The following is a 144,179-nucleotide window of genomic DNA, read 5'->3' on the forward strand; positions in this document are numbered from 1 at the left end:
TTCACTAGAAATAAAAATTAAAATTTTAAAAAGAGAAGTGGGCCTGGGATGTATCCCTGGAGCATTCCAGCACTTAGAGGTCAGGTGAAAAATGAGGAACAAATGGATAGGAGCTAGCAGTGGTTGCCAGGGGAGCAGGAAATGTCCAGGAGAATATGATGTCACAAGGTCACAAAAAATAAAATTGTTCCAAGAAGAAAGAGGTGGGCAGACACATAAAAGCCTGCTAAAATTTTAAATAAGAACATAGATGTGGTCCTTGAATTTGGCATGATGTAGTGGGTTACTGACATTGACTAGCTGACTTTGGGTGAAGGGAAAGATGGATCTCAATTGGAACAATTGAAGACAGATTGAGGAGTGAGGAATCTGTTACAAGGAATATAGAAAAGGTGGGTAGTTTTATTTTAATGGGGCAGAAAAGTGAGGCAATATCTGTATTAAGTCATGGGTTCAAGGGAGCACCAGTCACCCAGCATAACAGTCAATGAACATGAGCTTACTTAATTATACCTGGGTGGTGGCTTTGAACTTGGACACCTGAAAATTCCTGCCCCCAAAATGTCTAATGTCTCTATGAAATACAAGGTAAAATAATAAGGTAAGAATAGATGGCAATTAGAGGTATGAAGGTGAAAAAGCGAAATATTATCTCCCTAAATGGGAGTTGGGGTGGGGGTGGAAATAGCTGAAGGGGATTCAGTTACAAACCTCCAGTTACATAATAAATCATAAGGATATAATACACAGCATAGGGAACATGGACAATAATACTGTAACAACTTCACATAGGGACAGATGACTTACCATGGTGACCATTTCATAATGTATGCAAATGTCAAATCCTGATGTAGTACATGGGAAACAAACATAATTTTGTATGTCAACTATATTTCAATAAAATATATGTATAGGTGAAAAAAAATAATAAGAAAAAATCGTAGGAAGAGTAATTTGGGCTTAGTATTAAAACAAGGTAATAGTCAAAGAGTCTAAAAAATATTATCTTCTTTAGTGCCTGTGTGACCTTGGACAAGTCACTGGAACTCTCACAACTCAGCTTCTTCACCTTGTACATGGTGTACCAATATGGTGGTTGTGCAGCTTATACAAGTCACTGTATCCAAGCACATAGCACAGTATGGATACACAGCAAATTATCTCAACATCTGCCCTTTCTTCCCTGGAACCAGGAGGTGCCATCTGAGCTGAGGCTGGGCTGTAAACCATCTGGTGTGCTGAAAAAAGACCTCAAAGGATAGAATAGGTATTTTAAAAGAGTGCCCATAAATTCTGACTTTCTACTGTTCTGATCCCTCAGTGAAGTTTCATCATTTCTGTGATAAAATGACCCAAGCTAGTGTTCCAAAGTACACCCTACAACTGCTTTTTTCAGGGAGAGGGAAGCCTGCTGATTATACATGTTTTAGAAATTTGTGGATAAAATAAAGGATTAGCTCGGAGATGGCAAACTAACGTTACTGAATAATTTTAAATAGACATTTAGAAGAAGTTATTTAAATAATAAGTCAAATCTTTACATGATCAGAGATTGCTTTCTCAAAAGTTGCTTGGCAGAAAATAAAAAAAATATATATATATAGAAAAGCTGTCATTATTTTAAACATGATTAGGAACCAGCTGCTAAATGTGTTTCTTACATATAGACACAACCTATGTTTTCAAGTGCAGAAAGAACTATTACAAGAATGGCATTATCCAGACTTTTCCTTCTCCACAGACAACAAATAATAAAAATGAATGACCAGAGGGAGGAGCTTCAAGATGGCAGAAGAGTAAGACGTGGAGATCACCTTCCTCCCCCAAAATACATCAGAAATACATCTACATGTGGAACAACTCCTACAGAACACCTAATGAACACTGGCAGAAGACCACAGACCTCCCAAAAGGCAAGAAAATCCCCACATACCTGGGTAGGGCAAAAGAAAAAAATAAAACAGACACAAAATAGGGATGGGACCTGCACCAGTGGGAGGGAGCTGTGAAGGAGGAAAGGTTTCCACACAGTAAGAAGGCCTTCACGGGCAGAGACTGCGGGTAATGGGGCGGGGGGGAGCTTCAGACCCTCGGAGGAAAGTGCAGCAAGAGGAGTGCGGAAGGCAAACAAGAGAAATTCCCGTATAGAGGATTGGTGCTGACCAGCACTCACCAGCCGGAGAGGCTTGTCTGCTCACCCGCCAGGATGGGCGGGGACTGGGAATTGAGGCTTGGGCTTCGGAGGTCAGACCCCAGGGAGAAGACTAGGGATGGCTGTGTGAACACAGCCTAAAGGGGTCTAGTGTGCAACAGGTAGCCAGGAGGGAGTCCAGGAAAAAGTCTGGAGCTGCGGAAGAAGCAAAAGACTTTTTCTTGCCTCTTTGTTTCCTGGTGCACGAGGAGAGGGGATTAAGAGTGCTGCTTAAAGGAGCTACAGAGATGGGCACAAGTCGTGGCTAGCAGAGCGGACCCCAGAGACAGGCATGAGATGATAAGACTGCTGCTGCAGGCACCAAGAATCCTGTGTGCAAGCACAGGTCACTATCCACACCTCCCCTCCCAGCAGCCTGGGCAGCCCACCACTGCCAGGGTCCTGTGATCTAGGGACAAATTCCCTGGGAGAACACATGGCGTGCCTCAGGCTGGTGCAAAGTCACGCCGGCCTCTGCTGGCGCACACTCGCCCCACACTCCATAACCCTCCATCCCCCCAACCTGAGTGCACCACATCCCCTGAATCAGCTGCTCCTTTAACCCCATCCTGTGTGGGCATAAACAGACATCCTCTGGTGACCTACATGCAGAGGTGGGACCAAATCCAAAGCTGAACCATAAGAGCTGTGACGAACAAATAATAGAAAGAGAAATTTCTCCCAGCAGCCTCAGCAGCAGCGGATTAAATTTCTACAATCAACTTGATGTACCTTGCCACTGTGGAATACATGAATAGACAATTAATCATCCCAAATTGAGGAGTTGGGAGCATTGAGATATATATATATATATATATATATATATATATATATATATATATATATATATATATATATATATATTTCCCTTTTTCCCTTTTTGTGAGTGTGAATGTGTATGCTTCTGTGTGTGATTTTGTCTATATAGCTTTGCTTTTACCTTTTGTCATAGGGTTCTGTCTGTTTCTTTATTATTATTTTTTGTTGTTTTTAGTATAGCTTTTAGTGCTTGTTATCATTGGTGGATTTGGTTTGCTTGCTCTCTCTTTCTTTCTTTCTTTTTAAATTTATTATTATTTTTTTTAATTTTTAAAAATTTATTATTTAATATATTATTTTACTTTACTGGGTTTATTTTATTTTATCTTCCTTTTCTTGCTTTTTCCTTTCTCCCTTCTAATCTGAACCATGTGGATGACAGGCTCTACATGCCCCAGCCAGGCTTCAGGGCTGTGCCTCTAAGGTAGAAGAGCCAAGGTCAGGATATTGGTCCACAAGAGACCTCCCAGCTCCACATAATATCAAATGGTGAAAATCTCCCAGAGATATCCATATCAATGCCAAGACCCAGCTCCACTCAACGACCACCAAGCTACATTGCTGGACACCCTATGCCAAACAACTGGCAAGAGAGGAACACAACACCACCCATTAGCAGAGAGGCTGCTTAAAATTATAAGGCTACAGACATCCCAAATACACCACCAGATGTGGACCTGCCCAGCAGAAAGACAAGATTCAGGCTCATCCACTGGAACACAGGCACTAGTCCCCTCTACCAGGAAGCCTACACAACCCACTGAGTCAACCTTAGCCACTGGGGGCAGACAGCAAAAACAATGGGAACTATGAACCAGCAAGCCTGTGAAAAGGAGACCCCAAACACAGTAAGTTAAGCAAAATGAGAAGACAGAGAAACACACAGCAGATGAAGGAGCAAGGTAAAATCCCAACAGACCTAACCAAAGAAGAGGAAATAGGCAGTCTACCTGAAAAATAATTCAGAATAATGATAGTAAATTTGATCCAAAATCTTGGAAATAGAATGGAGAAAATACAAGAAACGTTTAACAAGCACCTAGATGAAACAAGGAGAACACAAACAGTAATGAACAACACAATAAATGAAATTAAAAATTCTCTAGAAAGGAACAATAGCAGAATAACAGAAGCAGAAGAACAGATAAGTGACCTGGAAGGTAAAAGAGTGAAAATAACTACCACACAACAGAATAAGGAAAAAAGAATGAAAATAGTTGAGGACAGTCTCAGAGACCTCTGGGACAACATTAAATCCAACAAAATTCGAATTATAGGGGTCCCAGAAGAAGAAGAGAAAAAGAAAGGGACTGAAGAAATATTTAAAGAGGTTATAGTTAAAAACTTCCCTAATATGAGAAAGGAAATAGTTAATCAAGTAGAGGAAGCACAGAGAGTCCCATACAGGATAAATCCAGGAGAAACACGCCAAGACACATATTAATCAAACTATCAAAAATTAAATACAAACAAAAAGTACTAAAAACAGCAATGGAAAAACAAATAACATACAAGGGAATCCCAATAAGGTAAACACCTGATTTTTCAGCAGAAACTCTGCAAACCAGACGGGAGTGGCAGGACATATTTAAAGTGATGAAAGGGAAAAACCTAAAACCAAGATTACTCTATCCAGCAGGGATCCCATTCAGATTTGACAGAGAAATTAAAAGCTTTGCAGACAAGCAAAACTAAGCGAATTCAGCACAACCAAACCAGCTTTACAACAAATGCTAAAGGGACTTCTGTAGGCAGGAAACACAAGAGAAGGTAAAGAACTACAAAAACAAACAAAACAATTAAGAAAATAGTAATAAGAACATACATATCGATAATTACCTTAAATGTAAAAGGATTAAAGTCTGCTACCAAAAGACATAGCCTGGCTGACTGGATACAAAAGCAAGACCCGTATATATGTTTTCTACAAGAGACCCATTTCAGACCTAGGGACACATGCAGACTGAAAGTGAGGAGATGGAAAAAGATATTACTTGCAAATGGTAATCAAAAGAAAGCTGGAGTAGCAATTCCAATAACACAGAAAATAGACTTTGAAACAAAGACTTTTACAAGAGAAAAAGAAGGACACTACATAATGATCAATCCAGGAAGAACATATAACATTTTAAAATATATATGCACCCAACATAGGAGCACCACAATACATAAGGCAAAAGCTAACAGCTGTAAAATGGGAAATAGACAGTAACACAATAATAGTAGGGGACATTAACACCCCACTTTCACCAATGGACAGATTATCCAAAATGAAAATAAATAAGGAAACACAAGCTTTAAATGATATATTAAAGAAGATGGACTTAGTTGATATTTATAGGACATTCCATCCAAAAACAACAGAATACACTTTCTTCTCAAGTGCTCATGGAACATCCTCCAGGATAGATCATATCTTGAGTCACAAGTAAAGTCTTGGTAAATTTAAGATAATTAATATGGTATCATGTAATTTTTCTGACCACAACACTACAAGACTAGATATCAATTATAGGAAAAATTCTGTAAAAAATACAAACACATGGAGTCTAAACAATACACTACTTAATAACCAAGAGCTCACTGAAGAAGTCAAAGAGGAAGTCAAAAAATACCTAGAAACAAATGACAATGAAAACACAACGACCCAAAACCTATGGAATGCAGCAAAAGCAGTTCAAAGAGGGAAGCTTATATCAGCAAAATCCTACCTTAAGAAAGAAGAAACATCTCAAATAAAAAACCTAACCTTACACCTAAAGCAATTAGATAAAGAAGAACAAAAAGTCCCCAAAGTAAGCAGAAGGAAAGAAATCATAAAGATTAGTTCAGAAATAAATGAAAAAGAAATGAAGGAAATGATAGCAAAGATCAATAAAACTAAAAGATGGTTCTTTGAGAAGATAAAAATACTTGATAAACCATTAGCCAGACTCATCAAAAAAAAATAGGGAGAAGACTCAAATCAATAGAATTAGAAATGAAAAAGGAGAAGTAACAACTGACCTTGCAGAAATAAAAAGGATCATGAGAGATTACTACAAGCAACTATACGCTAATAAAATGGACAACCTGGAAGAAATGGACAAATTCTTAGAAATGCACAAACAGCCGAGACTGAACCAGGAAGAAATAGAACATATGAACAGACCAATCACAAGCACTGAAATTGAAACTGTGATTTAAAATCTTCCAACAAACAAAAGCCTAGTACCAGATAGCTTGACAGGAGAATTCTATCAAACATTTAGAGAAGAGCTAACACCTATCCTTCTCAAACTCTTCCAAAATATAGCAGAGGGTGGAACACTCCCAAACTCATTCTACGAGTCCACCATCACCCTGATACCAAAACCAGACAAAGATGTCACAAAGAAAGAAAACTACAGGACAATATCACTGATGAACATAGATACAACAATCCTCAACAAAATACTAGGAAACAGAATCCAACACCACATACACTATGATCAATTGGGGTTTATCCCAGGAATGCAAGGATTCTTCAATATACACAAATCAATCAATGAGATCCACCATATTGACAAATTGAAGGAGAAAAAACATATGATCCTCTCAATAGATACAGAGAAAGCTTTTGACAAATTTCAACATCAAATTATCATAAAAACACTCCAGAAACTCAGCATAGAGGGAAATTACCTCAATATAATAAAGGCCATATATGACAAATGCACAGCCCACATAATTCTCAATGGTGAAAAACTGAAACCATTTCCACTAAGATCAGGAAAAACACAAGGTTGCCCACTCTTACCAATATTATTCAACATATTTTGGAAGTTTTAGCCACAGCAATCAAAGAAAAATAAATAAAAGGAATCCAAACCGGAAAAGAAAAAATAAAGTTGTCACTGTTTGCAGATGACATGATACTATACATAGAGAATCCTAAAGATGCTACCAGAACACTACTAGAACTAATCGATGAATTTGTTATAGTAGCAAGATATAAAATTAATGCACAGAAATCTCCTGCATTCCTATACACTAATGATGAAAAATCTGAAAGTGAAATTAAGAAAACACTCCTATTTACCATTGCAAGAGAAATAATAAAATATCTAAGAATAAACCTGCCTAAGGAGACAAAACACCTGTATGTGGATAATTATAAGACACTGATGAAAAAAATTAAAGATGATAAAAACAGATGGAGAGATTTACCATCTTCTTGGATTGGAATAATCAACATTGTGAAAATGACTATACTACCCAAAGAAATCTACAGATTCAATGCAATCCCTATTAAACTATCACTGGCATTTTTCAAACTACCAGATCTAGAACAAAATATTTCACAATTTGTATGGAAACACAAAAGACCCCTAATAGCCAAAGCAATCTTGAGAATGACAAATGGAGCTGGAGGAATCAAGCTCCATGACTTCAGACTATACTACAAAGTTACAGTAATCAAGACAGTATTGTACTGGCACAAAAACATAAATGTAGATCAATGGAACAGGATAGAAAACCCAGAGATAAACCCACGCACATATGGTCACCTTATATTTGATAAAGGAGGAACGAATATAGAGTGGAGAAAAGGCAGCCTCTCCATAAGTCGTGCAGGGAAAACTGGACAGCTACATGTAAAATAATGAAATTCGAACACTCCCTAACACTATACACAAAAATAAACCCAAATGGATTAAAGATGTAAATGTAGGGTCAGACACTATAAAACTCTTAGAGGAAAACATAGCAGAACACTCTATGACATAAATCACAGCAAGATCCTTTTTGACCCACCTCCTAGAGAAATGGAAATAAAAAGAAAAATAAACAAATGGGACCTAAGGAAACTTAAAAGCTTTTGCTCAGCAAAGGAAAGCATAAACAAGATGAAAAGGCAACCCTCAGAATGGGAGAAAATATTTGCAAATGAAGCAACTGACAAAATATTAATCTCCAAAATTTACAAGCAGCTCATGCAGCTCAATAACCAAAAAAACAATCTACCCAATCCAAAAATGTGCAGAAGACCTAAATAGACATTTCTCCAAAGAAGTTATACAGATCGCCAACAAACACATGAAAGGATGCTCAACATCATTATTCTTTAGAAAAATGCAAATCAAAACTACAATGAGGTATCATCTCACACCAGTCAGAATGGCCATCATCAAAAATTCTAGAAACAATAAATGTTGGAGAGGGTGTGGAGAAAAGGGAACTTTCTTGCACTGTTGGTGGGAATGTAAATTGATACAGCCACTATGGAGAAAAGTGTGGAGGTTCCTTAAAAAACTAAAAATAGAACTACCATATGACCTAGCAATCTCACTACTGGACATATACCCTGAGAAAACCATAATTCAAAAAGAGTCATGTACCAAAATGTTCATTGCAGCTCTATTTACAATATCCAGGACATGCAAGCAACCCAAGTGTCCATCAACAGATGAATGGATAAAGAGGATGTGACACATATATATAATGGAATATTACTCAGCCATAAATAGAAACGAAATTGAGTTATTTGTAGTGAGGTGGATGGACCTAGAGACTGTCATACAGAGTGAAGTAAGTCAGAAAGAGAAAAAAAAATACTGTATGCTAACACATGTATATGGAATCTTAAAAAAAAAAAAAGAAGAAAGAAAATCATCAGAAGAACCTACAGGCAAGACAGAAATAAAGATGCACACCTTTCCTAGAGAATGGACTTGAGGATACTGGAGGGGGAAGGGTAAGCTGGGACAAAGTGAGAGAGTGGCATGGACATATATACACTACCAAACATAAAATAGATAGCTAGTGGGCATCAGCTGCATAGCACAGGGAGATCAGCTTGGTGCTTTGTGACCACCTAGAGGGGTGGGATAGGGAGGGTGGGAGGGAGGGAGATGCAAGAAGGAAGAGATATGGGGACATATGTATATGTATGACTGATTCACTTTGTTATAAAGCAGAAACTGACCCACCATTGTAAAGCAATTATACTGTAATAAAGATGTTGGAAAAATACAAAAAATTAAAACTCAAAAAAAAAAAAAAAGAACAATAATCAGATGCACTTAAGCAATCCTCAGGAAGGCTACTGGAAGAGTAATCAGAAAGAAATTAGATAGGAAAAATAAATTGACGGACTAAGCTAAGTGAAAGTAAGAAGTGAGGAAGAGAAAAAGAAAAGAAAGATGGAGGAAAGATAAATACATATATTTTTACCATTTGTTCATTTGAAGAGCTTTCTCAGTAACTTCCCAGTCCAAAATTTCTTCCTTTAATTTTACTGATATGGTTCCTGTTTTTTTGACTTAAACTTTTCCAAATTATTTGTGGTAATAGGGCATTAAATAACATCAAATAAGCACAAAGATTCATATACATATTACATGTATGCTAGGAGCCTACAGTTTCATTTAAGAGACAATATATATTTATGAAATATTAAAAAAATAGAACATTTCCACCGAATCAATGGTATCATCCAGAACGTCAATATGAATAAGCCAATAAGATGCTAACAAACAGCATAAAATACTTGTTTTCAATAAGCTAATTGAAACTGGAAGCCAGGAACCAGGGCTGTGATTGAGGCTGTGATTCCATCACAAATTGCTCTGGGCCTCCGGGTGGGTCATTTAACCTTGCCTGTCTTCAGATTTCCTATCACCAAAAAGGAAATTAAAACTGGAATTCGTTCTCCCAAGTGGCAGCCTAAGAGACAGAGAGCATCTTATCACCCTATTTATAATTGTAGACTCACAGAATTTTAGAGTTGGATGGGTCTTTAGCTACCACCAAATTAATCCCCTCCTTTTACAGAAGTTAGTGTTGGGACTCAGCAAGGTGAAGTACCTCATTCAAGGTCAAGCCAGGTGGTACCTGCCTTTTAGTCTAACAGTCCATCATAATGTAACACAGACTTATGTCCCTGAAAGCATCCTTTTCTTTTCTCCTCTTTATGCCCATCAAAACACCTGTGTTCAGTTAAAAAATATTTGAAAGCACAGAATCACCTTGAGAAATACACAGATTATATACTAATGATGAATTCACAAATACTATAACACTTAATGTCAAGTTTGATGTTTGCCTAAAGATGGAAGATGAAAGTTATAACTGCATTTCTATTATTCTTATTTGGAAAGGAATAGGAAATTCTTTGCTTAGCAAATTATGTTTGAGGTTATTTGGGAACATCAATATATCCTGTCTTCTGATTGATTCTTCTAGGACCAGACTACCTCCTATGGAGATTGTCCCTTTTAAGAAGGCAGAAGAGGTTATAATAACCCAAGCTTAAAACCAAAACAAAACAAAACAAAGAGATCATGTGTTAATTTCACAAGTCCATGAAATCCACATAATTGTAGTATGAAAAATTAGAGGAAATTTTCATTGGATTTCTTTCGGTCACATCCTGACATCTATTCAGCTTCACACAATTTTTTTTTTCTAAGTACTTGAACAGGTGCAAAAGGACGTGTTTTTACAGTGGGTATTTTTACTTACATTTTGGCAAGCGAGCACAAATCATTTGGCCTAAAGTCCCAAAGATGCTTCCTTTCTATTTCCTGTGGAAGAAAGACATTGCCAACTCCATTTCAGTAATGTTTTAAGGGAGATGGAAATCTGTGCTGTCCTGTGAGCTCTGCCATTGTATTTCCTGGTTTACAAAGGCATTTTCTATAATGTATGAAATCAACTGTTTCAAGTTTTTTTTTTCCTTGCTGCTATAATTTTTATATCTCATTTTACCTCTGTAATTAAGACAGGTCTGGTAGGTTTTTAAATTAGCCCAGCTTTCATCTCTATCACACATTCATTTCAAAACTTTTATGAATATTTAATAGAGGTTTTATAATTCATGGTGATATGATGAACAGCCTTTTGGCCATTAAGTCAATTGACAGAAAAAAAAAAATTTCTCTCTTCAGGCAGAAATAATAACGATTCTATTTCTGTTCCTAGATTGGTGATTACACAGTCACCTGTTTTCACATTAAACTTTGATGATAAATTACTCAGCAACCATGATAATATCAGAAGTTTTACTGGCCAGAACAAATTGTCAGTAATTGCTCACAAGATAGAAAGCACTGACTCTCTTTCTCCCTGTCCTTCCCCCGGGGGTTGTGGCTGCGACTCCACAGTCCAACTGACTCCAATTTCTTTCATTTGTTCTTTTCTCTTTATTTTATTTTTTTGTTTCCTTTCAAAACTTGATCTGTCTGCCTAATAAGAATATATTAATATTCCATTAGCAAGGCTGCCGATTTGGCATGCACACACAGAACATAGGCTGTATAAAAACAGTTAACTTTGAGATGAATTGTAGTTCACACAGGTTCATTTTCTACTCGACTCCCCACAGGACATACATGCACATTTTAAAAAAAATATTTGGGGAAATGCCTCCAGATTAAAGTATGCATCAAATGATGCTGTTTCCAAAGCAACCTAGAGGTTTTATTTCATTTAAATATATCAAAGGTTTAGGAATAGAGAGTCTGATGATAATACCTAAATATGTATCAGAGAATTATAAAATCTAACCTTAGTGTCAGATCCAGGTAGCTGGGGCATCCTGCCTTCAGTATTCTATCAGCACCAAACTGGAACCATAAATGGTAAGAAATGGAGGAATAACACTTCATCCTCCAGCCCCTTGGAGTCTCCAAGGGGCTGGGAGGAGTCCCTCACTATAGCATACTGGGGAACTGGACCATCCCGCCAGGCTTTTATGTCTCCTGTAATTGGGTCACAGACTCCACTGTCTCCCTTGGGAGACAATTCTGCTGCCTAATAGCTTCTACTCCAGCAGACTTTTTTCTCTGGTATGTAGACAACTCCTTTCTGCTCATTTCCTTCTCAGTAATGCCCCTTTTACTAGCCTGAAAATTCCACTTTGGGGTTTACAGCCCTAATGCAGAGGCTGTGATACCATAGCTCCTTGGCAGCAGCTTCATGGAACTACACACACTACATCTTTTTAATCTCACTATGTATGTTAGGGCCTTCATCCTCTTGATCATTTTTGTGGCTCTTCTCTGTACTTTATCCAATTTGTATAAATATATTACTTGTATGAATGATGAATTTGACTCTTTGCAATGTATCAATAACTACATGATAGTAAATACTCAAACACTCACCATATCTACTGTGTGTACACACCACTCACATGCACTGGACCTTAATATATTCAATGCCCAAGGTTATAAACTCTAAAGGAATTCAAGCACCCTTTGTTTTACACGAGGAGAAATGCAGATAAATCTTGATTACACAGCCCCTGCCCCAATCCTTCCAAACTTTATTTCTCAGTGAGGTTTTGGAAATCTGTCATTGGATGAGAGAGAATAGCAAACTTCATAACAGATCCATATCCTAGTTATTACCAATGCAAATCTGCCTCCATAAAAAGTCATTAAACATGAGCATGCTCAGGTCAAGTGTTATTCGGAGCCCCATGCAAGAAATAAAGCAAGAGATTCTGTGAATATTCCCCTACCTCTGGACAGAGGTCTCACAGAGGGATGGGAAGAGTCAAATGTTATCTAAATTTCAGATGAAGTCATTTTGGAAATTATCCCCTTTAACTCTGCTGAGGAAGGATGGAATTCACTCTCAACATTTCTACACGTTCCATCCCTTCTCTCTTCAAATGAAACCTCAGAGCTGAACTAACAAAGTGACGTCAAGCAAACAGGATCCCATAAACATCAAATGCCTCTGATGTATAACTTTTAATGTGTGAACAGTGTGTCATTGTGATGCTGGAAGAAGCCCAGCTCCCTCCTTCTTTATTGTGGGCTGCAGCGTCTAATAGGCATAAAATAACTGCCAACTGGGCCCATGTGCATTTTAGGGCTTTTAGATGCTGAATAATTTAAATAATTTAAATAATTTTATTCCAGTTAGGTGGGTGAACTTAAAAGCAAATGTTTACAGGATGGTGGTTGTGAATAGGTGGCTACTGTGACATGTACTTGTGCACACACACACATACACACACACACACACACACACACAGCCTTGCAGATAGATATAGAACTAGGGAAGTAAAAGAGCAGGACTTTTTGTTATTATGTCTTCACCTTCAATACATGAGCAATTTGCATTTGATAATTAAACCGTTCCTTTTTACCTGTGAATATATTTCATTTGTGAATCCTGTACAAAATACACCCTTACATATATAAAATTCAAATGAAACCTCATGATGGATTTTATCTTTCCACTTAATTTTATAGTTATAATATATGGAAAAGAAGTTAGTGTTAATAATAGTTTATCCTAAGCCATTTCAAGGAATCTTCTGGACTAAGAGGAAAGTCCTTGATGTTGCTTAACATTGTGAAAACTGGTGGTTCTTGTTCCTGAATACATGCAATTTCTGTACTTCCAATTTTACTTGTAGGCCTACCTTTCCGAGATGATATTTATAGAGCTGAATTTATGTATACCTCTATGTGAAAATGTAGACAGAATCACAGATGCAATGCATCATAGTCCATCCTTCTATCATATGCAATCCAGACTGGAGATTGGTCAGACGACACTGCTTTGCTTAGAACCAGGGAGGTAGACCAGATGGCCTTAGGGATTCCCGGCAGCCATTGAAGCTTTATAAATATACAGCTGTGAATGCACTAGTAAACATTTATGCTGCATGTTTCATACATGTAAGTATCTGAATAAGTGTCTTTCCTTTGGGCAGCTCAGGAATTGGTCACTGTTGTATCTAAATTACAGGTTACTAGAGTCTGCAGCATGTTGAATTCATCATATATTTCAGTGACCAATAATAACTTTATTTTACATACCCTATTCCCCCTGACCAAGTATCGTTTCATGCTTTAGAGACTAAAACTCTGGACAGGAAGAAGAATGGCATGTGCAAAACTCACAGATTTTGATTTAGAAAGAAGTCAAGTGGAAAGAACATTTAATAAGGCTGTACAGTCTGGGCACTGTGCTAGTCTGGGAACTTCACACATAGACTTATTTGATCCTTATAGCAACCCTATGAAATAGACTGCACTCCTCATTTTATAGAAAAGGGTATCGAAGCTCAGAGTAGCTGACCAAGATCTCACAGCAATCAGTAGGCCAAAATCCAAATTGTCAGTCCAAATCTGACCACACAGTGTCAGACGCTGTATTGATGTTATCTGCTGCAAAGGATGAAGCCTCAGAGTTTGTATCGGATTCTAAATTCAGACTTTTTGGGTCATCAACATCAACAGCTGGAGGAACGAACTGAGTCATTATTCATATGTACAGTTGCTTTATATAGAGGCAGAATAGAGTGTGGCTCCATGGCAGCATTTAAAGTGCTCTGGTAAGAACCCCTGCTATTCCCCCAATGAGCTCCACGACCTGCTTGTTAGTGCCTGCATTTCTTATTGGGGAACAACACCTTCCATCTCATAAATGTGAAGAAGGCTTAAAATAAAACCTCCCAGAAAGTTGTAGTACACTGTCTGAAATACTTACTCAGTTAGATGAGATCCCTTCCTGGGAGTACGTTTGAGAAGAGAACAGAAAATATAGAAAATGTGAGCTGGCTGAAGCTCTCCCCTGAAGGAAATGACTGGGACATTTTAAATAAAAATGTGTGTGTGTGTGTGTGTGTGTGTGTGTGTGTGTGTAAACTTCCAATTATCCTAGGCTAGGCATGTTTTGATGGTTTGGTGATTTGAATATGGGCATCTGAGGGCTATATGATGTGGGTGGGTCAGGACCTTCCTTTTGCTCCAGGTCCCATCTAGAACATGGGGACAGACATTTCTGTATATTGAGAATATTTAGCAACTTCACTGGAAATGCCTCATGTTTACCTCACTGGAAATGTCTCATGTTTATGTGTTGCATGGAACAAGCATATCAATTTCTCTGAGAGAAAATTCAAAATTAGAAAGAGAAATAAAAACTTCAGAAAAAATAGTAAAGATAGTTGTTATTTTTCCCCTATATATAACAGTGTCTAGCTGAGGTATATTTAGAAAACATATGCAAGTATTAAGGAAATATGCTAGCATGTTCTTCAAATATAGCTATGGAAACAAAGGAAAATAACCATAGTCCCAGCATAGCAAGAATCCATGAGATCGTACTGATAAGCCACTCCCTACTGAGAGAATAACTATAGTTGGTATAGCAAAAAGGAATCTGAGCAGACACAGTAAAAGCAAAAGGGCTTAAATAAATTATAGGGATCATGGTCAGATAGGAGAAAGAACTGATTGATGAATAAGGATCAAATATTGATCTAGGGAGGTGAGTAATCCATTGCCTAAAGATATTCTGAAACAACCATGTCTGTTCAATTCCCTAATTGCACAAAGAAATGATTCATTTCTTCCTCAGAGACTTATAAATGAAAAATGTCTTAAATTAATTAAACATTTTGCTTCAACTGTTTAACATATAATTAGTGTTTTTCCTAACATGGTACTAGTTATTTTACAGTAGTATTCACTAGTATTTTTAGATTATCTCTTAATATGACATATTTTCCATACATTAGTGGTCATAATGTAGAAAGTAATTATTGCCAGTCATATGGCTAATAAATAACATTGCAGAATATTTGCTAATTACAAAGTTCAGCTACTTCTGTAACATTAAATTGCTTAAAAATATTAAGGTTTACATTTCCAACTTGTTTCTCAAACAAATATAAAGTCCTGGAGGGTGGAGGCTACATGTTTCTTGAACCTGAATGCCTTTTTTATCTGATCATCCAGTTGATCACTTTGATTCTTCTTGTTCCTTAACATGGTCTGATTGCAATATCTTCTTCCTACCCTCAACTTCACTACCTTCATACAGACCACATCATATCATTTTTCATGTGGAGCACTAATTTTGTTTTTCTTCCTTTTGTCTTGCTCTTCTTTAATTTTTTTTTCCTCAGGTCTATTCAACATCTAGCTTTGATGACCCCCTTGAGAAGTCCTCACTTTGTCTCCCAAGCCTCTTTTTTGGGAAATATGATTATCCTTTTTAGAGCACTTGAAACATGGTGTTGTCTGTTACTTGTTTACTTATCTTTTGCCTGAAAAGACTATGAGTTTTGTAAAGACAATGACTTTGAGTTATTCATAAATAAATTTTTACCAGTTTTTCAAGTTCTCAGTGAATATGTGTTGAATAACAAATCCATGGTAAGGATCTGGGCTCCAAATCATAGCTTAATAAATGCTGGTTATCTAAATTAATGTATTTATTAAACTTTGTAGGATCTAATTTATATTAATTAGACTTAGACAAAATAGTGTTTCCTCCTTTTGAGGCAATAAACATCATGTCAAACATCAAAGACGTGTTATTTCAACAAACAGAGAACAGAATGAAGAGACTGCTATTTTCTGAACAGGAGAAAAGAATGTTCAATGTCCACCAGTTAATTCTCCTCTGTTGTTTTTTCTCAAGGGTGTATACATAAAGCTGCTTTTCCTGTAAAAATGCAGATTTTTGCCTAGGAACCATTAACAAATGTACTAAGTCCTTGTGACAACTGATTAATTTTAGTTTAAGGTTATGAATACAAAACAACAAGAGTGTTGGTATTTAACATGCATTTTAATGATGTCATAGCAAAAGTAAAGGATGAGAAAGATAATTCAATTTGCTTTCTCTAAAAGGTCAGTTCTCCTGAGATAAAAATTGTCCCTTAGGGTACCAATGCCTTTCTCGGCATACTTGCCCTTCTGCTGCCTCTCTGCCTCCTCCTGTTCCTCAGGGATGTGAGCATTTATATTTAAGGACCAACAGACTACATTGTTTGGAATGAAAGTGAGTTGGTGAGGAGAGCAGAGGGACACCCCATGCTTTTAAAATGAAACTTTAGGTGGTTTTGCCCTTAATTTTATCATTATTCCAGCATACTTTAAGTTATTTTAAGTGCATTTAAGAAAAGGAAAGAAATAAAAATGGATATAGTCATTTAAATATTACATTTGCAGATTTTTGCACATACAAAGATTGCATGAAGAGGTGAAGGCTTTGGTAAGAAAGATTATACATCATTTGCTCAAAATTTATCCCAAGTGTTTTTAAGCAAGATCTTGTATTTCTGCAGGATTGAATCTTTCATAACAGTAGGGCTCAGCACAGGGTCTTCACAAACTTGGAGGTCAATATGGATTTGTGGAATCAATGGATTAATATCTGACTCCAGATATGCTAGCAAACATTCAGTGCATGGCCCTTAGAACCCACTCAGTGATACTCAGTAGATTTTACAAACAAGAAAATTGATATTTAGGACACAGTATTTTACAGGTTGAGCAGAAATTTCTTTAAAAATAAATATTTAGCTTTAAGTTTCACAGAATAATACAAAAGGAGAATCTAAGTGAGATATAATCAATCAGGTTATGAAAAAGTATTTGAGTATAATTGTGTATAAAGAGCAGAAAAATATATAACCCTTGATATTAATGATAGCATGCATCTGTGGATTAAATAAATAGCAAACAATGAATGACTAAAAGATAAATGGAAGGTCAAAAAGAAAGCAGGATACAATAATATGATTTCATTAGAGATAATTTCTCAGAGGAAGAGAGATTTTTGTTAATGGGGGACATGAGTGTTTGAGTAGTCTGGAAGACTTCCAGAAGAGGGTCTTAAAAGAGGAAACATTTATAGGGATAGGTAAGGGTGTTCTGGAGAGAAAGTTTGATTTGAAGAAGCTGAGCAAGAGACAAAAGAAAGTTCAGGAGAAATAGATAAAATGTGTGGTGACATTTGTATTCACATATCTTTTGGGTGGAGATGCTCATATTCATAATCAGCTGCCCCTCCTTGGACCCTATGCCATTGTTTCATATTCAGATCAAACTGTAAGTTGGGAGGAAATACTACCATGATGACTTCTAGACAGACGGGTTCACTGGTGATAGAAAAATATATACCGCTGTCCTCAAGCACCTCAGACTAAATCAAATGAAGAGAGGGCATCCGTGCAGTGACGTAATGTGGTAGAAAGAACAGTCAAATCAGCAGCCCTGAGTTTGGGTTACTTTGAGTTACTACCTCATTGTGTGCAGTGAAACAAGCTTTTTAAACTTTCCAGACTTGACTTTCCTCATCGGAAAAGTAGAGATAATTAAGTTATAACGTGAGAAATCACTCTTCTAACTAGGAGCTGCTGCCAAAATATAAATCATCTCCTCCTCTTTGAATAACTATTTGGAAAGTCTGGTCAGGGAAAGCTTATTGGTAGAGGTCATATTGAAGGTAGACCTAAAATATGATGGCCTCAAGTTCATGCTTATGAATAGTGGAAAGTAATATTATTTCTGTCACTGTATCAACAATTGCTTTCAGAAATACCTAGTAATTAGGGATAAAGTATAAATGCAGAGAAGAGCAAAGCTGGACACTCATTCCATGACAGGTGAACCCAGATCTTAGCAAATAGTAGATCCTCTAATAACATTTATTGAAAAGAAAAATGTACTTACGGATTTGAGCTATAACGTACATACAGTAAAATCCACTCCTTTTAGTGTGTGATTCTATCAAGCTTACTTGCTTTAAATGCAGACATAAGGTAAGACATTTGTGCTGATACATCTATCCTTGTTTGCTCATACCCATTGTGACCACAGGAACATAATTTGTGAGTAGTTTGGTCAGGAAAGGAGAAAAATCTGTGATATCCATATAGAGCAAAATAACTGACCCATAACTGTCTCATTGTCCCCCATGAAGGAATGACAGTAGCAAGACTGATGAAGATGGACAATGAACAAGGTAGCTCATAGGTTCCTATTTTAATATCCTCAATTAAGGCTGGCCATAGCTATATAGTCAATAGACTGAGGACCTAGGGAACTAACCTCAGATAAGGATGAGAAGAGAGGAAGAAAATGGGTAGAAGATTGAACTCTCTAGGCAGAATTATTGGTTTCCTCAAAAATTGTTTGCAAAGTAAATTTCTGTATATTCTACTATATTAGCTCTCAGTTTCATGACTAAGCTGCTGATTCTATATCCCTCATCTTATATGGAGTTGATCTTCCCTTCCACTAAGCTATTACAGTCACAGAAAAATGTACATATCTGTTCAAAATGGCATCTAATGGAAGGTAAACTTTTTATAAACTATTACTACCAACAATCAACTAAAGTCTCAAAAGATGAACCTAGTTCTTTTCCCATTTGACATCATAAACTCAGTAGTGAAGAAAAGAAATATAGCTCAAGTGCACACAGCATTTCTTGAATTCCCAGGCTTCTAGCAGTTTCAACTCTCAGTGGCTCACAGAGAAAGAGAATTGACCCTTGCTGTTTTCCTATAGCTCACTCCCAAGTCCTACATGGACATGAATGAATTTTTAAAATTAGCAGGGTGATATAAGCTAAAGAATAGAGAAGATCTAAACATAGAAGAGAAAATAAAAACTTAAAATACATGCAAAATATCAAGTAAGAGAATATAACAATAATTAAACAACGCAAGAAACACACACAAAATAAATGAAATCCTTGGGGAATGAACTTATTTACTAAAATATATGACCAAAAAGTCTTATAAAGATATTGTTAATTCTTTAAGTATCACAAATCTAACTCACTCACTATTTTTCTTTTCAAACTACATGGGGACTATCATTCATTCTCTGGAGACACATTTTTGTAGAGAGAAAAAGAGGCCACCAGTGTGTCTATATATATATATATATATATATATATATATATATATATATATATATATATATATATATATATATATATATATATATATATTCTTGTTTTTACATTCTCTTCCATTATATGTTATTACAAGATATTGAGTATAGTTCCCTGAGCTACAGTAGGTCCTTATTAGTTATCTATGTTATATATAGTAATGTGTATATTTTAATCCCAAACTCCTAATTTATCCCTCCACCCCCCATCTCCCCTTTGGAAACCATAGATTGCAAATAAATATATTTTTGTTTGTATTTTGGGAAGCACCTCATTCACTAAGAATAATGTATATAATGCCAAAATGTGCACCATAAGCCTTCGGCTTAGCATAATTCCTTTCCTTTCCATTGAAGGAAAATGAAACACTCTCATTCCCTTGAAATCATCTTTTTTAAAGCTGAAAATTAGAAATTGTTTCCTTTATACTGCAGGGCAACCCTGTGAGGAGAATTAGGTGTCTACGTTTAGTGTGCAAGACATCCCCTCAAAGTAATCCCTCACCTCTTTGCCACATGCTTGATTTTTTACATATTAGTCATTTTTTCCAACCCCATGTTACAGAGACAGGCACAGAAAGAAATTCATTCTGTAGGAGGATGAAAGTAGCTCTCTTCCAAAGCAAAACAATTTATAGTAAACTACTTTTCACATTTGTTGGATTTGGAAGAAACCAAAAATGATCTGACCTACGAGAAAGTGATATTCAATATGACTTTGTTTGAATACAGGCTTCTAGAGTTATTCCTAGAATTAGGGTCTCTTTATTATACAACTCTAGAAGATACCATTCTCATTGAATTCTATGCGAATGTGGCAGCAAAGTTGTGTAATGCACAGCCTGTGTAACTGTACGTGCAATCCCATCTATATCTCTCTGAGGATGAATAAGACCTCTTGGTAATTTTGAAAGAGAATGATTTTAACTAGTGCAGATGGCTAGTTAAGCAGACTTGTTAAATAGCCAGTGAACACTGGGCATATCAACAGGCCCTCTCCAACTTTTCATGATTTTAACCTCATTTTTAATAAGTATGGAAGATTTCAAATCATCCTTTTAAGAATAGAATTGGCACTGTATCTGTGAGGACTGTGTATTTATTATTATCACTGACTCTCTCCAATGTTCCTGATTGATTTCTTCTCTTGAACCCTATTAACCAACAAAACAATGAATGAAAATGTTTTAATCACAGATGTTTTATTTACATACAATATTTTTAAATTTTAATCAATTCAATATCCATTATTTCATTTGACCCTCCCCTTAAGGGTGAATGTTGCTCACAAGACAGATCATGGGACTGAGAATCCAGAGGATTAAGAAACTTGTCCCTAATCCATGGTGAGTAGTACCAAGGTTGTGATGAACCCCCACATTTGCTCTGTCCTAATCTGCTATGTTTTCCTTTCACCATCTCTTGGCCCTGACAAAACCATGTGCTCCTTTCATCATCCAAGTAGAAACAAGTATTTGTACATTTTTGCTTATATAAATTTTATTTGCTTATTCGTTTGCTTGTTTTTTGTTAAAACATTAAATTAAATGTCAGGCAAATTCACTTCTCCAGGAAGGAAGGGAGACAAGATCTATATTTTGCTCTTATTTTAGGTGGGGTCACTTCATGTAACTTGGACAGCATCGGCATGGCAAAATTCAGATATCTACCTCACCCTCGTCAATCCAATGCAATAACCCACATTCATGTTACAGAGCTCTCATGTATGTGTCCTCCTCCCCATGGCTCTTAATCAGCACCCTGTCCCCCTGCTGAAGTCTGGCTAGACAAAGTAGACAGTGTCACTATTAAGCTGCTGAGAATCAGATGTCATGTCACACATGCAGTTTCAGAAGAGTAGTTATAAGAGGGACAGCAACCTCCCTGCCTAGTGACACTGTGATGGCTGGTCCTGTGGACAAGTGGCATGGAATCTCATTAGCCTCCTTCCTGGCTACAGCACTTCATGTTGAGCATCTGTCTCCTCTGATTGCAGTTCTTAGCTTGAGGCCTTTTGGGAGGATGCCTCTGGTCTAAGTGCTTTGTTACCACTCTAGTTTTCAACATGGAGGGGAGGACTTTATGAACTCCTTTTCCTGTCTATCCAACTGGAATATCACCAATTAGTTTCTCCTTATCTACAACCAAGTTTTATCATTGTCCAGTATAATGTCCTTACTGTTTGTATTCACATAACAGAACATTGAGAGTTTTATAACTTATCCTGGCCAAGATCTGGTGCAGATCTTTTTGTGATTTATTTCACAATCCTTAGCCAGTCTGCTCCCTGTGTCAGGAGTCTTATTTAAACTAAGGTTCCAGAGCATATCTAGCTTTGCTTTCCACTGACTGGATTCTCATAAGGCCAGGTTATCTGAATGGTCAGTTGTTAGTTAAACAAGTCAAGTTTATACATATCAACATTCTGTACTTGGGTCAGTGGGTATAATTGTATGCCATATTAGGCCCTACTAGTATCTGGTTAATACTTTTTAGGAGAATCTGGTAACTATGTATACATTTTCTTAACCAGTAAACTCTACTACCAACAAGAACTTTAAAGAAAGAGGGAGAACTATCTCCATCGTCCTCTAACAACTCTGCATAGATATTTGTGCCTATTCTAATAGGCTCTTGATGGTTATTTATGGCCCAGGGGACAATAATTTGCTACTATGTCCCTTAGTGATGCTTCTGGGAGCCTGTGACAGCCCCTTCTCTGCACTTCCACACAGATGGCTCAGGCTGCATTACTGTCAGACTAATGTTTGTCACTCTCACCTGTGCAGGTAAAAGTCCATGATAGTAGGACCATGGTTAATTCACATTACTATGCTCAGCTCCTGACATCATGCTTGGCACTCTGTAGGGACTCGTTGATGTTTGCTGAATTTTATTTAAACATATCAGGAATGTCCTGGGGGCAAGTATGGTATGCTGGATAGCTCAGCTCATGGACTTGGAATGAAGGTTCGAACCCCAGAGTGCCAGCTGTTATTTGTGTGATTGGGGGATCTTCACTCTCTTGAGACTCAATTTCCTCTTCTGTAACTCCCTACCAAATATTGTCATTGTAAAGACTGAATGAAGTAAGATGAATGAAACAAGCCCCCACAATGTCTAGCACATACTGAACACAAAACCAAATCTGAGTTTCTTTTTTTCTCCCCTTATTCTTTGATACTGATTTTGAAGGTGATTTTGGGAGACAAGTATCCTTTAACACCTAAGACTTCCAGTAATCTAGAGCCTCCTTGTGTTTCAAGTATTCTTGGTTGTCTGTTAAGTGGCCTGAAGCCATTAATGATTCACTCATTGTTCTTAATAAGCTCAAATGCCCCTAAAGGTGCTTTCATAACACAGGCAAAGGGAAGAAAAGGGTTGAACCATTTATTCTTTGAATTTGATTGATGTCGACAGGCAATCTGGACAGCTGAGGTTCAAATACACACTTTTTTCCTTTTATTTCATGGCAGGATTGATTTTGGCCTGAATCATGTGAATAATTGCCTTAGCTCCCCTAGGACATGCCTTTCACTTTGTGGGTATAGACAGCTATAGAAAAAAAGTATTATTTTAACCTCCTCAAATCATGGAAACTCTCAAACACAGAGAGGTTAATTGGTTTGACAAATGTCACACAGCTCTCAGTCCCGAAGCTGAGAGACAGCCTCCAGGTCTCCAGGTTACCCCTCCTCTCAACACATTACAGAAAACTATTACAGTTGCTTAAACACATCTATGCTTTAAATAGAAATAATAACCTTTAAAATCACACATTTCTTCCCTTTTGGGTATAGAAAATCATAGTCTGAAGCCAGTATAATAATGAATTGATAACATGTAAATAATTTTTAACATGCTCATTATCTAAATGTCGCATATTCTCATATCTTAAACAATTTCTTTGCACTTAAGTAAACCAGATAATAGATTGTTGGGAAACAAACAAATAAAAGAGGTTAAAGTTGTGGGGTTTTTTGGTTTGTTTGTTGTTTTTGTTTTATCAAATGACTAATGATGTTATTGGGATTCATGAATTCATCCATTCAATCATGTGTTTTGAAATTCTTTCTATGAGTATGGTTCTGTGCTGTAGAAAGACAAATACATATCTTAAGCTCCCATTGGAGTGCATTTCCCTTAAGAATTAGTGAGGGCAGCCCTAGAGAAAGATCAATACCAAGGGTATGAAGTACTAGGATTACCATCCTGGTTTTGCACTAACTGACAGGGCAAATCACAACTACCCATGAAGAATGGAAACTGTAGTATCCAGTTGGACTAACACTAATGGGTTTTATTTAGAACCCAGTGAGATCATGTAAATGAAACCACTTTGAAAATGTTGAGGGACTCTATGAATGAATTACTATAATCTTTCTATTAAGGGAAGAAGATAAGACTGTGATTAGTACAAGGCTGTATTTAAGTACCATCTCCATAGAATGAATGTTATGAACGCTGTGAATCTCGAAAAGGAAAAAAAAATTCATATGTGCTTTGGTAATCAAAAATAACCCTTATTTTGGGACTGGGTCTTGGATTGGAGCTTTTGTTTATATATTGTGTTGACATTTATGTTGACAAATATGATGCCATACATTCTCAGTAAAACCTCATATTTCATGAGTCATTAGGGAGCAAGTTATTAGCCCTATTTTCCCTTTAGATAATTTAAAGTCTATATAGGTAAGTTCAAGATCATGCTCAAGATCGCATAACAAGCTACTCCTTAAAGATAGGATGTGTAACTATGGGCAGTGGGATTGGAATTGTCCTCTACAAACCTAAACATAATATCATAGAGAAGAGGAAGGAGTAGGTTATATTAAGCTACGTGTCTCAATTTTGTGGAGGAGGATGCTGAACTAAATGCAAGTCTTTGAATGACCTGTAAATTTCAATCATAGTTGTATGTCTCCCACCCCCTCACAAGTAATTGAAAACTCTTGAACACCACATTTTGTTCTACCTAAAATGTGATTGCACTTCATGGCATGTTTCATAATACTTGAGCCCTTTGGAATGTGGAAGGAACTAGGCACAAGATAAGACCCAAGATAATTTGAATCTACTCTTAGTTTAAGGACTAATTTGCTCTGTGACTTTGAGCAAGTCACTGAATTTCCCTTAACTTTCCTACATTTAAAACTGGAACAATACCCCTTTCCCTACTTCCCTTATAAGTGAAAAGATTATATAAGAATGTACAAGGATAATAAATGTTAATACAAAAGTTAAAGTGCCTTACAAAAGCAAGATTTTCCTTAAGAGGTTTTTCTGATGGTTATTTTAGGAAAGGATAGCATGTATGATCATCAATTAATCGAAGTGTCCGGAATAGGCTCTATAGAGAGGGCAAGAAATACAGCAGGATCATGAGAATTTAGTGGGGTACATCAAAATAAGTAGATGTGATAACTACATACATATAAGCTCACACTCAATGAAATTTTCACTCATTGAAGACCAAACCTGTGGTACACATTTTAGAAAATGTAAAACTTCAGAGGAAAGAAATTTAGCTTTCACAAAAGAGGTGAAACTCTACCTTGGCCTGACAAATCGGTAGGACAGAGGAGGGCAAGGAGAAGGAGTCATCATTTCTGTAAAGTAGACTGTAACCTCCATAAGGACAGGGCTTTTGGTCTGTCATGTTCATTGATGTATCCCAGGGCCAGCTACCTTGTTGAGGTACTATAAACATGTGTGGATGGATCAGTGAGGGATGGAAGTATGGGCAAGGTCTGCAGGTGAAAATGAACCAGTGTACTAGAGCAAACTAGGCTACCTTCCTGACAGGAGAAGTTTCACGATGGAGTTTAGGAGATAAGTGTGAAAGAGCATTTACAGTCAAAGCTGAGAATAATACTGAATGGAAGGATCAAAACTTCCTAGTATTTGGAGCCATGAAGAATCCTAGCAATGTTAAATATCTTAATCTGGGTTTGACAGACTCCCAGTCAGTGTATGGTTTATAGACATGGTCTAGAGAATCCATAACACCCTCACTTAATATGGATTGAGCAATTGTGTATGCAAATGTGATTCTCATGGTTGGGCTTAGCTTTCTGTGAGATGCCATGAAACAGCCAAAGAGATCCTGACTGAAGTCCTGAAAGTCCACATGTGTAGCTGCTTTGTTACATGAGGAATCATTTAATCACATGTTTTTATGGCATTTGGGGAATCTTCATAATTATGTTATGCTTATTATTTCATTGTGATTAATCTCTTCTGCTACATGATTAAATACATTTATTGTTCAAATACATCCTCAAGTGCCTCTGAGATGTTTCAGTGTGCTGAATTTAGTTTCAATAATCCCTTCTTAAGGACTTCCCAAATACTTGAGGCTACTAAGATAGCAGACCTAGAAAATATCTCCATACCTGCCTTTTTATGTAGGAAGAAAGATAAGGCTCCTATCATGAGCATCCATCCCCTACAACCAGAAGTAGAGAAAATAAAATACACAATGTGAATTTTTCAGTAAGTAGGCATGCATTTACATGAAAATTAAAAGAGGCAATGGAAATGTGGATTTGCAATGTCCTCTGAAAACTCTAAGTGGTGGTCCCCCAGTGGGGAAGGAATGAATGTCCATCAATCTTGGTGAAACCATGGTCCCATACACCTCTATCTATAAAAATTAGCCCAGAAATAAAGGCTGGAATCTGATTTTAAAATCAATCAGTTTTAATTCCAGCAATTGCAAACTTGCTTTTGCATAAATATCTCTCAGCAAGATGTAAGTAACATTATTAGTGATTGCTGATGAACCTTCAGCTCTTCTGAGAGATGACAACTGTCTTGTCACCAGCAGGTTTACTAGCAGAGTTTACTAACAGGTGTCCTAATAAATGGAATCATGCACAAGCCTTCTCTTCACACCAGAAACTTAGGTTTTCCTAACATCCTTACTGTGATCTCCTTGTTTTATTGTAGGAACAATGATATCTGTGGCATCATGAGCAAACAAATGATGCCAATTACAATGGTGGAAATATACACACAGGTAGCATGAAACTTCTTTTGGACTTATCAGTTAAGGCAGCAGTAGAACAGGGGTTGCTGCACTTCCAGTGAAGTAAGTTGAGAATCTCAAAATATTTGTGCATTGTCTGGCAATATTGAGGGACAAAAGACTGGATCTGGTAGAGAAAATAACTGGGTACTTGATGAGAATTCTGGTGAGGCCAGATGTATAGTTTTGGGACTCAGATTTGAATGGGTATACAGGTCATTTTGATCTTGAATTTTGAGAAAATCTATATTAAACCAGGTAGGTTTTAGAGTTGTGAAATTGACTTTTATTTCTTTGGACATGGTGTAAGGCCTTAAGTGGACCACAAGGCATTTTGGACTTAGCAGGGCATGCTAACTTATGGCACCTTTGACCAAGTGTGAGCAGCTGTTGCTATAGTGGCAACTGCCCTTGGGTGCTCTAGCCTTGAGCAGAGACTCCTAACTTTGGACACAGGCAGAGGATGGCCTCAGCACATAGCACTGGACCACAGACTCCTACAAAAGCACCCACAGCTAAGGTAAGAAAAGAGCGCATTTATGAGTAGAAACCCTTTAAGTATCTGATTATTTTTTGAACGTTGCTTCACCAATATGGTGGACGCTTCACAAAGAGTAGTAAGGACAAGTTGATGCCTGGTTGATTATACAAATATTAATTGCCCTGTAAATTAAATGTACCTGATTAAGGAAGAGTTGGGAGAGGACCTTCAAGATGGTGGAGGAGTAATACATAGAGATCACCATCCTCCCCACAGATACATCAAAAGTACATCTACATGTGGAACAATGTCTACAGAACACCTACCAAACTCTGGCAGAAGACTTCAGACTCCCCAAAGGCAAGAAACTCTCCACATACCTGGGTAGGGATAAAGAACAAAGAAAAAACAGAAACAAAAGCATAGGGATGGGACCTGCAGCTCGGGGAGGGAGCTATGAAAGAGAAAAAGTTTCCACACATTAGGAAGCCCCTTCACTGGCAGAGATGGGGGGTGGGGGTGAGAGCAGGGGGAAGCTTCAGACCCACGGATGAGAATGCAGCAACAGCAGTGCAGAGGGCAAAGTGGAGCGATTCCCACACAGATAATCAGTGCCAAACAGGACTCACCAGCCTGAGAGGCTTGTCTGCTCCCCCACCAGGTAAAGTGGGCTGGGAGCTGAGGCTCAGGCTTCAGAGGTCAGATCCCAGGGAGAGGACTGGGGTTGGCTGCATGAATACAGCCTGGAGGGGGCTAGTGCACCACAGTTAACTAGGAGGAAGTCTGGGAAAAAGTCTGGAACCTGCCTAAGAGTCAATAGACAATTGTTTTGGCGTGTGCGAGGAGAGGAGATTCATAGCACTGCCTAAACAAGCTCCAGAGATAGGTGCGAACTGTGACTATCAGTGGGGACACCAGAGACTGGCATGAAACACTAAGGCTGCTGCTAGGGCCAACAAGAATCCTGTGTGAAAGCACAGGTGACTATCCACAAATAGCCTCTCAGGAGCCTGTGCAGCCCACCACTGCCAGTGTCTGGCGAACCAGGGACAACTTCCCCAGAAGAACACATGGAACACCTCAGGCTGTTGCAATGTCATGCTAGCCTCTGCTGCCGCAGGCTTGCCCCAAATTCTGTACCCCTCCCTTTCCCTGGACTGAGTGAGCCAGAGCCACCTAATCAACTGCTACTTTAACCCCGTTTTGTCTGAGCATGGAACAGATACCCTCAGGCTACCTACAGGCAGAGGTGGGGCCAAATCCAAAGCTGAACCCCAGGAGATGTGTGAACAAAGAAGAGAAAAGGAAATTTCTCTCAGCAGCCTCAGGAGCAGTGGATTAAATGTCCACAATCAACTTGAGGTACCTGCATTGGGAAATACCTGAATAGACAACAAATCATCCCAAAATTGAGGTGATGGACTTTGGGAGCAATGGTAGACTCAGGGTTTAATTTCGGCCTCTAATTTGTATATGGTTTGATGTTTATCTTAGTTTAGTATTTAGAGCTTATAATCATTGATAGATTTGTTCATTGATTTGGCTGCTCTCTTCCTTTTATATATATATATATATATATATATATATATATATATATATATATATATATAAAATATATGTATTGTTTCCTTTTTCTTAGTGTGTATGTGTATGCTTCTTTGTTTGATTTTGACTGTATAGCTTTGTTTTTACCATTTGTCTTAGGATTCTGTCTGTCTGTTTATTATTATTTAGTATAGTTTTTAGCGTTTGTTAACATTGGTGGATTTGTTTAATTGTTTGGTTGCTCTCTTCTTCCTTTCTCTCTTTCTTTTATGACTTTTTAATTTTAATATTTATTAAATTTAGTAACATTATTTTATTATTTTTCTTTCTTTCTTTCTTTTTTCTCACTTTTCTTCTGAGCCATATGGCTGACAGGGTCTTGGTGCTCCAGACAGGTGTCAGGCCTGAGCTTCTTAGGTGACAGAGTGGAATTCAGGACATTGGTTCACCAGAGACCTCCTGGCCCCACGTAATAGCAAATGGCAAGATCACATTCAGAGATCTCCACCTCAAAGTTAAGATGCAGCTCCACTCAATGACCAGCAAGCTACAGTGCTGGACACTCCATACCAAATAACTAACAAGACAGGAAAACAACCTCATCCATTAGCAAGGAGGCTGCCAAAAATCATAATAAGTTCACAGAAAACACACCACTGGACATGGTCCTGCCCACCAGAGAGACAATAACCAGCCTCCTCCACCAGAACACAGGCACCAATCCCCTCTACCAGAAAGCCTACCCAACCCACTGAACAATCTTATCCACTGGGGGTGGACAACAAAAACAAAGGGAACTATGAAATTGTAGGTGTGAAAAGCAGACACCAAATGCTATAACTTAATCAAATAAGAAGACAGAGAAATACACAGCAGATGAAAGAGCAAGGTAAAAACCCATCAGAACAAACAAATGAAGAGGAAATAGGCAGTCTACCTGAAAAAGAATTCAGAGTAATGATAGTAAATATGATCCAAAACCTTAGAAATAGAATGGAGAAAATAAAAGAAATGTTAACAAGGACATAGAAGAACTAAAGAGCAAACAAACAATCATGAACAGCACAATAAAAAAAAAATTCTTTATAAGGGATCAAAGACAGTAGCTGAGGGAGAAGAATGGAAAAGTGACCTGGAAGATAAAATAGTGGAAATAACTATCACACAACAGAATAAAGAAAAAAGAATGAAAATAATTGAGGGCAGTCTCAGGAACATCTGGGACAACATTAAACACACCAACATTCGAATTATAGGTGTCCCAGGAGAAGAAAGAACAAGAAAGGGACTGAGAAAATATTTGAAGAGATTATAGTTGAAAAATTCCCTAACATGGGAAAGGAAAGAGTCAATCAAATCCAGGATGAACAGAGAGTCACGTACAGCATAAATCCAAAGGGAAACACTCCAAGACACATATTAATTAAACTATCAATAATTAAATACAAAGAAAAAATATTAAAAGCAGCAAGGGAAAAGCAACAATTAACATACAAAGGAATCCCCACTAGGTTAAAAGCTGACCTTTCAGCAGAAACACTGCAAGCCAGAAGGCTGTGGCTGGACATATTTAAAGTGATGAAGGGGGAAAATCTACAACCAAGATTACTCTACCCAGCAAGGATCTCATTCAGACTTAGAGGAGAAATTAAAACCTTTACAGACAAGCAAACACTAACAGAACTCAGCACCACCAAACCAGCTTTACAACAAATGCTAAAGGAACTTCTCTAGGCAGGAAACACAAGAGGAGGAAATAGCAAACCCAATAGCAAACCCAAAACAATTAAGAAAATGGTAGTAGGAACATACATATTGATAACTACCTTAACTGTAAATGGATTAAATGCTCCAACCAAAACACGTAGACTGGCTGAATGGATACAAAAACAAGACCCGTACATATGCTGTCTACAAGAGACCCACTTCAGATCTAGGGACACATACAGGCTGAAAGAGATGGGATGGAAAAAGATAGCCCATGCAAATGGAAATCCAAAGAAAGCTGGAGTAGCACTCCTCATATCAGACAAAACAGACTGTAAAACAAACACTATTAGAAGAGACAAAGAAGGATACACATAATGATCATGGGATCAATCCAAGAGGAAGATATTACAATAGTAAATATTTATGTACCCAATATAGAAGCACCACAATACATAAGGCAAATGCTAACAGTCATTAAGGGGGAAATCAACAGTAACACAATCAGAGTAGGGGACTTTAACACCCCACTTTCACCACTGGACATATCAAGCAAAATGAAAATAAATAAGGAAACACAAGCTTTAAATGACACATTAAAGAAGATGAACTTAATTGATATTTATAGGACATTCCATCCAAAAACAACACAATGCACTTTCTTCTCAAGGGCTTATGGAACATTCTCCAGGATAGCTCATATCTTGGGTCACAAATCAAGCCTAGCCTAAATTTAAGAAATTTGAAATCATATCAATCATCTTTTCTGGTAGCAACACTATTAGACTAGTTATAAATTAGAGGAAAAAAATCTGCAAAAAATACAAACACACTGAGGCTAAACAAACCACTACTCTATAACGAAGAAATCACTGAATAAATCAAAAAGGAAATCAAAAAATACCTAGAAACGAATGACAATGAAAACACGATGACCAATACATATGGAATGCAGCAAAAGCAGTTCTAAAAGGGAAAATTTTAGCAATACAATCCTACTTAAAGAAACAAGTAACATCTCAAATAAACACCATAATTTACACCTAAAATAACTATAAATAGAATAAAAAACCCCAAAGTTACCAAAAGGAAAGGAATCATAAATATCAGAACAGAAATAAAAGAAAAAGAAATGAAGAAAACAAAAGCAAAGATCAATAAAACTACAAGCTGGTTCTTTGAGAAGATAAACAAAATTGATAAAACATTAGCCAGACTTATCAAGAAAAAAAGGGAGAAGACTCAAATCAATAGAACTAGAATTGAAAAAGAAGTAACAACTGAAACTGCAGAAATACAAAGGATCATGAGAGATTACTACAAGCAGCTATAAGCCAATAAAGTGGACAACCTGGAAGAAATGGACAAATTCTTAGAAATGTACAACCTTCTGAGATTGAACCAGGAAGAAATGGAAAATATGAACAGACCAATCACAAGCACTGAAATTGAAACTGTGATTTAAAATCTTCCAACAAACAAAAGCCCAGGACCTGAAGGCTTCACAGGCGAATTCTATTGAACATTTAGAGAAGAGCTGACACCTATCCTTCTGAAACTCTTCCAAAATATAGCAGAGGGAGGAATGCTCCCAAACTCATTCTATGAGGCCACCATCACCCTGATACTGAAACCAGACAAAGATGTCACCAAGAAAGAAAACTACAGGCCAATATAACTGATGAACATAAGTGTAAAAATCCTCAACAAAATACTAGCAAACAGAACCCAACAGCACATTAAAAGGATCATACACCATGATCAAGTGGGGTTTATCACAGGAATGCAAGGATTCTTCAGTATATACAAAGCAAACCATGTGATGAAACATATTAATAAGTTGAAGGATAAAAATCATATGATCATCTCAATAGATGCAGAAAAAGCTTTTGACAAAATTCAACACCCATTTATGATTAAAAAAAAACCTCCAGAAAGTAGGCAGAGAAGAAACTTAACATAATAAAGGCTATATATGACCAACCCACACCCAACATGGTTTTAACCAAAGTAATCAGAGAAGAAAAAGAAATAAAAGGAATCCAAATCAGAAAAGAGGAAGTGAAACTGTCACTGTTTGTAGATGGCATGATACTATACATAGAGAATCCTCAAAATGCGATGAGAAAATTACTAGAACTAATCAATGAATTTGGTAAAGTAGAAAAATACAAAATTACAGCACAGAAATCTCTTGCATTCCTGTACAATAATGATGAAAATTCTGGAAGAGAAATTAAAGAAACACTCCCATTTACCATTGCAGCAAAAAGAATAACATACCTATGAATAAATCTACCAAGGAGACAAAAGACCTCTATGCAGAAAACTATAAGACACTGATGAAAGAAATTAATGATACAAACACATGGAGAGATATACTATGTTTTTGGATTGGGAGAATCAACATTTTGAAAATGACTATACTAACCAAAGCAATCTACAGTTTCAATGCAATTGCTATCAAACTACCAATGACATTTTTCACAGAACTAGGCCAAGAAAAGTCTCAATTTGTATGGAAATACAAAGGACTGGGAAGAGCCAAAGCAGTCTTGAGAAAGAAAAATGGAGGTGGAGGAATCAGTTTCCTGGGTACAGACTATATTACAAAGCTACAGTAATCAAGAGAGTATGGTATTGGCACAAAAGCAGACATATAGATCAATGGAACAGGATAGAAAGCCTAGAGATAAATCCACACACATATGGTCACCTTACCTTTGATAAAGGAGGCAAGAATATATAATGGAGAAAAGGTATCCTCTTTAATAAGTGGTGCTTGGAAAACTGGACAGCTATCTGTAAAAGAATGAAATTAGAACACTCCCTGACACCATACACAAAAATAAACTCAAAATGGATTAAAGACATGAATGTAAGGCCAGACACTGTAAAACTCTTAGAGGAAAACATAGGTAGAGCACTCTATGACATAAATCACAGCAAGATCCTTTTTGACCCACCTCCTAGAGAAATGGAAATAAAAACAAAAATAAACCAATGAGACCTAATGAAACTTAAAAGCTTTTGAACAGAAAAGGAGACCATAAACAAGATGAAATGACAACCCTCAGAATGGAAGAAAACATTTGCAAATGAAGCAACTGACAAAGGTTTAATCACCAAAATATACAAGCAGCTCATACAGCTCAATATCATAACAACAAAGAAGCCAATCCAAAAATGGGCAGAAGACCTCAATAGACATTTCTCCAAAGAAGATATACAGATTGCCAACAAATACATGAAAGGATGCTCAAGATCACTAATCATTAGAGAAATGAAAATCAAAACTACAATGAAGTATCACCTCACACCAGTCAGAATGGCCATCATCAAAAAGTCTAAAAACAATAAATGCTGGAGAGGGTGTGGTGATAAAGGGACCCTCTTGCACTGTTTGTGGGAATGTAAATTGATACAGCCACTAGGGAGAGCAGTATGGAGGTTCCTTAAAAAACTAAAAACAGAATTACTATATGACCCATCAATCCCACTACTGGACATATACCCTGAGAAAACCATAATTCAAAAAGAGTCATGTACCAAAATGTTCATTGCAGCTCTATTTACAATATCCAGGACATGCAAGCAACCCAAGTGTCCATCAACAGATGAATGGATAAAGAGGATGTGACACATATATATAATGGAATATTACTCAGCCATAAATAGAAACGAAATTGAGTTATTTGTAGTGAGGTGGATGGACTTAGAGACTGTCATACTGAGTGAATTAAGTCTGAAAGAGAAAAACAAATACCATATGCTAACACATAGATATGGAATCTAAAGAATAAATGGTTCTGAAGAATCTACGGGCAGGACAGGAATAAAGACACAGATGTAGAGAATGGACTTGAGGTCACAGAGAGGGGAAAGGGTAAGATGGGACAAAGTGAGAGGGCATCATGGACATATATACACTCTCAAATGTAAGATAGATAGCTAGTGGGAAGCAGCTGCATAGCACAGGGAGATCAACTCAGTGCTTTGTGTCCACCTAAAGGGGTGGTATAGGGAGGGTGGGAGGGAGAAGCAACAGGGAAGGGATATGGGGATATATGTATACATGTAGCTGATTCACTTTGTTATACAGCAAAACAACACACTACTGTAAAACAACTATACTCCAATAAAGAGGTTAATAATAAATAAGTAATTAAAAGAAGATTTGGATGAGAGCTATATTGGAATATTTATCTCTACGTTTTCCATTTGATTTTTATCTTGGACCAACCTGTTTCCTCCTAAGTACATTGCCAAATGGCTTCATCATCATCACTTAGGAGAAGCATCCACCCCATAAATGCCACTAAAAGTCATTGCTGCTTCAGCGACGATGACAAAATAGTATAGGATAGTTGGTGTTATTTTCTGCTCCTAAAGGGCAAATAACAGAAGTGTTGGGAATGGGTTAACAGAGATACACGACTGAGCATTTTGAAGAGAAATAAGGTCTTAAATGAAAGAATGGCTCTAGTTAAAATAGAGTTCAGAATCATACCATCTCTTGTCCACTTGCAGGCCTCGGATTTACTTCTATGTATGAGCAAAACTAATCTAGGCATAAAAATACCCAAAGAATATTCAGTAATTATTACAATTATATGTTAGACTTCACCCAGGTTTAGTGCTTTATAATACTCAGCACTGTAAGTCTTTGAAGTAGACAAGACTAGACCCAAACTATTCCTACCTTAGGATCGGCACTTACCTTGGTACTATAGCCCCTGCCCTGTGACTCCTTGAGCATAGACCTCGGCCCCTTGAGAACTCTTTGTACTGACCTTCTAAAATTTGACCTCTTATCGATAGGTCTTAGAGTAACTAGTCTAATCAGTCGCTAATTTTTGCATCCCACATTCTTCTAGGATGCATATGGTACATTCTAACCCCCCCCCCCATTTTTCTACATTGGACTATCATACCATTCTCCCAATTAAAGTTGCTGTCTCCATTGTTAACCTTCTATCAAAGTTCTGGTGATAACTGAGATGCTAAGCTCAAGGTTTTAATTTAAGTGAGTTTAATAAAGAGACCATTCTCAGAGGTGAGGAATTGGCTAGCAAAGCCAAAAAGACTCAGTGAAGGACCCAAACTAGCAAGAGCAGAATGTCAAGACCACCCCTGAAGGAGTCTCATGCCAAAAAGCTGGTCCCATAGAAGAGGGGCTGCCATGCCCTTAGAGGAGTACAAACACTGATAAATGTGTGGGAATGTGTAGAGAGACTGGATGGTATAAATACAACAAACTACTCCTCCCTCTGATCTCAGTCTCTTGCCAATGTCTTCCACCGATGAGCCCCTACTGGCATTGAGATGACAAGGGGCCTGGGCTGTACAGGGCATAGTGGTCAGTACAGGACACAGAAGTACAGAGAATGTGTGTGCGAAAGGGAGCAATTGGAGGATGACCACCCCCTGCAAATCTATCATCCACAGATGAGCCAGAATCATGTCTCCAACATGCTCTACTTAGCTGATCCCTCCAGTCATCAAAATGCTCCCTTTTCTCCCCACTACCTATAGAATCAAGCCCAAGCCTGACACTCAAAATCCTCCTTGTTCTTGGCCTGCTGACCTCTCTGTCATCATCCCCAGACACTCTTCCTCCTCGAATTATTTTAAACCATTGTACTGTTTGTTTGTTTGCTTGTTTGTTTGTTTTTGTAGTTCTCCTCACTGACTGGGTCACTTCTTGCCTTTAGTTTATTTAATTTCTTCTGAAATACACTTTCCTCTCTATATACCAATCAACCTCAAATTGAGGTTCTAAATCTCCTTTAGAAAGCCTTGGCCAAAATCTACATAATTCTATACATATAGCTGACCCTTGAACAACGTGAAGCTTAGAGACATCAATCCTCACACTGTTGAAAATCTGAGTATACCTTTACAGTCTGCCCTCTGTATCCATGGTTCCTCCCTATCAGAGGTTCTGCATCCTCCTAGTTAACCAATTGTGGATGGTGCAGTACTGTAGTATTTACTACTGAAAAAAATCCATGTGTAAGTGTATATGCACAGTTCAAATCTGTGTCATTCAAGGGTCAACTATATTTTGTTTTTTAGAATTTACCCTAATATTAGATTAGACCATATGAAATGTCTGCTATTCTGCTGGTTCTGACCAATAAAAAATGTGAGTTCATATGTAAAGCCTGTCTCTCTTGCCCATAGGTAAGTCTCCTGAAGGCTGGGCAATCTTCTAGAAGGGTTTATTCCTTGTCGGGTACCTCAATAGCTGTAAATGGTGGGTGCCTTATATCTGTGTATGGAACTGAACTGAACAAAGGTCCATATTTCATTTTTTCTAGGCCATGAGGAGGAGGGACTATATAAAGCTTGATTTCTCAATAAATATTTGTTGTTTGGAACATAAAACATCTCAAATCCTGTTTGTCAGTTCTCATAAGCAAGAGAAATGGGTGAAATAATATTTTCTAAGTTTGTTCTGGACTTGAAGTATATCAATTTTTGGAGGACTCAGTTTGCAAAGACCTAACCACCCATCTCCACAGTTTTAAGAATTCTGAAAGTTAACTTAATAAAAGGAGAGGGTCGATATAATTGATCAAATATCCTCAATAGCAAAATACCAGAGGTGAGGCAGTAGGTTTTATACAAAGCATATTAATACACATAAATAAATCAGGTAGAGGCTGAGGTCCCTTGTTGTTTCCTAAACATCCCTTGCAAAGTGAAAACTGCAGCTGATAATATTTGATGTTATTCTAAGTACAAGGGCCTCTGGAAGCCAAGATCTAAATGGGGCCAACAACCAGATGTGACATTTGAGCTTTCTAGATTTATAGCCTATTTCCAAGTCATTTTACCTGCTATATTCACAAAAAAGTAAAAAAAAATGTCACCTGACCAAAAATGACCAATGAGTTTTCATAAATCTTTCTCAAGTTCTATCAAAACTAAGATTTCCGTGGTAATTCTCTTATAAAAAGTTATGTAAAATTTATGCCAAAATGGGGGGTGGAAAGGAGAGGTGCCTGGCAGCGTTCAGAAAGCCTAAGCTTTTGAGCAAAATTAGCTCATGCTTCTCCCCACAAGAGTCACATTTTGGCCCCTCATTTTCTGAGAACACCATTTCTTGTGAAATATAATGACACAACCTGTGTGTATATGTGTGTGTGTCTGTGTGTGTACATTTTAAATCCCTCATCCTGAACCCCCCACTGCTTAGTGAAGTGGGTCCTCATCCCTTTACGCCTCGTTAGGGCCAGGCTGGGCCAGCTGGCCCGGCTGTCCCTGTCCTCAGGCCCAGGCGCCATTGTCCCAGAGCTCGCCAGCCTGCATCCCTTTGAAGCTGCTCCAAAGAAACTTTATCCCTCTGTTCCAGCTGGCGTTTCATTAAGCCCAGGCTTCACAGGATTTTCCACTCCCATTGACACATCAGAGCAAAGATGTAGCCATTAAAATAATGAAGAAAAAGGGAACTAGCAGAGGAAAAATTGTTCTGAGGGGAAATTGAAAAGGAGTACAAGGTTATTTAAAAAATAAAGGCTAACTGCAGAAAAATAAAATCTACCCACTTTCTCGTCTCTCCCTCTCTCTTTCTCTTTATTCCTCCCCTATTTGTGTGTCCTAAGCTGTCCAATTTTTTCACAAAACTTCATAAGGAGTGACTTCAGAGAGACCCTTGTTCTATGAAAAAGCTGACAGTCACAGGTCTAAATTAGGAGCAGCTGATAAGAATCCAAAAGACATTCTGAGTACACGTGGACACAAGGGAACTCTGTGCACTGAAGACCCAGTGAATCTAAAACCTAACCTTCTCCCTTGCTAGGAAATAAATCATTGCATCTCCTGCTGGTTAGAAAGCAAACCCATCTGACTTATTAACCACCCTGTGTGTGACCTCCTTACAGTTTTGCTCAGCAGCGAGTGTCTGTTCCAGACCATACCTGTCGCTTCTTCAAAGGAACATTTGTTCCATATTTATTTTGTCATAACATCTTTTTTGATGCTTACCTGCTTCATGGGTAATGTATCTATGATGTGTTTTTTCTCTCCAGAATTAGTTTATGGGTTTAATTATCAAAATCATTGTGTGTCCCTTTTTTGCTGTCTCTAAACAAAGACCTTGCAAGAGATTCTACACAGAATTTATATTTGCCATAATATGTATCCAAGGTATCAGATGCAGCAAACTCAATCAAAGACTTGGACAAAGAAGATGTCATAAAAGGGCTTTAAGCTCCTAAAACAGCTGTGACAAATCCCAGGAACTAAACCTATACATGTTATCCCCCTGGGCCTCATTCAGGCATTGTGATTTCATTAACAAGCCTGCTTTTCTAGTATCTCTTCCCACAGGAATTAGAAGCAGTGACCTAGAAGTGGACTCTTAGATATATGTCTGATGACAGCAGGGTATGTGACAGCTGACATGTAACTGAAGGAAGAAACAAACCAAAAAGAACCCAAAAACAATGAACAAACATATTGCTTCACAGTGCAAAAACTGATGTCTCTAAAAATTTATTTTCAAGTGTATTCTACAACTGCTGTTAAAATGCAAAATATATATACCCTTGAGAAATGTACTATAAAATGGTTAAAATTTGTTTTTATGAAGCAAAATACATCAGGCATTTACAACATTTATGTATATGGTCCCCCCTCATTTCAAGTATTTCAGATAGAATTGAGTGTCATCCATGTCAGTGTTCAGTTCATATTATCCTGAAATCAGTGACTCTTTATGCACTTAAATTAAAGACCATTGAAAGAAATGCTCACTTATTTATACAGACATTAAGAAAACTTCACAAGGTTCAAGAAAAGCTTATTAGAGTAGTGATCTAGTGGAAACAGATGCCAAGTGATACAGGACCACACAGGAGGAGACCTTTGTTCTAGAAAATGACAAACTCATGCTCAAATCTTAACCCTCCCTTCTCAGCACTGACATTGTATGACTCTGGTCAGATTCTCCAACATCTCCTAGGTCACACCTGTGAGAAATAATTGAGGTTTTATATATTCCAGGAACCACATCTGGCTCACATGCAGAAAACCTGTGTTCCAGGAATTGGTTGTCTAGGGAGGGATGCACTCAACACAGAGTTGGACAAGCATTTGGTGTGGGGCTGAGTAGAATCTTAAGGAAAAACATAATTGATCCATTGATTAACATAGAGGAGTTAATTCTGTGGAAGATTAAAAAAGGGGAGGTGGAAAAATATTGCATCCCTTAAATGGACATTTCTTTAGGAAGATAAAACACACACATGAAACAACTTTCCCAGAATAATCCAAGGAAATGATGGAGTATTGAACTGGAACTGAAATTACTGTAGTTAAGTCAGTCACCGAAGGTTGGTTGCATCATGGTGGTGTTATGGTAACAGTAGGACTGAACGGTTTGGGGATGAGCACAAGGGCATTGCAGGTGGGGGGATGAGAGAAAATGCTTGAGTGGGGAGTAAACACTGGATGAGCTGCCTGGTCAGTCAGAAGCCTCCTGCTAGTTCCTATCTGGCACCAGTACACAGTTCTGCAGTGTCCCCTGTCACAGAGTCACACAGAAGTTTGGAATCTTGGCTTTGCCACTCACAAACTCTGGGACATTGAGCAACAAATATAACATTGCAGTACCTCAGTACCTTCATCTGTAAAAAGAAGTTAATACCTGCAGTGAAGAGCTGTGAAAAGGATTAAATGTGAAAATGTATAACAACCACCTGGCATAGTGACAAGACTGAGCAGCCCATATAAAGCCATTTTCATTAGTTCTGTTATTACCCATTGTGGATCGTACTCCTCTGTCCTCTATGTTTGAACATCACCTCCTTCATACACATTCTCTGCCTCTCATATATTCCTTGCACTAATTTTCTTCTATATTTATCCTACTGCACTATTTTTTAATTTTATTTTTTAATTGAGATACAATTGAAATGACATTAATTCCAGGTGTACAAAGCAATGATTTGACATTGGTATATATGGCAAAGTGTTCACCATTTGAGTCTAATTAACATTGGTCACCATCCACAATCATAAACTTTCTTCTTATGATAAGAAATATTAAGATTTACTCTCTTAGCAACTTATGAATATGAACTACAATATTGTTAGCTGTAGCCACCATGTTGTATATTATACACCCATGACTTACTTATTTTATAACCTGAAGTCTGTACCTTTTGATTACCTTCATCATTTTACCCAACCCCCACTCCCCACCTCTGGCAACCACCAATCTGTTCTCTGTATCTATGAGCTTGTTTTTGTTTTGTTTTGTTTTCAATTACACATATAAGTGAGATCATACAGTATTTGTCTCCCTCTATCTGAATTATTTCACTTAGTGTAATGCCCTCAAGTTCCATCCATGTTGTCACAAATGGTAAGATTTCATTGTTTTGTATGGCTGAGTAATATTCCATTGTATAAGCATACCACAATTTCTTTACTCATTCATTGTCAGTGGACACTTAGTTTGTTTCCATTTCTTGGCTATTACAAATAATTCTTCAATGAACATATATCTTTCAACTTAGTATTTTTGTTTACTTTGAACAATACCCAGAAGTGGAATTGAAGAATCTTATAGTAGTTCTATTTTTAATTTTTTGAGGAACATTCATACTGTTTTCCATAGTGGCTGCACCAATTTACATTCTCATCAGCAGTGCACAGGGTTCCCTTTTCTCCATATTCTTGCCAACAATTTTATCTCTTGTCTTTTTTATAATAGCAATTTTAAGAGGTGTGAAGTGATAGCTCATGGTTTTGACTTGCATTTCCATGATGATTAGTGATATTGATCATTTTTTAATGTATGGTTGGCCTTCTTTGGAAAAATATCTATTCAGAACCTCTACCATTTTTTTAAAAAATTGGTTTATTATTATTATTATTTTGCTATGGAGTTGCATGAGTTCTTTATATATTTTGGATATTAACTCCTTATCTGACATATAAGTTGCAAATATTTTCTCCTATTCAGTAGGTTGCCTTTTCATTTTGTTGATGTTTTTCTTTACTGTGAAGAGCTTTTTAGTTTGATGTTGTTCATTTTTGTTTTTGTTTTGATGTCAACTCAAAAAAAAATTGCTAATACCTACGTCAGGGAGCTTACCACCTATGTTTTCTTCTAGGAGTTTTATGGCCTCAGGTTTTACATGCAGGTCTTTAATCCATTTTGAGGTAATTTTGTGTCTACTGTAAGATAATGGTCATTTCACTCTTTTGCATGTGATGGTCCAGTTTTCTCAATACTATTTATGGGAGAAACTGTCTTTTCCCTGTTGTATGTTTTTGGTTCCTGTGTCATAAATTAATTGACCATATATATCTGGGTTTATATATCTGGGCTCTCTATTCTGTTCCATTGATCTATGTGTCTGTTTTTTTGCCAATACAATACTGTTTTGATTACTATAGCTTTGTGATATAATTTGAAATCAGGGAGCATGAGACCTCTAGCTTTGCTATTCTTTCTCAAGGTTGCTTTGGCTATTTGGAGTCTTTTGTGATTCCATACAAATTTTAGGATTTTTTTTTCTATCTTTGTTTCTTAAAAGGCATTGAATTTTGATAAGGATTGTATTGAATCTCTAGACTGCTTTGGGTAGTAGGGATATTTTAACAATCTTAACTCTTCCAATCCATGATCATGGACTATATTTCCATTCATTTGTGTCTTCTTCAATTTCTTTCACCAATATTTTATAGTTTTCAGTGTACAGATCTTTCATCTGCTTAGTTAAATTTATTCCTAGGATTTTTTTATGATATAGTTGTAAGTGGGATTTTTTTTTTTTACATTTCTCTTTCTGATAGTTTGTTATTCATGTATATAAATGCAACAGATTTCTCTATTCTTTATCCAGCAACTTTACTGAATTTATTAGTTCTAACATTTTTTTGGTAGTCTTTAGGTTTTTCTACACATAATATCATGCCATCTGCAAATAGTGACAGTTTTACACTTTCTTTCTACTTTGGATGCCTTTTGTTTCTTTTTCTTGCCTAATTATTCTGGCCAGCACTCCCAAATTTCTGTGGCATCAAAGGTAATAACTCCTTTTTCATTTCTGATTTTATTTATTTGAATTATCTCTTTTTTTTTTTTCAGTGAGTCTAGCTAAAGTTTTGTCAATTTTGTTTATCTTGTCAAATAACCCGCTCTTGGTTTTATTGATCTTTTCTATTGTCTTTTTAGTCTCTAGTTCATTTTTTTTCCCACTCTGATCTTTGTTATTTCTTTCCTTCTACTGACTTTGGGTTTTGTTTCTCCTACTTTTTCTAGTTTCTTGAGGTGTAAAGTTAGATTGTTTATTTAAGATGTTTCTTGAAGTAGGCATTATTACTATAAACCTCCCTCTTAGAACTGCTTTTGCTACATCTCATAAGTTTTGGTATATTGTATTTCCATTTTCATTTGTATCATTTTTTTAAAAAAAATTGCCTTTGATTTCTTTGTTGTCTCAATCATTGTTCAGTGGCATGTTGTTTAACCTCCACATATTTGTGAATTTTCCAGTTTTATTCTTGACATTATTTCTAGTTTCATAGCATTGTGGTTGGAAAAGATTCTTGATATGGTTTCACTCATTTAAATTTATTAAGATGTGCTTTGTGGCCTGATGTATCATCCATCCTGGAGAATGTTCCATGTGCTCTTGAGAAGAATGTGTATTTCATTGCTTTTGGATGAAATGTTCTGTATATATCTGTTAAGTCCATTTGACTGATGTGTCATTTAAGTTGTTTCCCTATTAATTTTATGTCTGAATGATCTAGCCATTGATGTAAGTGGGGTATTGGCTGCTATTATTGTATTGCTGTCTCTTTCTCTCTTTAGATCAGTTAATGTATTTAGGTGCTCCTATGTTGGGTGCATAAACATTTACAAATGTTATATCCTCTTACTAGATTGGCCCTTTTATCATTATGTAATGCCCTTCTTTGTCTCTTATTACAATCTTTGTTTTAAAATCTATTTTGTCTACGTATAGCTACCTAGCCTTCTTTTGGTTTCCATTTGCATGGAATAACTTTCTCTACTACCTCAAGCTCAGTCTGTGTATGTTTCATGTCTGAAGTGTGTCTCTTGTAAGCAGCATATAGATGGGTCTTAATTTTTTATTCACTACCTTTACTATGTATTTACCATGAGATTTATACTTTCATATGTTTTCCTATTACTAATTAATGTCCTGCTTTTCAGCTTAAATAATTCCCTTTAACATTTCTTGTAAGGTCAGGTTAGTGGTGACAAACTCCTTTAGCTTTTTCTTGTCTAGAAAAAAATCTATCTATCAGACCCTCAGGCAAAATCTTTAAAAGAATACAAATATATACCGTCCTGTGGGACTGCAAGCATAAGTCCCACTGACACCCAGAGTCAGGAGATCTGGAGGTGTCTTTTCAGCAGGAGTCACAAAAATCAGGGCTACAAGCAAGTGTATAAGTTCATTCCTGAGAGATCCTTCTGATCTGTAGAGAGGCAGAGGGAGAGTGCAAAGATGGTCTCCTGGTCTATGTTCCCTGAGAGCACCTCTGTAGCCTCTAGATGTGTGCCAAACCTGATGTCTGCCCCTAAGGCCAAAACTCCAGGACTAGCAAGTAAGACTTTTTCACAGAAAGATTGGGTATGTGCTTGAATCTTCTGTCTGTGCAGTGCCCTGGGGCTGGTGGCCTGCCAAGGACTGTATGTATCTCCAATTATTACAGCCCTGTAGAACCCAAGACCCCTGACCACCAGAGCCTGGCAATCAAGGGGTATCCTCTAGGTGGTGACCATAAAAACCAGGGCGCCAGACATAAAATACTGGGACACCAGACACATATGAGAGCTCCCCTCCAAGATATACTGATGTTCTGGACTGCATCAGAATGAGTGCAAATATAGTACCTGCCCTCCCAGGTCTCAGAAAATGTTTACAGTCAGCCCTTAGATGTGTGTTTAATCAGAAACCAGCCCCTCAGGCTACAGGTATAGTTATAAGCTAATAGTTATAAGCTAATTTCTTTTTTCACAGAAAGATTGAGCTTCTGGGTCTGTTACCCTTTGCTGTGTCTTCAGGGTGGTAGTTGTTTAAAAACTCTTTCTCCATTGGTTACAGTCCTGTGAAACCCAGGACCATAAGCCCCTCTATCCACCAAAGTCAGGCAATGTAGGGGTGCCCCCTGGCAGCAATGGCAGCAATCTGGGCACTGAAGAAGTTCATAAGTTCCTTTCTGGAAGATGCTGGCAAACTGGAAAGAGGTAGAGAGAGAGTACAAAGATTGTATTCACTGTCCTCTATTCCTTGAGAGAAGCTCTGTAGACCCTAAGTGTGCCAACCAGAAGCTAACCCCTCAAGCTAAAGCTACTAGACACAGAAAGACTGGGGTGTGTTTTAGTCTGCTATCTGTGAAGTGCCCTGGGAGTGGCAGTCTTCCAAGTACTGAGTCTCTGAGTGTCCCAGCCCTACAGGACTCAGGAACACAAGTCCTTCTGACTTCCAGAGCCAGGTGACTTTGGGGTGTCCCTTGCATGGCAGTCATAAAAACCAGGTCATCAGATGTAAAAAAACAGGGCACCAGATGTGTGTGGAAACTTCACTCCAGCAGATACTGGCACTTTGGAGAGAGGTAGTATAAATACATACGTAGAGCCTGATGAGAACAAAAACAAAAACAGAAAAGAGAAAGAAAGAGAAAGAAAAGGAGAAAGAAATTTAAATTGATGAGAAAAAAGAAAGAAAAAGAAATAAGAAAAAAAAGAAAACGAGGGGAAAAAGACACATGATGTTAGCTGTCAGCTGGCTTTAGCAAGGCAGAGGGAGGGAAGGAAGGTGACACCCCTCAGCCTTTGTCCACAGAGAATATCTCAGTAGCCCCCTACCCCTCGGACCAATGCTTCAAAATTGGGAAATAAATCTCTTTCACTTAAAGTCTGGGCACTTTCCAAAGGGCTGCATCTTCACTGGGCCTTGGAGAAAGTGAATTTGTGTGCAGGACCTTTATGAGCCATTCCTCACTTCACCACAGCCCCTCTGGTCTCTTGGGCATGAGCCCCATTGGTTTTCAAAGCTAGATATTTTGGAGACTTGCCTCTCAGGTATCAGTTTTAAAAGATGGAGTGTCTAGTGCACAAACACTTCTTTCCCTTGGGCTCCAGGCTTTGCATTCCCTCTCAATTGTGGACCACTATGCTGGGGGTGAGGTTTATAGCCAAATTTTGTCTCAGCCTTTCCTACCCTCTTTGATTGCCCTATATGAAGGGGTCCCTCTGCCAGTTTTTAGTTTTTTTTTGTTTTTGATTATTTTTCCTAGAAGTTCAGTATGTCCATGGAAGGAGGTAAGGTCAGGATCTTGTTATATCACCATCTTGAACCAGAACTCCCCAAATTGCACTATTGAAATTATTCTACTCTCTTCTCTGTTACCAAAATTACATCAACTTGCTGTCTTCTTTCTCATCCTTCAAGGTCTATATCAAGTCAAAACTCCCCTTAAAATCATCCTAAGATGCATGGGCTTATTTTTAGTGCATGTTTTAACCTCTGCTATAGCCCTTGCTATAAACTGCATTGTATTATAAGTTCTAGTGCAGGTGACAATTTCTCATTGACTTGTGAACCCTTACAAGACAGGAATACTGCTTGTTAAATTTAATTTTCCCCAGGGTCACTCTACATAAGTTTGATGAGAAGGGCCTAAAGTATCCAATTCTCTTTGTTTTCTTCCTGAGGATAGAAGCCAAGGTTACTATTTCTGTTTTTAGGATGCACTTATATTTTTCATTACATGAGAAGTCTTAAAGGAAAATGATTTAGTAATCAAAATAAATCATCTGACACTTAAGCAATCTTGAGCCCATAGAGTATCTTGAAAAATGGAAAAAATTTTTGATGTCCTAACCCTCACTTAGAGAAGGTTCTAATTATAGTAATTTATGTTTCTTGGATTATAGATGTTGTGGTGTGTATATGTGCATCCAAATACAATGAGACTCTGTGTTGTCTGGCCTCATGCATGTTTTTCAAGGTTTCAAAATCCATTAACTAGATCTCATTTAGCTTTGCCTGATATGATAGCTTTTATTGTGTAAGTATGTGGGGAGTTTTTTGGTTTTGTTTTTTTTTTACAGAAACCAAGTGTGCCCTTTGGATGAATTGATTTCCTCAATCTCATGATGAAATATTGCATTTCAGTTGTCAGTTTTGATTTATTGTTTCTTTAAACATTAAATATTCCTTTGCTTTTTTTTTTTTCTTTTTTTTTGCGGTACACGGGCCTCTCACAATTGTGGCCTCTCCCGTTACGGAGCACAGGTTCCAGACACGCAGGCTCAGCGGCCATGGCTAACGGACCCAGCCGCTCCACAGCATGTGGGATCTTCCCGGACCAGGGAAAGAACCCGTGTCCCCTGCATCAGCTGGTGGACTCTCAACCACTGCACCACCAGGGAAGCCCTCCTTTGCATTTTTATTGGTTTCATTTAAAATGTTCTGCTCATCTTTTTCATGGCCTGCTCCATAAACGCAAGGAAGGCTTCTGTGAGGGAGCCTTTGGGTACCCACAGAGTCCCCTCCACTCTGCAAAGTCCTCCTGGCTCATGATCTTCCATTGGCTGAATATTCCCAAAATCAGCAAACTCATGAAAACCCTGTCTGTTTTTTGTTATGGAATTTATAAAAACATGTACTAAATCTAATAACTTTGGTGTGTAATGAGGCATACAGCATATGTCAGTAGTATGGTGTCCAAGCAGCAGTGGGCTTGAATGGTTTTTCTTGCTAGCAAATGTGTTACATGAGATTTGACCCTTAAATTGAGCACTGGGAGGGATAAATAGGGTAATCAAAAGGACTCCCGTACAGTCATAGGAACCTGGAGCCATCTGGTCAAAACGAAAATAAATCAGTAATGCAACTAGAAGTAGTCTCCAGAGAACTTTGAGGATTGGTTTAGCCTTGTTGTGTCTCAAATTGTGGAGCAGAGGAAGCTGACAGCAAAGATCAGGAAATCAACTCTAATTAACACACACACACACAGTGTAGGGCTCAGAAGTCCTTTCAGATTGAAATGCCTTACACCTGAGGGACGAAAACATAGACAATAATTCAAAAGTACCCCAGCTTGGTAAAGACATAAATAAAAGCATGCATTTTAGGTTAAGCTTGTGAATTTCTGCTACAGAAAAACAAGCAAAACATAACAAAAACAGAAACCCCATTTAATCAGAATTTAACAAACTAGAGCTTTTGGCCATGCAGCATCACTTTGCTGCCTTCAGTTAAGAAAACCAGTATCTGACCCATCTCTTTAAGAAATCTGTCTTTCCTCAACTTTTTACATATGTGGCAAAGTGAGAAATTAACAAAATCATGTGAAATGTTCAAGTAAAGCCATTTTTCTTCAATATATTATCTTTTGAAACTTAGCCAAAAACATCTTATTTGTTGTACCTATTTTATAAAATACATGTTTGTTTGTTTGTTTTTTAATTTTATTGAAATACAGTTGATTCACAATGCTGTGTTGGTTTCAGGTGTACAGCAAAGTGATCTAGTTATACATATACATATATGTGTATATATATACATATATATATATATTCTTTTCAAAAGTTTTTTCCATTATACATGATTACAAAATATTGCATATAGCTCCCTGTGCTATATAGTAGATCCTAATTTGTTATCTATTCCACATATAGTAGTGTGTATATTTTAATCCAAAACTCCTTAATTTATACCTCCACCCCTTCCCCTTTGGTAGCCATAAGTTTTTTTTCTATGTCTGTGAGCCTATTCCTATTTTGTAAATAAGTTTATTTGTATAATTTTTTTAGATTCCACATATAAGTGATATCATATGTTATTTGCCTTTATCTGACGTACTTCAAATAGCAGAAAGAGAAATTAAGAAAACAATCCCATTTACCACTGCATCAAAAAGAATAAAAATACATGTTAAAACTATCCTAAATTACAGATTCAAATCTCCAAAAGATAATGTATTAGAAATACATATTAACACAAAAAGATATGTATAAATACTGTTTTGATTTCATATTTGAAAAAAGTTTTAAAATCATTCCAAATATGTCTTCTTCTACATCATGTAAAACATTTTGACTAGCATTTGCATTTTGGAACAGTTATTTATGATCATTTGATAGTCAATGGTATATGGAGCTATGCCTGCCCTAATCTCCCACGGCTCTGCCAGTCTGTGCTCTGTCGGAGGCCATGCAGTAGGCCTCGTCACCCATCACAGTTTTCTGTTCAGCTCATGCGTAAGTGCTGAGTGCTCACTCCATACAAGATGTTCCACTTAGAAATGTCTGAGTTGAAGGAAAGTGTGAGAGAAGGTACTTGTCCTCAGAGTCTAGGTTCTGAAGTGGAAACAGATGTGGAGACAAACAAGAACATTATGGAGAGTGTCACCAGTGAAATTCAAGACACATGGTCTGGCTGGACAAGAAGGAGCATACATCCTGTCTCATTTGGCCCTGTCACATTCAACCTCACTGTGACTCAGTTTTCTCTCCTGTAAAATGGAAATCATTATAGTATTCAACTTGTAAATTTGTTTCTCCTTTAAATTTTTATTGGAGTAGAGTTGATTTACAATGTTTTGTTAGTTTCATGTGTCCAGCAAAGTGAATCAGTTACACATATACATATATCCACTCTTTTTTTGTTTTAGATTCTTTTCACATATTGTAAATTTGTTTTGACACTTAAATGAGTTAAAGCATATTAAGCACTTAAGAACAGTGAGCAGCACCTTTTTAGAACCCAGGAAACAACCAGTTTTCATACTCACATTATTACTGTGAATATCTTGTCTGTGATGATTATTATTTGGTCCCCTTATGTATTAACTATAGTTTTTTTTTTTTCCCCCCTTCTACCTAGATGTTAGTTTTGCAAAGATTTGCTCAGTGCTTTACTATTTTTTTTTTTTTAACTGAGGCATAAGCCCACCACTGTGGGAGATATAGGGAAACAGAAGATACTCTTTTTTTCCCAAAGAGTTCCTGGCTTAGGTGGAAAGACAAGCAGCGTGCACACACAAACATGCACACACAAACATACACACATACACACAGAGTTTGTAATGAGAGCACAGTACACATAAAGTGATTGAATAGAGTATTTTCAACTTTATGTGGCAGGATGTTGGAAACCCCATAGTCTCATTATATACAACTAGTTTGTTAAAATTACGATGGACTATGTAATCTTGAACATGATTACAACATAATTCTTGCCCAACTTTTTGTTTTCTCTGAAGTTAATAATTGTCTCTAGTTTTTTTTGTTTAGTTTTCTAATTAACCCCCAATCATTCTGATAGAACACAAATTTATCTCTAAATATAATCACTAGTGTCATATAGTTACTAGTGTCATTGGTTTCACTTTTTTTTCCTTTGGACATATCTATCCTGCATCTCTCCTTCCCCTTGCTTCAAAGTAGGCTGGGTACACTCTAGACACATCTATGGTGTTAAGATTTCCCATTATCATCATTCAGAGAATTCCATTGCCTCTTTCTCTGTTGAAGCCCCATTTCAGGAATCATGTGTCTCCATCTTTCCTGTTTAAATTGAAAATCTTTTATAGTATCTTTCTGAAAAAGAGTTAATGGTAGATACATTCTTAAGAACTCAAAATGTCTGAATACATCTTTATTTTTCCTTATGTTTGATTGTTTGGCTAGATATTCAATTCTAATCAGAAGTTTATCTTTGTGAATTTGAAAGCTTTTCTCCATTTCCTTTTATTCTTAAATATATCCTCTTTAAAAATGAGATGGGGGGCTTCCCTGGTGGTGCAGTGGTTAAGAATCTGTCTGCCAATGCAGGGGACATGGGTTCGATCCCTGGTTGGGGAAGATCCCACATGCCGTGGAGCAACCAAGCCTGTGCACCACAACTACTGAGCCTGCGCTCTAGAGCCCGTGAGACACAACTACTGAGCCCACGTGCCACAATTACTGAAGCCCACGTGCCTAGAACCCATGCTCCACAACAAGAGAAGCCACCGCAATGAGAAGTATGTGCACTACAATGAAGAGTAGCCCCCGCTCGTTGCAACTAGAGAAAGCCCATGCACAGCAACAAAGATCCAACACAGCCAAAAATAAATACATAAAATAAATAAATTTATTTTTAAAAAAATGAGATGGGATTCTGTTTCCAAACCCTTCCTTTTTGTCTATGGAAAATTAGGGTCTTCTCTTCAGCCCCCAAATTCTGGAGGCTCACAAGGACATACTTTGCTGATATTTTACATGATATTTAGTGGTCTCTTTTTTTAAAATATGGAAATATGTCTCTTAGATCTGTGGAGTTCCCTTGCTTTATTTCTATGATAATAAAAATAATTCTGTTTTGTCCATCTCAATTTCTTTAACTCCTCTTACTCTTGTCCTGTAACCTTCTACAGATGTTCTAGCTTTTTAAATCTTATCTCTTTTATGTTGTCTTTGTCTTCTTGTTCTGCTTTTTAAAAGTTATCTTTATCTTTTATTGCTTGGGTTGAACTTTTAAAATTCTGATCTACATTTTTAATTTTCAAAAACCCTTTCTTTTTCTTGGAATGTTCCTTTTGTGAAGCAACCAATTTCATTTCACAGATTCAATGTTTTCACTCTCTTCTCTGAAACATTTTAGAATGTTGGAAATTTTCTTTTGCTCCTTACATTATCTCTGTTTCTTCTGGTCTTTTTTACCCCTTTGCTTTTATCTCTCTTTCGTCCTTGTTTTTGAGGCCTTCTGCAACCGTCTGGTGATGACTTGTGATATATTCATAATTAAGAGTGAGGCACTAAAAACTGATCTGATTTCTGTGCTCATGAGCAGGGATGTCTAATTGTGGGTGCCACTCTAGGTTAATCAGGGGATGACAGCTTGTTCAGCTCAGCCAGACTTTCCTGAGTCATTCAAATATTGACTTGAGAGGCAAAAGCTCAATTTTCCAGCATTCTGGAAGATCATAAGGAAGAGTAGGGTGGGATATGATTAGTTTACTAAGTATACTTTCATGAATAATCTGTTTTTAATACAGCACTTTCACTTTGACCTTTAGCTAAGGCTACTTTGTCTAAGGGCAAAGATTTTATGGTCTCATTGTTCCAGAAAACATACTTCCAGTCTTCTGCATCCATGGGTACACTGAGTTTCCTGGCTACACAAGGTAATGACTGGTACTTAGGTTGGTAATTGCTCCTATAAATACTTCCAACCTACACTCCAGTTTTAAGTCCTACCTGGCACTTTCATCCAAGGTGCTGGTGTCTCTAAATCTTAAACATTCCCAGGTTTCTTCCATGAATCATTTTGCCAATATTTGGCTATTTGTTTTGCAAGTACTCAGGTTTCAGGTTCCTCTGAGATGCTCAGACAGTTAATTTCCTCTTGGTTTCATTCCAATTTCTCAAGTTTTGTTGGCATCTTTCATCAGCTCTTGTCTCTATATTATTATTATTTGCCTCTTCTGATGTCCCACTATAGAGGAGTTTCAAAAGGGAATAAGAGTGGCTTCCCCGGTGGTGCAGTGGTTGGAAATCTGCCTGCCAGTGCAGGGGACCCAGGCTCAAGCCCTGGTCCAGGAAGATCCCACATGCAACAGAGCAACTAAGCCTGAGCACCATAACTACTGAACCTGCACTCTAGAGCTTGCAAGTCACGTCTACTGAGCCCCTAAGCCACATCTACTAAGTCTGCATGGCCACAACTACTGAAGCCTGCATGTTGTTCTCTGCAACAAGAGAAGCCACCTCAATGAGAAGCCCACACATGCCGCAATGATGAGTAGCCCCCACTCACCACAAGTAGAGAAAGACTGCACACAGCAACAAAGACCCAACACAGCCAACAATAAATAAATAATTTTATTTTTTTAAAAAAGAGGGAATAAGAGATAAGTGTGTGTGTTTAATTCACCATGTTTAACTGGAAATCAGGGTAGGATTTAAATGGTTGTATTCCAGACCCTAATGCAGTATATTGTGGTAGATGTTTAAGAGTTAAATTATTATATGTTTAATTTCTCAAATCATAATACATGAGATTCAACTCAGATTTTTTAGGTAAATATCCATTGTTATAATTAAATATTTATTTGCCTGGGGATTGTGAAACCCAATATTTATTAACATATTTTCAAGAGTCATTGCAAAGACAATAGTAGCCATAATGTTTGCTTCCTAATCTCTGGAGTAGTATCTTCATAGCCAGAAGATTTATTTACCAGCATCCTCTGATACTCCATTTTTCTGAATAAGATTACAATGTTAGGATTAATTATATGAAATGTAACTAGAAACCTTAGTGAAAAACATGGTCACTGGAGACATGTTGAAAATATTTACTCTGACAGATGCAGTTCACCTAAATACCCATCTTGCTAACATCAACGATTTTTGAAAGCCTCAGTGTGAATGTGTGTACCTGAGAACATGCATGCCCAGAAAATATGTAAATTTCATGGGAGCAGCAGAGCTGGTAATGCCTGCAAAAGCTTTTCATCAGCCAGTATTCCTCACATGGGATAGTAGAAAGGTAAAATCATGAAGCTAGAAAAAGTTCCAAGAAGTTCATGGTCCTTGTACCCAGCTGAGGCTCTTTAAGAGGATCTCTTTTATAGAGCATTTCTGATGTCACCAGTGTTTGTAGAATGATACGACATTGGCCCATTTGAGAGGTAAAACTTCTGTTAAACAGCTGAAATGGTTAGAAACATTTTTCTTGTATTTAATGTGAAAACTGTCTTATAGATTACCTTTAGATTTCTTTTCATTTTTTTCTTATTTCTTCTCTTCCCCTCTTCCTTTTTTATGCTCATAATAAAAAGTAATTGATCTGGTCATGAACAAACAAGCATCTCAAATAGATCCATGATATCATCTTCAGTAAAATCAAGGATTATAAGATTATCAAGAAAGGCCTATGGACCTGGCATCTAAACCGTGGGATACTCATTTCATTGAAGTTTAACATTTAATAATCCCAGAGGAAACCACAAAATTTAGTGTATGTGTGAGTGGGAATATGTGTGTGAGTGCATGAATGAATGTGTGAGTGAGTGTGTAATGCATTGGTCTCACTTTTTGCAGGAGAAATTGGGGTATACTAAGGTATAAGTAGGACCTGTGGACAAAGATGTTAAAATATATGCAAAAGCAATTCTAACCTTGATTCTGGACTTATAAAAAGGAACATCATGTATGACTGACTCCACTGTCATCTTAGGGTAAGGCCTCAATCTCTTTACCTATTTCTAAAATCTCATTTTTTCTAAAATCTTACGAGCCTCTCCAAATGGTGACCTCATGAGCATCTTCATATCAAAATGTTCTACACAATGTATTATTTACCACAGAGGGGTTCTCACTTAGGAGAAAAGCCTTGTAAGGATTATTCCCAAGCTAAAGGATCATTCATGATGGGCTTTTGCACATCAGTGCTGGATGCATTACTTGAAATTATCTTTTTTTGGCATCCCTAAAATGAATTCCATAGCCTTGTGCTTCATGGTCTTCCCCTTTCTACACATGAGAAAGAACCTATGTAGAAAGTTATTTGGACCGCTTTGTTTTTTGTAAAATGAAGATGATGAAGTTTCTATTTTCCCCAAGGGCTGTCTCAGTTCAAGAGGGTGCCAGTGTGTTAGAGGCAAGGATACATCTTGTTCTTGATCATTGGTCCAAATAGGTTGCTACTGAGATGATCTGGCCTCTATTGGTCTGTCTTTCCATTTTGTTTAATGATTCTCTTTGAAAACAAGTGACACATAGGCAACACAAACACCACACTTTTGGGTCATGCAAAGTTTTCTTTGGCTTCTATGTCACAATGAGGCTGACTATGTCTACTTCTCTCCAGTGTTTTCTCACTTACACATAGTCTGAGAATCTAGCAGGGAAATGAGGCATGGGTCTTTTCTTCTCTCTCTCTTTTTAATTGGGTAAATTTGGCATGTAACATTTTGTAAATTTAAGGTGTACACTGTGTTACTTTGATACATTTATATATTATGACATTGTTGCTGCTCTAAAGATATTTATCACATTGCTTACTTATTACAATAGTATTGCCTATATTTGATATACTGTACATTAGATCTCTATGGCTTATTATGTACTCATTACAAGTTTGGATGCTTAAACATCATCAGTCTTATCCTCCCACGCCTCATGATCACTGTTTTACTCTCTGTTTGTTTCTTTTTTTACAGGTTTGACTTTTTTAGATTCCATATTAAAGTAATATCATGTAGTTCTCTGACTTATTTTGTTTAGTGTAATGTGCTGTATGGCAGGATATCCACCTTTCTCATGGCTGAATAATATCTCATTGTGTATATGTCTTTTTTATCCATTCATCTATTGGTAGGCATTTGGGTTGTTTCCTTATGTTGGCTATTGTAAATAATGCTGCAATAAACATGGGAGTGCATATATCTCACTGAACTCCTGTCTTCATTTCCTTTGGGTATATATCAAGAAGTGGAATTGCTTGGTTGTGTGGTAGATCTATTTTTAATTTTTTTGAGGAATGTCTACAACCTCTCTTACATCTCACAAACTCATCTGACATTTTTCTAACTCTCAGCTTTCTCCCTAGGGTGCAGATTTCATGTACCTCTCCCTGCAATCATGATGTCTTTGTTTTCATCATTTCCCTTTCTTGGAGGTCAATATCCTTGCTGTGTTTTGTGGTATCCCCACGCCCAGTTCTGTCTATACTCAATATCTTCTCCTTTCACCTAAAACATAAGCTTTTTAAATACAAATACTAGTAACCCCCAACATACCAATAAATACTGCTTCAAGGAAAGAGAGTAATAAAGACCAAAGGTGACACTATAATTTTTCCAAATAAAAAACATTAAATTTTAATCATAACATTAAAAAATACTCATATCATTACATGAGTTCACATCATGTAAATGTATGTGAAACTGTGGAGCTTCTTCATGTAAATCTTTTCACCTATTCATGCTCTTACAGTGTCTTATCTGTCCTTGTTCTATGTTTTTAAATATATAATTTTTACTGCCTATGATTCTGTTATTCACTCATTAATTCCACCCACAACTTGTAAGCTTCTCTAGTCTGAAAAACGTTTCAGAAAAAAAGTTTTTTGGGGTTACCTTTCTGCACTCAAGCTGCGACTCTATATGTTTGCAAGTTCACATAAAGTGTTGGAAACCACACAAAATTATATTAATTACTGACTAGAGACAAGTGAAATCATGGGAAGGTGATATGATTGTAGGTTGTATGATTTTCCCCTTTAGATACTTAGCAGGTAGGGCACTGCTGGGGCAGAAGAAGGAGAGACCGAGGATGAACCTTGGAGGTGTTGGATGGATGATACCTTCCAAGTAAGGGCACAAAGGATGGTTTCATCAATTGAATTAAATAGTTTCAGAATTTCAGAATATTTGATGCAACATCTCAAACAAATGAATAACTAAACCAAAAACCAAATAATTAGGCCGGTATCACCTGTTCAGTATTAGTAATAAACGTGTTACAGATAAAAATAATTGTTCCCATGAATTTGGTTAAGAATTGCATTCAGTTGCTGATAATCAACAACAGATGTAACAGTGGTTTAAACAAGATAGAGTTTTATTTCTCTCATGTGAAGGAACTCCAGAAGTGGAGAGATGAGAGCCAGAAGGCAGCTACATGGTATTTTCAGATCTTCTCTGTATTTATACTTTCTGAAATAATGCCAACAAACTTGAGCTAATAGGAATTCAGGTGAGGTGGGTGGAGCAAAGGGAGGTGCCCAATTTAATGAGCTCAGAAAGACCACTGCTGAGAAATGATGAGCATCCAGGATGGATAGGGTGAGGGCAGGTGACATGAAGCCATGCATTAACCCTTAGGTGTCAGGAAGCCCCTTCAGCCTCTTGACAGCAGAAAGACAAGGTAATGCTACAAGTAGTATTTAGGTCTGACATTGATGTACAGAATCGTTTAACAAAGGATGAAACAGAAGTGAAGGGACATTGAAATATCCATACAGAAGGAGTGGCATTTGGAATAGAAAAAGAGAACTGCAAGCTTAGTGACATTTTATGATTTTATTTCATCTTAACTATAATCATGAACTCTGTGAGGAATCCATTGGGAAACTAACCAGAAAAGTAAACACACTGATTTAAATTATTGTCCTTAGCATCCCAGCCACTGTGTTTGTCACATTTCTTCCTACATCTTGCACTCTGCTCCTGCGCTGCACTCGGGCAGGAAGAGTAAGCAGTCACCACGGGATACGACAAGAAAGGATCCAGGGGCAGTCTACCTACCCTATCAGAAGACAGAAGCTTTGATACCCTGATGTCTCTGAAGCCTGTAATCTCATAATGTCTTTTTTTTTTTTTTTTTTTTGTCATTTCATATTGCCTTTTTGATCAAGAGTTTGCTGTTAAATGCAACTAACCTTGTGAGGAAAAATACATTAAGCAACAGTTTTTCCACTTTATCTTGATAATTTTCAGGGCATTTGAAAGCTTAACAGGCCCCTGGGACCCAGGCCAGAGGTATGGGTGTGTTGAAGGAGGGAGAAACTGGAAAGATGCTCAAAAAGAAGGATAGGTATACCGAGACTTCTCCTAAGACATGGAAGGAACTCAAGGTCCTCAGCCGTCTCTGTGTCTCTGCTAGGGCCAGGTGAAAAGTCAGTATAAGACTGCAGTTCACTAAGTTTTGCTTTCCCTGGATCTGTCTGGTACTTCTATGTGGCTCTTGGGAATCACAGCACTCCCTGTGTCTACCTTTCTTTTATGAATAACCAGAGTCATGAGTTAAACGGGCTATGGAAGAATAAAGACAGTGAGTGATTAGAGCAGCTTGAGATTTCTGTGAGATTTAGGGTGTTAGCTGTTGACAGAATGGCGTTGGAATTGGAGATCAGCAGTAATCTTGAATCCTATGATAAGATGGGCTCCCCATTGTCCTCAGCGCTCCACAGGATATTTCTGTCAGTCTGGATTCTGTTCCTAAAGAATGAGGCTTTAGGAGTCACTGGGAGGCTGTTCTTTGCTACAGATGCTACAGAAGAACAGCAAAGATGTGAGCGAGTACGTCATTTTTCTGTAGGGTGCACGGGAAATACACAGCACTGGTACGGCTGGGCTCCCTCCAAGGGGAAAGTATTCTGTTTCTAACAATAGCTTGCCATTCATTCAGAGTAGAGCATTGTTACAACGAAAAGCTGAAGTTGGGGAAAATGTTAGCCTAATTGTTGACACACTGCCATTTCACCTTCTCACCTGCTAAAGCCTAACCCTAGAGACCACAGAGCTTGGGGAGGGAAGGTCCGCGTGGGTGGGGAGACGCAGGAAGGGAGTGTTAGGAGAGAGAAGGACGTTCTGGGGAACGATATTTCTTACAGTCTAATTGCTCGATGTTTTATAGAACCTGATCATTAGGGGATCCTGGGCATGATTCTGCAGAGATGTTCTGGAGAAATAAAGCAAGAGGCTATTAAACAGAAAGTTTAAATATAGCTACAGGGAGACATCCTTCCTGACAACTTGACAGATGTCTTGGAGTGACGACTCCTTCCTTCATCGCTAATTACAAAATCATTTGTCTTATGGAAAGGACAAAAGAGAAGTAATTATGAAAAACATGATTCTTAAGGGATAAAAAGATAACATCAGTTTAAAACACGGAAGCAATCATAACCACTTAGAATCATTATTAGTTTGGTTGAACCAATGACAGGTTGCTTTTTAGAAACCAGAGGGAATGGGGCTCCTGAAACAGAGGAAAGAAAACATTCAGTTTCTTGTTATGCTAAACTTATCCCCAGACTCCTGAGACTTCTTTGATGAACAGTTCATTAAAATTTCCAACCACAGATGAATGTGAGCTAAAATACACAAATGTTTTAATTATATATTCCTTTTTAATTACACTAATGACTTGTAATGTGTTTATGTTGGTTTAGAGTTTAATTTCTTCCCTTAGATTAGATGGTTGACTTAAGGACTGTGCTTTTCAGTAAAATAGCATGATTCATCAATGTTTGATTATGAATTAATGCCCAAACACAGAAGAGCGGCTGCCAGTGGAGGGATGGCTCTGCCCATGCACAATTGCCTTTCCTCTGGGGCTCTGGGACAGAGCCGATCTTGCCATCTTGCAGAAATAAGGGATGGGAGTTCTGAACAAAAAGCTCTGATTAGTTCTCAGATTGGCAAGATGCTAAGGAAGGCGTAGGAGAGTGGATGAACGGGAAAGGAAAGACCTAATTTATGAGATGGGTGCATTTACCAAGGGTCCGTGTACATGTTGGCACAGGAAGAGTCAGAGATGGCGCATGATCAGGCTGTGAGGAGCTAAGTACACAATCCATGTTTTTTACCTTCCCTTTATGCCCTCTTTGGAACCTCTCATTTTGAGATCTTCTAACTTTCTCCCTCAAAGTAACTTATTACGTTAGCCAATGCCAGCATAAAGAATAAGATTTTGATACACGATTTCACATAGATGTGTGACTTAACATGAATATTTATTCCCACCCAAACTTTGATATTTATATTTTAAAAAGAGAATTCTTAAATGTTAAAAGTTAAGCTAATTCTTAACTTATGGTATCCTTATTACAAGGGTTGGGAACTAGGCAAATGCGCCCATTTATCTGCCTGTGCAGTGGATGTCAGTGATTGTTTTCTTTTTCCAGCATCTGTTTGCCCTACTCTAATAAGAAATTCTCTTTTTTTCCCACAGTGAAACCATTCCATGAAGAATGATCAAAGCTAAAGCCATCATCCCTGCACCCTCACCATGGGACTTGGTCTCATATGACTCAGGCTAGCCAATCAGAGTATACCATCCTCCTAGGCACAGAGATTTGTTGGACATAAGCACATCACAGAAGTCAGATTACTCATAATACCCCCTAGACTTTTTAAAAAAAATTATTTATCGAGGCATAATTGGTTTATAACATTATTTCATGTCATAGGCACAACATTATATTTTGACTTCTGTATACACTACAGTGTGCTCACCACCAAAAGTTTTGTTTCCATCTGTCACCATAGAGTTGATCCCCTTTATCCATTTTGCTCTCTCTGCTCTCCAAGGACTTTTTTTTTTTTTTTTTTTTTTTTTTTTTGCCAAACCTGTTATCGTAGGCAGAATAATACCCTCCTAAATATGTCCACATTCCAATCTCCAGAACCTGTGGATAGTCTACCTTACATGGCAAAAGGGACTTTGCAGATAGAATTAAGTTGAAGATCTGGAGATGGGAAGTTTAACCTCGATTATGTGTGTAAGTCTAATGTAACCACAAGCATTCTTATAAATGAAAGAGGGAGGCAAGAGAGTTAGAGAAGATATGACAATAAAAGCACAGAGTGATGTGATTGCTACCTTTGAAATTTGAGTGTAGGTCCACGAGCCAACAAATGCAGGTAGTCTCTAGAAGCAGGAAAAGGAAAGAAAGTGAATTCTCAAAGTCTCCCAAAAGGAATGAAACCTGGCAGACAACTTGATTTTAGACCCAGGAGACCTATTTCAGATGTTTGACCTTCAGAACTGTAAGGTAATAAATTTGTGTTAATTTATTTGTGTTAATTTGTGTGTATTTGTGTTAATAAATTTGTGTTAAGTCATCAAGTCATGATAATTTGTTATAGCAACAATAGGAAATGAATACACCCGTCCAGGAAATGTTATCTTTCAGCTGGGATCTTGTTCTGAAAACCATCATGTCCATTGTGTGGAAAGAAGTTATCAAAGAACTGGAGAAGGATACATGGATGACGATGCTATTTGAGCAGCCTAGTCAGCAGGGCCTGACACAACACTCTACTGTATCTCCCAGTTATGTGAGGCAATGTTTTCTTTCCAAAACCTTTGGCTTGTTCTTTGAGTTGAATTTATGTTACTGCAAACAAAAAGTACTGGTTAGTCTACTCCTTTAATATTTTTTTAGCAAGTGAAATATGCAACATAAACAAGGTTTTCCACTAGTTCACAGTGTTGTGGTAATGTTTTGTCACCATATATAGGTTGGTATATTTGGATTAAATCTCTAATGGTATTTTAATTTATTGCAATTTTTGTATTCTTGCTGTCTTCTCTCCAAAACTCTTTTGAAAGTTTCAGAACATTCTGAAATGTTCTGGGTGGAGAATGTGTACCATGTGCAAGTGGAAGTAAAATTAGTACATTTAACATCAATGCAAAAGACACATTTGGCTACAGACATTTCGGATACCTCAGATAACTAAAATGGCAATATCATTACATCTCAACTTTAAATAGATATATGACCATCTTGACCAATTGTATTCATTTTGTCTAAGCTGCATGCAGTGAGCAAGTAATCAGAGAAGCCAGGTTGGAAACCATGAACACAAGGCATGTCAAATCTCCTAGATGTGGAAGGAAGGGAATTTAACATAAATACAGCTCAATACAGCAAAATGAATATTCAACTATGGAATGATTTCCATGTGAAAGAATAGGTAATTTTTTTTTTCAGACAGGGAGGCTAATTAATCAGGGCACTGACTTAGAGCTTGGTGACATTCATTGGAGGATGGTATCACAAGGTGTTCCTCACAATCTAGAAAAATTTGGGATTATCTAGAGGATCTAACTCACTCAGGTGTTCTCCTTTTCTTGCCATATGACAAAGGAAGACAGAGTAAATTCATTTAAAGACAGTTATACTTGAAAAAGCTAGACTTTCAGGTAGGAATCTAGGGGTCACAGATGGAGAAAAAGCAGGAAGTAGTCAATTGGGAACTCAGTTGCAGAGAAATTGAAGCCCTTCTAAATACTCCTCCTCTTCTATGTGTGCTGCTATTAAAACTGGACTTTGGCAATGGTCTATTCCATATTTATTTCTTATATGAGAAATTCATTTTAACATAAGGGTAATCATTTATTTGTTAACATGCATTTGCTTACAGATTTTCCTCTAGAATGGAGGCTTTGATGGAGTTTGTAGAGATCATTCATTCAAGCAACATTTACTGAGTGGTTATTATGAGCCAGGCTTTCTGTTGTGTGCTTAGAATACAAACAGGAATCAAAGCAAATACTCTTCTTTCCCCAAGGATTTCATGATCTAATGTGAGAATATCAGGGAAACTTGATCTGCCATATTAGGTTGAAAGGTTAAAGACATATATTTTCTTATTTTCCAATTTTACCAAAACAGCCCCACTGTATGTCATCTGTTCTTGGAAGTTCCACAGCCAAACTTTCTTTCCAGCTTTTAAAACTCTTTCCTAACTTTGTATATAGCATCAGCTCTTCATAGTTCATACATACATTTAAAATATAAATGGAAAGGATCATTTTCTTCATTTCCCTTTGAGTTACTGATAATCTAGAAAGATGAAATAAAAGTAACTATAACAGAAATTTGAATCTATGAGTTCCCTAATTCTCAGTGTAAAGACCTTTCACTACATTATGGCTGAGTAAACCAAACATACGTTCACCTAATAATAGGGCATAAGGCATATGGATTTCAAAAAACATTAACTTTCCTCCAAAGTCTACTGAATACAGTTTAAACAACATGGCCACGAATTCTGCCCTTCCACAAACTTGGCTTAACTCATTCTCGAAGTTCATTCCATCACTCAACTACTAAAGTTATATGGCTATAATTTCCTGAATCATCTGTGTGATTTCCTACCTCACTTCCTCTGCTTTTGCCTTTCTCTCTATCACAATATCCCGCCAGTTTCCTCTTCATGTAATGACTTTCTAGTAAATCTTCAATGCTTTCTCAAGTCTTTCCCAATCTCACCAGCCAGAAATTTTCTGTAGCTACTTTATTGAACTTTGCTCGTGCTACTCAAATGACTCTTGTCGCATTCCACCTTCTATCACAGGTATTTTGTCACTGTCTTATCTCTTCTAAGAGAAGGCAGAGATTCTAACATATATCTGTGGATCCTGCAGTCTACAGCATATTGAATACTGGGCATTATAAATATCTGATCAATGACTGAATAAATTGAATTGGATTCGGGTCACTGAGAAAATGAAGAGACAAAATCAAAGCAATGTAATTACAAAACTTAGCCTCTCTGAGGTGGGCTGGCTAAGGACAGAGAGTGAAGAGTGTAAAAGGAGCCAGTGAGGGAATGAGTTAAGAAACTTGCACGGTTATTCTGGTAGAAAGAGATAAAAGTACACTCTCTCTGTTAGAACTGGGACAGGAAGGAAACGAGTACATTGTAAAGGAATTTCTGTCCAAGACATGGTGCAGGTAAAAGATAAAGAGTTGGGTTTTCACTTAGGTGACTGAACATAGAAGTACCATAGGAAAAATGTGCAGATGGTCACTGCCAGCCTGTTAAGTGCTTTCTTTCTTGTTGATGTAAGGTCTGAGCTTTTTTGATAATTGCATACTTTTTGTTACTTTGCCGAAAGTCCTTGGAATTCTCTGCAGCACAGATATCCATCTATTTAAGCTGTATTCCAAAGAGCTCGTATACTCTGTATAGTTGCCCCAGGGATATCTGGAATCTAGAAGAAAAAGCAGAGTAGTCAGCGTCCTGGGACCATGAACAAACTGCCAGCCATTTCACTTGGGTTGATTTTGATTACTGCGGTTGACATAAGATCTCTCTTGAATAGAAGTTTTCTACTGTTTAAATGTGCTTGAAAGCTTTGGTCTACAGCTGGAGTTATCAAACTATGGTCCATGAGATAAGAACGGCTTTTAGATTTTTAAAGTGTTTTTTTATTTTTGTTTTTATTTTTAGTACAAGAAAAATAAAAGAACTATTTGCAACAAAAGCTAGATCTGGCTTGCAAAGCCTAAAATATTTACAATCTGGTCCTTAAAGAAAAGAATTTGGGGAATTCCCTGACTGTGCAGTGGTTAGGACTCAGCATTCTCACTGCTGGGGCCTGGATTCAATCCCTGGTGGGAGAAATAAGATCCTGAGAGCTGAGTGGCAAGGCCAATTTTTTTTGTTTTTAAAAGAATAAATTTTTCCATTATACTTAAAAAATAAAAGTAGGGTTTTTTTTTGTTTGTTTTGCTTTGGGTTGTTTTCCCAATAGTCTGGGCAGACTTGGTTACTGTGGTTGATGTTGGCTGGCATTGTTGCTCCATACCATCCAGGACTCTCCTTATTAGCCTCCTTGACCTACAGTGGCCAACACAAGTCCGTTTTTCTTTTTTTTTTTAAACACCTTTATTGGAGTATAATTGCTTTCCAAAGGTGTGTTAGTTTCTGCTGTATAACAAAGTTAATCAGCTATATATATACATACAACCCCCATATCTCCTCCATCTTGCATCTCCCTCCCACACTCCCTATCTCAGCACTCTAGGTGGTCACGAAGCACCGAGCTGATCTCCCTGTGCTATGCAACTGCCTCCCGCTAGCTATCTATTTTACATTGGTAGTGTATGTATGTCAATTCTACTGTCTCACTTTTTCCCAGCCAGACCTTCCCCCTCACCGTGTCCTCAAGTCCATTCTCTATGTCTGTGTCTTTATTCCTGTTCTACCCCTAGGTTCTTCAAAACTGTTTTTTTTTTTTTTTTTGAATCCATATATATGTGTTAGCATATGGTATTTGTTTTTCTCTTTTTGACTTACTTCACTCTGTATGACAGACTCTAGGTCATCCACCTCACTACAAATAACGCAATTTTGTTTCTTTTTATGGCTGAGTAATATTCCATTGTATAGATATGTCACATCTTCTTTATCCATTCATCTGTTGATGAAAACTTAGGTTGCTTCCATGTCTTGGCCAGAGCTGCAATGAACATTGTGGTACACGACCCTTTGAATTATGGTTTTCTCAGGGTATATGCTGTGTAGTGGGATTTCTGGGTTGTATGGCAGTTCTCTTTTTAAACTTTGAGGAGCCTCCATACTGTTCTCCATAGTGGCTGTATCAATTTATATTCCCACCAACAGTGCAAGAGGGTTCCCTTTTCTCCACACCCTATCCAGCATTTTTTATTTGTAGATTCTTTGATGATGGGCATTCTGGACGGTGTGAGGTGGTACCTCATTGTAGTTTTGATTTTCATTTCTGTAATGATTATTCATGTTGAGCATCCTTTGATGTCTTTGTTGGCAATCTGTATATCTTCTTTGGAGAAATGTCTATTTAGGTCTTCTGCCCATTTTTTAATTAGATTGTTTGTTTTTCTGATATTTAGCTGAATGAGCTGGTTGTATATTCTGGAGATTAATCCATTGTCAGTTGCTTCACTTGCAAATATTTTCTCCCATTCTGAGGGTTGGCTTTCGTCTTGTTTAGGGTTCCCTTTGCTGTGCAAAAGCTTTTAGTTTCATTAGGGCCCATTTGTTTATTTTTGTTTTTATTTCCATTACTCTAGGAGGTGGGTCAAAAAGGATCTTGCTGTGATTTATGTCACAGAGTATTCTGCCTATGTTTTCCTCTAAGAGTCTTATAGTGTCTGGCCTTATATTTAGGTCTTTAATCCATTTCGAGTTTATTTTTGTGTATGGTTAAGGAGTGTTCTAATTTCATTCTTTTACATGTAGCAGCCCAGATTTCCCAGCACTACTTATTGAAGAGGCTGTCTTTTCTCCATTGTATATTGCCTCTTTTTTCAAAGATAAGGTGACCAGGGCTTCCCTGGTGGCACAGTGATTGAGAGTCCGCCTGCCAATGCAGGGGACACGGGTTCGTGCCCTGGTCTGAGAAGATCCCACATGACATGGAGTGGCTGGGCCCGTGAGCTATGGCCGCTGAGCCTGTGCATCCGGAGTCTGTGCTCCACAACAGGAGAGGCCACAACAATGAGAGGCCTGCATATCACTAAAAAAAAAAAAAAAAAAAAAAAAAGATAAGGTGACTATATGTGCATGGGTTTATCTCTGGGCTTTCTCTCCTGTTCCACTGATCTATATTTATGTCTCAGTGCCAGTACCATACTCTCTTGATTACTATAGCTTTGTAGTATAATCTGAAGTGTGGGAACCTGATTCCTCTAGCTCTGCTTTTCTTTCTCAATATTGCTTCGGGTATTTGGGGTCTTTTGTGTTTCCATATAAATTGTGAATTTTTTTATTCTACTTCTGTGAAAAATGCCATTAGGTGTTTGATAGGGATTGCACTGAATCTGTAGATTGCTGTAGGTAGTATAGTCATTTTTATAATGTCGATTCTTGCAATCCAAAACATGGTATATCTCTCCATCTATTTGTATTATCTTTAATTTCTTTCATCAGTGTCTTACAGTTTTCTGCATACAGGACTTTTTTCTCCTTAGGTAAGTTTATTCCTAGGTATTTTATTCTTTTTGTTGCAATGGTAAATGGGAGTGTTTCCTTAATTTCTCTTTCAGATTTTTCATCATTAGTGTATAAGAATGCAAGAGATTTCTGTGCACTAATTTTGTACACTGCTATTTACCAAATTTATTGATTAGCTCAGGTTTTCTGGTAGTATGTTTAGGATTCTCTATGTAGAGTATCACATCATCTACAAACATTAAAAGTTTTACTTCTTCTTTTCTGATTTGGATTCCTTTTATTTCTTTTTCTTCTCTGATTGCTGCAGCTAAAACTTCCATAACTATGTTGAAAAATTGTGGTGAGAGGGAGCAACCTTGTCTTGTTCCTGATCTTAGTGGAAATGGTTTCAATTTGTTCCCATTGAGAATCATGTGGGATGTGGGTTATTCATATATGGCCTTTATTATGTTGAGGTAAGTTCCATCTATGCCTACATTCTGCAGGGTTGTTATCATAAATGGGTGTTGAATTTGTCCAAAGCTTTTTCTTCATATATTGAGATGATAATATGGTTTTCTCCTTTAATTTAATATGGCTTATCACATTGGTTGATTTTCATATATTAAAGAATCCTTGCATTCCAGAGATAAACCCCACTTGAACATGGTGTATGATCCTTTTAATGTGCTGTTGGGTTCTGTTTGCTAGTATTTTGTTGAGGATTTTTACATTTATATTCATCAGTGATATTGACCTGTAGTTTCTTTCTTGGTGAAATCTTTGTCTGGTTTTGGTATCAGGGTGATGGTGGCCTTGTAAAATGTGTTTGGAAGTGTTCCTCTCTCTACTATATTTTGGAAGAGTTTGAGAAGGATCAGTGTTAGCTCTTCTCTAAATGTTTGATAGAATTTGACTGTGAAGCCATCTGGTCCTGGGCTTTTGTTTGTTGGAATATTTTTAATCACAGTTTCAATTTCAGTGCTTGTGATCAGTCTGTTTACATTTTCTATTTCTTCCTGGTTCAGTGATGGAAGGCAGTGTTTTTCTAAGAATTCTTCCATATCTTCCAGTTTGTCCATTTTACTGCCTTATTGTTGTTTGTAGTAATCTCTCACAATCCTTTATATTTCTTCAGTGGCAGTTGTTATTTCTTCTTTTTCATTTCTAATTCTATTGTTTTCAGTCTTCTCCATTCTTTTCTTGATGAGTCTGGCTAATTGTTTATCAATTTTTTTTTTATCTTCTCAAAGAACTAGTTTTTAGTTTTATTGATCTTTGCTATTGTTTCCTTCATTTCTTTTTCATTTATTTCTGATCTGATCTTTATGATTTATTTCCTTCTGCTAACTTTGGGTTTTTTTTTGTTGTTGTTCTTATTTTGCTAATGACTTTAAGCATAATATTAGGTAGTGCATTTGAGATGTTTATTTTTTTCTAGAGGTAGGGTTGTATTGCTATAAACTTGCCTCTTAGAACTGCTTTTGCTGCATCACATAGGTTTTGGGTCATTGTGTTTTCCTTGTCATTTGTTTCTAGGTATTTTTTGATTTCCTCTTTGATTTCTTCACTGATCTCTTGGTTATTAAGTAGTATGTGGTTTAGCCTGCATGTGTTTCTATTTCTTACAGACTTTTTTCTGTAATTGTTATCTTGTCTCATAGCATTGTGGTTGGAAAAGATATTTGATATGATTTCAATTTTCTTAAATTTATCTAGGTTTGATTTGTGAGCCAAGATATGATCTATCCAGGAGAATGTTCCATGAGCACTTGAGAGGAATGTGTATTCTCTTGTTTTTGGATGGCATGTGCTATAAATATCAATCAAGTCCATCTTGTTTAATGTATCATTTAAAGCCTGTGTTACCCTATTTATTTTCATTTTGCATGATCTGTCCATTGGTGCAAGTGGAGTGTTAAAGTCTCCTACTATGATTGTGTTACTGTAGATTTCCCCTTTTATGGCTCTTAGTATTTGCCTTATGTACTGAGGTGCTCCAATGTTGGGTGCATAAATATTTAAAATTGTTATATCTTCTTTTTGGATTGATCCCTTGATCTTTATGTAGTGTCCTTCCTTTTCTCTTGTAACACTCTTTATTTTAAAATCTATCATTTCTGATATGAGAATTGCTACTCCAGCTTTCTTTTGATTTCCATGCATGGATTATCTTTTTCCAAACCCTCACTTTCAGTCTGTAACTGACTCTAGGTCTGAAGTAGGTCTCTTGTAGACTTCATATGTATGGCTCTTGTTTTTGTATCCACTCAGCAATTCTATGTCTTTTGGTTAGAGTATTTAATCCATTAACATTCAAGGTAGTTATCAATATGTATGTTCCTATTACCATTTTCTTAATTGCTTTGGGTTTGTTATTGTAAGTCTTTTCCTTCTCTTGTGTTTCCTGCCCAGAAAAGTTCCTTTAGCATTTGTTGTGCAGCTGGTTTGGTGGTGCTGAAACTCTCTTAACTTTTGTTTGTCTTTAAAGATTTTAATTTCTCTGTCAAATCTGAATGAGATCCTTGCTGGGTAGAGAAATCTTTGTTGTAGGATTTTCCCTGTCATCACTTTAAATACGTCTGCCACTCCCTACTTCCTTGCAGAGTTTCTGCTGAAAAATCAGCTATTAACCTTATGGGTCTTCCCTTGTATGTTTATTTTTTCTTTTTTTAATGTTTATTTATTTATTTATTTATTTTTATTATTAGTCATCCATTTTACACACATCAGTGTATAATTGTCAATCCCAATCTCCCAAATCATCACACCACAACCCCCACCCCTTGACACATTCCACCCTTGTTGTCCATATGTTTTTTCTCTACTTTTGTGTCTCAGTTTCTCCTTGGCAAACAGGGTCAACTGTACAATTTTCTAGGTTCCACATATATGTGTTAATATACAATATTTGTTTTTCTCTTTTGGACTTACTTCACTCTCTGTGATAGTCTCTAGATCCATCCACGTCTCAACAAAGGATCTAATTTCATTCATTTTTATGGCTGAGTAATATTCCATTGTATATATGAGCCATATTCTTTATTCATTTGTCTTTCGATGGGCAATTAGGTTGTTTCCATGACCTGGCTATTGCAAATAATGTTGCAATGAACATTGGACTACATGTGTCTTTTTGAATTACGGTTTTCTCTGGGTATATGCCCAGTAGTGGGATTGCTGGGTCATATGGTAATTTTATTTGTAGTTCTTTAAGGGACCTCCATACTGTTATGCATAGGGGCTGTATAAATTTATATTCTCACCAACAGTGCAAGAGCGTTCCATTTTCTCCACACCCACTCCTGCATTTGTTGTTTGTACATTTTCTGATGATACCCATTCTAACTGGTGTGAGGTGATACCTCAGTGTACATTTGCATTGCATTTCTCTATTAATTATTGATGTTGAGCAGCTCTTCATGTGCTTATTGGCCATCTTTATTTCTTCTTTGGAGAAATGTGTTATTAGTTATTGTGCTCTTTTTTTTATTGAGTTTTCATTGTTTTTAATATTGAGTTGCATGAGCTATTTATATATTTTGGAGATTAATCCTTTGACCCTTGATTTGTTTGCAAATATTTTCTCCCATTTGATGGGTTGTCTTTTCATCTTTTTTGTAGTTTCCTTTGCTTTGCAAAAGCTTTTAACTTTCCTTAGGTCCCATTTGTTTATTTTTGTTTTTATTTCCATTACTCTAGGAGGTGGATCAAAAATGATCTTGCTGTGATTTATGTGAAAAACTCTTCTTCCTATGTTTTCCTCTAAGAGTTTTATAGTGTCTGGTCTTAAATTTTGGTCTGTAATCCATTTTGAGTTTATTTTTGTGTATGGTGTTAGGGAGTGTTCTAATTTCATTCTTTTACATGTAGCTGTCCAGTTTTCCTAGCACCAATTATTGAAGAGACAGTCTTCTTTCCATTATATATCCTTGCCCCCTTTTTCATAGATTAGTTGACCATAGGTGCATAGGTTTACATCTGGGCTTCTTATCCTGTTCCATTAATCTATATTTCTGTTTTTGTGCCAGTACCATATTGCTTTGATTAAAGTAACTTTGTAGTATAGTCTGAAGTCAGGGAGTTTGATTTCTCCAGTGCTATATTTTTCCCTCAAGAGCGCTTTGGCTATTCAGGTTTTTTTGTGTCTCCATACAAATTTTAAGATTTTTTGTTCTAGTTCCATAAAAAATGCTACTGGTAATTTGATAAGGATTGCACTGAATCTGTAGATTGCTTTGGGTAGTATAATCATTTTCAGAATATTGATTCTTCCAAATCCAAGAACATGGTATATCTCTCCGTCTGTTGATATCATCTTTAATTTCTTTCATCAGTGTCTTATTGTTTTCTGCATACAGGTCTTTTGTCTCCCTAGGTAGGTTTGTTCCTAGGTATTTTATTCTTCTGGTTGCAATGGTAAATGGGAGTGTTTCCTTAATTTCTCTTTCAGATTTTTCATCATTAGTGTATAAGAATTCAAGAGATTTCTGTGCATTGATTTTGTAACCTGCAACTTTACCAAATTCATTGATTAGCTCTACTAGTTTTCTGCTGGCATCTTTAGGATTCTCAGTGTATAGTATCATGTCATCTGCAAACAGTGACAGTTTTACTTCTTCTTTTCCAATTTGTATTCCTTTTATTTTTTTTTTTCTCTGACTGTGATGGCTAAGACTTCCAAAAGTATGTTGAATAATAGTGGTGGGAGTGGACATCCTTTTCTTGTTCCAAATATTAGAGGAAATGCTTTCAGTTATTCACCATTGAGCATGCTCTTTTCTGTGTGTTTGTCATTTATGGCCTTTATTATGCTGAAGTAGGTTGCCTCTATGCCCACTTTCTGGAGAAGTTTTATCATAAATGGGTGTTGAATTTTGTCAAAAGCGTTTTCTGCATCTATTGAGATGGTCATATGGTTTTTAGTTTTTGATTTTTTAATAGGGTGTATCATATTATTTGATTTGCATATATTGAAGAATCCTTGCATCTCTGTGATAAATCCCACTTGATCAGGGTGTATGATCCTTTTAATATGTTGTTGGATTCTGTTTGTTGTGGACTTTTTAATCTATATTCATCAGTTCTACTGTTCTGTAGTTTTCTTTTCTTGTAGTATCTTTGTCTGGTTTTGCTATCAGGGTTATGCTGGACTCATAGAATGAGTTTGGGAGTGTTCCTTCCTCTGCAATTTTTTGGAAGAGTTTGAGAAGATGGGTGTTAGATATTCTCTAAATGTTTGATAGAACTCCTCTGTGATTCCATCTCTTCCTGGACTTCAGTTTGTTGTAAGATTTTTAATCACAGTTTCAGTTTCATTACTTATGATTTGTCTGTTCATATTTTATATTTCTTCCTGGTTCAGTCTTGGAAGGTTATACCTTTCTAAGAATTTGTCCATTTCTTCCACGTTGTCAATTTTATTGGTATAGAGCTGCTTGCAGTAGTCTCTTAGGATGATTTGCATTTCTGTGGTGTCTGTTGTAATTTCTCATTTCTAATTTTATTGATTTGAGTCCACTCCCTCTTTTTCTTGATGAGTCTGGCTAATGGTTTATAACTTTTGTATCTTCTCAAAGGACCAGCTTCTAGCTTTATTGAGCTTTGCTATTATTTTCTTTGTTTCTTTCATTTACTTCTGCTCTGATCTGTATGATTTCTTTCATTATGCTAACTTTGGATTTTGTTTGTACTTCTTACTATAGGTCCTTTAGGTGTAAGAATAGATTGCTAATTATTTTATTCTTAACAGCTTTATTAGACTATAATTACTTTACAATGGTGTGTCAGTTTCTGCATTATAACAAAGTGAATCAGTCATACATATACATATGTCCCCATATCTCTTCCTTCTTTCATCTTCCTCCCTCCCACCCTCCCAATCACACCCCTGTAAGTGGTCACAAAGCACCGAGCTTATCTCCCTATGGTATGCAGCTTCTTCCCACTAGCTATCTGTTTTACGTTTGGTAGTGTACATACACAATGCCACTCTCTCAGTTTATCCCAGCTTACCCTTCCGGCTCCCTGTATGCTCAAGTCCATTTTCTAGTAGTTCTGAATCTTTATTCCCATCTTGCCCCTAGGTTCTTCAGATCATTTCTTTTTTCTTTTTTTTTCTTAGATTCCTTATATTTGTGTTAGCATATGTTATTTATTTTTCTCTTTCTTACTTAGTTCATTCTGCATGACAGTCTCTATGTCCATCCCCCTGACTACAAATAACTAAATTTCATTTTTTTTTATGGCTGAGTAATATTCCATTGTATATGTGTCACATCTTCTTTATCCAATCTTCAGTTGATGGACACTTAGGATGCTTCCATGTCCTGGCTATTGTAAATAGAGCTGCAATAAATATTTTGGTACATGACTCTTTTTGAATTATGGTTTTCTCAGGGTATATGCCCAGTAGTGGGATTGCTGGTCATATGGTGGTTCTATTTTTAGTTTTGTAAGGAACCTCCATACTGTTCTCCATAGTGGCTGTATCAATTTACATTCCCACCAACAGCGCAAGAGTGTTCCCTTTTCTCCACACCCTCTCCAGCATTTATTGTTGGTAGAATTTTTGATGATGGCCATTCTCACTGGTGTGAGATTACATCTCATTGTAGTTTTGATTTGCATTTCTCTAATGATTAATGATGTTGAGCATTCCTTCATGTGTTTTTTGGCAATCTGTATATCTTCTTTGGAGAAATGTCTATTGAGGTCTTCTGACCTTTTTTGGATTGGCTTGTTTGTTTATTTGATATTGAGCTGCATGAGCTGCTTGTAAATTTTGGCAATTAATCCTTTGTTAGTTGCTTCATGCAAATATTTTCTTCCATTCTAAGCATTGCCTTTTCATCTTGTTTATGGTTTCCTTTGCTGAGCGAAAGCTTTTAAGTTTTATTAGGTTCCATTTGTTTCTTTTTGTTTTTATATCCATTTCTCTAGGAGTTGGCTCAAAAAGGATCTTGCTGTGATTTATGTTATAGACTGTTCTGCCTATGTTTTCCTCTAAGAGTTTGATAGTGTCTGGCCTAACATTTAGGTCCTTAATCCATTTTGAGTTTATTTTTGTGTATGGTGTTAGGGAGTGTTCTAATTTGATATTTTCCATGTAGCTGTCCAGTTATCCCAGCACCACATATCGAAGAGGCTGTCTTTTCTCCACTGTATATTCTTGCCTCCTCTATCAAAGATGAGGTGACCATATGTGCATGGTTTTACCTCTGGCCGTACTATCCTGTTCCATTGATGTATATTTCTGTTTTTGTGCCAGTACCATATTTTCTTGATTACATTAGCTTTGTAATATAGTCTGAAGTCAGGGATCCTGATTCCTCAAGCTCTGTTTTCTTCTCTGAGGATTGCTTTGACTATTCGTGGTCTTTTTTGTTTTGATACAAATTGTGAAATTATTTGTTCTAGTTCTGTGAAAAATACCAATGGTAGTTTGATAGGGATTGCATTGAATCTGTAGATTGCTTTGGGTAGTAGGGTCATTTTCAAAATGTTGATTCTGTCAATCTAAGAACATGTTATATCTCTCCAACATTTTGTTTCATATTTAATTTCTTTCATCAATATCTTATGGTTTTCTGCATACAGGTCTGTTGTCTCCTTAGGTATGTTTATTCCTAGATATTTTATTCATTTTGTTGCAATGGTAAATGAGAGTGTTTTCTTAATTTCACTTGCAGATTTTTCGTCATTAGTGTATAAGAATGCAATAGATTTCTTTGTATTAATTTTGTATCCTACTACTTTACCAGACACATTGATTAGCTCTACTAGTTTCCTGGTGGCATTTTATGATTCTCTATGTATAGTATCATGTCATCTGCAAGCAGTGACAGCTTTACTTCTTCTTTTCCAATTTGGATTCTTTTTACTTATTTTTCTTCTCAGATTGCTGTGGCTAAAACTTCCAAAACTATGTTGAATAATAATGGTGAGAGTGGACAACATTGTCTTGTTCCAGATCTTAGTGGAAATGGTTTCAGTTTTTCACGTTTGAGAACGATGTTGTCTGTGGGTTTGTCATATATGGCCTTTATTATGTTAAGGTAAGTACCCTCTATGCCTATTTTCTGGAAAGTTTTTATCATCAATTGCTGTTGAATTTCTTCCAAAGCTTTTTCTGCATCTATTGAGATGATCATATCGTTTTTCTCTTTCAATTTGTTACTATGGTGTATCACATTGACTGATTACGTTTATTGAAGAATCCTTGCATTCCTGGGATAAACCCCACTTGATCGTGGTGTACGACACTTTTAATGAGCTGTTGGATTCTGTTTGTTAGTATTTTGTTGAGGATTTTTGCATCTATATTCATCAATGATATTGGCCTGTAGTTTTCTTTCATTGTGACATCTTTATCTGGTTTAGGTATCACGGTGATAGTGGCCTCGTAGAATTAGTTTGGGAGTGTTCTTCCCTCTGCTATATTTTGGAAAAGTTTGAGGAGGATAGGTGTTAGCTCTTTTCTAAATGTTTGATAGAATTCACCTGTGAAGCCATCTGCTCCTGGGCTTTTTTCTTGGAAGATTTTTAATCACAGTTTAAATTTCAGATCTTGTTATTGGTCTGTTCATATTTTCTGTTTCTTCCTGGCTCAATCTTGGAAGGTTGTCCTTTTCTAAGAATTTGTCAATTTATTCCAGGTTGTCCATTTTTTTTGGCTTATAGTTGCTTGTAGTAATCTCTCATGATCCTTTGTATTTCTGCAGTATAAGTTGTTACTTCTCCTTTTTCATTTCTAGTTTTATTCATTTGAGTCTTCTCCCTTTTTTTCTTGATAAGTCTGGCTAATGGTTTATCAATTTTGTTTTTCTTCTCAGAGAACAGCTTTTCATTTTATTGATATTTGCTATCATTTCTTACATTTCTTTTTCATTTATTTCTGAGCTGATCTTTATGATTTTTTTCCTCCTGCTAACTTTGGGGTTTTTTCTTCTTCTTTCTCTAATTGCTTTATGTGTAAGTTTAGGTTGTTTATTTGAGATGTTTCTTGAGGTAGGTTTGTATGGCTATAAACTTTCCTTTTAAACTGCTTTGGCTGCACACCATAGGTTTTGGGTCATTGTGTTTTCCTTGTCATTTGTTTCTATGTATTTTTTTATTTCCTCTTTGATTTCTTCACTGATCTCCTGGTTATTAAGTAGTTTGTTTCTTAGCCTCCATGTGTTTCTATTTCTTACGGATATTTTCCTGTAATTGTTATCTTGTCTCATAGCTTTGTGGTCAGAAAACATACTTGATATGATTTCAATTTTCGTAAATTTACCTAAGCTTGATTTGTGACCCAAGATATGATCTATCCTGTAGAATGTTCCATGAGCACTTAAGCAGAATGTGTATTCTCTTGTTTTTGGATGTAATGTGCTATAAATATCAATTAAGTCCATCATGTTTAATGTATCATTTAAAGCTTGTGTTACCTTATTTATTTTCATTGTGGATGATCTGTCCATTAGTGAAAGTGGGGTGTTAAAGTCCCCTACTATGATTGTGTAACTACCAATTTCCCCTTTTATGGCTTGTAGTATTTGCCTTATGTACTGAGGTGCTCCAATGTTGGGTGCATAAAATTTTAAATTGTTATATCTTTTTCTTGGATTGATCCCTTGATCATTATGTAGTGTTCTTCTTTGTGTCTTGTAATAGTCTTTGTTTTAAAGTCGTTTTTTTTTTTTTTTTTTCTTTTCCTGATATGAGAATTGGTACTCTAGTTTTCTTTTGATTTCCATTTGTATGGAATATATTTTTCCTTCCCCTCACTTTCACTCTATGTGTCCCTAGGTACGAGGTGGGTCTCTTGTAGACAACATATATATGGGTCTTTTTTTGTTTCCATGCAGCCAGTCTATGTCTTTTCATTAGAGCACTTAATCCATTTACACTTAAGGTAGCGATCAATATGCTTGTTCCTATTAGCATTTTCTTAATTGTTTTGAGTTTATTATTGTAGGGCTTTTCCTTCTCTTGTGTTTCCTGCCTAGGGAAGTTCCCTCAGCGTTTGTTTTAAAGCTAGTTTGGTGGTGCTGAATTCCCTTATCTTTTGTTTTTCTGTAAAGCTTTTAATTTCTCCATTAAATCTGAATGATATCCTTGTTGGGTAGAGTAATCTTTGTTCTAGGTTTTTCCCTTTCATCACTTTAAATATGTCCTGGCCCTCCCTTCTGGCTTGTAGAGTTTCTGCTGAAAGATGAGCTGTTAACCTTATGGGGATTCCTTTATGTGTTACTTGTTGATTTTCCCTTGCTGCTTTTAAATTTGTTCTTTGTATTTAATTTTTGAGAGTTTTATTAATATGTGTCTTGGAATGTTCCTCCTTGGATTTATACTTTATGGGACTCTGTGTGCTTCCTGGAATTGATTAACTATTTCCTCTCCCATATTAGGGAAGTTTTCAACTATAATCTCTTCAAATATTTTCTCAGTCCCTTTCTTTTACTCTTCTCCTTCTGGGACCCCTACAATATGAATGTTGGTGCATTTATCGTTGTCCCAGAGGTCTCTGAGACTGTCCTCAGTTCTTTTCATTCTTTTTTCTTTATTCTGTTCTGCAGTAGCTATTTCCACTATTTTATCTTCCAGGTCACTTATCCGTTCTTCTGTCTCATTCTAATTTTGATCCATTCTAGAGTATTTTTAATTTCATTTATTGTGTTGTTCATCTCTGTTTGTTTGCTCTTTAGTTCTTCTAGGTCCTTGTAAATGTTTCTTTTACTTTCTCCATTCTATTTCCGGGATTTTGTATCATGTTTACTATCATTATTCTGAATTCTTTTTTAGGTAGACTGCCTATTTCCTCTTCATTTGTTAGGTCTGGGTTTTTTTTGCATTGCTCCATAATCTTCTGTGTGTTTCTCTGTCTTCTCATTTTGCTTAACTTAGTATTTTGGGGGGTCTCCTTTTCTCAGGCTGCAGGTTCGTAGTTTCCATTGTTTGTGGTGTCTGTCCCCAGTGGATAAGTTTGGTTCAATGGGTTGTATAGACTTCCTGGTGGAGGGGACTAGTGCCTGTGTTCTGGTGGATGAGGCTGGATCTTGTCTTTCTCGTGGTCAGGTCCTCGTCTGATGGTGTGTTTTGTGGTGTCTGAGGCGTTATTATGATTTTAGGCAACCTCTGTGCTAATGGATGGGGTTGTGTTCCTGTCTTGCTACTTGTTTGGCATACGGTGTCCTGTACTGTATCTTGCTGTTCATTGAGTGGAGCTGGGTCTTCACGTTGAGATGGAGATCTGTGGGAGATTTTCACCGTTTGATATTACATGGAGCTGGGAGGTGTCTTGTGGACCAGTGTCCTAAACTTTGCTCTCACACCTCAGTGGCACAGGCCTGACACCTGGCTGGAGCACCAAGAGCCTGTCCTCCACACAGTTTGGAATAAAAGTGAAAAAAGAAAGAAAGAAAGAAGAAGATAAAATAAAGTAAAATAAAATTATTAACATAATTATTAAGAAAAAAATTAAGTAATTAAAAACAAACAAGCAAACAACAACCAAAAAAAACGGACCAATAGAACCCTAGGACAAATGGTAAAAGCAAAGTTATACAGACAAATTCACACACAGAAGCATACACATACACTTTCACAAGAAGAGAAAAAGGGGAAAAATATATATATATCTTGTTGCTCCCAAAGTCCACCTCCTCAATTTAGGTTGATTTGTTGTCTATTCAGGTATTCCACAGATGCAGGGTACATCAAGTTGATTGTGGAGATTTAATCTGCTCCTGAGGCTGCTGGGAGAAATTTTCCTGTTTCTTCTTTGCTTGCACAGATACCAGGGATCAGCTTTGGATTTTGACCCGTCTGTGCATGTAGGTGGCCTGAGGACGTCTGTTCTTTGCTCAGACACGATAGGGTTAAAGGAGCAGCTGATTCAGGGTCACTGGCTCACTCAGGCAGTCGGGAGAGAGGGGTACGGATGTGGGGTGAACCTGCGGCCACAGAGGCCACCATGACATGGCACTAGCCTGAGGCATACCATGCATTCTCTTGGAGAAGTTGGCCCTGGATCACGCGACTCTGGCAATGGCAGGCTGCATAGGCTTCCCGGAGGGAACATGTGTAAAGTGACATGTGCTTGCACACAGGCTTCTTGGTGGCTGCAGTAGCAGCCTTAGCATCCCATGCCCATCACTGGGGTCCATGCTGACAGCCACGCCCCTTTGCCCATCTCTGGAGCTTCTTTAAGTGGCACTCTTAATCCCCTCTTCTAGTGCACCAGGGAACAAAGAGTCAAGAAAAAGTCTCTTGTCTCTTTGGCAGCTCCAGACATTTTCCTGGACTCCCTCCCATCTAGCTGTGGAGTACTAACTCCCTTCAGGCTGTGTTCAAGCTGCCAAACCCAGTCCTCTCCCTAGGATCCGACCTAAGCCTGAGCCTCAGCTCCCAGACCCTACCCATCCTGAAGGGTGAGCAGAGAAGCTGCTCAGGCTGGTGAGTGCTGGCCAGCACTGACCATCTGTGCAAGAATCTCTCCACTTTGCCCTCTACACCCCTGTTGTTGTGCTCTCCCCCGTGGCCCTGAAACTCCCCCCCTCTGCCAGCAGCAGTCTCCGTCCACTAAGGGGCTTCCTAGTGTGTGGAAACATTTCTTCCTTCACAGCTCCCTCCCACTGGTGCAGGTCCCGCCCCTATTCTTTTGTCTCTGTTTTTTTTCTTTTTTCTTTTACCCTTCCCTGGTACGTGGGGAGTTTCTTGCCTTTTAGGATGTCTGAGGTCTTCTGCCAGAGTTCATTAGGTGTTCTCTAGGAGTTGTTCCATATGTAGATGTATTTCTGATGTATTTGTGGGGAGGAAGGTGATCTCTGCATCTTACTCTTTCACCATCGTGAAGCTCCTCCTAGATTGTTAATTTGAGATTTTTCTTGTTTCTTGATGTAGACTTTTATTGCTATAAACTTCCCTCTTAGAGCTGCTTTTGCTGCATCCCATCCATTTTACATTGTCGTGTTTGCATTGTCATTTTTCTCTAGGTATTTTTTGATTTCTTTTTGATTTCTTCACTGATCTCTCAGTTATTCAGTAATGTATTGTTTAGCCTCCATGTGTTTGTGTACTTTTACGATTTTGTCCCTGTAATTGATTTCTTATCTCATAACATTGTGTTCAGAAAAGATGCTTGAAATCATTTAATTTTCTTAAATTTAACTGAGGCTTGATTTGTGACCCAAGATGTGATCTATCGTGGAGAATGTTCTGTACACACTGTGACCCAAGATGTGATCTATCGTGGAGAATGTTCTGTACACACTGTGACCCAAGATGTGATCTATCGTGGAGAATGTTCTGTACACACTGTGACCCAAGATGTGATCTATCGTGGAGAATGTTCTGTACACACTTGAGAAGAAATTGTAATCTGCTGTTTTGGGATGGAATGTCCTATAAATATCAATTAAATCTATCTGATCTATTGTGTCATTTAAAGTTTCTGTTTTCTTTTTAATTTTCTGTTTGGATTATCTGTCCATTGCTGTAAGTGAGGTGTTAAAGTCCCCAACTAGTATTGTGTTACTGTTGATTTCCTCTTTTAGAGTTGTTAGCAGTTGCCTTATATATTGAGGTACTCCTATATTGGGTGCATATATATTTATAATTGCTATATCTTCTTCTTGGATTGATCCTTTGATCATTACATAATGTCCTTCCTTGTCTCTTGTAACATTCTTTATTTTAAAGTCTATTTTATCTGATGTGAGAATTGCTACTCCAGCTTTCCTTTGATTTCCATTTGCATGGAATATCTTTTTCCATTCCCTCACTTTCAGTCTGTATGTGTCCCTAGGTCTGAAGTGGGCCTCTTGTAGACAGCACATATATGGGTCTTGCTTTTGTATCCATTCAGCAAGCCTGTGTCTTTTGGTTAGAGTATTTAATTTATTCACGTTTAAGGGAATTATTGATACATATATTCCTATTACCATTTTCTTAATTGTTTTGGGTTTGTTGTTGTAGGTCCTTTTCTTCTCTTGTATTTCCCACTTAGAGAAGTTTCTTTAGCATTTGTGGTAGAGCTGGTTTTTTGGACATGAATTCTCTTAGCTTTTGCTTGTCTGAAAACCTTTGATTTCTCCATTGAGTCTGAATGAGATCCTTGCTGTGTAGAGTATCTTGATTGTAGGTTCTTCCCTTTCATCACTTTAAATATATCCTGCCACTCCCTTCCGGCTTGTAGAGTTTCTGCTGAGAAATCAGCTGTTAACCTTATGGGAGTTCCCTCGTATGTTATTTGTCATTATTCCCTTGCTGCTTTCAAATTTTTTCTTTGTCTTTAATTTTTGCCTATTTGATTACTATGTGTCTCAGCATGTTTCTCCTTGGATTTATCCTGTACGTGACTTTCTGTGCTTCCTGGACTTCTGTGGCTATTTCCTTTCCCATATTAAGGAAGTTTTCTAGTATCATCTCTTCAAATATTTTCTCGGGTCCTTTCTCTCTCTCTTCTCCTTCTGGGACCCCTATAATGCAAATGTTGTTGTGTTTATTGTTTTCCCAGAGGTCTTGTACACTGTCTTCATTTCTTTTCATTCTTTTTTCTTTATTCTGTTCTGCAGCAGTGAATTCTACCATTCTGTCTTCCAGGTCACTTATCCGTTCTTCTACCTCCATTTTTCTGCTATTGACTCCTTCTAGTGTATTTTTCATTTCAGTTATTGTATTGTTCATCTCTGTTTATTTGTTCTTTTATTCTTCTAGATCTTTGTTAAACATTTCTTGCATCTTCTCGATCTTTGGCTCCATTCTTTTTCTGAGGTACTGGATCATCTTCCCCATCATTGTTCTGAATTGTTTTTCTGGAAGATTGCCTATCTCCATTTCATTTAGTTGTTTTTCTGTTTTTGTTTTGTTTTGTTTTGCAGTACACAGGCCTCTCACTGTTGTGGCCTCTCCCATTGTGGAGCACAGGCTCTGGACACGCAGGCTCAGTAGCCATGGCTCAAGGTCCTAGTCACTCTGTGGCATGTGGGATCTTCCCAGACTGGGGCATGAACCCATGTCCCCTGCAACTGCAGGTGGACTCTCAACCACTGCACCACCAGGGAAGCCTTTTTCTGGGGTTTTATCTTGTTCCTTCATCTGGTACATAGTCCTCTGCCTTTTCATCCTGTCTATCTTTCTGTAAATGTGGTTTTTGATCCACAGGCTGCAGGATTGTAGTTCTTGCTTCTGCTGTCTGCCCTCTGGTCCCTTGTATGTTAATAGTTGCTTTTCCCTTGTTGTTTTAATATTTTTTCTTTGTGTTTAAGTTTTGATAGTTTGATTAATATGTGTCTTTGTGTGTTTCTCCTTGTATTTATCCTGTAAGAGACTCTCTGCACTTCCTGGACTTGACTGACTCTTTCCTTCACCATATTAGGGAAGTTTTCAATTATAATCTCTTCAAATATTTTCTCATTCCTTTTTTTTTTTTTTTTTTTTTCTCTCTTCTTCTTCTTCTGGGACGCCTATAATTTGAATGGTGGTGTATTTAATGTTGCCCCAGAGGTGTCTGAGATTGTCCTCTATTCTTTTCATTCTTTTTTCTTTTTTCTAATCTACAGTAGTTATTTCCAATATTTAATCTTCCAGATTACTTATCCGTTCTTAAACCTCAGTTATTCTGCTATTAACACCTTCTAGAGAATTTTAATTTCATTATTGTGTTGTACATCATTTTTTGTTTGCTCTTTAATTCTTCTAAGTCCTTGTTAAAAGTTTCAAGGATTTTTAATTTCATTTATTGTGTTGTTCATCATTGTTTGTTTGCTCTTTAGTTCTTCTGGATCCTTGTTAAATATTTCTTGTATTTTCTCCATTCTATTTCCAAGATTTTGGGTCATCTTTACTCTAATTTCTCTGAATTGTTTTTCCAGTAGACTGGCTATTTCCTCATCATTTGTTTCATCTAGTGGATTTTTAACTGGCTCCTTCATCTGCTGTGTATTTCTCTGTCTTCTCATTTTGCTTAACTTTCTGTGTTTCGGGTCTCCATTTTTCAGCCTGCACATTCATAGTTCCCGTTGTTTTTGACATCTGCTTTCAGTGGGTAAGGTTGGTTCAGTGGGTTATGTAGGCTTCCTGGTGGAGGGGACTGGTGCTTGTGTTCCAATGGATGAAGCTGGACCTTGTCCATCTGGTGGGCAGGACCTCATCTGGTGGTGTTTTGAGGATGGCTGTGAACTTATTATGAGTTTCAGTGGCCTCTCTCTTAATGGGTGGTTTTGTGTTCCTTTCTTGCTAGTTGTTTGGCATAGGGTGTCCAGCACTGTAGCTTGCTGGTCTTTGAGTGGAGCTGGGTCTTTGCATTAAGATAGAGATTTCTGAGAGAGCTTTCACCTCTTGATATTAAATGGGGCTTGAGTTACCTGGTGAACGAATGTTCTGAACTCTGCTCTCCCACCTAACAGGCTCAGGCCTGACCCACAGCTGGAGCACCAAGAACTTGTCAGTCACACAGCTTACAAGGAAAGGAAGAAAAGAAAGAAGGAAGGAAAGAAAGAAAGAAAGAAAGAAAGAAAGAAAGAAAGAAGAAAGAAAAGAAATAAATAAAATAAAATAAAGTTAGAATAGAAAAAAATATTGTTAAATATAAAAAATTTAAAAGTAATAAAAAAAAAGAGAAAGAAAGAAGAGAGCAAACCAGCCAAAGACTAATCTACCAATGATGAAAAGCACTAAAATCTATACTAAAAACAAAACAAAACAAAACAAAAAAGAAGTGGGCAGTCAGAACCCAAGGACAAATGGCAAAAGCAAAGCTATACAGACAAAGTCACACAAAGAAGTATTCACATACACACTCAAAAAAGAGAAAAAGTAAACTATATATATAACTATATATAACTATATATATAACTATATATAAAACTATATATATATAACTATATACATATGTATATATATATATATATATAAAAGGAAGACAGCTACTAAATCAAGAAACATATCTACCAATGATAATAAGCTCTAAATATTAAACTACAAGAACATAAAGCTAGAAACAAATTAGATGCAGAAAGCAACCCCCAAGTCTACTTTTGCTCCCAAAAGCCACTGCCTCAATTTTGGGATGATCCATTGTTTATTCAGGTATTCTACAGATGCAGGGTACATCAAGTTGACTGTGGATATTTAATCCTCTGCTCCTGGTGCTGCTGGGAGAAATTTCTTTCTCTTCTGTGTTCACACAGCTCCTGGGGTTAGATTTGGATTTAGCCCAGCCTCTGCATGTAGGTTTTCTAAGGGCAACTCTTCCCTACCCAGACAGTTTAAAGGAGCAGCTGATTAGTGGGGTCTTTCTCACTCAGGCTGGGGGGAGCAAGGGGAACTGGTTGCAGGGCAAGCCTGCAGTGGCAGAGGCTGGCGTGACTTTACAACAGCCTCCGGTGCACCGTGTGTTCTCCAAGGGAAATTGTCCCTGTATCATAGCAGCTTGCAAGTTTATTTATGAAAATATATTTATTCAATATGTGCATTGTAAAGTTCAGGCATCATTTTTAAGGTATGGGAAAATATTTACAGCCTAGATCCAAATAGGGGTGAGTGCCTCTCAGAAACTTTTGTTACAGGCGGTTGTAGTTCATGGAGAAAAGTACTACACTGGGGCCACCACTTCACAACATTGAGAGGGTGGCAACTTACATCTTCAGGAGCAAAGCTTTATTACTTCCTCAGAGACAGGTTTTTCTACCCCAAACTGAAGTCTGGAGGTTAGGATCCACATTATTTTACCCTACGTCTCCCTTCTACCACCTTTTAAAAAATGTGAACATTTCATTTGTATGGAGATGAACATGTTTGATAAAGTGTAAAATTTAGTTTCTCCAAGGGTGTGTATATTTCAAAAGCAATCAGAACCTTCAGGCACAGTCATCGGTATATAAAAGAAAAATTTTAAGGATATGGTGAGTAGAGAGTTTGAGATTTTGAGATGGAGTTATGTGGTTACCTTAAAATTATTCAAGTACTCCTGCTTGAGAGCTGGTTCAGGCTAAGGTTGTAGGAGGGCTTTTGGAGGTAGGGAAGACCAGTGAACCTGGTTTATGGACATGGAGTGCAGTGTCAAGAGCAATCCATGTGACAGCAAGGAGGGACAATAATGATATCTGAAGCTAATCAGGAAATCCAGAAGAAAGTTCCATTCAAGTGGTGAGGCAAAAAGGCAGAATCCAGATGTGAAGAATGTAGATGGAAATGGGGAGATGTCATATTAGAGCAGGGAGTTTGGAACCCTGAAAAATGAAAGAGGCCTCAAGCACAAAGTATGATTATACTTTTTGTCCACTTATGGCTACAAGTGCTCATCTCAGACCCTTCTGGGCTTGGCAGGGAAAGTGTTATTAGAGTTGAGAACATCTCAGATACTGCCTTCTGGTATTTTGTCCCTGGGATGAGGGGAACCAGGGTTCCTCACATTCATCTAAGTATCTGAGGCACATTCTGAAGAGGGAAGTAGGTTCTAGACACATTGCCACTAGATACGCTCACTCCTGCTAGTGCACTTGTAAGACTCAAAAATTGGGGAATTTTTTTTCCATCTCTAAGTGGAATAGTAGACTTTCACTGAGACCAATTTTGTAAAGTCTTTGGAGTTGGTCTTTTCCCATGATATCTCTCAGAACAGTGAAAGAAACTTCAATTCTGACACATGGAGACTGTATTCTAGGTAAAAATCTGGTTTTGGGGATATTACACAGGTCTCTAAGGTCCAAAAGTATGCACTTCAACTTTTATTTTGTTTTTGTTGCTTTTGTGTTGCTTTGTTCAGAATACATGTATTAGGACAGAGTGAAATATTGAAACATGATAAAGCCCATGGTAATCAAGCATTAACCTCCCAGATTATGGAATAGTTTGATAGACAAAGGGGGTTCCAACTGTCGAATTTCTGACACCATATTCAGCATTGTGTGGATGCCACTGATGGAAAGTACATGAGACAGAAATTCTACCCCAGGTGTTCACCCCAATGTGATTGTTGTAGCAAACAGCTTAAAGTATCCCAGAAAATTAGCTCAAGGGGTTATGTAGAGATACCATGCATGTAGATCAAGACTATCCAATTCAGAGGGCAAATAAGGGCTAAATATGGTATTTCCAGCTATTTATAGTGTTCAAGAATACCTAGAAGGCTGCCTCTCACACTTTATCACCACGGGGATGAACATATAGAAGGAGAGAATAGAATTGTGGTTACCAGAGGTAGGGAGGTGGGACAAAGGGGAGATGTTAGCCAAAAGTTACAAAGTTGCAGTTTTATAGGATAAAAAATCTAGCAATCTAATGTACAGCACAGTGAGTAGAGTTATTAATATTGTATTGAATCCTGTAAATTTGCTAAGAGAATAGGTTTCAGGTGTTCTCACCACACATACACATGCACACAAAATGGTAACTATGAGATGAGATAGATATATTAAGTAGCTTGACTATAGAAATTATTTCACTATGTATATATATATATTAAATCATGACTTATACCTTAAATACAAACAATTTTGTTAAAATCATAAAAGATCAAAAACAACACAACAAAAAAATGGCATTGAGACAGTGTAAGTAACATTTCTGAAAGGCCCCTCTCCCTGGTGGGATTTATGACTTTGGAGGTCTCACCAAGGACTCCAGGTGGGGCTGCCTAAGATCTGGTCACAGTTATGTCAATCAGACTTACAGAGATGGGTCTCAGATTGACAACTACTCACCCAAGGTGTGGAAGAATGCAGTCTATGGGGCATGTTGTCTTGGATCTGCCGGCCTGGAGACGAACCACTCTGAGCAATTCTGTTAATGGGAGTGGTGGGGAGGTGGGGGTGGCAAGATGTACAAATTTTTTTTAACTCCAAGATATCAGTCTCTTCAATCTATAGAGGTCTCAGACACCTTCTCCCAATTATTTACAAAAAGTGTTTTTTGAATCTTGACCATTAAAGATCCAGAACCTTACAAGTTAGCTGTCTCTGACAGAACCTGTAGTTTCGGAAATATCTCCATCCAGGACAAACTGTTGGGCACAGTGATCTTGCAATGAGCCCCTGGGATAAATAGGACCAGAAGGCACAGGGAGCTCAGGGACAGCTGGGCTTATGTTATTTCTGGTACTTGGGTGTAAAAGCAGTTGCATCCATTGAGGATGCCTTTATTTTTAATGTATACCTTACATGTGAGATCAATGTATACTTCACCACACCCACTTATTTTCATTTCACCTAATCTTTACAATCACCAATGAGGTAGAGATTATGAATGTCATTTTTAAATAGGGAAATTGAGGCTCAGAGTTATTAAATATTTTGTCCTTGATTACACATCAAACAAAGCACTAATCAGTAAGGAAACACACATCCAATGATACCTCTACATTAATAGTGACCCCAAATGCAAATGTGATACTTTGCCCACATTCACTTGATAATAAAATGATGATAGTTACAGTCACTGAGTGCTTATCATTTGTCAAGCATGTGCTATGGCTATTCTTCTGATTGAAAAAAGTATCTAATTATCTCATTTACCATGAATTATTAGACATTGAAAATAGCTTAATGAAGTCTGCTCTCAGACCATTTTCCACTTTTAAAGAGATATATGAGTAGAGAAATGCATAACCTAAAGGAATAAATGGCTGTGGAATTTTAAGTTGTATAATAGGTAGTGCAAGAAAAATTTGGAGGTCAAAGATGCTTCCAGAAGTCACTCTTTCTCCTTCTACCAGATCATTCCACAATCAGTTTTCCAACCTCAATTTTAGTTAAAATAACCTTAAAGCAAATGCAGACCTGAAGAAAAGTTTGGTAGATGTAAGTTCTTGAAAAAGCTTTGTGTGCATAGAGTCAAGCAATAAACAATCCCAATCTAGTTATCATGTCTAAAATTTCAGTATTAGAAATTAATTTCTTGGACTCTTCAATTAATTTTATCTCAAAATCCAAATATTCTGAAAGGTCATATACTTTCAGATATTATCAGTTACACTGTGCTGTGAATGGGATTATTGTTTATTGGTTCTGAAAGTTAATTGAAAAGCCTTCTACACTGAGAAATAGAGACCAAGAGAAAGTAGTCGGTTGATATATTTAAACAGAGCTCTAAGGGGGAATCTTATAAGACTGGGGGTGGGTGGCAGTGGAGAATGGCTGCATAATGCATCTGGAAGCAATATCACAGGGAGGAGTAACAGAAATGAAAGGAGTTCTGGACGTCGGGTTTAAGTCAGGGGCCCCAGTCAGGGGTAAGGGAGGATGGAAGACAGAGCCCACTGCCATGAAGTCTTTGTTTAACTTTAGCTCTGCTGTATCTTTCTGTCTGGACCACTTCCTGAATATTTAAATCTGTTTCTTCAACTCTAAAGTGAGAAAAATAGTAATGGAGGAGAGGGATTATTATGTGGATGGAATTAGGTAAAGTCATTTGAAGAGGGTAAAGTACTGTACAGATGTTGGCAGGAATTGTTGAATGATGAAACCAGCAAGAATGTGGTGAGGTTGAGACTTTGGCAAGGTCTCAGTCTTGATGAGACAAGAAGCATTTTCCTAAAATGGCAACCTGAAAACTCCCATGCTGGACAGTTTGTGGATTAACTTTTCCATGCTGGTGTGAACTCACACAAATCACATATCAATAGCCTGCAGGAAAACAGTACAGGCCAATGAGAGCATGATGTGCAACCCCTGGAGGCTCTGTAGCATCTGTGACCTGTGTGCCACGTGTTCATAAAAAGAACCTTAATCTTTAACGTGATTGCACTAAACCTTGGTTTCAAGTGACTGTGTTTGGAAAAAATGACTTGGGAACAATGATCTTTACTGAGAAGATTCCTCTTATCCAACGAGACAGATGGTTAATTTGGCTGAATTGGGTGAGGAGTCAGGAAACCTAATATAGATATGCCAGATGCAGCTTTTGAGTAAAGGCCTATAACCACTGGTAAACTCTATTTCCACAGACAAAATGGATGCAGTCTTTATGGCTGAACTTTCAGCATCTTGTCCACAAAACTGATTCACGACCAACTTTTTTATGAATAAATTATGACCAACTTTATTTCATGCTTTTTGAACTGTTTTTCGTAATTAAAGCCAGTATTACTTTATATGTTATAGATTTCCCTGCATTTCCTGGGTCTGCTGCAGTGGGTTGCAGGTAAGCTTCTGTGGTCAGTGGATGAGCTGACCTATTGATTTTTTTTTCCTAGTTCACAGACATCATTGTGCAGAGGACATGCCATTCATGCTGAATTGATCTGTGGCCCCTGTTGTCTTCCAATAAACACTCGGGACTCACAAATCTCAGATCTGCATCCTCCATCCAAATTTTAATGCTATTTACTGCAAGTATAGCCTCAGGATGTGGGGAATTTTAGGTTTAAGTATGCCTGGATGAATATGCCAAGTGGCATATTCTAGTACATACAGAATGATATCCAAGTGTCTTGTTCGCTCAAAAATACAATTTAAATTAAATTACATTTCTCCCTAAACCCACCCCACCATCTTTGCATTCATATCTCCAGACCAGAAAGTAGTCACACTTGAGCTATCAGCAGATAAAATCAGAGACACAATCAAAACTTTGGGTGTTGAGAACAGTCAGGCATATGGGCCCATGGACTAGAAATTGTTTGAGTCTGTTTAATAGGTATAAGATGGGCACCCTTTCTGACTCCCCATCTGTATCAAAACCTGAGGTCCCCAGCATACTGCTGCCTGAAATATACCTTTGAAAAGGAATAAAGTTTAATTATTTATTTAGATATTTCTTTTCATAACAAAAGATTAGGCATGATATAAGAAAACAGAAAGGCAGCAGTGGTGAAATGCATCATTTCTGGAATCAAACAGAAATGCGATCAAATCTTGGCTTGGTCCCCACAAGCTTTCTAACTATGACTAAGTTACAGAGTGTCTGACTACCCAGTTTTTCACCCATAGATTGGGATTAAGAACATTAACTTCACCTATCAAAATACTAATGACATTTTTCACAGAACTAGAACAAACAAACCTAAAATTTGTTTGGGAACACAAAAGACCCCGAATACCCAAAGCAAACGAGAAAAAAACAGAGCTTGAGGTATTATGCTCTCTGACTTCAGATTATACTACAAAGGTACAGTAATCAATACACTATGGTACTGGTACAAAAACAAACACATAGATTAATGGAGCAGAATAGGAAGCCCAGAAATAACCCACATACTTACGGGCAATTAATCTACAACAAAGGAAGAAAGAATGTACAATGGAGAAAAAGCAGTCTCTTCAATCAGTGGTGCTAGGAAAACTGAATAGTTACATGTAAGAGAATGAAATTAGAAAAATTTCTCACATGTTATACACAAATAAATTCAAAATTTATTAAAGACCTAAATGTAAGACTGGAAACTATAAAACTCCTAGAAGAGAACATAGGCAGAATACTCTTTGATGTCTATCATAGCAATATTTTTCCATCTGTCTCCTAAAGCAAAGGAAACAAAAGCAAAAATAAACAAATGGGACCTAATTAACCTTAAAAGCTTTTGCACAGCAAAGGAAACCATCTACAAAATGAAAAGACAACCTACTGAATGGTAGAAGACATTTGAAAATGGTATGACCGATAAGGAGTTAATATCAAAAATATATAAACAGGGGTTTCCCTGGTGGCACAGTGGTTGAGAGTCCGCCTGACGATGCAGGGGACACGGGTTCGTGCCCCAGTGTGGGAGGATCCTGCATGCCGTGGAGCAGCTGGGCCCATAAGCCATGACCGCTAAGCCTGTTTGTCCAGAGCATTTGCTCCGCAATGGAGGAGGCCACAGAAGTGAGAGGCCCACGTACCACAAAAAAAAAAAAAAAAAATATATATATATATATATATATATATATATATATATATATATATATGTAAACAGCTCATACAACTCCATATCAAAAAAACAAACAACCCAGTTAAAAATGGGCAGAAGACCTGAAGAGATATTTTTCCAAAGAAGACATACAGATGGCCAAGAGGCACATGAAAGGATGCTCAGCGTCACTAATCATCAGGAGAAGGAAAATCAAAATAATAATGAGATATCACCTCACACCTCTGAGACTGACTATTATCAAAAAGGCCACAAATAACAAATGTTGGTGAGAATGTGGAGAAAAGGGAACCCTGTATGCTGTTGGTGGAAATGTAAATTGGTGCAGTCACTATGGAGAACAGTATGGACTTTCCTCAAAAAGCTAAAAATAGGGGACTTCCCTCATGGTACAGTGGTAATGAATCTGCCTTCCAATGCAGGAGACACAGTTTCGATCCTTGGTTAGTGAATTAAGATCCCACATGCCTCAGGGCAACTAAGCCCCCGCACCACAACTATTGAGCTCGCACACCTCAACTAGAGCCCGTGTGCTGCAAACTACAGAGCCCACACACTCTGGAGCCTGTGCGCCACAACTAGAGAGAGAAAACTTGCATGCCACAACTAGAGAGAAGCCTGCTTGCTGCAACAAAGGTCTCACGTGCCTCAGTGAAGATCCTGCATGTTGCAACTAAGACCCGATGGAGCCATTAAAAGAAAAAAAAAAAAACTAAAAATAAAACTAAAAATAGAACTACAATATGATTATGCAATTCCACTTCTGGGCATATAATTGAAGAAAATGAAAACCCTAATTTGAAAAGATATATGCACCCCAATGTTCATAGCAGCATTATTTACAATAACCAGGATATGGAAACAACCTAAGTGCCCATTGATAGGTAAATGGATAAAGAAGATGTGGTACATATATACACAATGGAATACTACTCAATCATAGAAAAGAATGAAATCTTGCAATTTGCAACAACATGGATGGACTCGGAGGGTATGATGTTTAGTGAAATAAGTCAGACACAAAAAGACAAATACTGTTCATTATCATTTATATGTGGGATCTAAAAAATAAAACAAACAACTGAATATAACAAAGCAGGAACAGTCTCACAAATACAGAAAACAAACTTGTGGTTACCAATGGGGATAGGGAAAGGGGAAGGACAAGTTAGGGCTAGGAGATGAAGAGGTCAAACTCCTGTGTATAAAATAAATAAGCTCTAATTATTTATGATACAGCATAGGTAATATAGTCAATATTTTATAATAATCTTAAATGGAGTATAATCTATAAAAATTCTAAATCACTATGTTGTATATCTGCAATTAATATAAATCAACTATACCTCATTAAAAATACATATTGAAAAAAGAATATTCACCTCATGGTGTTGCTTAGGGTGCTATCTGAGTCAGAGTAGAAAGCACACTGTGTATATATGGTACCCATAATTTATGTTTGACTAGTAAAAGCTATGACAATAGCACACAAGTAAAGATACGATGGCCCAGGAGGTAAAGTATGTTCCTCTAAACCCTCAGCTCATTATTGACAAAATGTAGCCTCATAGTCATATCCCCTGACTAAGCAGTACATGTGGAGGAGAGGCGGTTGCAAAAGATAAACCCACACAGAGAGAAAGGAGACATTTGCCCTCATGCTAAAGATTGGCCATTGATACTGACCAATATCATTCACTTTTTTGAACCTCATGTTTTACACAACACTGGTCTCTCTCTAAGTCTGTACCTGTTACAAATATGGGGATGTGGCTGCATTAAGGCTGGTATTTCTCCATTGTCCTATGGGACTTGGCCATGGTTCCTCAGACAAAGTTCAGGTCACAGGAAATGATGCAGAGACCATTGAGGAGTTGTATACTTTCCCATCTATTTTCCCACCAGAGATTCTCTTTTCTTTCCGCAGATTTCCTTTCCTTCCATAGAGTTTAGTGCCCTGCTGTGTTGCCTGATGAGTACCGAGGCAGCCCATTGCAAATTTTACCTTTAGTGCCCCTCATTCTCCTCAACACATCCTGACTGCTCAGTCCTCTGGTCCATTCTTTCAAAGGAAAGTCATTCAATCTAACCATAACTCTGAGTTTTACCTCTGATAAAGGTCTCTCTTCTTACCACCAACACATTGTAAATTTAAAAACTTGACTGAGATCTGTAGAGAAGTTTCTTGAGCCAATGGGACCTTCCACATCTCTCTGATAATTCTCTGTATACTTTCCCAAGTCAAGGTAGCTTGTTCTGGTTGTACGTAAAACGTAAAATAACTAGTCAGATGAATGGTGAAAGACTAATCAGGGTTTAAATGTCAACACCATCTCCACACCTTAAAACCACAGTGTGGGGTAGAATGGGCAGTAGATACATGTAGAATATTTTGCCTAATGTGAAACTTGAGAGGCACTAGGGTGTAGGGCTTATGAACTTGACTCTCAAATCAACTACCAGGGTTGTATCCCAGCTCTGTAACTTTCTAGCTGTGTGACCTTGGACGAATATTTTGATCTCTCTTTTCTTGTTTCTTTATATGTAAAATGAGAAATAATTGCATTTTCCCTAAAATGTTGTAAGTGTTAAGTGAATTGCACTAACACGGTGCTTAGAATGGCCACTGGCTCATGACAAATGTGCAGTGAGATTCAGCTTTTATTAATGCAGGATTGAGTCCAATGACTTTGGCATCAGATAGACTATGGTTGGAGCCTTGGATCCTTAACCTCTGGGACTATGAACAAGTTATTAACCTCCCTATGCCTCAGTTTCCTAATCTGTAAAAAAGCAGCATTAATAATGCCCATTACATCTATAGGGAAGTTGTGATGATTAGATGAAATACCTTGCTTTGCACAGCATATATACACAATGAGAGTAACTAATGATTACTAATGAATTAAACTAATGTTCCATGGTGAACCAGTGTTTAGAAAAATCAGCGTGATTCTATTTATGTGGTTATTCTCATAAAGTCCTGGGAAAATGACACATTTCAAAGCCTTGCTCAGATGCATCTTTGTCTGTAGCCTACTTAACCAAACACCCCGGTTTCCCATAATCCTGGTTGTGAATGGTCCACATTGATTTATGGTGCATTTGTTTGCATATAGTTTATCTCTGCTGAAAGGAAGAGACCGTCATATATACTTCTTTTTCTTTGCTCCACAGTTTGGCAGAATGTCCTGCAACAAAGTAAACAAATACTGGTTCTTTAAATTCTCCCTTAGATGCCATCAATTTTCCTCCTCTATAGCTGTTTATTTTGCTACTGTTTCAGTGGCATGCTCTAAACATGATTAACAGTCCTTTTCATTCAGTTACAAGCACAGTAACTTCTAGGTGATACATGGAAAGGGCACATGGGAAAGGTAGGCTTCAGATACCACAAGTTTCTTTCTTTTTTTTTTTTTTTTAATCAAATAGCTTGAACGAGAAGTTCCAATGCTGGTTTTAGTCTCAGGACAGAGCCAAGACCCTCATGGCCTGTGCTCATGCCAGTTAAGCTCTTCATGGATCTGATTCAACTTGACACAGTTCTCTTCTCCTTGCCCCCAAATGACTGATTTCTTCAGAAAATAGATGTCTGTAGAAACTAGAACAAAATACTTAATATCCTGTTCAAATATTGCTAAGGGAATTTTTCAACACCTTTATCTGATTAAGAGTATGCAAGGTTGATTCTTACTTAAAACATTTATCTCTGTCCATATTTTCCCCAAAATTTGAAATTCAGTCATTATTGTAGTCTGAAATCTTTGTAATTTTCCTTAGTTTTTGCAGTCCAACAACAATGATGGCTTTGGTTGGGTCAACTCAAACTTCTTGACAATACAAGTACAATAGGCCTAGGCACTCATGAAAATGCACTCTTGGTACTAGTCTAGGAAGATGATTCTGCCTGAGTTACAGCTGGACAGTGTACCTTAACATTTGTTTGATGATCTCATGCAGAGATCATCAAACAAAACCCAAGTGTAGCCTGTAGTCCCACGCAATACAGCCTTAACATGTGTTGGACTCAGTGAAACACAACTCAGCAACCAAGGGTAATTTTAAAAGAGTTAAAATGTACTTTCTGTCTTTCATTAGATTTTTCAAAGACCATAAAAGAGTTCCCCACTAGTAACTCATAGCAACTTTTCATAATATTTTTTTCCCTCCACTTTTGTTACAAGTTAGGCTGGTGTAAATTGATGTAAGTGTTAAAGGGGTAGGAAAATAGAAAACTATGAAGGTAAGGATAAAGTTTTCCCTAATAAGTGGGGACACAAAGAAGGGATATAGGTAAGTCTGATAATATTGGTAGTATTCCCCAATTAGTATAGATTTGTTATTATCTTACATTATTTATAATAGCATAGAATAATCTCCTAACATGTGTACATACTACACACACACACACACACACACACACACACACACACACACACACACACATACCAGATGGAAATGTTATAAAAATTAATACACCCTTACTGATTGATTGGTTTAGTAAGCTGAAGGTGTGTATGTTCTCTCTATGATCCATACACCTTGGAGAGGAAATGGGGTAGTTATTCATCCATCCATCCATTCATTCATTCATTTATTCACAGATTTCCTTTGGACGCTTACCAGATGTCAGGTACTTTTCTGGGGACTGGGGTTAGAGTGTTGAACATAAGAACCAAGCTCCTGATCCTAGGGAGCTTACATTTGTTGGGCAGAGGGGTGATGATAAATATGTACTGTAAGAAATGTTATGAAGAGCAGGATAAAGGGACAGGAAGGGGTGCTATTTTACATGGGTCATCAAAAACATGTTCTCTAAAGAGGACACATCTGTGCAAAGACAGAACCAAGAGAGAAATGAGATTGGACGCAAGATAGATGGGCTGATGGGAGGCAGCAACAAGCCAGCATTGTTTTTTAATACCTTCATTACATTTATGAAAGGAATACTTTTTTATCCTTTTTCTTTCCTTCTTTTATTATGTTTTTCTTAAGAAATCCTGTGCTTCTTGAAATGTGAAATAGGTGAAGGAAAATACAGTTTGGGACCATTAATTGTGCTTTCTTATTGAGTATATATATTTGATGTCAAATGGGCCTGGCTGAAATGGTATATATTTATTTCAAAAATATCATTTCTGTGAGGCATTGCTGCATCATCCTATTGATTTAGGGATTGGAGTGACTGTGCCTGATGCTTTTATGAAAGGCAGGCTATTAACAAACTAAATTGAAAAACTGGTGAGTCTGCCTTTCCAGGCCCAATCCAGCAAGCTGCCTATATGAGGCTTAAATGGGAAAATACTGTAAAAAAGACTAATTTTAATGCAACAGACTCCTCCTTGCAATCCATAGACCTTATTTGCTGTGAAGAAAAAAAAAATCCTACAAGATAGAATTTTCATGCTTCTGTAGCAATCTCCCTCTGGTTTCTCTCCTATCCATAGCAACATTAATCTTTTCATTTTAGAAATTGACTCTCTTTGACTTTGTTGGACATTAAGATTAAAATCTTGTGTAAGACAAGATAGCTTTAAGAGAGTCAGCGAAATCATGGGTGCTAATGCAGAAATCTGCTGGGAGTGCCCATGCAGTGAAGTTCCTACAGAATTCCTAGTGTGAGGCTAGAGGCTTAAACCTAGGCTGTTAAGGCTGGGAGTTATTAGATTTTACCTCTTTCAAGTTCAACTTCTTTTTTTTTTTGCAGGCAGAAACTGAGGCATAGATAAGGGATGACACTTGTCTACTATCACACAGCCAGACTAGTGGCAGAACTTACATCCCAGAGCTGTTTCCAATCAACCTCTTTTATATCTCACCTTCCTGTGGCCCATATATCAAGGTGGATTATCCAGGTGAGTGCTTGAAAAGTATTTGGAATTTTAAATACAGCAAAATGATTTTGTGAATTCACAGGAAATATACTTGGGTTTTTGATGAACAGAAAAGGGGCTTGTTGGTGGCTCCCTGTCCCTACACACTGTGAGCTCATGCCCCAGTTCTGTTCCTCTGATACTAAATGGTTTTGATCCTAATTGACACAAGATGGGTTTGTCACCGTGAAAAGCCACTGAACACTTTTCACCAATCATTCCAAAGATTATTCAATGGGACACTTCTTTTTATGATAGAGCTAAAACTTAGATATTGCATGGAGTCGTTTTTTTTTTTTCTTTTTTAATCCACATTAGAGAAAATGATGACTCCACAGATGTATATTGAAAACCTTATGTGTTCTCAACACTTCATCATGTTACTCATGAGGTTACAAAAGAAAGAGGTAATGTAGCTTCTGCTTCCTGCTTGAAGGGCCCCATGCTCAGCTGGAGGAGGGGATGAAAGACCCAGTGGTGGGGGTGTAGAAGAGTCCAGCTGTATGCCTCAGGGTCTGGGAGCTGGAGAAGACCAGCGAGAAAGAAAAGATGATTGGAGCAAATATGGAGCCTCCTCTCCCATGGATGAGATTATGTAAATTTCTCTGTAGCCTCTGCTTAAGGATGATCTGGGGATGAGGTATGTCTATATAAAACTGCCAGGAGTAGAACTAGCACCACATCTACCATATGACATGTGATGTGTTAGGGGGACATTTCTCCTTCTTCTCCTCTCTACCTCCCTCCCTCCCTCTCTCCCTTCCGTCCTCTCCCTCTCCCTCCATCCCTTGCATTCTTCCGTCCATCCCTCTCTTCCTACTTCTTTTCCTTATCCTCTCTTCCCTTCCTCCTTTTTTCCGTTCTTTCCACTAACTTGATAACAATGTCTGCAAAGTCACTCCTGGAAATAGACACAACTATGAAAGAAAGGTATTCTGAAGGGAGCACAGAAATCTTTCTCATTATGTTAGGAGGATTTTGTCCCTTCTGGAAAGTAAGAAAGGAGCACAGTAAGTGACACCTCTTCCCTAAGGAAAAACATGCTCTGGAGATGTACCTGGGCTCAACTTCTCATTCTTCAGAAGTTAGGTGACCTTGGGCTTCCCTGTTGTGTGCAACCCTCGTCTCAGGGATATGTTTTGGTGACATGCAATGAAAAGTATCTGCTTGTCCCTTACTCTGCATTTTGTTTAAGTTATACTTCATTAAAGCAGACAGCGCTCTGAATTTTTCTCATTTTTCCCTCACTAATCCCTCCCCCCTGCACCACTCATACTCATCTCTACTCTCTAGAATTTCAAACAACTTCCAACTAGACACAAATAAATCCCTTTTCTATGCACAGACAGACTTTAGACTGGTGGCCCCATTGCATTAGCATGCAATAAAAGCCAGCAGGGGGTGCAACTCCCGCTGTTATCCCAGCCTCAGGGACGCTGGGAAGGTTCCCAGGGTACAACTCCTCTCTACTGTAGTGAGGCAATTGCACGCTTTGGTGACAGCTCCGCAGCCTCAATGCCAGCTGCACTCTTTGTGAAAGGAGAGGGGAGAGGTTGGCACCATGCATCCTATGATCTTGCAGGAGTTTCCTGGTTTCACTTGCCTCTTCCATTGGCCTGAGAACTGCTTGAAATTCCTAACTTTTTGTCTATCTGGAGTTAGACAGTTTATATTGAGGGGAGCATTATTTCTAGAAATTCCTCATGAAAAATATAAAGGGTGGCTCATCAGACATTTACATTGCCCCACCTGCTTGCCAATCCTATTTGAGAAAACTGCAGAACAGTGATTATAGAAGAAGAAAATGAGGGTTCCACCTTTCGGCAGCTAGACAGGTTTTCAATATAATATATTGCCAGTGGAGCTCCTGGGTTATTCCAATGTCTGGTGTTGCAGGACTTCAATACCCAGAGTTCAAGTTCTTCCTGGACCCATGCTGCACCAACATAAACTCTACTGTCACCATGGACTCAGATGCACTCCCTCCACTGGCAGCCTACGGCTCTATCACTGTCACCATCTCTAAAGCTGTCACAGATCTTTCACCCCAGTCTTCTCTGGCATAGAGTCACCATGGCCCCCATGCTTGGCAAATGATGGTTAACTAGTTCTTTGTTTAAACCTGTGACAAAGGGGTCTATGGAGGGGAGTGAATTGAACCCAGCACATACACACCCCCTGAGCCTGTCAGCTCTTTTTGCTTCTACTTTGCAAGAACCCAGAGAAAACAGAGCAGAAATGTGGGCAAGTTCCAGTTCCCTTCTGTATGATATTGCCCTCTATCTAGAGAGGGAGTGGACAGAAATAAGCAGGATAATAGTCCATGAAAAAAAAAAAAAAGAAAAAAGAATGGGCTGTCAATTCCAGATAGAATTAGGACAATTGATGTATACAGGTCTCTTGGTGAGAAGATGTCATATAGCTGTATTCTACCCCAAGTTATTTGCTTAAAATCTACCTTCTCTCCCGCAGTCAATTCAGATCTTAATCTGTCCTTCCAGACACATGCAGATTCCTCAAGGTCATGCAGTCTTACAGCCTCCTCTTTATGAGAAGTCACTGATGTCTGGATCACAAATCACTACTTAATATGATATTAAAGCTCCCTAATCGACCAACTTCTAAGTAGAGGAAATTAATGTTTAAATAAAAGCAGGGAAGTTTATGGGTGCATAAAGGTAGCTATTCCTGACCACAGAGGGTGGTCTGGTCCTGAGGAGGATGAGAAAGGGAGGGCTTGCAGTCCTTGCTCTCAGACGTCCTCTAGAGGAAAACTGAGCATCATGTGTTCAGGCTGCTTTGTTCTCTTAAAGGACCTAGTCAGCCAACTTGAGGTTCTCATGATTCTGGTCCTCCGTTGGTCCAAGAGGATGACTTCTGACAGCTACAATATCCTCTTGAGTATTCTTTTAAAATTATTCTTACATCCATCTCTTCTCACCAAGGGTACTTGAAGGTCTGAGCAGTGCCACCCCAGGCCTGAACAATTACAATAACCTCTTACAGGGCACTCTCCTTACCTGGCCACAGTCCATGATACTCCTATACAATGTTTCTATGAGAACACTCTGGACACTTCCTTCCTTGTAACATTTCCATGATCCCCGGGTCTGCTGGATGGAGTCCAAACTCCTGGGCTTGGCATTCAAGGCCATGAACTCTATAGCCTAAAATCCCACCTCCAGATTTATTGCCTCCATTCTCCTGTATGTCCCTGATAAATCACCGCTATAGGGGTCCCACCTCATGCCATGGACCTGGCCTTCTTCCTAAGTTTATGCAGCATTGCCTAGTAAGAGAGACAAGGTATGATATAGGGACATGATCACCAGATTGGCATTGGACAGAGGAATTTGAATACTACTTCTGCTGCTTCCTTACTCTGTCACCTTTACTTAATTATTTAATATTTTTCTGAGGCTGCTTGCTCAACTTTAAGCTGGGTATAATCATTCATTCGTTATTAGGTTGTTGTGTGGATTCAGAAGTTAATGAATGTATAATATAGTATCTAGCACATAGTAGGGGCTTAATGCATAGCAATTATTATGATGATTTTACTCTTGTGTACTCCCTTTAACCCAGCCAACCCATCTTGAGGACGTTGTTTAAATTTTACTCACACCATGGAACTTTTCTGATAGTAGTAACTTTGGTTGACTTTTATTTCTTCTAAAATATTTTAGCCTATTTTTAAAACACTTAATTGGCATTTACTTCTCTGTATTAATTACCTAGTCATGGACATACCATTTGTATATCCAACAGGACGAAGAGAGACTGTCTCCCACCTCTGTCTTTTCTTCCACCCCACCTAAAGGTATTTTCCTGCATTGGTTCTTGAGCCAGTCCCCAGTCATTCAGAAAATGCTAAAGATGCTCTGACCTTCCATGCAGTAACCACCTTCTCTGTTAACATGATCCAGAAGATGTCCTTAGTATTTTCAGGTAAGCTTTCTGCAACCATGATCCTAAACTGTCAAAACACAGGTCAAACCATATACTCCCAATTCTTTTCCTTTGCTTTCACAATTTGTTTGAATTTCAAATTCAATATCCCCCAATTCTTGCAAATATGAGCTTCAATCAAGGCTCTTATATATGACTCTTTGTTCCAGGCACCTATGTGGTAATCCAGACATTGTGTAGGAATGAGGTTCAGCCTGTGAACCCCAGCTTGATGACCTGGGAAGCACCTCCTAGAAAGAGACTCTTTCCAGCGTTGTCTCAATGTTCAAAGATCAACAGCTGTTCAAAGCCCCTATTTCTGTATTTCTGTGTTCTTATTGCCCCGGGCATTCCTTCTGTGCCAGCTTAAGCTCCTGGCACTGGCTGTTATTTACTTCCATGGGAAAGAGAGGATGTAATCACTTTGAATGTTGAACCTCACTATTAGCCAGCCTGCTCATAAAGCTGTTTGCTAGGCAGATCTAGTCAAAGGTGCCTTCCCTACCTGCTTTGCTCTGCTGGGCTGAGTGAGCTTTATGCAGCTAACCACCAAATCCAAGATACAAGGTAATACATTCTACAAGGTGGTATATTCCGGCCTTCTATGCCCCTTCCCAAGAATGTTTACATTTCCAGCTGTGGATGGGGTGTTTTCTAAACAGAGGTGATCTGATTATTAGACTGATTGAACAAAAAAAATTCCATGGAAGACCCATGCATGCAATTACAAAGGCATGATGGTTTTGTGAGCTTGGGCTATGTCAGAGGCAACTCTGTGGCAGGCAGGCAGGTGGACAGCCTTTGGAGTTTTGATGTGAGCAGGGAACTTAAGGCTTCCGCCCACCCCTGATATTCACTTTTCTGTGACCTTGGGAATGTCACTTATCCTTGTGAGGATTAATGAGTTAATCTCAGGGGAAGTACTTTGAGATCACTGGCTGACAGGTGCTATATAAGTACAAAGTATTATTATTAAAATGTCACTGTACTGGCTGCGTTTGTTCTTGAGGGCACGGAGGCAGGAATGACAGCCCTGGGTGAGTGGATAAGGATTACATAAGACAAGGAAGTACAGAGTTCTGCCACGGAAAGTTCTACCTGCTAATACTACTCCTCTCCACTTCTAACTCCACTCAGTAATCTTCTCACTTGTCTCTGAACAGAGGCAAGCTTTATTTTCCTAAAATGAACTCTGCAAAACAGTTTTAGCCAGAGGCTCTATAACCATATATCTTTTTGGTCCTTGGAAGTAGAGGTCAGAAAAACTTATTTTATCATCTCTAACACCTCCATTTTCCCCTCAACAAAACCAGAAATTTCCCTCTGGCTTTTCCCACACACATACAGAAATAAAAATATAGAGAGAATTGGTAAGCCTGGGGTCTAAAACAATAATGGTAGAAATTCAAACTTCTGTTAGCAGAATCTTCCATCTTCTCTTTATGTCTCATTTTTAGTTTATCTTTTTCCCTAAATCAAAAAAAATGTTTGAAGAAATAAGATATTATTTATGAAAATTTCTAACACATAGTAGACACTCAAAAAATTGATGAATGAGTGATTTGTATTCAGTCACCCTGGCTATCAAAATTCTAAGACATATCAAATTATCAAAAAAAAAAAATCAACAAATAGCTATTGAGAGCTATGTCCTTTGAAAGAAACCTAAAATGTGAAGGACCTAATTGTTCCCCTCAAAGAACATCTTGTGTGTTTTTGGAGGATATATTTACCCAGGGGGAAAGGCAAGGAGTTTGCGGGTTTGGGGGGGAACTTGATGGTGATAATATATTATCAGTGACAGGGACAGCAGGAAACATATAGATGGGGAAAGAAGAAAAACAAGTCAGAGGACAAGATCTACAGCAAGTAAGGATCTAGGAAGAACTTCAGGGTACAAGCAACATATTTGAAAGGATCAAAGATGGATCAGGCTATACCCAAGTGTCTACAGATTACCAGGTGGATTGCTTCCAACTGAGGAGTGGTAGAGAGGTTGCCAGTGGTCTTCCCTAGCCCCAGCTGTAGCCCTGCGAGTTATAGAAGGGTTTTAAAAAATTAGTTTGTGTGTTTGTTTTGTTGTTTGTTTGCTGTTGTTTTCTTAAAATAAGTATTTTGTGACCTCTATATAGGGAACAAAGTCACCCAGAACAGTTGCTGCACAGCCTTGTATACAGCCTTGTATATTTCTTTGTTCAAAACTCCTAGAAAACCACGGCCAGTTCCTGCCTGAAAAGTTAGTCGAGTTCCAAGGAGGAGGCTTAAAATCCTCTCTTTGTTACAGGTTGTAATCCAAAGAGGGCTCAACTTGTGGAATATCAAACCTTAACAGAACTGAGGGAGAGGGCAGGCTGCACAGTCCTGGAGAGACAGGAGGCTTGCCTCTGAGTTCTTCCATGCAGAAATAGGATGTTACCAGTGCAAGCTCTAGGTAGAACAGAGAAATACTTCTCTATTAACAGTTGTGTGTGGTCAACTGTTCTTATTTGTTTTTAATTATTACCTTATCAGCATTGCTAGTCTATGTGTAACTTTCCTTGGCACCATTTTGAGGTTTTCTCATGGAGAGAGACAACTACATGAATGGATTGAAAGACACAGAGAAAAAAATATATATATATAATTTTGTGAAAGAGCTCATCTCATTTATTGCATTCCCTTTGCATCCTCCTTCTACTCTATCAACCAGGTGAATTCTCACTGTTGAGCTGGGTTCCAAAAAACCCCAGGACATGTGTCCCCTTCAAACAACCTTCCTCCCCAAAAATAACCCCTTTCTTATTACCTGTTGGTGCATCACATCCTCAATGCTTCTGTGTGATTAACTAGGGTATTTATAGTTATTAAGATTGCACCTCTTTCATAGCAGTATGATTTTAACAATCAAATCAATGTGTTTCCCTAAGGGAAATACAGTGTGAGAATCTTAGGAACCCATGGGGGCCATTATAGTAGGTATTTAGGGTAGAGACAGCCCCTAATCATGGCTTCTCAGGCACCACTATTGATAAACAAAGACAACACTGACAGGCACATGCACCAAAAACTTTCTAACCAACTGCCTTAATTTACAGACATAAATGAAGTGCCAGATTAAATGACACTTGGAGGCCACACAGCTAACTGGTAGCAGATCCAGAACTTAAGCCCAGGTTTTGAGTCTCAAACTAGAGCCGTATTCACAGTGCCAGATTGTTCTGTAAATCCCATTCTGTACCTGTCTTGCTGTGAGACTTTGCAGAGAAAATGCTCAATTTCTGAGTTTCTGTTTCAAACTCTGTAAAACAGGAGTTGGATTAATGGGTTCTTGAAAGGGAGGATTCTTTCAGCTTTTCAGGTATCCTGATTCGGTGTCTGTGGAATCACACATATGCATTTTACATTCATCTACATATATAGAATCTAAGGAACTTGATTTTATCATTTCCTCAAAATTCCCTATGCCATGATGCTTTGCTCCTGGTATAATGATCTTTAGCATGCCAATGATTCAAATACAAGGACATTTTCTTGGGCCTTCATTGTTTCAGAGTGAAATTGAAAGAGGGAATCCAGCTGTTTATATGTAATATGCAGCAATTATGAAGTTCATTTCCAGAAGCCACTGTAACCATGACAACCTGTAATTCTGGAAGAATAGAGACAGGCTGTAGACTGACTTCCAGTGGGGCCAACTTTTAACCAGAGATGGCTCAGGAAATGCTGATGAGGAGCCTGAGCTCTTTACTTAAGTTAGAAGCAATTTTTTTTTGAAAATTAGACTGCCTTAATCCGTAACTTCAGTCCTTCTTTAAAGTTCAGTAATTGGTGAAACTCAAATTTCTGGATTTGCCCCAGTTTGCCCTAGAGGGCTGAATAGTTCAAATGAAACAAGAGCCAGTGTTGTATTGATGTTTATTTCATAGTGCTTTAAACGTCAAACTCAAAGTCATAACATCAAACTGACTGAACTTTAAGCTAGTGTTACAGGAACCTCAGAAATTTCAAATGAGAACCGGAGAACCCAGTCTCTTGATATACAGTGTTTCTGAGTGCACACTGACTGCTTTGATATTTCAAGAAAAAAATGGATTAGACTCATGTTAAATGGGTGGTTTTATGATATTTTGACCCCATCAGCCCAGAATGGAAGCAGGAATTGCTGAGGAGAGGAGGGTGCAGTGGAGTAGCAGCAAAAGGGTAGAGATATGGTCATTTTGAGTCAGAAATTATTTAAAACAATGTGGTCAGGTTACAGAGTTGATTGTCTTCTTATTACCCCATGGGCCTCCCCTTTGACTAATAGTGGGAATCTCTGGATACTCAGAAAGGGGATGGGACAATGGGCAGATAAGGGTCAAAATTTAAATACACACAACTACTTCATGCACCCTGGGAAATTCATGGAAATGAAATGCTAAATGACAGCAAGCTGCAAAGGCATTGGAATTGGATTTCTGCTATTTCTGCCTCTTTTGACACTGCCTTTGATCCCTGATGGCAGCACGTTGGGCATGTGTGAATAGCACAGCTCATGGAGACTGTGCCTACTGGGAAATGGAGAGGAAACCTGGGACTCTCCACTGTGGGTTTTCCTCTCTGAAATTCCAAGGTAGTTAAGTCAGGGGTGCACTCCAAATATGTTGAGATGTACCCCTTCCAGTTGAGGGTGTTATTTTTCACTCAGTTGCCTGAATGATGAGCTGACAGTCTTGAATACATCTGAAGAACCAGACAGATGTGAACTAATTCAAAGATCCAGGATGAGTTTACTGTCACTCAGGGAGTCAGCAACTAGACTTGGGAGGCAACTGGAGAGGTAACATCCAGAAACGGATTTGATTGTGTCAAGATTTAGGCATGAAGAGAAGTTAGAGATAAGAAGTAAATACGTACAAGGTAAATATATGCAGGGATTGTCAAGTATGTCTTGAACCAATTGCAGAGTACACCACCTGTAGGGCCAAAAGAAGTCCTCCCATAATGATTCCCAGGCTCCTGGCTCCCATCCTAGCTCCTGTGTGGACTCCTGCCAGCTGTGACTCTATTTGCCAAGAGTTCTGTGTTCCTTTTGCTTTCATATGGCTCTTCCTTCCATGCTAGCCTGCCCGTGTTTCCTGTCCAAGGTCCTGATTCTGAAGGTGAAGGTAGATCTACCCAACAGAGGGTTGTGAAAGGGAACACAGGTTTTGCAAGCTGAGCTCTGGCTCCTTCACTCACGTGTGGGACCCAGAACTATGTGCCTCATCTTTGTACATCATCTGTAAAAGGGCTAATCATGAAACACTGCTTGCATTGTTATTGCTTATAATGTGCTGAGCTTGGTGCCTAGCTGAAGACAGGACCTCACTAATGGCAATGAGATATATTTAACCCCTAAATGTAACTGGGGGTCTAGATCAGAATTCACAGGAGCCCTGGCAAACTGCCTACACCACATTCCTGAAGAAAGGTAAGGTTAAGAAACCAGGAAACCAGAGACAGAAAGCAAGGTCCAAAAATAGGTTAATACCAGTCTTTGAAAGACAGGCAGCAGATGACATTCTTCACAGACAAAAGAAAACAATATAGCAAGCATGGTTTAATGAAAAGAACACAGACTTGGGATCAGAAAGCTGGGTTCCATCATTTGGTGGTGTGTCTTGGAGTAGGTCCACTATGCTCAGTGGTCAGTGGAAAGCTCTCTGCACAGGCAAGTTGGTGGGATGATCAGAAAGATCTTGAAGGAAGGGTAACTTTGTAAGATGAAGTAGCATTATTACAAAAAGGATAAAAAAGAAGGCCAGAGTGAGTAGAAAACTTCATAAAGCAAGTAAAATTTGAGGGATCCCATAAAGAGATAGTTGAAAAGAAGGGGGACAATTATTTGGGTAAGTATGGGGGTTAAGTAAAAGACAGGGGCAGGAGAAAACCTATGATGAATTGAGAAATCAGTAAAAATGATAATTTGGGTTGAGATGGAAAGTTCTTACAGGATACAGTATTATTTATGCAAGGCCAGGAAGATAGACTGAGGTCAGATAGTGGAGGCTAAATATTATTATTTTATAGACAATGGGGGACAATTAAAAGCTATAGCAAGGGATGCAAAACTAATGTTTGGCATTTTCTCCAGCTCTTGCCAATTCACATCAGATCCCATGACTCCCCTCCCAAGGTTACTCATGTTAACAACTTTGTGAATGCACCTTTCCATGTTTTTCATATTCATATGAACATATGAATATGAGTATGTGTGCATGTGTGTGTGTGTATACAGACGAGTATACATTATAAAGATACAAATACATAAGTGGGTTGGGTCACTATTATAAATTAGTGTCATCTATCTACATTTCTGCATCCTTTCTCACTCATGGAAATCCCTCTTAATCAACTCTTATAGTACCAACACACTAATTTATTCTTCTAATGGTTGCATAATAGTCTATGGTATAAATAGACCATAAGTTATTCAACCATTTCTAATTCCTTAGTACTCATTTTTTTTTTCTCAAGGATGTTTTGTTTGTTTCTTAGATTGCTTTTCTATTTCAAAGCCCTCTGCAGTAAATACCTTTGTGCATATGTATTTAAGTGTTAGTGGATATCTTTATATTGGATAGATTTCTATGAGCGACATTGCTGCTTTCAAAACACATATGCATTTTTAATTTTGATGAATTATGCTAGATTGCTTTCAAAAACTACCCATTCACATTTCTACATGCTGCATATGAAAGGACACTTTTTCCTACATCCTTCTTAGCATTAGCTGTTTTATTTTTTTTCGGGTCATATAATGATATCTCATTATTAGTTTAATTTTCATTTGCCTGAATCATTAGTGAATTTGAACATCCTTTCATATATTTCTCAGTCATTTGTAATTTCTTTACTGCCAATTGTTTGTGCATAAACATTATTCATTTTCTATTGAGATATTTGTCTTTCTTTTGTTGGAAGGTCTTGTGTTTTAGAGACATTAACCTGAGCATGTGTTTGGCAGAATTGCCTGTAGGAGAGAGAGATAATGCCATCAGGAAACAACCACTTTGCTCTGAAAATGAGGTGATAGGAGCCTCTTCTGAGCCTCGGGTCCTTAGCAATGTAAAGGAAGGGCTGGGGAAATGTTTTGAAAAAGGAATGACAGAACCAAAAAATTGATTGAATGTGGCTGCAGTGAGGAGGGGTGGGAAGAGATTGCAGTCATTTTGTGTTTTGCAAGTCTGATATGGGAACTTAGAGGAGGAACTTAGAGGAGGAACAAGAACTTTAGGAAAGAAGAGTTTGGCTTACAAATGAGATGAGTTTGAGGTAACAGTGAGTCATCCTGATGACACTTGAACTTGCAGCACTAGAATTTAGGGGAAGGGTTGAAGATTTTTGAGCAAACAGAAGAGCTCTGGGAAGAAGGGTAAGACAGGAGACAAACATGGCAGAGGTTGTTTTTCTCAGTCATGGGGAGCAGAAGGAGGCAAGAAATCTCACAGCGTTAGCTGCCCAATGTGCCCTAAACCTCCCAGATCATATCAGATTACAGAAGGAGGCCACACAGAAATTGTGTGTAGAAGAGCAATAGGAAGAGCTTCCCTGGTGGCGCAGTGGTTGAGAATCTGCCTGCTAATGCAGGGGACATGGGTTCGAGCCCTGGTCTGGGAGAATCCCACATGCCACGAAGCAACTAGGCCCGTGAGCCACAGCTACTGAGACTGCGCGTCTGGAGCCTGTGCTCCACAACAAGAGAGGTCGCGATAGTGACAGGCCCGTGCACAGCAATGAAGAGACGCCCCTGCTTGCCACAACTAGAGAAAGCCCTCACACAGAAACGAAGACCCAACACAGAAATAATTAATTAATTAATTAATAGACTTAGCAAAAAAAAAATACAGCTTGCTCAGTTAAATTTGATTTTTAGATAAAAAATTAATAACATTTTAAGATAAGTATGTCCCATTCAATATTTGGGACATACTCAAGTTTAAAATATTCAATATTTAGGACATATTTTTAATCCTAAAAATATTAAATAATTGATACATACTTGTCCTGAAAATTATTCATTGTTTATCTGAAATTCTAATTTAAGTGGGCATCTGTATTTTATCTGACAATCCTACTTTGCAGCTTAATATCCTTGCCCAGCCATGTAATGCCAAGCAATCACTTCACCATCTCTAAAGAAAAGGTATTCTTTGAGATTGAAAAGCTTTTAATGGTAATAATCTAGGCAGTGAAATATCTGATTTTCTGTTTACTAACACTTTACCTATCTACCATAATGCAAAGATTATTGATGTCCATTCATATCTAGCCACTCTCTCAACAAATACTTATTGAGCATATGTCATGTGTAAAAGAAGGTGTTGGATGAAATGTTCATAATAATGACCCCAAAGTAACTTGGACATCATACACTGATAGCAGAACCATCAAAGGTTTAAAGCATGCTCAGGAGATTTTAATTGCTTAAATTTATTTTACTATATTCATTAAAAAGACTAGCTCTCCCATCTACTTGTAGACAGTCTCTATTAAGCAGAATGTTAATTCCAATCTTAGTAAATAGTAATTGAGAAGATACCATTTGGGGACCTTTCTGTCTAATAAATATGCATCAAAAAATAATAATGTGGGCTTCCCTGGTGGTGCAGTGGTTGAAAGTCCGCCTGCTGATGCAGGGGACACGGGTTCATGACCCGGTCCAGGAGGATCCCACGTGCCGCGGAGCGGCTAGGCCCGTGAGCCATGGCCACTGAGCCTGCGCATCCGGAGCCTGTGCTCTGCAACGGGAGAGGCCACAACAGTGAGAGGCCCACGTACTGCAAAATAATAATAATAATAATAATAATAATAATAATAATAATAATGCATCACTTATTATCCCTCAACCAGCATATATTCCTTGAGGATTATACGAATTTCCCTTCTGCTGTTAGCCTTGGACAAGGTAGCTCTTCCTTCCTGAAATGTTTTATTACTAATATCTATAGACAACATACATGTGATAGATATCTTCCTTTAACCGTCACAACAAATTTTTGAAGGAGGGACTGTGAGCATATCATTTTCCAAATGAAGAAATTAGACAGAGACCTTGAGTAACTCATCAAGATCTCACAGGAGGAAACAGATGAGCAGAATCCAATCCCAATGGATACGGCTCCAGGATGCAGGCTTATACCTCTAGCACTTGACTCCCTAACCCACTGCAAGGAAGTGGATGGAACTTCCACATGCTGGATGGAACAGTTTGGCATTCTAAAGAATACAGCCCTCAGCCAGTATTCACAGTAGGACTATAATCTTAGAGGAAGCCGTGGAACGTAAGGTAGAGAAACAACAGATCTGAGATTCTACTAGAACCTATTTCCAGGGAACCACACTGGCTCCAAGAGCCAGGAGCTGAGTCTGACTGGAGGTGGGGCTTCACGAGAGCTGAGGCATGTAGAGTTGAGCTCCAGTTCTATACCTGGCTACCTGTGAAGGACTCTCAAGGAATAGAAATCATGTAGGAGCACTGCATGTCAGGGTGCAGGGACTGGGGAGCCTGTCTGACATTTTAGACCCAAGAATGGAACTCTGGCTGATGCTTTCCTTCATGTCTGTCAAGATAAATGCAGCCCATCAGCATTATCAAGGAGACAAGACAGAGAGAGACAACTGCTGAGGGGTTGGCACATGAGCAAGTACTGGAAAAAAGTGCATGTGACACAAGTTATTATAAACTATGTTCATAATTAGAAGATTGAGATTTGACTTAGGATGGAAATATACAGTTAAATTATCCTTAAATACTTTTAATAGAATGCATTATGATTCTGAAAAACAGTACAAAAAGTTGAAACACAAAACCAAAAGCCTGGATTATTTTTGTAAAAACAGGAAGAACCTGTATTTGACACTATCCCACATTCTTATCTCAACAGGGCTGCCTGTGCAGTGCAGATTGGAGCTCTCAAAGCTTGAGGATCAAATTAAGTCCCCAATACTGAATACCACATCCCTATGATTTTTTAAACAAAGTTTCTAGTCTTCAGAAGAGTTAGAAGTAAGTTAGGTAGAAGTACCTCTCCTTACCCCAACTTCTCCTTAGGCCTTGCCAAAGTCAATTCCATTGCATTCCTACACATGTCAGTTTGATGGTTTATAATAGTCAACTATTCATCTAATGCTTCCACAAATTGCTAATTCCTGATAAAGGGCACCTTTGTTAAGTAAGCAGCTGGTAATGGAGGAAATCTCTGATATATCAGCAACATCAGATAGCACATCATTCAGCAAAGGGGGAGAAAAGTTCATGGCAGTCCATTAGGGAGGAAGCAGATGAGAAGGACACAAATTTCAGAACTGGAGAGAGCAGTGAGTATACCATAATTGAAGGTGTTAGTTATAGTTAGGTAAGCTTCAACCTGGCCACTCTAAAGCTGAGCAGAGAGTCTGGGGTCAAGAATAGCTGACCTAACAACCACTTACCTCTCTCTTCATTCTCTTCTCTAAACTGGGCTGAATGATGTCTTTCATCCAACGATATTTGTAGAACTCTTTCTATGATCCAGGGACTGTTCCAGAGACTGAGGACCCAACAGTCACTAGAACAGATAATAATTCCTGCCTTTACAGAATATTCATTATAATGCACATGAAGATAAATTCATAACACCACCTCACAATTGTCTCTAGAAACAATGTAGTGTTTAAAAAACACTTTTTTTTTTTTTTTTCGGTACATGGCCCTCTCACCGCTGCGACCTCTCCCATCACGGAGTACAGTCTCCGGACGCGCAGGCCCAGCGGCCATGGCCCACAGGCCCAGCCGCTCCGCGGCATGCGGGATCCTCCCGGACTGGGGCATAAACGCTCGTCCCCTGCATCGGTAGGCAGACTCCCGACAACTGCGCCACCAGGGAAGCCCTAAAAAACACTTTTATATGACAGATTTCCCTTAAAAACTGAGAGTGACAGGTGGTTATTGCTATCATATTGGTATTGTCACACCAGGTACTCTGCCCAAATTATTCACCTCCTGCTGCCAAAGGACTTAACTCTGCAGCTACAAAGATGTGAGTGCTTAGAATGGCCACTTGCTGAAAAGAAAGGCTTTTTTTCAAGTTTAAAACCAATAAATAGAAATAATAGAGGGAAGAAAATAATCAGAAAAACACACACATACACACTCTCTTGGCACTCAGCATATATGTTTTTTAAAATATGCCATTTACTTTTACAAAATATCTGTGAGTTAGGTAGGAAGATGTGAAGCATTCATAATCTTTTCTTATCTCTTTTAACAGGTGAGAAAGAATGGTCTTTGGATGGGGGTGGGAATATCATGATGAATAAGCAGAGGTGGCATAAATAAATGGGAAGATGAAAATTAGAGTTCATGGGTGACTTAAACCCTCATCCAACCTCCTCACCTTACAGAGAAGGAAACTGAGGCCGATAGTAGGTGTCATACCTGATCTGACAATGCAAAACTAATTTGTAGCAGTTTTGGAAGCAAATTGACCTCCTTTGACCCTCAGTCCAGGGTCTTCTCAATTACATCACATTCTCTCTCCTATTAACAAGAGATAACCTATAAATCATGCTCACGTTAGTAGGAATGTGTTTCAGAGCCAAGGCAGGAAGCCAAGGCAGGCACGGTGAAACCTGCAAGCGGCAGAAGATGATTAAAGAGCCAGTCATTGAGCCATTTGCCCCAAGTGCCTGTTTAAAAGGGCCCCTAAATCAACACTATAAATGTGACCAGCGGAGAAAATTATATTTACCAGGGAAAAGACTGAATGCAATCCCGAAAGATACTTTGAAAAGCAGCCTAAGAGTGTATAGATAATGGGGAGACCCTTCTGTAGCGTGCTCTCATACTTATAGATGTCTCGACTGCCTTTCAAAGTGGGTGGCTCTGGAAGATTGTGGACTAGGAGGATGCAGAGTTTGTGTCTCCTCACAACTAGGGCAACTACCAGGCACTGGTGGGGGACCACGGACACCTAAGGGGATGAGAAGAACCCCCAGCAACTGGATAGGATGTGGTGGGGTGTGAGGGGGGAGGAGAAGTGGAGGTCAGACACGACTGGCTCCCCTGAGGGGCAGTTTGGGGAGGGGAAGTGTTCCCATGCCCAGAAGGGGAAAGGGGGAAGGACAGTTGGGAGGGCAGAGGATCAGAAGGGAGCATGGGCAGCATTTCTCCTGCCCACTTGGACCCCAGGGAGCCTGCTGAGATCCTGCACCAGATCCTTTGCCCACCAAGGCCCCCTCCAGCCACATGGGTCCTGAGGGAGTGGGAGGGAGGGAAGGGGGAGCAAAAGTAAAGACCAGACAGATGGGACTGGCTCCCCTGAGGGGTGGCTGTGGGAGGGGAGGAGTTCCCACACCCAGTGTGGGCCATCCATGGTTAGGGGTTCAATGGCGAGGGGCGGAGACCCTCAAGAGAGCAGAAGAATGTAAGGGAGCTTGGCCAGCACTTCCTTTGCCTACCTGGACACCAGGGAGCCTATTGGCCTCCTGGACCTCATCCTCCACCCTTGGAGGCTCCCTACAGCAGCACAGAGCCTAAGCCCTGCCCCTACAATCCCACCCAGGGCCCTACCTTACACATGACACTCCAAGGCCCCCTTCAATCACGCTGGGCCGAAACCCAGCCCACACACCCTCACCCAGACCCTTACCTCCAAACTCTGGAAGCTCACATTCTGACACTCCCTCAGTCCATGCTGCCTTTCCCCACTGCAGAGGGCCTAAGCCTAAGCCCCATCCCATGCTTAAATGTCACCCCCAACCTAAACCTCACCCCCCCATCCTAAACCCCACCCCTGCTTAAGTTCCACGCTCCGCCTAAGCTCCGTCCCCCACAGCCAAGGTCATTTCTGGCCTTTTTTTCTTTTTCTTCTTCTTCTTTTAGATTGTGGCTCTATTTTACCTTGCTTTTGTTGATTCATTTAAATTTTTATTTTTTTCTAATAATTGTATTTTTCTAATTTGTTATTGTTTTTCTCCTTTGGGCTTTTTCCCTTTTTTTTTTTTTTTTTTTTCCTTTGTTTTTTCTGTTGTGGTTCTGTTTTACCTTGTTGTACTTGTTTCAATTATATTTTTATTTTTCCTAATATATTTTTATCTTTCTACTTTTATTTTATTTTTTATTCTCCATTATTGTACCACTCCTTTTTTTTTCTTTTCTTTTGCTGTGCTTCCCAGATTGTGGGGTCTTGGTTCCCAGGCCAGAGGTTGGTCCTGAGCTCCTGTTATGGGAGCACTGAATCCAAATTGCTGAACTAACAGAGAACCTCAGATCCCAGGGAATATTAATCAGAGTGAGGCCTTCTGGAGGTCATCTCAGCACCAAGACCCAGCTCTACCCAACTGTGTTGAGTGCCTCAGGCCATACAATGAGTAAGACCAGAATACAGCCCCACCCATTAAAAAAAAAATGAGATGACAAAAAAATCTTACCAGTGAGCAAAGTCAAGATGGCAGTTGGGGAAGACATGGAGTTCGTGTCTCCCTAAAACTGGAGAACCAGCCAGGTGCTGGTAGGGGACCATGACACCCAAGAGGGTGAGAGGAATCCCTGAAGACCAGGTAGGACATGGGGGAGGAAAAGTGGAGGTCAGACAGGACCAGTGCCCCTGAAGGATGGCTGGGAGGGGAGAGGGGTTCCCATACTTGGAGGGATCCTCAGGAGGTAAGAGGATTAGGAGGGAGTGTGACTAGCCACTTTGCTTCCCAGTTGGCCCCAGGCCAGGTCCCCCCCACCCGCCCTGCAAGACCCCTTCTGGACCACATTTGTCCTAGGACAATAGGAGGGAGGGAGGAAGGGGGAAAGAGGAGTACAGGAAGATGAGGGTGGGGCCCTTCAGGGCTGGGGGATCACGGGAGGTGCTGCAGGCATTTGTCCTGTCCACTCAGTCACAGGAAGCCTGTTTGGCTTCTGGGTCTCGTACCCTGCCTTCTGGGGCCCAACCCAGCTGCATGAGCTCCAGGGGCATAGAAGGGAGGGAGAGGGGAAGAATAAAGACCAAAGGGTAGAGGCCTTTTGGGATCGGAGGATTAGGGGGGAACATGCCTAGTATTTCCCCCACCCACTTAGGCCCAGTGGGCCTGCTGGGGTCCTGGACCTGGTCCTCCGCCCTCCAAGGCTAGAGGCACTCCTGGGCTCCACCTGCTGAATTGAGCCTAAACCCCAGCCTCCATGCCCCCAGGGACTTTTCTGGTCCTGTGGGCCCTTAACATAGGCCCCACCCACCACCTAAACCTCACCCCTGCCTAAGCCCCATCACCACAGCCAAGGCCTTTCCAGCTCTTTTTTTTTTTCTCCTCTTTTTTATTATTGTGGTTCTGTTTAACTTCTGACTGTTTTTTTCATCTATAATTTTACTTTTTATTCTTTCTAACATATCTTTTAGTTTTCTAATCTTATTTTAATTTTTACTCTCTGTTATTGTTCTCATTTTTCCCTTTTTTCTTAGTTTTCTTTTTTATGGCCACCCTGTGTGGCATGCAGGATATTGGTGAGGTCTGAGTTCCTGAAGTGAGAGCTCTGAGTCCAAACAACTGTACTAACATAGGACCTCAGAACCAAGGGAATATTCATCAGAGTGAGGTCTCCCAGAGGTCCTCATCTCAGCACCAAGACCAAGCTCTACACAACAGCCTACAAACTCCAGTTCCGGAAGTCTCAGGCCAAACAACAATTAAGACAGGAACACAATTCCACCAATAAAAAAATAAATAAAATAAAAAATCGGACAGCAAGAAAAAAAGATGTAACAGGTGAAGGAGAAAGGTAAAACCTTACAAGACCAAATAAATGAGGAGAAAATAGGCAACTTACTTGACAAATAATTCAGAGTAATGATAGTAAAGGTGATCCAGAATCTCAGAAATGGAATGGAGGCACAGATTCAGAAAATACAAAAAATGTTTAACAAAGAGCTAGAAGTAAAGAACAAAGAGAGAATAACAACACAATTACTAAAGTGAGAAATACATTAGAAGGAATCAATAATAGAATAACTGAGGCAGAAGAACAAATAAGTGAGCTGGAAGACAGAATGGTGGAAATAACTGCTCAGGAGCAGAATAAAGAAAAATGAAAGAAAAGAAATGAAGACAGCCCAAGAGACTTCTGGGACAATATTAAAGGCACTAACATTCAAATTATATGGGTCCCAAAAGAAGAAGAGGAAAAGAAAGGGTCTGAGAAAATATTTGAAGAGATTATAGTGGAAAAATTCCCTAACATGGGAAAGGAAATAGTCACCCAAGTCCAGGAAGTGCAGAGAGTCCCATACAGGACAAACCCTAGGAGAAACACACCAAGACACATATTAATCAAACTAACAAAATTAAATTCAAAGAAAAAATATTAAAAGCAGCAAGGGAAAAGCAAAAATAACACATAAAGGAAGCCCCATAATGTTATCATCTGATTCTCAGCAGAAACTCTGCAGGACACAAGGGAGTGGCAGGATATACTTAAATGGATGAAAGAGAAAAGCCTACAGCCAAGATTACTCTACCCAGCAAGGATCTCACTCAGATTCAATGGAGATATCAAAAGCTTTTCAGACAAGCAAATCTAAGAGAATTCAGCACCACCAAACCAGCTGTACAACAAATACTAAAGGAACTTCTCTAGGCGGGAAACATGAGAGAAGAAAAAAACCAAAAAACCAAACACAAAACAATTAAGAAAATGGTGATAGGAACATACATATCAATAATCACATTGAATGTAAATGGATTAAATGCTCCAACCAAAAGACATAGATTGGCTGAATGGATACAAAAACAAGAGCCGTATGTATGCTGTCTACAAGAGACTCATTTCAGACCTAGGGACAAATACAGACTAAAGCAAAAGGATGGTAATAGATATTGCATGCAAAAGGAAATCAAAAGAAAGCTGGAGTAGCAATAGTCATATCAGATAATATAGACTTTAAAATTAAAATGTTACAAGAGACAAGGAAGGACACTACATATTGATCAAGGGATCAATCCAAGAAGAAGATAAAACAATTTTAAATATATATGCACCCAATGTAGGAGCACCTCAATGCATAAGACAAATGCTAACAGCTATAAAAGAGGAAATTGACAGTAACACAATAATAGTGGGGGACTTCAACACCTCACTTACACCAATGAACAGATCATCTGGACAGAAAATAAATAAGGAAACACAAGCTTTAAATGACACAATAGACCAGATAGACTTAATTGATATTTATAGGACATTCCACCAGAAAGTGGCAGATTACACTTTCTTCTCAAGGGCATATGGGATATGCTCCAGGTTAGATCACACCTCTGGCCACAAATCAAGCCTCAGAGAATTTAAGAAAATTGAAATCATATCAGGCATGTTTTCTGATCACAACACTATGAGATTAGAAATCAATTACAGGAAGGAAACTGTATTAAACACAGATAGATGGAGGCTAAACAGTGTGCTATACAATAACCAAGAGATAACTGAAGAAGTCAAAGAAGAAATTAAAAAATACATAAAACAAATGACAATGAAAACATGATGACCCAAAACCTATGGGATGCAGTAAAATCAGTTCTATTAGGGAAGTTTATAACAATTCAAGCTCATCTCAGAAAGCAAGAAAAATCTCAAATAAACAATCTAACCTTACACTTAAAGCTATTAGAAAAAGAAGAAAAAAGAAAACCCAACATTAGCAGAAGGAAAGAAATCATAGCGATCAGATCAGAAATAAATGAAAAAGAAATGAAGGAAATGATAGCAAAGATCAATAAAACTAAACGTTGGTTCTTTGTGAAGATAAACAAAATTGATAAAGCTTTAGCCAGACTCATCAGAAAAAGAGGGATGACTCAAATCAGTAAAATTATAAATTAAAAAGGAGAAATCACAACTGACACCACAGAAATACAAAGGACTGCAAGAGACTACTACAAACAACTATATGCCAATAAAATGGACAACTATGAAGAAATGAACAAATTCTTGAAAAGGTACAATTTTCCAAAATGGAACCAGGAAGAATTAGAAAATATAAACAGACCAATCACAGGCAATGAAATTGAAACTGTAATTTAAAATCTTCCAACACACAAAGTTGCAGGACCGGATGCCTTCACAGGTGAATTCTATCAAACATTTAGAGAAGAGTTAACACCCATCCTTCTCAAACTCTTCCAAAAAATTGCAGAGGGAGGAACACTCCCAAATTTTTTCTAGGAGACAACCATCACCCTGACACCAAAACCATAAAAAGATATCACAAAATAATAAAATTACAGACCAATATAACTGATGAACATAGATGCAAAAGTCCTCAACAAAATACTAAAAAACAGAATCCAACAACATGTTAAAAGCATCATACACCATGATCAGGTGGGATTTATCCCAGGAATGCAAGTATTGTTCAACATATGCAAATTAATCAATGTGATACACCTTATTAACCAATTAAGGAATAAAAACCATATTATATCAATAGATGCAGAAAAAACTTTTGACAAAAGTCGACACCATTTATGATAAAAACTCTACAGAAAATAGTCATAGAGGGAACTTGCCTCTACATAATAAAGGCCATATAGGACAAACCCATAGCAAACATCATTCTCAATGGTGCAAAGCTGAAAGCTTTTACAATAATATCAGGAAAGAGACAAAGATGTCCAGTCTCAAAAATCTATTCAACATAGTATTGGAAGTCCTAGCATGCAGTCAGAGAAGAAAAAGAAATAAAAGTAATACAAATTGGAAAAGAAAAAGTAGACCTGTTTCTGTTTGCAGATGACATGACACTACACATAGAAAATCCTAAAGATGCCACCAGAAAACTACTAGAACTAATCAATGAATTTGATAAGGTTGCTGGCTACAAAATTAATGCACAGAAATCTATTGCATTCCTATAAACTAATAAATAAAAAATCAGAAAGAGAAATTAAGGAAACCATCTCATTTACCACTGCAACAAAAAGAATAAAATACCTCAGAATAAACCAACCTAAGGAGGCAAAAGACCTGTACTTTGAAAGCTATAAAACGCTGATGAAAGAAAACAAAGATGACACAAACAGATCGAAAGATATACCATGCCCTGTATTGGAAGAAACAATATTGTGAAAATGTTTATACTATCCAATGCAATATACATGTTCAATGCAATCCCTATAAATTACAAATGGCATTCTTCACAGAATTGGATCAAAAAATTTTACAATTTGTATGGAAACATAAAAGACCCCAAATAGCCAAAGCAATCTTGAGAATGAAAAATGGAGCTGGAGGAATCAGGTTCCCTGACTTTAAATAATACTACAAGGCTACAGTAATCCAGACAGTATGGTACTGGCACAAAAAAAAAAGAAATATAGATCAATGGTACAGGATAGAAAGCCCAGAGATAAACCCATGCACATAGGGTCACATAATTTATGACAAAGGAGTCAAGAACATACAATGGAGAAAAGACAGTCTCTTCAATAAGTGCTGCTGGGAAAACTGGACAGCTACATGTAAAGGAATGAAATTAGAACACTTCCTAACATCATACACAAAAATAAACTCCAAATGGATTTAAAACCTAAATGTAAGACCAGACACTATAAAACTCTTAGAGGAAAAGATAGGAAGAACACTCTTTGACATAAATCACAGCAAGATATTTTATGACTCACCTCCTAGAGTAATGAAAATAAAAACAAAAATAAGCGAATGGGACCTAATGAAACTTAAAAGCTTTTGCACAGCAAAGAAAATCATAAACAAGATGAAAAGACAACCATCAAACAGGAGAAAGTGTTTGGAAATGAAGCAACAGACAGTGGATTAATCTCCAAAATATACAAACAGCTCATGCAGTTCAATATATAAAAAAAAAAAAAACACCTAATCAAAAAATGGGTGGAAGACCTAAATAGACATTTCAGCAAAGAAGACATACAGATGACCAAGAGGCACATACAAAGATGCTCAACAGCACTAATTATTAGAGAAATGTAAATCAAAACTACAATGAGGTATCACCTCACACTGGTCAGAATGGCCATCATCAAAAGATATACAAACAGTAAATACTGGAGAGAGTGCAGAGAAAAGGGACCCCTCTTGCATGCAAGTTGATACAACCACTGTGGAGAATAATATGGAAGTTCCTTTAAAAACTAAAAATAGAACCACCATATGACCCAGCAATCTCACTACTGGGCATATACCCTGAGAAAACCATAATTCAAAAAGACACATGTACCTCTGTATTCATTGCAGCATGATTTACAATAGCCAGGACATGGAAACTACTTAAATGTCCCTTGACAGATGAACGAATAAAGAAGATGTGGTACATATATATAATGGAATATTACTCAGCAATAACAAAAAAAATGAAATTAGGTCATTTGTAGAGATGTGGATGGACCTAGAGTCTGTCATACATAATGACGTAATTTAGAAAGAGAAAAACAAATATCATATATTAACACATATATGTGAAATCTAGTAAGATGTTACAGATGAACCTATTTGCAGGGCAGGAATAGAAAGGTAGATGTAGAGAACTGACATGTAGACACAGGGATGGAAGGCGTGAGTGGGATGAATTGGGAGATTAACGTAATTAACATTAATGTAACAATTAACGTTAGAGGTAAATACACTACCATATGTAAAATAGATAGCTAGTGGGAACCTGCTGTATAGGGCAGGGAGCTCACTTTGGTGCTCTGTGATGACCTAGATGGGTGGGATGGGGATGGGGGAGGGAGCTCCAAGAGGGTGGGGATATATGTATACATATAGCTGATTCACTTCACTGTACAGCAGAAATTAACACAACACTGTAGAACTATTATACCCCAATTAAAAAAAAAAGTGGGTGGCTCTGATTATGTTCAATTCTGCTGATTGAACCCATGATGTGGGGCCTGCCAGCAGCCATCCCCTGCTTTGCTTTGCTTTGGGTACCATTCAACTTCCACTCCAAATAAAAGATAAACCAGTTTGTAGAAACCATCTCTCGAAAGAAGACCAATGTATCAGCTTGCCTGGCTAACCAAGTTGTGCCTGATTGTCTTTTTGGTAGGTACGACTACCTACCAAAGGGAAAAAAAAAAGTGATAATGCAGGGAAAATTATTTGTATTACTGAAAGTCCTTGACCTGAGACTGACCCAACACTCATCTCTTCTTATTCAGAACCCTCTGGCCGCCCTTTTTTTTTTTTGGTTCTCAGATGCCAGCCAATAGGTTTCAGGTCCCAAAGTAAGATAGTAAGAACTTTTCTCGTATACTTAACAGAAGAACCATATGGTTTCAACTGGCAAGGAAAAAAGTGAATGGTTATACTTTCTGAAATTCATAATTTAAATGAACAAGTGAATTAAAGATTCAGGAAGGCTGTGTGTTTGGCTCAGATTTGCATAGACGTGGAGTCTGAACCTACATTCACATCTGATGTCCTTGCATGTTACCTTCTCTGAGGTGAACATCTTTATTTTTAACTATAAAGAAACTGTATTCTCTTTTACACATATACATAGATTGTGATGTCTGGGTTTAAAAGGTATGCTGTGAGAATTCACATGTTGATAAATTATTAAATGGTTTTCTGGCTTGCCTATTGAATTTTCATTTGAAAGTAAAAAATAAAAATAAGATGACAAATATCAAAATATTTTATGGGTAGAGATATCATTTACAACTTTGTGTTTATAAGAATCAAACAAAAACTTATCAATAGTGTATCTCCAGGAAAAATTCCAAACTTATAGCAAATTCTCACCTGACCCTTTTCTGTTGCCCATTTCCTGCCTGACATCCACACCTTTCTTCTCCTTTTAAAAAGGAATTTTTCTGTTCGTTAGAGAGGGATTGATATCATCTCTTTACTACAAGCATTAGCCTTAAATAGCCTTAGCCAGTCCTTGATGTGGTGATCAGTTCAGGGATGAACACATAACCTACGATGAGTAAGGGAAAGGCAAATTCTTCCTCTCACTGACATGAACATGAAGGAAAGTAGTTTCGTTTGGTAGAAGAAATTCTGATGCAACCACAAGGAGTGTCAGCCTTGAACTAAAGCCAGCACCATGGATATCAGAGCAGAGAGACTGAAAAACAAACAAAGACAAAAAACAAAACAAAACCAAAAAAAACTGTTTCTTGTGTACATCATCAATTAGCTGCCAGATCAACTTTTTCCTGAAACCTTAAATGCTGTGCTTCTCAATATATCAATAAATAAATTGTTTTCTTTTGTTTTAAAATCAGTTTGAGGCTTTAATGTTCTCATCCCTTGAAAGCAGAGGAATCTTAAGGTATTATTGCTCATCCAAGATCTATGCAATGAATATGTGCTGGTTTACTGGTTGCAAGACTTTCTGCATCCAAAGTACACATGTTATTCTACATGTAGCATAATAGCAAACACATGTTGTTACACATGATAGACATGCTACATCTATATCCAAATGTTCGCTGAGAGGATAATGATTGCACCTGCTATTCTTCCAGAACCTGATTCTCAAATCTGTGTTCTTCCTTTTCCCCTTTCTGTAAATACTTAAATTCAATTTTTAAAGTTTATTTCCCAGATGTTAATCACATACATTGGCCCATAACAAAATGTCCTTTTTTCCTCCAAAGTAGGTAATTAGCTATAATAACCTCAATCTTATCTACAACAAATCACCAAGATCTTACCCCTTTTTTAAATTTTCCTTCTGCAAATGTATTCTCAGTGGCCCCTGCTCCCATGACATGACGTTGAGTTTGGGATCATTCACAGTGTTTAAACCTTTCAGGAACATTCTCCACTTGAAAAATCCTCTTAAAGTGAATATACATCATTGAACATGATTATCCAGGCTTAGAGGAACAATGCACAGAACAATATAGTCTCTGTGGAATTTGCTAGCAATCATGCCCATGAATCTCTGTTCGTATTTTCAATTCAATTTTAGATTTGTTGTTGATTAAATACTTTGCCCTTACCTTCCATCTCTTGAAATCAAAATCTCAGGGTTAGAAGGGACTTTAAAGATCTTCTAAACCAGTGCCCCTCAATCTGGTTTGGGATCACATTTTGGAACCCATCAATCTGGGAAGCTTATTAAATACACACAATCAGACCCCACTCTTACTTAGAGAACATGTGGAATTTCAAAAAGATTCCCAGTGGCTCTAATGTGCATTCTGATTTTAAAATCACAGAAGAATCAGTTTAAAAACCATTTAGAAGTTGCATTTAATCTTATAACTTTTATATGTGGCTATATATGGATAACCTCAGCAATAGGTAATTTTCTATCTTTTGAGACAATCCATCCCAATTGTGGACAGTTGTTTTAGAAACATTTGTCTTGAATTGAGCCTATAACCTATCTTCTGGTAACCACTGACCATCAATTTTAATTCTACCCCTTAGGAACTACATAGAAGTCAATTCCGTCTTCCACACACCATTCTTTTAAATATGTACAGAGAGCTATTACACCACCCCCACCCTGCTTAAGTATTTTCTTTTCCAAAAGAAACAGCTTTATTTCCTTCATCATTTCCATTATGGTTTCAAATGTCTTCACCACCACTTTCATCTTCATTCTCTTAACTTCCAACCTTGTTTTCTGCACAAGCCACCCTTCCTGGATAGCAAAGAAAAAAATAATAAAGGGGATTAACAAGTATATATGAATTTAAGTCTTTGGGCCTTGTAGTGGATTGAATGTGGCCTCTAAAAAGATATGTAACTTTCTAATTCTCAGTATCCATGGAAGTTATCTTATTTGGAAAAGAGGTCTTTGCAGATGTAATTAAGTTTAAGGATTGTGAGATAAGAAGATCATCCTGGATTAGGCCTGGGTGGGCTCTAAATCCAACCATAAGTGTCTTTATAGGAACACATAAGAGGAGAAGTCCATGTGAAAATGAAGGCAGAGATTGGAATGATGCATCAACAAGCTAAGAATGATCTGGAGCCACCAGAGGCTGGAAAAAGCAAAGAACAAACACTTCCCTAGGGCCTTATGAGAAAGCTCTATTCCACCAACACCTTGATTTCCAAGTTCTTTCCCCCAAGTGTGTGAGAAGATAAATATGTGTCATTTTAAACCATCAAGTTTGTGATAATTTGTTATGGCAGTCCCAGTAAACTAGTACAGGCCTTGATAACTAAAATTTAGGGGGTAAAAAAATTAGAAACATTATTAAATAATCACTTTTGATTTTCAATAAGAATTTTTGATGATTAGGTAATGTGTCAGTTTAAACCAAAGTTCAAAACAGTCCTTGATATTCAGAATACAAAGCAAATTTTTAGCAGGTAATGATGCCAAATTTATTAACTTTTTCTCTACTTGAATATAGATCATTGATAAATCTCTTAAAAGTGTGAAAGAACAGAAGGGTTTTCAGCACAGAGAAAAGAATTGGTTCCAGCATAAGTGCAAATAAAACATTATAAGCTTTACTTTTTTTTTCTTGAGAGGATTAATAAGCATTCAGGTCAGGAGAAGTTACAGATAGGATATATCTTGATTTGGGGCATTTGGCAAAGTCAAAATATTGTCTGGGGAAAAATAAAGGAAGGTGAACTGAATGATAGTAACATTATGTAGTTCACAAATGAAGATGTTAATTAATGGCCAGCAAGAAAGAAAACTCCAGGGATGCCACTGTCTTATACATAGAACTTATCCTCTTTCATAATATTTTTGTAATTATGGGTAGATTAAAACCTTTCTGCTTATGAAATTTATGGAGAATGGAACAATCACTATACATACTGAAAAATATTTCAGGACCAAAATATGTGAATAGGTTAAAAGAGTCTATCTCCATCATTTTTTCAAAACCCAACATCTACATAGATACCTTTCAGGCAGCCATGGTATGTATGGAGTGAGGTTCACTCCAGCTATAGCTAGACATTTGGGCTTTTACCCTAGCCACACAGAATATCTTTTATTTATTATACAATGGTGACACATGATATTTCTTTTGACAAAAAAGCTCAGTCTACTAAACAAATACGTATGAAAAGTTAAAGCCTAGAACAACTGACCCAAAGCAAACTTAAGAAATTTAATACCTGTAAAGACCTAGATTTAGCCATTTATTTAATGAACACTTGTAGGAGGTCATCAAGAAGACATGACCACGAGTAATAGGAGGTACTCAGGTACCACCAGGTAATTGGAGGTTCCTCACCACTCCCAACCCCCACTCCATCCTTGAAATGTAATTTCTGCCCACAGCGGAAACCATTTTCAAAGATGTAGACTTGAGAGGGTAATGTCTTTTTCAGACGATCTGGACTCAGTTAAGTTTTCTATATAAAGTCTTAAGATTCTGGCAGGTGGGTGCTGAGATCTACTCGTCTTGTGATGCCCAAGATAAACCTCATATGTAAGGCCCCTTGCTTACTAAACCTGCCACCTACCCATCTTGTGTGGTCTGCTTCCATGTACAGGCTCACATTTGGGAACCAAAAAACACTTGCAAAACATTTATTATGTGCCAGCCATATTTCTAAGCACTTTACAAATATTAATTTATTTAATCTTCATGGCAAACTTACAGTGTAGGTACTATAATTACTCTGATTTTACTGATGAGGAAACTGACAGAGAGTGGTCAAATAATTTATCTGAGGTCACACCACTGATATGATGATGTGAGTAGTTTGGCTGTGGCATCCTTGTGGTTAATCAGTATCCTTTGCTGATTCTAAATGTATTTTAGGAGCACAAGAAAGAGAATTCTTGATTTTTTATCACTTGATGAACTGATATGTTGTGATGATGATGTCACTTCCACTCTAGAACATATTGTTATGTTTAGGAGACTGAACTTCATGGGAATGCTCACTTACTGAAGCTCCTTTTAATGAGAGTATCCAGAACAGTGGCTGGTAGGCAAAACATGTTATATCTGGGGTTCTTGAGAGTAACAGGAGTGTTGAGCCTGAATCAGAAAAGACATGCAAAGGCAAAAATAAACAACATGTGTAAATATTTGATGGACTAAAGGTGGAATAGTAATTAGACACATCCTGTACTGTGAGAAAGCAGAAATTAATCTGATGGACAAAATTTTAAGGAGAACATGACCAGTAGAGCTCTCCCACAACAATTATAAGGAGGTGAATTCTAAACTACACATTTTGTGTTAGTAAAAATTGGTGACCCACTGACAGAATTGTAGTGGAAAAATGTTTTGCATTGTGTGGGAAGCTGGATTAGATAATCTGTAGGTTTCCTTCCAAATATTAGATTCTATTTTTCTATGTTTATTTTTCTGTAGGCATGCTGAGAAACTGACATGGCAATCAATGAGAATTTTTGCTTGAATAAATTTTTCAAAGTCAAGCCCATGTTTCTCAGGAATTCTATTGTATCTCCTTTCTCTACCACTTTCCAAATGCCTATTCTAAATTGAAAGAAATATACAAGAGTAATTTTTTTCTAATTACATAATTGCTGCATTTGGGTGTATCATCTACTGGAAAAAAAAATGGCTTGACATTCTGAGATTTTAGTAAAGAGTTGCTTAGTAAAGAACCCAGACTCAAATAACTGTTTACTTAAAGCTGAAATTTACTGAAAAACCTCAAACACTGTTTCCCCCTTACTACTGTCACATAATTAAATAATTTGACAATTAATTACTTTCAGGAGAGATAATTTATTTTCATTAAAATATGTAAATATGCAGCCCTTGCTGTGATTTTTTTCTTAATGTTGTTTTTTTCACTCAGTGTTATGATGATGCTTCATGATAAAGGGTTCACAATAGGTTTCACATCATAGGCTAGAGATTTATGCCTCAGCCCTAAAGGATGCTTTTCCTCCTGCAACATGGGCTCCTTTGCCCCAGCTACGCACAGTGCAAATTTCACAGCAGACTCAAAGGTTAATGGTTTGCTCTCTTTCCCTGTCTTTGTGTACCTCAGTCTTCATTGTCTAGGACTCAGTTTGTCTTAAGACTTTATTGATAAAAGAAGACATTGGATCAAAAAATATCTAAAGAACAAATCCAATGGGGGGGAAATACACAAAAATCTAAGAAGCAAAAACACAAAACCTTGCATTTTGGATTATTTAGATAGGATTGTGATAAAGAAAACATCTAATGACACCAAACATATAGACATCAAGTTTCCACTGCATGCAAGGTGCCGTGTGTGCTGTTGTGAGGCATGAGACACACAGCTAAAAAAAGTTCCGTTAAAGGAATTCGTATTTCTTATGAAAACCAAATATAGAATAAGCTGGTTTGGCACTACAGAGAGAATATTTATGTAGGAGAAGGCAATAGGATGAAGCAGTGTTTACTATATGTCTATAATCAGATATATACTCACCTAAAATAGTTCTATGATCATCACATCAAATTACGGAAGGCAAAGTAAAAAAGTAAAACTTCTCTTGGGTCTTGTCTCTTGCTTAATGAGACAAGTTATGGCATTCAGAAAGACTACCAACTACTAAAGAATGTCATATGGAAAGCAAACATGGAGAGTACCAGTGGCCTAAACCCACAGATTCAAAGTTAAAAATTGAGATCTTTCTATTGAAAGATTACTAACAAACAGCGGCTGCAGATGCTCATCCATTTCCCACATTGTCTGAGAAATCTCTAATTCTTAAGAGTCAAAATGACTTGTCAGGCAGTCTTTTCAGACTTGTTAGCTGATCTAAATCTCAATTGATTAAAGAAGGGAGAGAAGACCAAGTCATAATGTGGTATCATCACTAAAGACACATTCAGGTATATGTAGTTGCTACATGATAGTTGTGTTTAATAGGAGGATAATTTGAACTTGTTTCTAGGAGAACACCATCCCTTCCCCTGCTCTTATTTTAAAGAAATATATGGCTTATTGTTGGGGGTGCTACTTCATCCTTAAACACACACATGCATGCACACTTATGAGAGATCTATTTGTCTAGGAAAAAAACAAACAAACAAAAAATCTTTGTTTTGGTGAGGCTTTCTTTTTTCTTGATTGATTACACTCCATTGGAGAAAGTTGCTTAGCTATTGGCTATTCTACACTGAAATCATGTTTTCTGGTCTTTAATTTTTTGTACCCACTAAAATCTCTAAAACTGAAAAAGAAGAGCAAACTGAAATACAGATGTAATAAAATGTTATTTGATCAAAACGATGATAATAATCTTCAAAAGAAATTAAATGTCATTCACACAAAGAGGTTTATTACTATCAGGTGTTGAAATAACTATGTATTACCGAAACTGATGTGTTTTAGAGATTTTATTTTTAAGAAGAACTGACCATATTAGACAGGGGGAAACATGATATTAGAAAAGATGCTGTATTTCTTAGTGCAAATCAAGTAAGTGAAAAACCTTTATTTTATTATTTTTATTTTGCATTTTTTGGTTTACATGGAACTGTTTTTAAGGAGCCTAATCATTTGGTGTTTTCTAATTTGTTTTCCAAGTCCCCTTTCTTGGGTCAAGCACTCTATCCCCAGGTCTTTAAAATGAAATGCTAACAGACCATTAACTTCAGTGGTACTCAGAGGCCTCTCCATTAGAGCTTCTGCTTTGTTAATTAAAGACACGCCATCAAGGCTGCAAGGGTATGAATCATGACCTACCTTTTTAGATCAGTTTGCAAGTGTCTCTTCACTACTTTATGTGCAACTTAACTTTCAAATAAAATTCAATAAAAACATCCAAGAAAAAATGAAAACCCTTCTCTTTCCCCAACATCTGTAAGAATGTATGTAACAGAAAATGTAACAGAGAGGAGCCTCATTTATCTCAGGTCATTAAGGAAGATAAGTAAGATAATGCTATAAGACAAATATAAGATAAATGGTTCTAGAAAAAAAAAGCTGCCTTTTTTCAGTTAATTATTTGAATGGGAATAGGCCATACTATAGCATACCATATGTTTCCTGTATTTTTATTCCTTCATTTTTGTTGTGAAATAAAACAGAGTATGCATACAACACAAATGTACAATTCAATATTATAGTATAAGCATATTCTCCTCTAACAAGCCTTTCCCCTGCAATTCAGGAGAGGAAGCAATGCCATCAAAACTCCTGAAACAAACATTACCCTGATTTTTAGTGTAATCACTTCCTTGCTGTTGTATTTTAATCACTTAGTCATGCATGAAAAAAAGCATGGTCTAATTTGCCAATTTATTTAGTATTTTATAAAAGTATTCAGAGGTTAAGTATTCCTTTGTGTCTAATTTCTCTGTCAGTCAACATTACAATTTTAGAACTCATTCTTGTATATAACTGTATGTTATTCTTTTTCATTGCTGCATAGTGTTCCATTATACGAATATATCAAATTTATTTATTCATAATACCATTGATGAACACTTTTGTTGTTTCCAAGTTAAAAATACTGTTCTTATGGGGACTTCCTCAGTGGTCCAGTGGGTAAGAATCCATGCTCCCAACACAGGGAGTACAGGTTCAATCCCTGGTTGGGAAACTAGATCTTGCATGCATGTTGCAACTAAGAGTTCACATGTCACAACTAAAAATGCTGTAACGAAGATCATGCATGCCACAACTAAGACCCAGAGCAGTCAAAATAAATATAAAAATAAATAAATATTCAAAATTAATCCACAACTAAGTCTCATAAGTTAGGCATTTGTTTTAAAAAATACTGTTCTTATGAACAGTCTTGTTTATGTACCCTGGTGTGTATTTATAGATGTTATTCTAGTGTTTAAACCTATGGGTGGAATTGCTCATTCACAGGATAGATACTGACAAATAGTTCTCCAAAGAAGTTATAGTAGTTTTCACTCCTACCAACAGAGTATGACTTTCCCATTGTAATATATTCTAGTCAACATTTGGCATTTCACACTTCATTGTAGCCAATCTGGATGGTAGAGAGTGGTATCTCACTATGATTTAAATTGAACTCCCTTATTATTAAGTTGAAACAGCTTTAAAAATATTTATTGATCAATCAGATCTTTTCTTTTGTGGAGTGTTTGTTCAAGTCTTTGCCCATTTTTGTATTAGTTTGCCCATCTCTTTTTTATCCTAAAAAGAAGGCATTCTTCTTATATTTGACTGAGACCTTTGTAAGTTATATGTATTGCAAATATCCTTTTAATTTATGTGGCTTGTCCTTTCTAAAGGTATCTTTTAGAAAACTATACTTTAATGAAATAAAATGTATTAATAATTTTCTACAAGTTCAGTGCTATTGGTATGTTGTTTATGCAATTTTTTTTCATCCTGAAGTCATGAAGATATCTTATGTTACTTTCTGGAACATTATTTTCTTATGTTATTTCTTACAACATTTTCTAAAAGCTTCATTGTTACATCTTACATGGTTAGGTCTATAATCCATAAGGTAGTGATATTTTATTGGTGTGAAATTGAAATCGAATTTCTCATTTTTTCATATATAAATATTCAATTTTTCTAGCAACTTTTGTTGAAAATACTACTCTTTCTATTGCTCTCACATGTCACTTTGTCAAAAATCAAAAATCCATATGTGCATGGGTGTTTTCTGAGCATACTCTATTATCTATCTCTACACTAATATCACACTGTCTTAATTACTATACATCAAGTCTTTCTACATTATTCTCCCAGAATGTCTTGGCCCTTCACATTTTTCATATGAATTTCAAAATGAATCCTTTCTGTTCCAAAAAAGTCATATTGGAACTTTGATTAGGAATTGCACTGAATTTAAAGAAAATCAGCATTTGGATAGCATTAATCTTCTAATGCACGGTTATATCATATTTCTCCACTTATTTAGGTTTTTGCTAATGTCTTTCATTTTTAGGTATTCTCAGGAGAAACCTTGCACACATTTTGTTAGACTTATTCATAGGTAATTTAAATTTTTGAGCTACAAAAATGGCATATGTAAATATAGGTATAGATATAGATAAATATACAATTGAATTTTATTTTTCCAAATATTTTCATTGATATTCAGAAATAAAATTGATTATTGTGTTTTGAATTTGTATGTAGCAACCACGCTATATTATTGTTGAATCTCAGTAGTTCATCTATAGGTTCGTTTGAATTTTCTATATATGACATAATGTCATTTATAAATATCCCTTGTGAATAATGGCAATTTCCTCTTACTCCAGAATCCAATTTTTATACCATCTTTCTCTCTCTCTTCCTTCCTTCCTTTCTTCCTTTCTTTCTTTCTTTCTTTCTTTCTTTCTTTCTTTCTTTCTTTCTTTCTTTCTTTCTTTCTTTCATCATCTAGTTAATCTATCTGCTAATGTACTACCATAGGTATTTGCTAGGGTGTACCTACACTTGTGTTGAATAAAAGTGGTAGAAATAGACGATTTGTTTAACCTCAGACTCAGGAGGAAAGCTATCATCATTTTACCAGAAACTATGGAGTTGGCATTTTTTTTTTGGTTACCCGTTATTAGATTATGTTAGTTCCCATCCTTCTCTTCTAGTCCTAATTTTCTATGCATTTTAAGCATGACTGAATGTTGAATTTTATTTAAAACTTATTTTTTCATGTATTTAGGAAGCTATTTTACTTTTCTCCCATAAACTGCTAATGTAGGGAATAACTTTGATTGTTTATTTAATGTTAAACCACAATTAGCTTCCTGGTTAAACCTAGCTTGGTGATGATAAGAATAAATTTTTGTCTTGCTACACTCAGTTTGTTACATGAACCTAGAATTTTTTGCATCTATGTTCATATAATTTTCCTCTTTTATACTGTTCCTGTCCAGTTTTGCTATCAAGGGTATGCTAGACTCACATAATTTGTTGGGAAGTGTAACCATTTTTTCTATATTCTGAAGAATGCAGGTAAAATTGGAATTAATTCTTTCTTAAAAGTCTGTTAGAAACTACTTGTGAAGCCATGTAGACAACAGTTTTCTTTGGGAGAATATTTTTAATTACTGGGTCAATTGTTTTAATGGTCATAGGACTATTCATATAACTATTCTTTGTTCAGATATTTTGCTTATTTTTCTAGAAATTTGTCCCATTTTAACTGGATTTCTAAGAATTTTGGCTTTTTTTTTTTTTTTTTTTTTTTTTTTTTGCAGTACACAGGCCTCTCACTGTTGTGGCCTCCCCCATTGCAGAGCACAGGCTCCGGACATGCAGGCTCAGTGGCCATGGCTCACAGGCCCAGCCACTCCACTTCATGCAGGATCTTCCCAGACCGGAGCACAAACCTGTGTCCCCTGCATCAGCAGGCGGACGGACTCTCAACAACTGCGCCACCAGGGAAGCCCTGGCATATTTTTTTTCAAAAAATTTCCTAATTGTTTAATAGTCAGCAGGATGTGTGGTGACTTTTTCAGTCCTGATATTTATTTTATGCTTTTATTTTTCCCCTTGAAGTTTGTCAGTTATGTCTTTGCAAAGAACCAACTTTTGCTTTGTTAATTCAGTCTTTCTATGATTTCTTTCTATTTCATAAATATGTTATTAGTTTTATTATCTATCTTGCTAAATTTTATGTAAGTCATTTTCCTATTATCTTTCTAATTTTCAAGATGGACATTTAGCTCATTAACTCGCAACATTTTTTTTTTCTTTTTCATGAATGGATTTGAGGCTTACTCATCTTAGTCAGACAATGGAAACAATTAAAATGCCCATAAATAGGTGATTCAATAAGAATACCCTGGTATATTGATACAATGAACAATTGCTCAGCAGAAAAAAGAAAAACACTATTGATACCTGCAACAACATGGATGAATCTTAAATAAATCATATTGAATAAAAGAAGCTAGACAAAACAGAATGGATATGTGCTATTTTATTCATGTGAGGAGCAGGGACAAGCTAAACTACTCTGTTGTGTTAGGAATCAAAGCAAGATTTGCCCAAGATGGAAGTATTCTATTATCTTGATTGTGGTGGTGGTTGCATGGATTTATACATTTATCAAAACTCATTGAATTCCACACTTAAAGTCTGTGCCTGGTAGTGTAAAACAATTTTACCTCAATAAAAAATATTTGTAAAAAGGAACATGGATTACATAATATATTTTATTAATGTGATGTCCACAGGAATTACTCAGATATATAATGCTGTCTGCTCTCACTTGTAAATTTTCACCAATATTAATGCACTGTCCTATATTTTAATTTGTCCTTATGATCAGTGATGCAGTGGGAAATGGAAACCTAAGCATGGGAACGTAGGTGAGTGAGTTTCAGGCTCTGAATGGTTTTCTTGTATGTAAAATTAATGGATTTAATAAATGAATGATTTTTAGTATGTATTTAGTGAATTACAGTTCTTACTTGTAAAATAAACACACTTTATTGTGATCCAGAAAAGCATGATTGACTAATAAGACAGACGAGAATCAATACAGGAGATTGGTTCAAGATGACAGAGTAGAATGACATGTGCTCACTCTCTTTTGTGAGAGCACCGAAGTCACAACTAACTGCTAAACAATCATTGACAGGAATACACTAGAACTCACCAAAAATGATACCCTACATTCAAAGGCAAAGGAGAAGCTGCAATGAGATGAGAAGTGGGGTGTAATCACAATAAAAATAAATCTCATAACTTCTGGGTGGGTGACTCACAAATTGGAGAACAATTATACCACAGAAGTCCACCCACTGGAGTGAAGGCTCTGAGTTCCAAGTCAGGCTTCCCAACCTTGGGGTCCAGCAATGGGAGGGGGAATTCACAGAAAATCAGACACTGAAGGCTAGTGGGATTTGATTGCAGGACTACAACAGGACTAGGGGAAAGAGAGACTCTACATTTAGAGAGCACACATAAAGTACTGTGTGCATCAAGAGCCAGGGGGAAGGAGCAGTGACCCCATAGGAGACTGAACCAGACCTACCTGCTAGTGTTGGAGGGTCTCCTGCAGAGGTGGGGGTGGCTGTGGCTCATGGCAGGGACAAGGACACTGGCAGCAGAAGTTCTAAAAAGTACTCCTTGGCATGAGCCCTTCCTGAGTCCACCATTAGCTGCACAAAAGAGCCTGTAGCCTCCGGTACTGGGTTGCCTCAGGCCAAAAAACCAACAGGGTGGGAACTCAGCCCCACCCATCAGCAGACTAGTGGATTAAAGTTTTATTGAGCTCTGCCCACCAGAGCAACACCCAGCTCTACCACCATCTGTCCCTCCCATGAGGAAGCTTGCACAAGCTCTTAGATAACCTCATCCACCAGAGAGCAGACAGCAGAAGCAAGAATAACTACAATCCTGCAGCCTGTGGAACAGAAACCACACTCACAGAAAGATAGACAAAATGAAAAGGCAAAAGGCTATGCACCAGATGAAGGAACAAGATAAAACCCAAGGAAAACCACTAAATGAAGTGGAGATAGGCAACCTTCCAGAAAAAGAATTTAGAATAAGAGTAAAGATGATCAAGGACCTTGGAAAAAGAATGGAGGCAAAGATCAAGAAGATGCAAGAAATGTTTAACAAAGACCTAGAAGAATTAATGAACAAACACCTAGAAGAATTAAAAACAAACAAACAGAGATGAACAATACAATAACTGAAATGAAAAATACACTAGAAGGAACCAATAGCAGAATAACTGATGCAGAAGAACGGATAAGTGACCTGGAAGACAGAATGGTTGAATTCACTGCCACAGAAAAGAATAAAGAAAAAAGAATGAAAAGAAATGAAAACAGCCTAAGAGACCTCTGAGAAAACATTAAATGCAAAAACATTCACATTATAGGGGTCCCAGAAGGAGAAGAGGGAGAGAGAGGACCCAAGAAAATATTTGAAGAGATTATAGTCAAAAAATTCCCTAACATGGGAAAGGAAGTAGCCACCTTAGTTTAGGAAGTACAGAGAGTACCATGGAGAAACATGCTGAGACACATAGTAATCAAATTGACAAAAATTAAAGGCAAAGAAAAATTATTAAAAGCAACGAGGGAAAAATGACAAATAACATACAAGGGAAGTCCCATAAGGTTAACGGCAGATTTCTCAGCAGAAACTCTACAAATCAGAAGGGAGTGGCAGGATATATTTAAAGTGATGAAAGGGAAGAACATACAACCAAGATTACTGTACCTGGCAAGGATCTCATTCAAACCTGCTGGAGAGGGGCTTCCCTGGTGGCGCAGTGGTTGAGAGTCCGCCTGCCGATGCAGGGGACACGGGTTCATGCCCTGGTCCGGGAGGATCCCACATGCCGCGGAGCGGCTAGGCCCGTGAGCCATGGCCGCTGAGCCTGCGCGTCCGGAGCCTGTGCTCCGCAATGGGAGAGGCCACAACAGTGAGAGACCCGCATAACGCAAAAAAAAAAAAAAAAAAAACCTGCTGGAGAAATCAAAAGCTTTTCAGACAAGCAAAGGCTAAGAGAATTGCAGAACACCAAACCAGCTCTACAACAAATGCTAAAGGAACTTCTCTAAGTAGGAAACACAAGAGAAATAAAGGGCCCACAAAAAAAAAAAAAAAAAAAAAAAAATTAAGAAAATGGTAATAGGAATATACATATTGATAATTACCTTAAATGTGAATGGATTAAATTATCCAACCAAAAGACACAAGCTTGCTGAATGGATACACAAACAAGACCCATATATATGCTGTCACAAGAGACCCACTTCAGACCTAGGCATACATACAGACTGAAAGTGAGGGGATGGAAAAAGTTATTTCATAAAAATGGAAATCAAAAGAAAGCTGGAGTAGCAATTCTCATATCAGAAAAAAATAAACTTTAAATTAAAGAATGTTACAAGACCAAGGAAGGACACTACATAATGATCAAAAGATCAATACAAGAAGAAGATATTACAATTATAAATATATATGCATCCAACGTAGGAACCCTCGTACATAAGGCAAAAGCTAACAGTGATAAAAGAGGAAATCAACAGTAACACAATAATAGTGGGGAACGTTAACACCTCACTTACACCAATGGACAGGTCATCCAGACAGAAAATTAAGAAACACAAGCTTGAAATGACAGAGTAGACACTTTAGATTTGATTGATATGTATAGGGCATTCCATCCAAAAACAGCATATTACACTTGCTTTTCAATTGCACATGGAATGTTCTCCGGAATAGATCACATCTCAGGTCACAAATAAAGCCTCGGTAAATTTAAGAATATTGAAATCATATCAAACATCTTTTCTGACCACAATGCTATGAGATTAGAAATCAATTATGGGGGAAGAAAGTAGAAAAACACAAACACATGGAGGCTAAACAATATGTTACTAAATAACAAAGAGATCAGTGAATAAACCAAAGAGGAAATTGAAAAATACCTAGAGACAAACGGCAACAAAAACACAATGATCCAAAACCTATGGGGTGCAGCAAGAGCATTCCTAAGAGGGAAGTTTGTAGCAATACAATCCTACAGCAAGAAACAAGAAAAATTTTTAAAAAATCTAACTTTATACCTAAAGGAACTAGAGAAAGAAGAACCAATGAAACCCAAAGTTAGTAGAAGGAAAGAAATCATAAAAATCACAGCAGAAATAAATGAAATAGAAACAAAGAAAACAGTAGCAAAGATCAATAAAACTAAAAGCTGGTACTTTGAGAAGATAAAAAAAATAATTGATATAACTTTAGCCAGACTCATCAAGAAAAAGAGGGCGAGGACTCATATCAATAACATTAGAAATGAAAAAGGAGAAGTTACAATGATCACTGCAGAAGTTCAAAGCATCATAAGAGACTACTACAAGCGACTTTATGCCAATAAAATGGACAACCTGGCAGCAATGGACAAATTCGTAAAAAGGTAGAAACTTCCAAGCCTGAACCAGGAAAAAAGAGAAAATATAAACAGACCAATCACAAGAAATGAGATTGAAACTGTGATTAAAAATCTTCCAACAAACAAAAGTCCAGGACCAGATGGTTCCACAGGTGAATTCTGTCAAACATTTAGAGAAGAGCTAACACCCATCTTTCTCAAACTCTTCCAAAAAATTGCAGAGGTAGGAACACTCCCAAACTCATTCTATGAGGCCACCATCACCCTGATACCGAAATGAGAAAAAGATGCCACCAAAAATGAAAACTACAGGCCAATATCACTTATAAACATAGAGGCAAAAATCCTCAACAAAATACTAGCAAACAGAATCCAACAACACATTAAAAGGATCATACACCATGATCAAATGGGGTTATCCCAGGGATGCAAGGATTCTTTGATATACACAAATCAATCAATGTGATACACCAAATTAACAAATTGAGGAAGAAAAACAATATGATCATCTCAATAGATGCAGAAAAATCTTTTGACAAAATTCAGCACCTATTTATGATAAAATTTTTCTAGCAAGTGGGCATTGAGGGAGCCTAACTCAACATAATAAAGACCATATACAACAAACCCACAGCAAACATCATTCTCAATGGTGAAAAACAGAAAGCATTTCTCCTATGATCAGAAACAAGACAAGGATGTCCACTCTTGCCACTCTTGTTCAACAAAGTTTTGGAAGTCCTTGCCACAGCAATCATTGAAGAAAAAGAAATAAAAGGAATACAAATTGGAAAAGAAGTAAAACTCACTGTTTTCAGATGACATGATAGTATACATAGATGATCCTAAAGATGCCACCAGAAAACTTGAGCTAATCAAGGAATTATTGATTCATTGATAACTGAATCTGCAGGTAAATCTGCAGGATAAAAAATTAATGCACAGAAATTTCTTGCATTCCTATACACTAACAATGAAATATCAGAAAGAGAAATTAAGGAAACAACCCCATTTACCACTGCAACAAAAAGAATAAAATATCTAGGAATAAAACTACCAAAGGAGGTAAAAGAACTGTACTCAGAAAACTATAAGACACTGATGAAAGACAACAAAGGTGACACAAACAGATCGAGAGATATACCATGTTCTTGGATTGGAAGAATCAATATTGTGAAAATGACTATACTACCCAAAGCAATCTAAGATTCAATGCAATCCCTAAAAAATTACCAATGGCCTCTTTTACAGAACTAGAAAAAAAAATCTTACAATTTGTATGGAAACACAAAAGACCTAAAATAGCCAAAGCAATCTTGAGGGAAAAAAAAAACAAAGCTGGAGGAATCAGACTCCCTGACTTCAGACTATACTGCACGGCTACAGTAATCAAGATGATATGGCACTGGCACAAAAACAGAAATATAGCTCAATGGAGCAGGATAGAAAGAGCAGATATAAACCCACGTACCTGTGGTCAACTAATCTATGACAAAAGAGGCAAGGATATACAATGGAGAAAAGATAGTCTCTTCAGTAAGTGGTGCTGGGACAACTGGACAGCTGCATGTAAAGGAACATTAGAACATTCCCAAACACCATACACAGAAATAAACTCCAAATTGATTAATAACCTAAATGCAAGACTGGACACTATAAAACTATTAGAGGAAAACATAGGAAGAACACTCTTTGACATAAATCACAGCAAGATCTTTTTTGACCCACCTCCTAGAGTAATGGAAGTAAAAACAAAAATAAACAAATGGGACCTAATGAAACTTAAAAGTTTTGCACAGCAAAGGAAACTATAAACAAGACAAAAGGACAACCATTAGAATGGGAGAAAATATTTTCAAATGAATCAATGGACAAAGGATTAATCTTCCGAATACATAAACAGCCCATGCAGCTTAATATTAAAAAAACAAAAAAATGAATCAAAAAATGGGCAGAGGGCCTTAATAGACATTTCTCCAAAGAAGACATACAGATGGCTAAGAGGAACATGAAAAGTTGCTCAACATCACTAACTATTGAGGAGCTGCTCAACATCACTAACCAAGAGGAGATGTTTTTGTTGGGGCGTCTCTGAGGTTACACAGAAAGTTGGAACAGATTCTTTGTTTTATATTTTCCCACTCACCAGTGCCAAAGTGTCATTATTGTGACTCTGGTTTCACTAAGTAGGTTAGTACTCTTTGGGTCTGTTGACTGGCTAGTTTGTTTTGACAGGCTTCTTTGTGTAGAGTGCTCTGGGTTTGAACTTGCTTAACAACACCTTTGTCCAACCTTGGAGTCCAATTCTTGTCATCAACCCTGGTGCTGCAGTAGATAAGACTCCTCTCTCCCAATGCAGGAGGCCTGGATTCAATCCCTGGTCAGGGAACTAGATCCTACATGCATGCCGCAACTAAGAGTTTACATGCCACAACTAAGGAGCCTGTGTGCCACAACTAAGGAGCTGGCAAGCCACAACTAAGGAGGCCAGGAGCTGCAAATAAGGAGCCTGCCTGCTGCAACTAAGACATGGTGCAACCAAAAAAAAAGAAAAAAAAAAGAATAGCATCCAAAAACAGCCCTGCAAAATAAATCAGCGAATCATTAATTTATACTATATCCCAAGTGTTGATGTAATTTTGCCATTTTTCTTCTCTGAGACAAGATTTCCAAGTGAGGAAACTGAACAAGATCACTGCCATGGCAACTGCTTTCATACCTGTTGGGTTACACCCTGCAGGCCTGCAGGCCCTGTGCTTGTCCAGCTTCAAGACTGAAGAAAGAGCCCAGAGTCAGCAAAAGAGACGTCAGTGGTTTAATGGATGGGGGACCTTACACATCTGAAGCAAGGTTCTGGAATGACACCTCATGTGTGCAGTGGAAGGACAGGGGGAAGGGCAGTAATAAAGGGATTGACATCAGGTGGGCTCATTAGTTACCAGGGTAACCAGTAGAGAGGCATGCCCCTCACTGCCCCTTTGATAAGAACAGTCACTAGCTGGGGCCTGGGGCAATTATTAGGAACTTCAGACATGTGCATATGGTGTAGGTGAAGCAGGTGCTGGTCAAGCAGAGGATGTACAGAGAGTAAGAGAACAGCCATCTTTATTTTAATTTTTTTTTTTTTTTTTTTTTAATCGCTGTGCACGGGCCTCTCACTGTTGCAGCCTCTCCCGTTGTGGAACACAGGCTCCAGACGTGCAGGCTCAGTAGTTGTGGCTCACGGGCCTAGCTGCTCTGCGGCATGTGGGATCTTCCTGGACCAGGGCATGAACCCGTGTGCCCCGCATTGGTGGGCGGATTCTTAACCACTGCACCACCAGGGAAGCCCAGAACAGCCATCTTGAGTGTACCTTCTCCACACCAAAAGTTCTTTCAAGTAGAATGGGTCCTAAGAAGCTCTCTTGTCCAGACCTGACTTAAAGTTAGAACTGGCTCAGAAAACTAGAAATTGTATTCATTTGCTGTTGAAGGGATTTCCACATGTCAGCATTTTCTATTACTTTGTCATTGACTTCTAATGCATTCCCAGAATGATTTGATTTTTTCATGAGCAAAAAAGAAAACTGAAAATGGGGGTCGAGGAAGAGAAACCTTGGTATTTATTATTATGCAGCTTTTGCTTTGCAAATCACAATTTATAGCCAAAAGTGTTTTTTTGTGTGTGTGCTATGTGCCACTTCAGATGTCCAATGCTAAGCAGAAAATGCTATAAAAATGTCTATCCTCATTCGGAAAGATTCAAATGCTAGACAATAAAGTGAAAAACTGTTACACATGTAACCTTGGTGGCACTTTCATGGAATATTTATTTGTCAATGATTCTATTCTTAGCCCAGTTTTGTGGTTGACATTTCAAATTGTGAATTCTAGGGCTCTGGTAACCGCATCTTCTGGTAGAAGCTTACATTCCATCAACACTTCTTTAGATCCTATCTCTCTTTCCATCAATTCTGCTTTCTCTTTGGTTCAAGACTCATCTTGAGTCTCTTTTATATCGTATGTAATGGGTTATGTTAGATGATTTAAATATATGTAAACCATGGTCTTTTTAAAAATCTGGATGATCAAATGGCTCTTGATTTGTTCTGATTTTTCAGAAAGACGGCTGAAAAAAAATAAAAAGATTTGGGGAACAATAGGAGAAATTTGAAATACAAACTAAATATTAGACCATATGAGGATATTGTCAATTTTGTTAGGTGGTTGTGGTATTATAATTATTTAAGAGAATGTCTTCAGGTTCTTTTTTGTTGTCGTTATTGATGTTGTTTTCCTTAACTTTTTAATTTTATTTTGGACTATAGGTAATTAACAATGTTGGGTTAGTTTCAGGTGTACAGCAAAGTGATTTACTTATATATATACATGTATCTATTCTTTTTCAAATCCTTTTCCCATTTAGGTTGTTACATATTGAAGAGAGTTCCCTGTGCTATACAGTAGGTCCTTGTTGGTTATCAATTTTAAATATAGCAGTGTGTACATGTCAATCCCTAACTATCCCTCCTCCCCTATCCTTCCCCCCAGATAACCATATGTTCATTCTCTAAGTCTTTGTCTTTAGTTTCTGAAAGTGAGGCATGCTGAAATATATATTGGTAGAATGTTAGGATTTCTGAAATATGCCTGAACATTGTTTATAAAGAGAAAGAGAAAAGCACAAATATGGCCAAGCGTTAATAACTAGAATCAAACTGGTAGATATGTCGGTTTATGATACTATTCTTTCCACTTATCTATATTTGAAAATATCCACCAAAAAAATCAGGGTAATGAGCGACATAGCTGAATTATTTATTCTATTATGACATCTTGAGAATTTCTCTGTACACTTGAAAAGTATATGGATTTTGTAGTAGTTGTGTGTGATGTTTTATAAATGTCAAATAGCATAATTTGTTTGAAAGTATTGTTAATATCTCCTATATTCTTACTGATATTTTGTCTGTATTTTCTACTAATTTCTGATGAAGAAGTGTTAAGCTGTTCAATTATTGTGACCCTTTCTCTTGTTAGTTCTCTCAGTTTTTGCTTCGTACACTTTGAAGCTTTGTTCTTAAGTATATATATATATATTTGTGATAGCTACCTTTTTCTAATGAATTTTTCCATTTATTATTATGAAATCCCCTCCTTCTCTCTACTAATAATCTGTCCTCTATTTTATTTTGTCTGATGTTAATTTGGCAATGTCAACTTTATTGTGACCACTATTTGCATTGTATATATTTTTTTCAACTTTTATTTTTTAACAATATGTGTACCTAACTTTTACCTACTTGGGGATTTACATTTAAAGTAGGCTTCTTGTAGGTAGCATGTAATTCGGTCTTGCATTTCTATTCAATGTGACCATTTCTGCTTTTTCATTAGTGTGTTTAGTAAAGTTACATTTCACGTGCTTGTCAACATGTTTGATTTTATGACAATTTGTCACTTCTGGATTTTTTGTTGTTGTCTATCTGTTCTGCATATACCAACTTCTTTTTGTTTAATTGACTTTTGGTTCATTCTTTATGGTTTATTGATTTTGTATTAGTATTCAATTTTTTCCTCTATTGAATTTTTAACTCATTGCTCTAGATCACAAGTTGGCACACTTTTTCTTCAAAGGGTCAGATAGTAAATATTTTAGTATTTGGGGTACTGCATATGGCCTCTGATGAGTCTTTTGTTTATTTGCTGGTTTACTTTCTGACAATTTTCAAAATTTGAAAATATAATCCTTTATCATGGGCCATACAGAAGCAGGCCAAACTTGGACTGTGGGCAGTAGTTTGTTTAACCAAATTCTAGTGGTAAAAATATGCATTGTTATTTTTTTTTTTTTTTTTTTTTTTTTGCGGTACACGGGCCTCTCACTGTTGTGGCCTCTCCCGTTGCGGAGCACAGGCTCCGGATGCGCAGGCTCAGCAGCCATAGCTCACGGGCCCAGCCGCTCCACGGCATGTGGGATCTTCCCACACCGGGGCGCGAACCCTCATCCCCTGCACTGGCAGGCGGACTCTCAACCACTGCGCCACCAGGGAAGCCCTGCATTGTTATTTTATAAAAACTACTTATAGTCAATGTTGTACCACTTCATACTTAACACTTCCCAATTTACACTTTCCATTTGTGACATCTCATGTCCCAAATGCAATAATATTACTACAAAATGTTTCCATTTATCTACCCCCCACTTTACAAATAGCTCTTTATGCTCTTGATGTCATTTCATTTATCTCTGCATGTTATAAACCTCACCTTATAATATTATTATTCTTGGTCTACATATTAGTTGTCTTTTTTGGAAATTATGAGAAATAAAATGAAAATCATTTGTGTCTATTTTCATACCTCATATTGCTGGTGTTCTTTTTTCCCTATAGGTGACAGCTTCCATTTGGTATCATTTCCCTTCAACTTAAAGAATATTCATCACCTTTTCTGCAGTGCATGGTAGTTGGCAACAAATTTCCCAGATTTTATTTTCTTGAAAATATATTTATTTTACTCTTGTTTTTGTTTTTTTTTGTTTGTTTGTTTGTTTTGCGGTATGCGGGCCTCTCACTGTTGTGGCCTCTCCCATTGCGGAACACAGGCTCCGGACGTGTAGGCTCAGCAGCCATGGCTCATGGGCCCAGCCGCTCCACGGCATGTGAAATCTTCCTAGACCGGGGCACAAACCCATTTCCCCTGCATCAGCAGGCGGACTCTCAACCACTGTGCCACCAGGGAAGCCCTACTCTTGTTTTTTGTTTTCTTTGTTTTTTTTTTTGCTGTACATGGGCCTCTCACTGTTGTGGCCTCTCCCATTGCGGAGCACAGGCTCTGAATGCACAGGCTCAGCGGCCATGGCTCACAGGCCCAGCCACTCCGTGGCATGTGGGATCTTCCCGGACTGGGGCATGAACTCACATCCCCTGCATCAGCAGGCAGACTCTCAACCACTGCACCACCAGGGAAGCCCCCTACTCTTGTTTTTTTTTTAAAAATTTTCTGATAATGAATTCTGGCTAAACAATTATCTTTTCTTTTTTATCTTTCTAAAATATAATTTTATTTGATTCAGTCCTGGATATTTCTGATAAAAAAGTAAAACAGAATCCTTTTTGTTTTTTTTTTCTTTGCCTATAGGTAATTAGTCTTTTTTTCCCTATACCTACTGTCAATATTTTTGCTGGTTTCCAGCAGTTTGACCATAATGGGCTTAGGTGTGATTTTTCTTTGCACTTATCCTGCTTGGGTTTCTCTCCATCTCTCAGTTGTGGAAGTCAACATGTTTATCAAATTTGGAAATATTTCAGTTATAATTTTGTTTGTGTTTGTTTTTTTTTTTTTTTCTGTTCCATTCTCTTTTTTTCCTTTTGGGATTACAATTGCATGTTAGATTGTTTAATATTATACCACTCATTCAGAGTGGTATAATATTAAACAATCTGCTCACTTTTAAATTTTTTTTTAAATTTTTAAAAATTTTTTAAATATTAAACTGCTCACTTTTTAAAATTTTCTTCTTTATTTTTAGAATGAATAATTATATTGATCTGTCTTTAAGTTTGCTGATTTTTATGATATCTTCAAACTATTATACCATAGATTAAGTTTGTCATTTCAATTTTTGTGCTTTATCATGTAGTTCTTTTTAAACTTGCCATTTCTCTTGTAAGATTTCTTGTTTATCCACTCATTATCACCAAATTTACCTTTAAGTCTTAGATAATCATTCTAATAACACTGTAAAGTCATGGTCTACTAAATACAAGGTATGAGATAGCTGAGAGCTTGGGATTGGTATCCTCTGACAGCCTTTATTTTTTTCTGAACTCTAGTCCACATATTCTTGTTTCTTTGCATATCTAATAATTTTTGTCATATACTGAATACCATGACATGCAATTTAGAGACTCTGGATTTTGTTTTCTTTATCCTAAGTGTGTTCTTTTCTAGCAGGCAGTTCAGTTACTGGCTCATTACCTTCAAATAATCTCCTCTGTGGGTCATGTTATGTTTGGTTTCAATCTATAGAACAGTTTACAATAGGCTCTACTCTAGTGTATGGAATTTACTCCTAAGGTGTGAATTTGCAATTCTCAGCTGGATGCCTAGGATATTAAAAATGTTCTCTATTCTAGAAAGGCCAGACTTAATTCTGACAGCATTTCTTGACTTCAAATACCTGTGTTCACTGTTAAACCCAGAGCAGCCTCTGGAATTTCTCTCATAATCTTCCCTATAGAGGTGCAGTCCAGCTGTCAGTCAAACATTTATAGAGAACTTCCACTTAAATGTCTGGCCTCCCTCATGCATCTATCTTCTTTCCCTTGTCATGACCCCTCAGACCTAGCTACTGCAGCAATCTTAAACTGTGGCCTTTGCTTCTTCAGCTCCCTGTGAACTCTGTGCAGGTCCCTGTATCAGAGTCAGGATATTTTCACAAGGTAGAAAGCTGGAGTGATTATGAGACTAACCTAGTGAGTTACCCTCCCCTCAGGAATTTTAGAGTTGTACTGTCTGTTGCCTAATTCCTGAAAACTAATTTCTTTTTCTAAAAATTAATTAATTAATTAATTTAATTTTTGGCTGCATTGGGTCTTTGTTGCTGCACGCCGGCTTTCTCTAGTTGTGGTGAGTGGGGAATACTCTTCATTGTGGTGTGAGGGCTTCTCACTGCGGTGGCTTCTCTTGTTGTGGAGCATGGGCTCTAGGCTCACGGGCTTCAGGAATTGTGGCTCCTGAGCTCTAGAGTGCAGGCTCAGTAGTTGTGGCAAAGGAGCTTAGTTGCTCCACGGCACGTAGGATCTTCCTGGACCAGGGCTCAAACCCGTGTCCCCTGCATTGGCAGGCAGATTCTTAACCACTGTGCCACCAGGGAAGCCCCCTGAAAACTATTGACATAAATTATGTCCAATTTTATATTTGTTCACGGCAGGAGTGATAGTATGTTATCAGTTATCCCATCAGGGCTAGACGCAGAATTATTTCTACTTACTCTTATTTTACCTGTTTATTCCCTTTAAGTATTTGAATTTGTGAGCCATGGAAAAACAAAAGGTAATCTGAGATTTAGTTGAAGCATGAGTTCAGGGTATTTGTACAGAAGGATGCTGAGGGGCTTCCCTGGTGGCGCAGTGGTTGAGAGTCCGCCTGCCAATGC

This window comes from Phocoena phocoena, chromosome 13 (assembly GCF_963924675.1).
Source record: "Phocoena phocoena chromosome 13, mPhoPho1.1, whole genome shotgun sequence".
NCBI classification, from domain to species: Eukaryota; Metazoa; Chordata; class Mammalia; order Artiodactyla; family Phocoenidae; genus Phocoena; species Phocoena phocoena.